General features: G+C 32.9%; 3 protein-coding genes across 10 annotated transcripts; 1 reads left to right on the forward strand and 2 right to left on the reverse strand.

The window, feature by feature from the left end:
* Positions 1-29,605: 29,605 nt before the first annotated feature.
* Positions 29,606-47,840, reverse strand: LOC148602320 (uncharacterized). Of its 2 annotated transcripts, none has more exons than XM_088552202.1 (10): positions 47,413-47,840; positions 46,517-46,720; positions 44,978-45,150; positions 44,081-44,137; positions 40,304-40,425; positions 39,137-39,435; positions 38,401-38,519; positions 37,635-37,729; positions 34,921-35,009; positions 29,606-31,695 (listed from the first exon to the last, which is right to left on the reverse strand). In XM_088552202.1, exons 1-10 carry the CDS (start codon positions 47,743-47,745, stop codon positions 31,603-31,605), a joined length of 1,584 nt encoding a protein of 527 aa, XP_088408328.1. In that variant the 5' UTR covers positions 47,746-47,840; the 3' UTR covers positions 29,606-31,602. The 2 variants fall into 2 exon arrangements, with proteins under 2 accessions (XP_088408328.1, XP_088408327.1); XM_088552201.1 differs by having other exon boundaries at positions 30,532-30,780; positions 47,413-47,829.
* A 199-nt stretch (positions 47,841-48,039) lies between these two features.
* On the forward strand, positions 48,040-88,837 carry LOC148602321 (zinc finger HIT domain-containing protein 2-like). 6 transcript variants are annotated; one of them, XR_015916410.1, is made up of 15 exons: positions 48,040-48,094; positions 54,954-55,103; positions 57,233-57,309; positions 58,023-58,061; positions 59,458-59,582; positions 60,147-60,239; positions 60,548-60,664; positions 61,955-62,047; positions 62,698-62,863; positions 64,370-64,528; positions 67,114-67,219; positions 82,981-83,808; positions 84,491-84,577; positions 87,747-87,797; positions 88,657-88,837. XR_015916410.1 is itself a non-coding variant. In XM_088551941.1 (12 exons), exons 1-12 carry the CDS (start codon positions 48,063-48,065, stop codon positions 78,899-78,901), a joined length of 1,167 nt encoding a protein of 388 aa, XP_088408067.1. In that variant the 5' UTR covers positions 48,040-48,062; the 3' UTR covers positions 78,902-79,589. The 6 variants fall into 6 exon arrangements, 5 of the variants coding, with proteins under 5 accessions (XP_088408067.1, XP_088408068.1, XP_088408069.1 ...); XM_088551941.1 differs by lacking the exons at positions 82,981-83,808; positions 84,491-84,577; positions 87,747-87,797; positions 88,657-88,837 and adding an exon at positions 78,892-79,589; XM_088551942.1 differs by lacking the exons at positions 82,981-83,808; positions 84,491-84,577; positions 87,747-87,797; positions 88,657-88,837 and having other exon boundaries at positions 67,114-67,255.
* Positions 88,838-90,547: 1,710 nt separating this feature from the next.
* LOC148602322 (apolipoprotein(a)-like) lies at positions 90,548-101,867 on the reverse strand. 2 transcript variants are annotated; one of them, XM_088552699.1, is made up of 6 exons: positions 101,681-101,867; positions 100,638-100,781; positions 98,522-98,659; positions 96,970-97,080; positions 94,424-94,615; positions 90,548-91,472 (listed from the first exon to the last, which is right to left on the reverse strand). In XM_088552699.1, the coding sequence occupies exons 2-6, from the start codon at positions 100,771-100,773 to the stop codon at positions 91,198-91,200; spliced, it is 852 nt and encodes a 283-aa protein (XP_088408825.1). In that variant the 5' UTR covers positions 100,774-100,781; positions 101,681-101,867; the 3' UTR covers positions 90,548-91,197. The 2 variants fall into 2 exon arrangements, with proteins under 2 accessions (XP_088408825.1, XP_088408826.1); XM_088552700.1 differs by lacking the exon at positions 90,548-91,472 and adding an exon at positions 92,952-93,187.
* Positions 101,868-120,350: the final 18,483 nt, after the last annotated feature.

A 120,350-nucleotide genomic window follows, 5' to 3' on the forward strand; every position in this document is an offset into this window, starting at 1 on the left:
CACAAAAAGCTACTAATCCAAGGCGTTGCGAACAAACGACTTATTCTGTCTATTTCATTCCTTGCTTTGTGGTAGTGAACACAGAATGAAGGTTCTACAGATAAGACAAGATATCTTCAATTTTATTTCATTAGCCATAAAAGGGTAACAACGACAATCCATTCAGTATTTATGTAATATGAGTTTAAGCTACTAAAATATCTTGACATTTAGCAATTACTGCAAAGTATTAGTATATGACTTTAAACAAAAAAAAAAAGATTCGAACGGGTGCTTTACTTTTAGTTTTTTCAGTTTTGACAGATGGATAATTTTCAATCGGTCAGTACATAGTAACACGTCGAGACGAATGAAATTTTAACTCGATATGGCACCTACATGTATTTTGCTTATACCAAACTCTTTCTAAAGAATCATTTAGGATTTGAAATTATTGTATAAAATGTTTAAAATTTGTATACCATGTTAATGGCTTCGACACATATATTACTTTAAAATATTGTAATAAATATAAAAAAAATCCATATTGGTATAATGTGGGTAACTGTGACATGTGTTTTATTCCAAATTGACAAAAATGATATGTTATCGCAAAATATATGAGTGAGAAAACTTTTTTTTTTATTAGGTTCAGATATTGTTTTATAAAATATTTAAACTGTCGAAGTTTATCGTACCATTAACTGCTGCTGATGAATATCTTTTTTATAAACAAAAATGCCATACATTATATTCTTGCAATGAATGTTTATGAGCAACTCGGTGGGTGTTTCTAGAAAAGCAGAGGACGCTTACCCTACCGATACAGCTGGTCCATGCTTCCAGTTTTTAGTGTAGTCCGAGTTGCTCATTGACTTTAGTTACTTTGTATGTATGATTTTAGTTACTGTATGTTCTTTGTTGTGTACGTCTGTTTTCCATGTCTGGTCTTTGTCCCTGGATTACATTCTTTTGATTGCCGCTATAAACTTGGTTCCATTGATTACTCTTCCAAGTTTGGTCTTTGTCCCTGGATTACATTCTTTTGATTATTGCTATAATCTTGGTTCCCTTGATTATTCTTGTATAGAACAAGATAATTGCATATAGAAATATATATAAAACGACCGACATCGTCCAGTAACTTGATACATTTATTCCTTACACTAAATTGTTAATAAGAATTATTTAAGGAGCAAGACCTAGGGTAAAGGAAATAACTCTTAAAAATCATTGGAACGTTTGTGTAAAGTATTTTACATCAATAAGTAAGTGTCAAAGTAACTGAGACTGATTGCATTCTACTTCAAAGAAAAGCTTGAATAGCATTGGTGAAATTGAATATGATACAAACATGTCGCTGATATCAAGAGTTATGTCATTTATCTTGGGTCTACCTCTTTAATACAAAACTTTAAACCCTACGCGTTACTTATTCTGCATCGTAATGGATAGTAATATGATTATAAATTACTCGATAGTTCTATTGAAAGAATATATATATACTTACCGTGCATGTCATCATGATTCCATGTCTCTGACAACTTGATATTTTGATTTATATGACTTTACTCTTCTCAACGTATAAATTTTCGCGAGATATTTGAACATTCATTTCAATTTTAACAATTTAAATATTCGTCACTTTGGACGCCCAGTTGTACAATGTATAACAAACATATAAATGGTCTGTTAAGTCAAGAATTATACATACGAACAAAATGTTTAAGAATGTGACCTTGAGCTGACAAATTTCATTGTGAATTTGCTGCTGACCCCAAAGCAACATTCTACATAGGTACAGCGAAAAAGTCTCTATTATATGTTCCAGTAACATAAAGATAACTGATAGTGGAATCGAAACAAGCCATACAAAGACCAAAAGTACTGTCTTGGACCCCATCCTTTTTAGAATGGAAACATTGTGCATGAAATCTTGATTTTTCACAAATTTTAACCCCGAAATTGTATTTCTAAGCTATACTTGGCTTTTAATTCTTTAATGCATTTTCCTCTCCAAACCTGAAATCCTGAATCCGCATGTCTAAATTGACATTCGAAAACAAATAGAGCATAAGTTTTTAAATACAGGATGAGCAACATTGAAAAATAATGGCATAGAACTTACATATTTGGTTTCGGGTAAAAAATGCATGACTAAAAGAGTAAAAATTAGAAATTCGGGTCAGAAATCACATTACCAATTCAAGATCAGAAATCACATTACCAATTCAAGGTCAGAAATCACATTACCAATCCAAGGTCACTTACGGTATGATGGTCTAATCAAATCAACTTTTGAGCCCAGATTGTCACGTGTATTGATTGTATATTCTCTATTAGTTTAAACATATTTTATTCAGAAAAAGTTTGATTACAATAAATTACAAAACGTTATAGTAATAAGACAAGGATTCGGAAACAAGCATAGCTTATACTAAGTACGTCTCTATATAAGAATGATAATTTGGTTAGCACATATGTTCTATTGCACACTCACTAGTTGAAGAATATAATATGTGGCGAGGAGAAAATAAAGTCTTTAGGAAAAAAAGGGGTGAATTAAATAATTGAATATAGTTAGGTGTATATTGTTCTAAATTAAGAGCATCTGATCCATGAAGCAAAATTTTTTGAGTTAACGGGATCGGTAAATCTAACGACAATATGTATGTCTAGCGAATGGCTGCATACTTGTTACTGTGAAGAAGATAATGGGAAGAGGCTGACGTTTCTGATTGACCGCATGTACAATATGGGTTATCGAGAAGACTTCGGGCAAATACACGAGTATTCAAAGAGTAATCAAGGGAAACAGGGTTATAGCGGTAAAAAAAAAATGTAATCCAGGGACAAAGACCCGACATGGAAAATAGAAATACACAACAAAGAACATACATTAACTAAAATCATACATATAAAGCAACAAAGAAAATGAGCAACTCGGACTCCACTAAAACCTGGGAGCATGGACCAGGTGCACCGGTATGGTAAGCGTCCTCAGCTTTTCTAGAAACACCCTCCGAGTTGCTCATAAAAAGTCAAGTCCGGGGTAGACAAACGAGGAAAGGAAAACTATGACCCGTTGAATAAATTAGTTTTCATGGTGCAGATGGATACATCATAACGATCGACGAGTTCATGATGACGACCATAGAACTTATGTAGTGATGACTTCAATCTTGTAGCAACATAACCCTGTTCCAGAAGCCTATTAGTTAGAGGTCTATTGCGATACAAAAAGTCTGCGTAGTTTCCGCAAGCTCTGGCATAACGTATGAGTTGTGATATGAAGACTCCATACGCAGTTGCTGACGGGATGTTGTCACACGTGAACCACTATCCATACGTAATTGTGCATGGAGCACCTGACTAATTCTACTGCCGATATAGAAAAATATTGGGCATTTTACGTTCGGAACTTTCAAATAGTTCTTGAACGTTCCTAACGACGACGCCTTACGAATGTCGACAGGCAAGTTGTTCCATAATTTGACACTTGAAGGTAAAAAGTAACCAAAATAGATATTGGTTCTCGTACGTATTTCGGCCACGTTGTTGGAATGTCGAGTAAAATGATGATGCAGGTCCGAAACCGAGCTTGGTATCAAATTACAAAGATAGTCAGGAGCATTCTTATGCACCATTTTATGAATTATAATAAGTTTATGATTCTTTCTACGTTCTGCGAGCTTTTTCCACCCGTCTCAACGTATAATTTTGCTATATAACTTAGTGTAGTCCCACCGTTACTATTCGCATGGCCTCGATTTGCAAACTCTCGACTTTTTCAGACAAATATTCTATATTGTTGTCCCAAATGACGTCGCTATATTCCATTAGTGGTCTAACGTAAGAGAAATACATTTTGCGAATGTAAATCTATCAAGAACTAATCTCAAGCGACGAAGTGCATTTACACGGGTAAACGCTTTTTTTTTTTTTTACTATACTGTCAATGTGATTATGCCATGATCCGTTATCTGAAAATGTAATACCTAAATGCTTATGACTTGTCACTTCCTTATGTCGTGATCTTTCATCTTTAATACCGGATGTACCACTTGTGTAGACTTGCGCGAAATAAGAATCGTCTCGGTTTTCTGTGGATTAAATTTTACAAACCAAGTAGTTCCCCACTGGTGAATTTTTGCGAGGTCATTATTTAAGATATTCGCGGCGATAGCAGGCGAATCGACGGTTACAAAGAGGCTAGTATCATCAGCAAATAACTTAATAGTCGCATCTTTGTCTACAAGGATGTCGTTTATAAATATAATAAATAACAGAGGTCCTAAAATCGAACCTTGCGGTACGCCGGTATTTATGGGTGTCCATTCGGAGAAACGCCCATTTAAACAAACGCGTTGAGTTTTACCGCTCAAATAACTCTTAAACCAATCCAACAGTTTTCCCGAAATACCATGGTTCCTTAGTTTAAATAAAAGACCAGTGTGCCATACGCGATCGAATGCTTTGCTTTTGTCACAAAATACTACTCGGACTTTCTTCCCACTATCCAAAGCCTTACCAAAAGTATTCGATATATCAACTAGCTGGTTTATAGCCAAATCGCCTCGCGTAAATCCAGATTGGTTAGCAGTTATAACATTGTGGCGTAAGAGGAAGTTATGTACATACTTATAGACGCACCTTTCCATATACTTCGAAATAATATTTAACAGCGAGGTCGGTCTGTAGTTTTTAACCTCGTAAGAATTTCCGTTCTTAAAAACCGGAGTACCGTTTGCCTTTTCCCAATCTGTTGGAAAAATTGCATTAGTCAATGACAAACTAAAGAGTCGTCTACATAACTGCGTTTTTAAAACAACTGGGTTACCAGCTTTCAATAAACGTGGATTTATAAGGTCAGACCCGCAAGCCTTACTGGTGTTCAAATTGAGCAAGACATCCTCAACGTCCGTCTCTGAGATATATATATTATCAAGTGTAGTGTCCGCTAAGATAGTGTTAGGAAGGACAAAGGCAGAGTCATCCAGCACGGTTTGCAAAGCAAAAAAAACGATTAAATTCGTTTGCCTTTTCTTTATCATCGGAGATAAGCACATCGTTTTTTCAACAAAGGGGGATGCCGACACTCGATCGCTTAATTCCAGAAATCTGGTTACAGATTTTTCCCCAGCTTTTGGTCGTTGGTTTACAGTGTACAATTTTGCTAACCAAATTTGCAATATAACCATCTTGAGAGCGACGAATAGAAGTAGCTAGCTCATTTCGAATATGTCTAAATTTTGCCCAATCTAATCTCTATTTGACCTCCTTGCTTGTGAATGAATTCGCCGTTTTTTTACGTGTGAGTCTGCGAATATCGTTATTCATCCAGTTTGGATCCGATTTACGGACTGTTACATATCAATTTGGAACACATTGGGCGACCGCCTCCAAAATACGCGTCGACACTTCGCGAGTTATAGATATACATCACCGTTTGCAAAAATATCGTTCCAATTAATATTTGACAATGTACATCTATATGCGTAATGATCACCACGATCGTACAGCCATATCTTACGTTTAAACGATTTGTTAAGTTGTTTGGGACTGCTTATAATTCCAAGTATTGGACAATGATATTTGATTAAATAAAGGGGGTAAAACTCCAGTAAATGGTACTAAATCTGAACTACTGGTTATTATCAAATCAGTGATAGACAACGAGTGCTCGGTGAAGTTCGGCTCGGCTCATCGATCATCTCCTTCAAACTATATGACATACAGAACTGTTTTAACATTTTGTTGGTTATCAATAAAATCACCAGTATTAATAATATGATTGCAGTTTGCATCGTTCACTGCAGACTCGATAGAGCGTTCAACACCAATGTTACTGTTAGGTGGTACGTAAAAAGTACCATAGATGACCTTTTTGCGATAAGTTTTTAACTGAATCCACACTGCTTCAACTTCCGGCACTTCTAGGTCAGTACGTCTAATGGCATAAATATTATCATGAATATAAACAACGACCCCTTCCCTCCTTTTTGTATCACCAGCCCTATCTTTTCGAAATGGTTTTTAGTAGCTAAGGATCTCGATCGAGCCAGGTGTATTGGTGTCGTTTAACCAAGTTTCAGTAAAGGAAAGTACATCAAACTCGCCAAAGTCGGCTGCAACTAAGTCTAATTTCGGTATTAGACTTTGGACGTTCAAATGTAAAAATGAAACCGAGTTGGAAAGTAAATCTGATGAGCAATCGGAATGCTCGCTATGAATACTGTATCAAAATTTGAATCGGTATCTGAAGTACCAGGGTTAGGATGCAAACCGCTGATCATAAACAAAAGCTCAATCATGACAAGAAGTAATACAATAAATAAAACACTATCAAAATTCAATAACATAGCGGCATGTAAATATCTGTACAATGTGGTTTACCATTTTAGGATTAACTATCAATATCAGGCGCAAAAATGTAATTAATGCAAGGGATTCTACTTTGTTCCCTGAATACACAATTAAATATATATAAAAAAACATCAAACACAGACAGTGATCTTTTGTACTTTAGCGCAAAAGCAAAACAGCCAACTCTCACTCTGTATTATTCTACCCCGATACTCAGTGATTCAGTAAACAAAAATTAAATTTTCCGGTATGTAAATTTTAAACTTTTTTGATTTGAAGGATTGCAAAAATTGACTATAAAAGTCGTTAATACATACAATTAATTTTTATAATAATCTGACCAAAATATCATTTGCCTCGCTATGAAAAAGTGGTTTACGGATTTAGGAAGCAGATTTAATACTAACAATTTAAACTACCTTTATTTGAGGCGAGAATTTTAAAGGTGGATTAGACAAGTGACATGAAAGTAACTGGGGCAAAATTAACGCCTGAGTGCATAAAATTACTATAACCTTGTAGGTAGTAAGATTAATTAACTATAATAACAGAAGTCAAGAATAAAAATTAGACAAACTTATAGAATTCATTTATTTTCAAACAGTATTAAATCAGGACATTACTGCTGCAGCATTTGACTGGGCTGTCAACGCAACATCTTCAGGTTTGGCAACTGGTGGATAGGCTATGTCTTTAGAGCAAAGTCAGTCGTGATGGTATTGATGCGGTCACGGTTCCCATCTATGGTCCAAGTTTGGGATATGACACATTTTCTTTTTAGCTGACGTGCTCTGTAGGCCAGGGTATTGCGCATTTTCGTGAGGTCCTCGTTAATTGTGACATATGAGATATCAGAGTCTTTGAGATTTTTACTCAGAGGACGCTTACCCTACCGGTGCACCTGGTCCATGCTCCCAGTTTTTAGAGGAGTCTGAGTTTTTACTTTGTATGTATGATTTCAGTTACTTTATGTTCTTTGTTTTGTATGTCTGTTTTCCATGTCTGGTCTTTGTCCCTGGATTACATTCTTTTGATTACAGCTATAACCTTGGTTCCCTTGATTACTCTTACTACATTTAAGAATACGTCTTTTGGTTTCCTTGTTACGAAGCCGCACTATGATTTGTCTAGGCATTGGCGATTTGACTCGTTGAGGGTTTGTCGTTTCTACCAACTCGATGGAATCGAACAATATCTCCAGCTTTAAAGTTTTCATCTATCGATTTAACCATTCTATTACCGTTGCAATCGTGTTTTCACCGGGCGTTTCTGGTATCCCACTAAATCGTACCAACTCTCTCTCGACGACTATACTGCTCGAGTGCGTCTACTTCGGATTTGAGTTTAGAGTTTTTATACTTCAATTCATCTATTTGTTATTGGAATGACTGAGTTGTTTCTTTTACACAGTTTTCTGTTTCTTGGTTGAAGCATGAGCGTATCGTAGCATTGATATAACCAGCAAGTGCCGTCCTTAATTTCAGGACAATGTTATCTAAATCAGATGTTTGTAAGGCCAAAGTTGCAGGGCGCTGAAGATCTTGGTTTGCAAATGTTGGCGATTCATAACTTTCTGTTTTTTTTTTATAGATCGTTGCGGAGGCGAAGGTTTACTGACTCTACGTAAACGTGAACTCATTTACATTAGATTATAAACATTGACGTCTTGGACTTAAAATGAATTAAATTGCGTATTGTGTTTAAACAGGCAGTGGTGAATAGTACTCACTTCTAAGTAATATGTAATTATTTATTAAATCGACATTAAATTCATGTTCCAAATCTTCCAATAATAGCACAATTGATTATGGAATGTTTATAGCATCACAGGATGTCTCTCCATCACTGGTAAACCAGTCTAAACCATGTTTTTGTGGCCAAAAAAGTCGGAGACAAAGTTTAGGCAGTCATTGCCTGAGCGTGCGCACATCGTCTGCACGCTATATTTTCTATTGTTTACGTATGCCCGACATTACATGATAATTTGAAAAATGAGAAGTGATTTTGCCTGCATGCTAGTTTCAAATGCTGACTGCTCTGTTCACAAAGTTCTTGGGCTATTTTTGAATAATAAGCGACCCAAGCCCTTTTTTCTGTCCGAAATGTATAGTATATGTTTTGCGTTTTGTTTAAAATTGTACGTTCTATAGATACACCTGAAATGTGAAAGTGGTTTGGACATTTTTCCGATTTGAACCTATTTTTTCCTCTTAAAATCATTAACATTATACTCTGAAAACTATATTTAAGATTTTGTGGTTTCAATCATCACATTTTTTGTTCGTGCATTTTTGTTGTTGTAGCGAACAATCACATTTTCACATAATGACTATAATATGTTTTCGGGTCTATTTGAAATAACTTAATGTCCGTGATGTACACTTGAATTAACTTCTCATTAAATTAACTTAAATTACAATGATAAACTACAAAAGAATTTTTAAAAAACAACCTAAACACTAAACACCTCATACATAAAAATAAATATTACAATTTACAACAGTATGGACACATTATCCAGAGTGTCGTGACTTTATTTTCTCTAAAAATATGACTTCATGTAACATAAACTTCTGGAGATCTATGACAAACAGAATACGGCTTATTTGAACACTGAATTCACTAGTACAGATGGGTTTTTTTTGTTTTTGTTTTTTGTTTTTTTTTTTGATTTTTTTGTTTTGTTTTTGATTTGTTTTTGTTTTTGTTTTTGTTTTGTTTTTGTTTTTTGTTTTGTTTTTCTTTCACACACCAACGCTCATCCACTGAAACTACAAACAGATGAATTTTCTTTCAGCAGTTTAACTGCAAGAGTGACTCAAATGACCATAGAGTTTTAGTCCCATTGTTACTAATTCGATAAATTAATTCATTAAGCAATATCATAGGGCTATTCCAGCTCAACAAAAAGCAGACGTAAGAGAGAACCGACAGTAAAACTATTAAAAATGGCTTATATTGTCCGTTCTAAACAAACAGAAAAAAATGTTAAATGTATCATTTGTCGTTGTAAGAAATATTCAATCGCTAATAGCAACAAGAAAACAAAGGGGAAGTGTTTATACTGCACATAAAAAAGATTTTTGTCTCGAGGAACAACTGGATTGCGAATCTTGTTGCTTTGGTGATTATTTCCTTTTCTGAACGAAAACCGTTTGTTTATGTATATTCCGGTACGTTTGTTACATTGAAATCAAGAACTTTATAGAGTTGTGTTTGTAACATAATAATTTAATGTAATATACAAAGACTTTTACACAATAGGACTAAATTCAAAAGCTATATCCATTCATGTTAATGTGAACTTACTTTCTATGATTGAAGATTTTCCTTGAATCCTATAATACCGGGAACAAATTTAATAGAAGGAAGCATCGCTTGAGGTAAAAAAAAACATAATATATATATCATTCCTTTTTTTCTCCGTCATTGTTTTTCAGTAGATAAAAAAAGTCACATGAATTAAAAATAAATTTCCGCCAACCATACATATACTGTTTTAAGTTTAAAATTATTAAGATTAAAAACAGCAATCTTCTGTTATTTCATAGTAAATTAGTTTCATAACTAGGTGCGTAATTTTATAATCTAAAGATGCAATGAGGTTTTTTTATTTCTATTTAACATTGATGAGACAAAACAACTTTGGATATACGAAAAATCATTCCTACTATTATCATAAATCAGGCTTCACTATACCAATATTGCAAATGTCCTTCTACTATACAGCTGTTTCAATAAGGAACCTGTCATCAGCAGCATTAGAAACCAATACTCGAACAGATGGTTTATGTTGCAACAAAATAGAAGTCATCAATACAGAGGTTTTATAGTCATCATCATTATTTGTTTGATCGTTATGGTTTATTCATCCGCACCATGATGTGATAACCGATTTGCTTAACGTGTCTTTTGTTAATCTTGTCCATTCCGGACTTTCCTTTTTTATGAACAACTCGGCAGGTATTTCTAGAAAAGCTCTGGACGGATACCCAACTGCTGCATTTTTAGTGGATTCAAAGTTGCTCATTTACTTTGTTGGTTCATACGCATTATTATAGTCATTTTATGCATTTTGCTGTGTGTGTCTATTTTTCTTGTCTTGGCTTTCTAGATTATATTATTTTGATTTGTGGTAGAATCTTTGTTTCCTTGATTACTCTTCCATATTGGAAAAAGTAAATGTAAAACATATTTAATGAATTCGGGGTAAAATGTCGAACATTTAATACAATTCGAAATGTGATGATGGTTTTTAAAGTTTTCTTGCTTTGTTCACAATCATTATATGGGTATATAAGAATATAATTGTAAAAAATCAGTCAAATAAGACATCCCTAATTGACGTTTGTCTATTCGTCAAGATACGGTTAGGGATTCATTCCGATTTATCTTTCTTGCGACCAACATATTGTTTGTTTCAAGGATCCTCTCCTTTACCATGAAGCTAACACAATGAAACCTGCCTTCACTGAACTCCATTTGGATTGTCAGATAGATTCGTTAATGACAGGTGTTTGGTTTACAAAGGTTCAAAAGACATTTAATTGAAATAAAGAGCCTTTAAAAAATGGTTAAGACAGGTATTTGGATTATTCAGGGTTTGTTTTAGACATGTATCACTTCAGATATTACCATAAATGAAAAGTACAGAAAAAAACAAGAACACATAAATTATTTACTGAAATAATAACAGGTAAAATTATTTCAACTACTAGCCAAACAAAAGGCACAAAAAACATGAATCCGAAATAAAAACAAAATATAAAAAAGTGTTAAGTTATTTTATTTTTTTTTCAATTTTATAAATTCTAAAATGTTTTTCCCGTATCAAACATTGTGACGCACCCCTTTGAATTCGTCATAATCCTCACATGGCTCATCTTTAGGCAAACCCTTTATCACATGGCTGAACCTATACCTCACCCTTCTAATGAAATCCCAATATACTTTGTTGCAGGGTATTTCGGACCGCTCATGTATTCTGTAACACTCTCTTATCTAAAATAGTTATAAAGAATTGAATATATGGCAAAATTTTATCACATGCTCTATCATGTGGATTAATATCTTCTCCTGCTAGAACCACTCGTGCCTTTAAAGATATCTTACAACAGCATCAGACACAGGTTTGAAGTGTATTTTTCAATATTTGCGACGTCAACATGTGCAAATAATTATATAATTGCACAGTTTTCTATTGAATTCTTTTTCATACCAATCAAATACGATGACATTACACTGAGATTCATGCTCGACGGATAAATATTTCAATCTGCAGAAAACCGGAATGATATCTAATGTGCGTAAATGATCAAATTCTATCGTTTGCTGATTGGTTATACTTGGACCAGTATGCTTGAGTAGATATAAATTTGATTGCATATTTTATGCCAGGAAAGGAGTATGTGTGTATAAGGAAATTGTGATAATTTGCAATTACTTTTAGGAAATTCAGCTTTAATTATAAGGAAAAAAATAAAACTTAGCCAGTTACTTTTTCTGTATTATCAAATGTATGTATTGAGGTGTATTATTTTACCGGCGATGATATTGACAGCAGTCGCATTGGAAGGTAAATATCTGAACTGTTTTTGTTAATTGTATGCGGTTTCTTGTTTCTTGGTTTTTTTTTATTACTCCTTATTTATTCTTTTTTTAATTTTTGTTTTGTTTTGTTTTTTTATTTTTGTTTTGTTTTTATTTGTTTGTTTGTTTTTCTTTTTGTTGTACGTCTATTTTTGCATAGACATAAGCTTAAAAAAAACACTTATTACTCAAAATTGCTAATTATCACCTAATTCGGAGAGAACTGATCCGCCCGGGTAATCCAATATTTCTTATCCAGGAGAAACCGGTTAGTGAATGTCTTACTAACACTGTTTGTATATCATACATACGCAAAATTATCAAAACTTTTGTTTCTCTCGGCAACTGACGAGCTATTACGTTACATACAACAGTCGTGTTCTTTGTATACGTTTTTAAAAGCGATTTGAGTCACACATGCACACTTATTTCACATGATTTTCACATGAAATTTACATGATTTCCTATGAGTAATTCGATTTGTGAAGTTCATATAAAGCTCTTTTCACGCAAATACTACGTGAATAGTATGACGTACTAGCGTCTTTTAGTTAATAACAAGTGTAGCGTAGTATGATATTGCGATAAAATAACTGTACACTTTTTATTTTAATTTTCCGATTAAAACGAAAATAACTATAAATTTTAGTTTTGGGAGTTTTAACCTTGTGCTTAAATTATTGTGTATCTGTGACTTCTCATGAATTCTGTAATTTGGGATTAAACAATCTGCTTATTCTTTTCTTTTTCTCAAAAGATTCATTTTTGCATGATATTTCATATACAAATTTGAAATACAAACTGTTTTACACATCTAGTGAGATCAGATACTAGTTTTGACTATTACATAAAACGGAAAACAACTTCTTACGATAAACACATTGATTGTGCTCAGGATATAGAGTTGGTCTTCGATAGCAAAGTTAAACAGGAACTTAATCTTTCTACCGTACCAGTGAAATTTGAACCTTCGTAGATTTTGTTTTATGTGTGCATTTTACATGACATAATCTATTTTCAACAGGGAATCACTAAGATGGTGCAACTTCAAAAATACAATTTCAAACATTTTTTATTGAAGAAGAAGATTAACACGCAATTAAGCAAGATTTTTTCTTTACAGTGTGGCAATGCAAAGATCAACAAAAAATTTAATCTAAATAATTGAAGGAATTTTATATTTCGTTTTTAACATGTAGTCTATTTTGGATTCACTTAGGAATGTTGTTATTTTATTTGACAAGATAATGCTGTAATACTTGTCTCCGTAACGACCAGGCAGCTTGTGAACAATAAATCTCCTCATTATACCCATTGCCGCTTCAGTTTTAGTACGTTTTCGACAAACATAAGGCCCTACTGCACAATTTGTGAAAAAGGCCACAAAACATAACCCTTACTCATAACATATCCACAAAACTGTTGCAATGTAGCACTGTATCTATCTGCATAAAAAAGGGAGAGGTAAGTGCTGAGTGTGGAAATGATGTATAATTAATATAGAGGATGTATCATCAGCGCAGGAGATTTCTTTTTTTCAGGTAGAATTTCTATTGTTATATTTTCTATTAATTTTGAAATCTTGGTTGTCTCGATTTTCATTTCTATGTTTTGATGATCAAACATTGTGTATGCATGAAAATGTATATAAATACTCAAACTAAAGAATGGTAAATACATACTATGAATGATTCAAATTTGTAAAAGGTAATTACTTTCATTGAATAATAAGGGTTAAGAATTATACTTGAACAAAACCTGTATTTCAATGAAGTTTCATATGTTTACATTTTATTCAGTATTTTTCACTATTAGTAAGTTCAACGTAAAGTTCACCTACCAGTACACCTGGTCCATGCTACCAGTTTATAGTGGAGTCCGAGTTGCTCATTTAATTTTGTTACTTAGTATGTTTTATTTTAGTTACTTTATGTTCTTTGTTGTGTGTGTCTGTTTTCCATGTCTGGTCTTTCTCCCTGGATTACATTCTTTGATTACCGCTGTAACCTTGGTTCCCTTGATTACTCTTACCTTTATTCGCATATTTGTTGGCGATGTAAATAGCGATGATATCTAAAAATATTATTTCTTCTATCGGAGTAATTGACTTCTTTTTCTATAATACTCTTGTTATACAAATGCAATTTACGTGTTTTTTGCTTTTATTTCTTAACGTCTAAGTACTGTATATATGTTTGTTTAAATTTTTGAAACCTAAAAATGGTTTTCATGCATAATGGAAGGTCATTCGACTAGACAATATAGTGTTAGTAAAAGATTTAATACATAGAATATTTAAGCATCTTCTGCAAAATATGTACTCTTAAAAATAGATATAAATTTTATTGATAATATTAAGTGACTTCTTCACTTAAAAAAATAAGAAACTTAGATCGTTTTTAATTAGGACGTTGCAAAATGCCGGAAAAACAAAAAGGACAACGGTAGAATCCTTCGGCGACGACAATGCCTGAAGGAATAAAGTCCAGTGATAACAACTAAAATTAAAAAAGACACACACAAGAAAGAACACGAATAACAAAGAAAAAGAAAAAAGAAAAAGAAAAAAAAATACACCACTTAGAAATAAACAAAAGTAAAAGAGCTACCTGGTCTCCACTTAAAGCTGGGAATGGACCAGGTGTATTGGCAGGGTTAGCGTCCTCTGCATTTCTAGACACACCCGGCGAGTTGTTCCTAAAGCGTAACTTCCGAGGAAAGAAAACTATGAAACGGTGAACAGATCGGTTTTCATTGAGCCGACTGATCACACCATAACGATCCACGCGTTCATGATGACGATCATAGAACTTTAATGTTAATGACTTTAATCTCGTCCCAAAAAAACCTGTTCCAGAAGAACACATTGTAGCAAAGAAAAAGTACTACAACTGAAAGTTGCACAGTTATCTTGTTTCATATTGTAGATTGTAAAACTGTAGACGATCCTGTTGGGATGAATTACACTGGAAAGATCAACAAAACACTTCAGGGTTTGACTTGCCAAGCCTGGGCTTTAGATGCCCCTCATGATAACGACAATAACCACCTTCCGGAAAACTTCTGTAGGAATCCTTCTCTGAGCTATCCTGGACCGTGGTGCTATACAATGGACCCGAAAGTTAGATTTGATATTTGTCCCGTCTATACCTGTGGAAAGTGTACGTATAGTTTCGATATAAAATGAAATGTATAACGTGTATATATTCAATTTTCGCTTCTCTATACTCCGAGGCTAACTGTTAAATAAATACACATTTTTAAAGATAATCATGACAGATAATGCTTACAAGATTTGAACATGAGGGCACTATTGGTTTTTAGTGAGATCGCGTTGAATCTTTTTTTTTTAATTTTCGCTGTGTATTTGTTTTCATTTATCTATTGTTTAAAGGTTTTCCTTAACTGAATTCAGTCTGTAAAATTTCTTTCGTTTGACACCATCCATATACACAAGAAAAATGCAGATAGGCTTTAATTTTTTTTAAAATCATTTATGTATATGTCATTGATCATAATAGAAAACCGAAGTTGTAAATTCCTTGACAGAATTATTAAAAAAATATTTATTAAAACGTTTTCAAGAGGACTTAAGAAGGTAGACCTAGGGCAAGGGACATAACTCATGAAATCAGTGATATGTTTGTATCATATTCAATTTTACCAAAGCCTATTAAGCTTTCATGTGAAACAGAATAAAATCAGTCCAAGTAATGTTGATGATTACATGAAATTGATGTAAAATGGTCAAAACAAACATTCCAATAATTTGTAAGAGTTTTGTCCCTTACCCTATAACTGTCCTCTATAACAGTATATTACAAATACAATCATTCCTAATAATTAAGCTTTATTTGAAATTTCAACAGTAAATCAACGAGCATAGTCCCAATCAATCTCCAAAGCAGAGGTTGGTAGCTCCTTTGACGTAGGAGATACAAGGACCTCTGTTTCGGTGATTGAGTTCCAATATCAGAATACTTTTACAACAGTTCTTGTATAATTTAATAGATTGTAACGAGGGATTTTTTCAGTGCAACGACGGAAGTTGTATACTAGATTATTGGCGATGCAATCATATCAATGAATGCCCGGGTGGGGAGGATGAGCAAAACTGCCATTTAGGTTAGTATGAATTTTCATTTTTCAAGAAGTGTTTTTTACACATAAATTTGCGAAAAATGTTACTTTTATTCTTTCCTTCTGAAATCGTAATATCAACCGTATAACTACGCACGTTCCAACAATCAACATCTTTCAATTAGGTTCACTTACGAAACATCTACTACTAACATCGCATTCCTTGATACCTCTAGCACATTATCAGGAATTAACTCTCCATGGACCTATACTCCAATCTAACTGACACACATCAATATCTTATGCCTAAGAGCTGCCACCCATCTCACCTGATCAAAAGTATACTATTTAGTCAAGCTCTTTAATAGGCTCAGGCGCATTTGTTCAAATGATGAATCTATAAAAAAAAACGCCTAGGTCAAATGAAGAAAATTTTAGAGGGAATAGGTACATGACCATCAAGAAGGGATCCAAAAAATTCACAATATCCCAAGAAGTAGTCTATTACAGTACAATGCAAAAAAAAATGTAAAAGAACTGCTTGTGTTCTAATATACCACCTCAGCCTTAAAATCAGCCACAATACCATTCGTGAGTACTGGGCATTTGTCGACAGAAACTGAACATTATCCAAAGTCTTTCCCGAACCACCTATGATTGCTTTCAGACAGCCAGACTGCTTGAGTAGTCTGCTTGAAAGGGCTGAAATATCTAAGCCCAACTTGACTCCAGGCGAGAGTCGCTCCTGTGGTGACAAAAGGTGTAAATGTTGAAATCAAATGAACCACTTGTCATTATTCACCAGCACGGTCACGGGGATACTCTACAAAATAGTTTGCAACGCGCATTGCAAGAGTGCTAATATAATATATTTGCTTCACTGTCCCATCTGTGGCCTTCAATATGTTGATGAATCAATCTAGACAGCCTTTTCACAAGCGCTTGAACGGACACAGGAGCGACCAAACAAAAAAACTTTTACTTCAAGTGAGTCCACACTTCAGATTAACAAACCACTTCTGGATGATTTCAATGAAATGCAAATCTTTATCGTTGAACAAAACACGATCTGGGGCGATCTACAGAGAGTGAAGCGAGGGATTTTGAATTAACGAACTCCGTATTTTTACGGAATTAATAAAAAAGTATTAAGTTATTCCTATTAGTTTCTTATTACTTATTATTAGTTTGTAAATATTTTTAGTTTTGTAGTGTAACACAATGTTCAAGATCACAACGTGTGTCTATAACACAATGTTCAAACTCTTTGTTAACTGTCAATAAAATTTTAATATGTCACAGGTATTCACCTGATTAGGCAGTGAGTTGTGTTCACATACCATTTACTTTCATACACACTCAGTTATTCCACATCTGATATCATCTATATTTTACATACATTATTTGATCTTTTGAAATTAAAGAATTTGTTTTGTGCGTTTATTGATTTTGCTAAGGCTTTTGACACAGTCTGGCGCCCTGGCTTGTGGCGAAAGCTCAATAATGGAAAGATGCTCAATGTTATTGTAAATATGTACAGTAATATTAAGTCACGAATCTGTAATGGCACAGATTTTTCTGATTATTTTCCATGAAATGTTGGTGTTCGACAGGGTGAAAACCTATCACCCTTGCTTTTTCCATTTTATGTAAATGATCTTGATGCTTTTTTCAATATCAAGAATATGGAGGGCTTAACCCATATTACTGATGATTTAGAAATAGAACTGAATCATTTTAAAACTGTTTACTGTATTATATGCTGATGACACTGTCCTTTTGGCGGAGTCAAAGTTAAGATTTACAAAACCAGTTAGTTGCACTATATGATTACAGTGAACTGTGAAAACTTAAAGTGAATATAGATAAAACCAAAATTGTTATTTTTAGCATAGGAAGATTACCGAAATAATTTGAGTTTTACGTACATGTATAATGAATCCGAATTGGAAAAAGTAAATGAATTTAATTATTTAGGAGTAACTTTGACTGACTTCATAGCTGATCTGATCATAAAGAAAGAATATCGTTTGGCTAGATCCTTCAATCTCAGTTTCCGCTATGTAGACGACGTATTATCTTTAAACGATCCTAATTTTGGGGATTTCATACATCGCATCTACACCCAGACACTGTGAAGTCAGCCTCATATCTTGACCTACAATTAGAAATCTATGGTAAAGGAAAACTACTGACCAAACTTTACGACAAATGTGATGACTTTTCATTTAGAATTGTCAACTTTCCCTTCATCTGTGGCAACATCCCTTCGGCACCTGCGTATGGAGTGTTCATATCACAACTCATACGTTATGCCAGAGCTTGCCGAGACTACGCAGACTTTTTGTATCGCGCTAGAACTCTAACAAATAGGCTTCTGGAAAAGGGTTATGTTGCTACAAGATTGAAGTTATCACTACAGAGGTTTTATGGTCGTCATTATGAACTCGTCGATCATTACGGTGTATCCATCTGCACCATGAAAACTGATTTATTCAACGGGTCATGGTTTTTCTTTCCTCGTTTGTCTACCCCGGACTTGACTTTTTATGAGCAACTCGGCGGGTGTTTCTAGAAAAAACAGAGGACGCTTACCCTACCGGTGCACCTGGTCCATGCTCACAGTTTTTGATGGAGTCCGAGTTGCTCATTTGCTTTTGTTGCTTTGTGTGTGTGATTTTGGTTATTTTATGTTCTTTGTTGTGTATGTCTGTTTTCCATGTCTGGTCTTTGTCCCTGGATTACATTGGTTTGATTACCGCTATAACCTTGGTTCCCTTGATTACTCTTTGACAAAATCAGGTAGTTTCCTACGGGCAAAATAAGTGAATGCCAAGAATGCTACAAGTGCAATGTATGATATCCTAAAGAAAGGAAGATTGCACCATTTAACTATTGAATGTCAACTGCAAGTCTTTGATAAGGTGGTTCAGCCAATTCTTTTATTTGGCTGTGAAATTTGGGGACCAGAAGATAACCGCATTATTGAGCAGGTACATTTAAAATTCTGTAAAATGTTATTACATTTGAAGAGTACCACACCAGACTACATGGTCTACGGGGAGCTTGGGAGATATCCTCTTGATATTTCCATCAAATTGAGAACAGTCAATTACTGGTCCAAATTAATATTGCGAAAACAAGAGAAACTACCTGTTATTTTGTACAAACTTTGTTTACGAAAATTTGTTGATGGACAAAATATGATTTGGATTAACTTTATTAAATCCATATTTAATAAATGTGGATTGTCATACGTTTGGGATAAACAAAATTTTGTCAGTAATACCTGGCTTTATAACACTGTCAAACAAAAACTGACAGATCAATTTAACCAGTCATGGAATTCCCAAGTTCAGAATTCACCGAAGGCACTAAATTATCGAATTTGCAAAGAAAAGTTTGAGTTCGAACACTATTTGAAAGTTTTAGATCATAAAAAGGCGATCGGACTTTGTAGATTTAGAACTACAAATCATAACTTGCCGATTGAATCTGGCAGATGGCGAAATATAAATCGAAATGACAGAAAATGCTTTTTGTGTAACTCTGACGAAATTGGGGATGAGTTTCATTACCTTTTTGTTTGCTCCGCATTTGATATTGATAGAAGGAATAATCCGAAATATTTGCTCATTATATGTTTAATCATATTATATAAACATCTTTATCAGTATCGTTGTGCAATCCTTTAGATATATATATATATCTTCGTTACTTACGGCATACGGGATGTAGTCATTATATTAATCTTTTTTCTATCATTCCGCCAAAGTCCGTAATAATAGGCAATATATTTTATGGACTTCGGGATTGCTTATTCTTTCATAGACATCAAGAATGAACACAGTCCCTAACCTGTAATAATTAATTCTGTTTTACCGAAAGTGTAGTACACATTTAAACGGACACTGTTGCTATTAAAAAGATTAATATACAATATTGGAGATAACAAAAGGAACAAATTAAAATTGTTATTGTGTTCAGACAAAACATATATAACCCAAAGAACAAAAGACCTTTCCCAGCATCAGAGTAATTATTTCTTGTGATATATAAATTGTTTTTTTTATCATTATCAATTTATGAAGTACCAGAATGCTTAGAAGACCCAAAAGGATACACTTACAGAGGGAAACAGAATATAACAGAAAAGGGAAAAGTATGTCAAAATTGGTCTGCCGCTTTGACATTGCCAAATTATGGATATAATAGGGTTTTTAATGCTGAAAATTATTGTCGGAACATGGAATCGGAGAAACCTTGGTGTTATACGACCGATCCTAACGATAAATGGAACTTCTGTGACATACCGATCTGTCGTAAGTATACAGGGATATGTTTTATATGAATCATTGTAGTTTTGTATGAATACGGTGTTTTTTTCCGAGTTCCCAATCGCTCTTGTCCCAATTTTGACCTGTTACTATGAAAATAAATTGGTAATAATTCAACAACATATTAAAATATATCTAAAATATCATGTTTTCATCGAACAATACATTGAAAAGGAAAGTGTGTCTAAATGTGCTGTAAATTTCAAAAATAAAGTATTCCAGGATGGGATATGGTAAACTAGTGCGAAAAGGTAGTTGTGGCAACAATCGACTCGATCCAGTTTTATATCTAATTACGATATAAACTATCGATTTCTACTTGTTTCTGTCATCTGGATAATCAATTTGGAAATTGTCATTTTGATAGCTTCGTTTTAAATACAATATAATTATGTATCTTTCACCCAATGACAAATATAGTGAACTTTCCTTTACCGAAACCTTTTTGACTGATGTGTTTGTTCGGTTTAGACAGGTGTTTGGTTTAACAAAGCTCAAAAATACTTTTTGCTTTGATCTGAAAGACGTTAAAATTGACTGGTTTAAAAGATTTTCAGATTATTCGAGTTCCGGTTTAAACAGATTTCATGGTAATCATTTCGTACATTGTAAAAATGGAATGCGTAAAATTTTGTTTTGTATATTTAGTTGCTTCCATTGCTTCTATTGTCATCGTTTGACCTTGATGAAAAGATGCCAAAGAGTGTCAAGGGAACCAAGGTTATAGCGGTAATTAAAAGAATGTTATCCAGGGACAAAGACCAGACATGGAAAACAGACATACACGACAAAGAACACAAAGTAACTAAAATCATACAAAGTAACAAAAGCAAATGAGCAACACGGACTCCACTTAAAATTGGGAGCATGTACCAGGTGCAACGGTAGGGTAAGCGTCCTCTGCTTTTCTAGAAACACCTGCCGAGTTGCTCATAAAAAGTCAAGTCCGGGATAGACAAACAAGGAAAGGAAAACTATGCCCCGTTGAATAAATCAGTTTTCATGGTGCAGATGGATACACCATAACGATCCACGAGTTCATGATGACGACCATAAAACCATAGAAAATGGAAACAGTTTAAGTATTTTTTTTATAGTGTATTTGACAAGAAAAACTATTTTTATTACGTTGACTTAAATATAGTTAACATTTTTCGGGCGCTGAAACCTGGGTTCATACTTACACTAATTTGCTGAACAATCAATGGTCTGTGTTTATACTTATGGATGTTTTACATGTATTATATGATCTAAAATCAACTAACAACAATGCTAGTTTACTCAATTGAAAATAACTGAGATGTATTCCTTAGATTTAATTTGAACTATTTGTTTGTCTAGATGGTAAAAAGTATCCATATTATGATAGATTTGATTATTACAGCGCATTTAACTACTCAAAGCCGGAATACTGGTAACGCATTACCAATAGTGGAAAGTGATATAAAGACACCAGATTCGACTATCGGTGACAAAGAATTTACAAAATCAACAGAAAACAGAACCACACCAAACACCGAACAAACTTCTGATAAAACAACATTTGGTAAAACATCTCCACCATCAACAGTTGAGTTGAATAAAAAAATAAGCCATCCTACACCTTTCACAACAAACGGTGCAACGAAGTCGTCATTAAACACAGTTAGTTTTTTATCAACTCCATATCAAAGTGACGGTAAGTTTATCAAAGTGACGGTAAGTTTATGCGATTTGAAAGGAGTGGAAAAAAATAATGATAATAAAAGTGTTATTATAAGTCATAGAATATCATAATGGATTTTTTTTTAAGAAGAAAATACCACTTCCCTTTCAATATGAAACATTAACCACATTAGAATGTGCGCCAAAGTGTTTCAATGTAACTATAGGGCACGATTCTTTACATGGTTATTTCTTTTATTATTTCAATTTGTGAAACAATACGTAACATGTGGACAAGTTTGTATAGAATCATGATTTCTTTTAGTAGGACTTGGGCAAAGTGATACATTAGAAGTGGTTTTGCTGTTCATATAAGTCCACATGACTCTGTGCTTATCGATGATATACACAGTAATCCAACCAAAAACAATAAAGTAGCAGTTTTTGTAAGAATCATGCAAATTATGTAATATGTGATAAACTTCAAAAAGGCTACATATTCATATTTCAGTTATCGAGTTGTTTTATGAGTCTACATGATGAAATGTATTATCATTTATTCTTATTTGTCTGTTCGGAGATAATTCTCATGGAAAATTCAATAGTTTCTATTGTGTTTCAGTGTCATTTACAGAGTACTATAGTACATTTTTAATAATAAATATCTCTTATAAACAGGGATTATATCAAAACACACGTTTTTTTTCAGTTTACTGTAACATTTTAAACAAATTATCAAAAATAAGAATATGCAGGTGTTGCAACCATGAATCATATTTTGCATGATTCTTTGCTGGAGTACTACTTCAATTGAACAAATAGAAATTAACTGTCTTCCATTACCCATCTACAATAAAGAAAATCATAATTACCTTTTATTTCCAATGTGAAATTGCCAACTCCGCTAACAATGTCCATAGAATTAATTTTTTTGCTGTAATTACCTACGGACTGAAATTATTTAAGATGCCGTTCATGAAATAATTTCTATCTTAAAATCCCCTCCCAAATCAAATTACTTATTTCTTACATTCATTTCCGTTATATCAAATTAAATAGGGAATGTTTACCCTGTTCATCAAGAAATGGTTTTATATATATAGAAATGGTGTATGATCATAATAGTAATATAGAACATTGATGGTCATCGAATCTAGATGCAGCATTTTATAAGTAAAAAGAGAAATAATTTTCACACAGTCTTTTTGTTGTCTTTTTAATTCGTCCCATTATTTTGTTTGGTGTATGATTATCAATGTCTTCTTATATAACTTGATAAAGTAGTTCGGTTATAAAAAAAGACAATTATATACTGTACGGTAGCCACAAATATGTTTTATTTTTATTTAGAGTCCATTTCTACAGAATGTCCATGCACTTGCCAATCGCCCCCTGTATTAAATACAACAATCACAGTTCAGGACCTGCGAAATAAACTGCGAAATAAACTGCAACAACTGGAACGCATTCTACGCGTCAACAAATATGAGACTTCCGCTTTCATCAGATCTAAAATTAGCATGAGTGACGATCGAGTTTCAAGCCAATCCATTGGCGGAATGGGAGTAACCGTACTAATATGTATTGTAGTGATCATTTTTCTGCTTGATTTAACACCGAGAAAATGAACTGATATCCAGGGATATGATGCGACAACAATATTTTAATATCAATTAAATATATTTATAGGTACTATACGTAATATTTGTAATATAAAAAAAGTGTATGTATAAAATGTTTTCATTATGTTCCCCCGAACGAAGTTCCTCTTTCGTCTAACATCCGTCTTGTATCTTGTCCGCGCAACTCTTCTAACACAGTCAAATAAACTTAATCAGAACTTGATCGCACAAACACAAAAGTCATATTAAGAATTCGAGTGGCAACTAAGTGGCAATTACAAAATGTCCAAAGTTCAAACTTTTAAAAATCTGTCAGAAAATAGAAAAAATAAAACCTAGAACATTCATACTTGCTTCGAAAATATGTCATTGTTTTAGACATTCGAATGACAATATTGAGTGGAATTCAAAAATGGCCATCATTCTAAGTTGGCCGACGGTCACAAAATTTAAAAAAAGAAAACAAAAATATTCATAACCGCGTGTTGCTCACGTGATAATGGGGATGTGGTTAAACATCCTGTAACGCTCTGCGAAACGATTCGTTGTTGTTATGTTTATGATCATTATCAATTTTAGCATAAATTTTGGCATTCAGTAGAAAGTATTGCTTTTAAAGTGCTGTTCTACTACTTGGCATGTTGGATTATACACGTCAAATTCAACAATAGACTGTAATGTGTAGTTTGTACTGTTTTTTTTCCTTTTATTTATTGCAACGAACGTTCATATTACATTTATTATATAGATAGCAATGATTTACCAAATGTTCCAAGTGTAATAATTTTAAATGGAGATCTTGAGAAGATTCATAACTGGTCAAATAAGTGATAGTAAAATTTAACCCACAAAAGACGGAAACAAGAACCATATCCCGTAAAACCGTAAGCCAGTACATCCGCCTATTTCTATGAATGGCCATAACATTCAAGAAGTTGCTTCTCATAAACACCTGAGCATTTATTTTTCAAGTAATGGTTCTTGGCATGGTCACATTGAATATATTGATAAGAAAGCTTATATGAGAGTTAATGTTTTGCGTAAGATGCGTTTTGTCTTTGACAGGTATGTCTTGGAGAAAATGTACTTTTCTTATATCAGACCTATCCTTGAATATAATGGTGACGTCATTTGGCAAAACCACGCCCAATATCTAGTTAACAAGTTAGAGAGTGTTCAGTTAGAAGCTATGCGCGTCATCACGGGAGGGACGAAATTAACGTCATTAGAAAAACTTTATCAAGACACGGGTTTGGAGACACTTTCGTCCAGGAGGGACAAACATAGATTTATTTCGTTATATAAGATTATAAACAAGGAATCCCCAAGTTATTTATGTGACCTTGTTTCTAGTTCAGTTGGTGATCGACACGGTTACTTCACTCGTCAAGTTTATACCTTTGTTAATTTTCGTACACACTTGTACTCTGAATACTTTCTGCCCTCTCCAATCAGCTTGTGGAATAGTTTGCCATTGGAAACACGAATGTCTGATTCATTAAGCATATTTAAGTGAAAACTAGAGACACATGAAAATACATGTCCAAAATATTATTATACAGGGACAAGGCAAGGCTTGTATGACGAGTGTTTCTAAAAAAGCAGAGGATGCTTACATGTACCCTACCGGTGCACCTGGTCCATGCTCCCAGTTTTTAGTGGAGTCCGAGTTGCTCATTTGCTTTTGTTACTTTGTATGTATGATTTTAGTTACTTTATGTTCTTTGTTATGTATGTCTGTTTTCCATGTCTGGTCTTTGTCCCTGGATTACATTCTTTTGATTACCGCTATAACCTTGATTACTCTTTCGCATGAAAAGCAGCTCCCTTTACGAGCACCTGTTCATGCGAAATCTTGTAGACTCTCCAAACTGTTCATGTTGTAATGTCGAATCAACCTATCATTTTCTATTTGATTGTCGTAAGTATGACCAGCTTCGTACTTTAACTTTAAATATACTTAATTATCCTATCGATATAAACTTGTTATTGTATGGGTCAGATATTCTTACAATTGATGAAAATATTGATGTATTTAAACGTGTTCAAAAATACATTGTTCAGAGCGAACGCTTCTGTTGAACTGCATTTCAATACTCCTTTCATTCTTCCCATTATAATTACATATATGATCATTATTATTTTTTTTAAATTTAATTTCTTTTCATTGTCAATATCTATATTGCATTACACGGTAGTACATGTACATGATGTTCCGTATTTCCTAAGCAAGCTTGCTGTATGTTTAAAATGTATAAATTGTCAGTATTGATAAGGAGACGGATTAATAAAAGCTTAGTGCTTGTTTCCGAATCCTGTCTGTCAAACTTTGATTGATCTGTTTTGTACATATGTTTGATATTAATAAATAAAATTGTTTAAACAAAATAAACTATTTAATTTTACTCTCGGGCTTTTTCCCGCTAAATGTAACAAGTAAAATATCAATATGCCGTTCACAAAATTTAAAATTTATGTTGAAAATAGCAACGAATAATGGAGGAAATCAATACAACAAATAGGATAATCTCGAAAAAAAAAAAAAAAAAAGATCACTGGTACTGATGTAACTCGTGCGCGGAAGAAGATCCACGTGCTCGTTAAATCTAGAGGTTCTTCGGCGCTTGTAATTATATTTTGGTAATTCATCTTTCCAATTAATTATCCTATTAGTATTTCATATGCCATTTTCCGGATTTTTATTTTGAGCTATACTGTAAATGACCTTTGTAAGACATTGCACTCTGATAATTAGGTGTACTCTGTAACACAATTCTATTTCTTTGTTACAAGTCAGGGCACGTAATGTATACAATGCTTTTTCCCATTATTCCTTATGGATTTATTAAAGGGATCGGGCAGGATTACTTCAACAATATTTTCATATTGAATTGATCTTAATCTCCTATTTATTCATTATATTTATCTAGAGACCTTACAATACCTGTAAGTTTAAGTGTAGATGATCGTGTTAAATCGGTATGTCTTACATTGTATATTTAGATCATTACTTCTTGAATAGTACGTTTATTGATACGAAAAGAAGCCAATGGATGTTTAGTGTCTATAACTTAAAAAAATAAATTTTCATACGTGGAAAGACGCAAGCTTAAGATAAGCGGATTGTTTTCACTGCGTTCTTTTTTAACGATGCTGTGTAAATGTTGATTTTGTGTTGTGTTTTTTTTTGTTCTTTTTTTTTGTTTTGTGTGTGTGTTGTTCATAATTGCTAAACGTAACTGTGCAAGTGCAGCTTTTACTAAGCATAAAATCGGTAATTTTCTATTGTTGTATTCAAGATAACCGCAATAGTTTTCCGAGGAAAATAAATATTAGCAGTTATCGCAATACCAGAAAATTATTTCTTCAATCCATATGCCTTCACCTTTCACTCACGTTTTATTTTTTAATTTTAATTTTTTTTTATTTTTGTTTGTATTTTTTTTTTGGGGGGGGTGTTTGTTTGTTTGTTTGTTTGTTTGTTGTTTTGTTTTCAGGATTTCAAAAGGAACAGATTGACATCTGAATCATAAAAATCAGATCAATAATAGGCTTTTGCTATAAATTCTAATGATGATATCTATTTTTAGCCCCTTATTACCAAAAAACGGTGGGGCAAACACTTTCAAAAACTATAGGAATTCTGAAAATTCCCTTTTCCCAAATTCATGGAAATAGTCACCCCAAAAAGAAACCCTAAGCATCTGAATTGACCAAACATTTTAGGTACATCATTTACTTAATTATGAATGCCTAAAATATGAGTTCTACGGTGTTAGCATGCTGTGAATGAGAATTCTGTTTGATACCGGAAACAGTTTTCTAGGGGTAGGGGTAGTAATTTTACCATTTTTTTACATTTCATTCCTGAAAATTAGTTTTTCGTGATTATTTTATGTAGGAAATTTAATTGTCTATCGAATGATACCAAACTTTTATTTGTTTTATTTGAGTAATAGAGTCGAATTTTTGTGACTTTTGACCGAAAAATCGAAAATCCCATTTCTGATAAATTCTGAGTATGAAAATCGCCAAAATTCATCAAAAGAACCCCAGAAGTATAAATTGTGATAAAACTACACAGAAAATACCAACTACACCATTTTTTACCGAAGCATAAATACTCTAGGGATTTTGATATTGAAAAATATGTAAATTTACGCTATTTTTCGGCGGGACAGAGGTACATTTTTTTCATTTTACCACAAAACACAAAAGTGTTACTGCAACTTTCTTGGTACCATTGTAATGCTGAGACATTGAGCTTTACGATGATACCTAAGTTTGTTTAGTTTTTTGCACACGTTATCCCAGGAGGGCTAAGACGCTCAAACAATTAAGTCATAAAAATCTTGGCTTTTTGGCCCAGTAGGGTACAAATACAGGCTTAAACCGGAAAAAAAAACGAGAGTATTCTTTGGCGACAAATTGATTCGGTAATGGAAGGTATAAGTGTACCTAAAAATTACCATGAAGTTGATGATAGGGGGTGCACGGTGGACCCTCGCAACCCATGGACTTACGAAGGTAGACCTAGGGTAAGGGACATTACTCTTAAAATCAGTGGTATGTTTGTATCATACTCAATTTCACCAAAGCCTTTCAAGCTTCCATTTGAAACATAATGAAATCAGTCCATGTTACTTGGATGCTGATATAAGATTGGTGTAAAATGGTGAATACAAACGTTCTAATGATTTCTTGGAGTTGAGTCCCTTACCCTAGGTCTACCACTTTAAATACGACCAAAACTTTTTTTTTTGGCGGTCGTATGGAATCAATAGTTGCCAATTCTACAGATCAAACACACCAGACAAGAAAATGGATGCCACCAACATTAATGAATTACAACAATATTTTGTAGAGCACTATGTAGTCAGGTTTAGAAAATAAGTCAACAGCCGACACAATAATAGATGGCAAGTTATGACGTAAGTGACACATAAACTTCGCAACTTAATAAGATTAAGTGTTCTTACCAATAAACCAACCAAATTACAAATATAGTGAAACCTGTTTCAACCAAACTTTTTTTGGACTAGAGGTTTGGTTGAGTTAAAGTGGATGTTTGGTATATGATTTTAAAGGCTGTAAGCCTGTCCTGTTTGTTCAGTATTCTGTTAAAATAAATAGATTTCAAAAGGAAATGACTGAAGTTTATGCCTGCTTTAGACAGGTATTCTGAAAATTCAGGGTTTAGTTTAGACAGGTTTCACTGTAAATAAATCAATAATACGAGATTTTATTCATTAACTGCTAAAGTATATTTTCATTCAACAAAAGCACAGAGAAGATCTTAAGGGATGTTTTAAAAGAATAATCAAGGGAACCAAGGTTATAGCTGTAATCAAAAGAATGTAATCCAGGGACAAAGACCAGACATGGAAAACAGACACATACAACAAAGAACATAAAGCAACTAAAATCATATATACAAAGTAACAAAAGCAAATGAGCAACACGGACTCCACTTAAAACTGGAAGCATGGACCAGATGCACCAGTAGGTAAGCATCCTCTGCTTTTCTAGAAATTATACAATTTCAAAATTCAATCTCCAAAATGAGCATACATGGATACCAATCAATGACAATGTATATATCTTCTGACAATCAATACTCTGACAATATATATATCTTCTGACAATCAATATTCTGACAATGTATATATATATCTTCTGACAATCAATATTCTGACAATGTAAATATCATCTGACAATCAATACACTGGCAATGTATATATCTTTAACTAATGTTAAAACACCTGCAAATTAAAATCTTCCAGACCTGAAGTATTATAAGGTTACGCTAGTGCATTTGTTGCATTTCGCCACATCCATCTTTTTTTTTAAATAGAAATAGTTTGAGGAAGTTATTAATGAAAACTACATGGTACAGAGGGACAGACATTTGAGGTAAACTAATGTTCCACAAACATTTAGTTGTGGTTATTAAAAAAAAAAAACATCATCGGGAGAAACAAATCTTTCTAACTTACTTAAAATCTTTTATTCTCATAAGTAAAAATGGCACTAAAATCTAAATATCACAATGTACAATATTAAAAATAGAATTTTTAGAAACAATCATCAACTAAAAATCTTACTGATGACATAATGGTTTAAATATCAAAACAATATAAATATAAGTACAATCTGGTTTTCTATTCAACAACAAATGACTTGTACAATATGTCAGAGAAAGTTCAAAGTGCCATGATAAAATAATACAAGGTCTAAAAAAAGTGGACTACAATTCTAGGAACAGAATAATTATAATTTGATCTGACAACTGATTATATTTTCTTTAAAAGCATGAATATTTCATCATTTTTTTTCAGCCTCATAATTTTTTTTCTTATCGGGGTGAAAATTCAATTTTTATTTTAGTCCAATTGTGCTGGAAATAATGTTTATTTAGGGTGTGAATGACATGCGTACAACATGTTGTGTAAATTGGCGATACCAATGTGTGTTTTGGATTGTGTAACTTACTGTTTTAGGTTCTGAAGAAATTTGTTTTCAAATTTTATTTTTGTAGTAATAATCTATATAGCCTTTTTTTTTTGGAAATATAGAGTTGTGTATTAATTTTATTCTAATTTTTTATTTTCTCTAACATACGACTAGTAATTTGCTTTTTATGAATTGTGTACATTGTGCATTGAACATTAATCGACTCTTACATGCATCTATAATGGAGTGATCTATGATTCTTCAAAATGCTAGGTTTCTACAGGAAAACTCTAAATGAAGATTAATTTTGAAGTTTGCTTTCCAAGTGGAGCATAATAGTCAACTTTCCCACAACAAAACTGCATTTGCCCCAGATGACAGGAAAGTGGAATCCTAGAACGCTGATTATGTAACAAATATGATAAAATATGATATTATGCACATTCTTAAGACAACAATTTATTAAAAAATAGACTTACTAACAAATGTTGACAAAAAAAAAAAAAAAATTTATCACATAATGCAGAGTTATGGTAGTCTCATTAATTATAAATATGATACATGTGAATGGTGAATATTCTTGTTTTTATTTCCAACACTTCCAATGTTCATAAATTTGAGAAGTATATATCCATATTATAATCATCTTGATCAAGTGCCTTCTTTTTGATGATACAGTCATAAACATACATCTCTGCCAGAATGGGTAGCTGTAACAAGATAGATGCATTCTGGGAAGTGCCAATGAAGATGCAATATGGTAGTTGAATGCTGGGAAGTGTCAATAAAGATGCAATAAGAAAAACACATGTTGGGAAGTGTCAATAAAGATGCAATAAGGAAGATGTAGGCTGGGAAGTGTCAATAAAGATGCAATAAGAGAGATGTATGCTGGGAAGTGTCAGTAAAGATGCAAAAAATAAGAAGGGAATAATGAATAAGTGAACAATAGCCACGTTTAAACGGTGAAAAAAGAATTACATACAGATAAAATATAAATAAAGAGTAAAAAAACTAAAGAAAATGAGTGTAAATAAAAAAAAATGCATGCTGGGAAGTGTCTATGCAGCATGCATAATACAAAAGATGTATGCAATGCATGCTGGGAAATGCTAGGTTGTTTATCGATGTTTTTTTCTGATGCAGTCAGTATTGAGTTTGCTTTGACATCATGTGACACCCATGATGCTTAATTATGGCAACATAATCATTTTAACTTACAACCTCGGATTGGACATAGCTACAAGGTGATACACCCATTCCCTTGCTAGAAACTTTATATAAAGGAGACCAAAAACATTCAGTTGGAAAACCCAAATATGAAGTGTACAATTGCATTATGCGATAAAAAAATTAGAATTTGTGAAAGTTTCATCTAATTCCAATATGCAGTGTCCAGGAATCGTGAATTAGAATTGGGAATGGATGGATGAACAAAGAGACAAAGGGACAGTATGATCGCTATTGTACCTCCCAATATGCAGGAGATATTAACAAACTATTTTACACTTGGCTCTAAGTTTTCTAGTTATCTAGAATAACATATCCATATTATAATCATCTTGATCAAGTGCCTTCTTTTTGATGATACAGTCATATATGTACATCTCTCCGAGAATAGGTAGCTGTAAATAAAAATACATTATGCATCACCTAAAACATAGGGCATTAATGGAATGTTAAGTGGTACTCCACTATTTATTGGAGAAAAAAGGGGCATGGAGAATATTCAAACTGGTCTACCCCTAACTAAAAAACAGAATTTTGGATTATTCGTTGAAAAATTAAAACTTACTGGTAACCTATATATCATGGTATGCTAAGTTTAAAAAAAATTCATTGATCTGTTCTCATCACACAGATGGACAGACACACAACTTTTTGTAATACATTGTATAAAAAAATTATGGTGAACAGGAAGTAGATAATACTTGGAAAGGATGAGACATTGAACAAGTCATCAGGCAAAAATATAAACAAATATATGATAATACTGTTACAGGGAAGCGTAATTGCAATTTAGCCTAAAATCATTTCAGTGGTGGTATAATGTAACCATTATGAATGGATTGTTGTAAATCATACAAAGATTGATTGATTGATTTATTCAAATGAATAGACCCTGTTTTGTACATGTCTGACATGATGGGCCAGATTTTTAATGTGCTAGGTGACAGAAGCATTAGCTCATAGATAGAAATTTCACTTCACTTTACTCAGACACACCATTCAGACTCCAACCCAACCAATCATCATTCTACATTCTTGGTAGTCTTGGCAAGTGTAGGCAGGGGATCGAAACCACAAGGCCTACACTAAAAGTGAGAACACTATCACTATACCATAGAGTCAGTTATTTAAATAGCTTATGCAATCTACAACAATGCAAACTTTAGTGGTCAAGAGAAAACAAAGGCTAAGAGTATCTTTGTTGTTCACAAGCTAAACTTATCAATGTCTGGACCTCCACTGCAGCTGGGATTTATTTGCTGAGAAAACTGCAGCAAAAGAAGTGTTATGGATGGATATACGGAACTATGAAACATTATTCCCATAAAAAATAGAGAATCTTTCCTCAAAATATGCACAACTACATACAGTGTTCTTTCTACATTTCAAGTTTCATGAAAGAGTAATCAAGGGAACCAAGGTTATAGCAGAAAATCAAAAGAATGTAATCCAGTGACAAATTCAGTTTAGTAATTTGCAAGAAGTTGCTATGACTAGCTGATACATGATGATTTTTAGTAAATTTCTGAGTTCAAATGGCAAAACACCTGCAAAAATTTCCTGATCACAACAACATAGGAAGATCTGCTACATATGAACTTTACGAAATTCTGTTAAGTAGTTTTAGAGAAGTTGTGATGACAAACTGATAGTAACATCATGATTTAGGGTAGTTTTCAAAGTTTACAGAGGCCTAACTCCCATAAAATTAGAGAATCAAACTTTCCTGGTAATATGCACAACTTCATATGGTGTTCTTGCTACATTTTAAGTTTCAGCTGAGTAGTTTCAGAAGAGTTGGGATGACAAGCTGAAGTGTTATATATGGAGAGAAGGACCCAACTCCTATTCCTTCTTTCACTTTCAATGATGCAGGTAAAATGATAATTCATTGCTGAAATGCAGACAGGAAAGTAGAAGAAATGCTCACTAGTACAAAGACTGGTAAAATATGTGCATCAAAATGGTATTATATTTATCCTCTACATCGTAACTAAACTACAACAAAAAGCAAATTTATGAAAACATTAAAGATAGATTAAAAGAAAAGTGAACATATGACATCAATGCCCATTCCACCACTGAAATGATCCATAAAGACAAAAACAGTAAATAGCACAATCATCATTTAAGTGTCAAGTAAGATTTCCTCACTCCAGGATTATCCATCTCTCCTCACGGGAAATCATATAAAAAAAGTAGTCAAACAGGGAATTCTTAGTCTTAAATCCCTTTATATGGCATAAATTTAAAATATCAAGTGACTAAGATAAAAAAAAAAAACAAGAATATCTAATGCTCCTGATGTTTAGTGACAGGGGAATAAAATTCAGTGAAAAACGAGAAGCTCTGAGGAGCCTGAATTGCTCACGTGGCAAAACTTTTGCCTTTCAAGGGCAATAACACTAACAAGGAGTTGTCCGACAATTTTGACTCAAAAAGACTTCAGTATGACTTATCATAATGACCATTTCATCAAGCAAAGGTTTCTTATTGTGTATTATAAATTTTAAGATAATGGCTAAAAACTTCTAAGAACAACATGTTTCCCTTTCAAGGACAATAACTCTTACAAGAAGTCATCTGACAACTTTCATCCCCCAGATTTCCGTAGGCCTTATAATAAGGAACATATCAGAAGAAAAGAAATGTTCTAAACCTAAAGGTTTTTGAGATATATAAGAAAAACTTCTGACCCCTTTGTTCTATTTCTAATAACAGTGGCCATGTTTTATCAACGGATCAAATCTTTGAAGAATAACCTAAGGAATATTCATACCAAATTTTGTAGTTCCAGAAAAGAAGATTTCTAAAAGAAATAACATTGAAAATAGGGATAAAATGTCAAAAAGAATAAGAACTCTAATATGGCTTAACAGATTAAAATGAGAATTTGACCACAGATTGATCTCATCAAGCTAAACACTTTAACCTAGTCAGAACTTGGCTTCACTAAACGGTTAAGGAGATATATGTGAAAAACTTAAGTCTGACTCATTGTTCTGTTTTTTAGTAACTGCTGCCAGATTTTCGACAATTTAAAAATCCCCACATCAATTCTATGCAGGATACCCCTGGAAACATTATATCTAGTTTTGTTCTTATTGGTCCAGTGCCTTCCGAGGAGAAGAATTTTTAAATAGTGTTAACAATGACAATGACATCAATTGATAGCAATAGCTCACATGGCCTATTGCCAGGTGAGCTCTAAAGTCAGGTTTTAAGTATTGCTCTGCCTTAAAATCAGGCAGAAGCTTGTGAAAAGTGATAAGTAAGCATTTCATAATCTTGTTATTGGAAATCCTTTAGTAGGCCTCATAGAAACTGTATACAACAATAAGACTGCAAATGAGAGTTAGCCACTGAAAATATTTATACTTGAAATTTAGTTGCATTTTAATACTGAAAAGTACAGGAAAATTTCCAGCCAGAATTTTAATTCTAAACTAGTAAAAAAATATTTCACAATATGCATAGCAGAGGAAATGAAAATAGTAACAGTAGTTTTAGAGTTAACAAATGTTTTTGATCAGTTTCATTGATTATAGAAAGATATTATTATTCCCACCTGCCTGGTTTTTAAACAGACCAACACTTACTATGGTAGGTTGTATACTCACACTCTTTTTACCAGCATTGTCACATTTGGTGGAGCAGTTACTGTACTCATCAAGACTAGCTATCAAGAAATCAAATGACGCTGGTGTTCCTACAACAAAAATGACATCCACAATAATGAAATGCAGGGCACAGCTTGATACCACTGCAGATCTCAAAAACTGGTCTAGAATCCTTAAATTTGGAGAGTATGTTTTAGTTCTAAAGTTTTACGAATAGGTGATGTTTACAAGTTTGAACCCATGTCACTGGTTTATGGTCTAAGATCTTCAAAATAAAAAGACATGAGGGGTCAAATGAACCAATGGTAGGACCGCCTGAATATAGCTGAAATATTGCTGCTCAGGCGTTAAACCCCAACAAACAAACAAACAAAGCAATGGTGGGGCATTAATTAAGAAGCACTCCACATAACAAACTATGATTTATTGTTGGAAAGCCTATATATTTTGTTCAAAGGATATATAGAATGTACAGTAGAATTCAAAATTAAGGGAGACTACTCTGTAAATGACACAACATTATGATAGAAACTGTTCAATTTTCCATGTGGATTATCTACTAAGAGCAGACAGATTGGTGTGGATATTTAAGGCAACTTAGTCACAGAAACAAGAGGGTTCTGGGAGCCTGAATCACTCACTTGGTTAAAGTTTGTCTTTCAAGGGCAATAAATTTAACAAGGAGTTGTCCAACATTTTTGACTCAAGAAGACTTTGGTAGGACTCATCATAAGGATCATTTCAGCAATTAAAAGTTTCTATCTATTATAGTTTTCAAGATATTGGCTAAAAAGTGTTAAAAAAACATTATTTTTTTCATTTTTCAAAAGCAATTACTCTTACAAGGAGTCATCTGAACTCTTTGATCTCTGAAGACTTTTGAAGGACTTATAAGGATCATTTGAGCAACTGATAGAGTTTGGCTAAATCAAACGGTTTTGGAGATATATGCAAAAAACTGCTGTCTGACCCGTGTGTTCTATTTTTGGTAACAACTGCCATGTTTGTCAACAGATCAAAAATCCCAATGTCATTTCTATGCAGGATACCCTACGGAACATTCATACCAAGTTTGGTTCCAACTGGTCAAGTAGTGTCAGAGGAGAAGATTTTTGAAAGAAATAACATTAAACATTGTAAAAAAACACAGACAAAGGGCAATAACTCTAACATGGCTTAACAAATTTAAATGACAATTTGACCACGGATAAATCTCATCATGCTAATCACTTTTATAGTTAGATTTTGGCTAAACCTAACAACGGCGGAGATATATGTGAAAAACTACTGTCTGTATAGGAATGGTGGCCATGTTTTTCGACGAATCAAAAACCAGTGCTAGGCAGGATACTCCAATGAACATTCATACCTAGTTTGGTTCCAACTGGTCAAGTGGTGTCAGAGGAGAAGATTTTGGAAAAGTAAAATTCAGAAAAAAATCCATTTCAGGACCCATAATAATTCATTCGTCAATGGATCGTTCTGAAAATTTCGGCATGGGTCCATCCCATCATGTTAAATAATTTTATCCTATACCAGATTTCAGCTAAACCCAACTGTTTTTGAGTTATTTGCATAATTCTACAATTTGACCCCTATGACCAATTTTTAGTAATGGTGGCCGTGTTTTTCTGTAAGAACAGAAATCCCCACACACTGATTGTTAAACATGTTCTAAATAACATTCATGCAAAGTTTTGTTTGAATCCATCCAGTAGTTTTAGAGGAGAAGACTTTCAAAGATGGAAATGTAAAATTTGGGAAAAAAATCCATTTTGGGACCTATAACTCATTTCTTCGACAAAGGATTTTTCTGAAAATCTCGGCATAACTGCTTTTGAGTTATTTGCATAATTCTACAATTCAACCCCTATGGTCTATTTTTAGTAACAGCAGCCATGTTTTTTGAAAGATAAAAAATCCCCAAACAAGGATTGTTACAAATACATTCATTCAAAGTTTGGTGACAATCTATAGAGTAATTCCAGTGAAGAAGATGCTTGAAAAGTTTATAGATGTCCTCAACGGATGACGATAATGATAGCCAACGATGACAACGACAGATGACAGACATATAGTGATGGCAATAGTTTACATGGCCTTTCGGCCAGGTGAGCTAATAAAAATTTGTAGCCTTTTTTGGGGTTGTATCAAGTCTTACAGAATTTGCATAATTCTAACAAAGACTACAACTTAAGATAACTATTCCAGGGATAAAGTCTACTGGTAAACTGGGAAGACAGACACACACAACATAGAACATGAAATGACTGAATAATATATACAAAGAAACAAAAATAAATGAGCAACTCAAGATCACATCCATGGTATTTCTGGCCTCTGTATGTCTTCTTCTGTTCACTTGTTTATGTTACTTGAGTATATAGAGGCAACTCTTTTGCTGTACCTATGTATAATGATGGTTTGGAGCCAGCTGCAGCCTGCCCTGTGGTGTGACTTTTTCCTTGTCATTCATTGAAGACCAATGGGTGGCCATGGGCAGAAATTTTCATCCTAGAGTGGTGGGGTTGTTGTTGCTTTGACACATTTACCATACCTACTCTAGTTGTATATACATACAAGCAATGATGTGTACCAAGATAATTCCTAATCCAGAGTGTTGACAATTGCATGTTACATGGTGTGTCTTTTGTCATGCATCTGCATACCTAAAGCATATGAAAGGAGAATTGAAAGATGTTCCATACACTGACCTTTGATTGCACCATGTTTCTCCACCAGTTTAATCATATCTGCTTGCTTTAGAGCAAATTTTCCAGTAAATGTAATTTTCTGTCCTTTGAACACTCTGGAAAACAGAATTTCATTTTTTTCTGAATTATGTAATTCATGGTTGCTTGTTATCAAATGCTACAAATATTATAATTTTTGTTGCTTACTTACACTTCTGCCTAGTTTATCTTCTGGTACGAGGCAGTAACAAAGTTCCCCCCATTGCTGCCTGTCATTGGAAAGTTTATGTGGTGTATAACACCCAAACTCTAAAACAATGATTTCATGAGCATGGATCAGGTGCACCGGTAGGGTAAGCATCCTCTGCTTTTCTAGAAACACCCACAGAGTTGCTCATAAAAAGTCAAGTCCGGGCTAGTTGAAAGAGGAATTCCAGGTGTTCAAGCAATCTGAGTTCAAGAGAGTGAATTTCGACTGTAATATCTAATCACTAACAAAACATTGCTAAAATAATTATACAAATTCTGTAGCATAAGCTTAAGATGCTTTAGTGAAAGTATTTGTACCAACTATGTATCTTTAGTTTTAGATGTCTCAGTAGAAATTATTTAAACAAATTCAGTTTTAGATGTTTCAACAGAAACAATTATACAAACTTTGTAGCTTTTAAACTTCAGAAGAAATAATCATTCAAACTTAAGTTGTAGCTTTAGCTCTAGATGACTCAGTAAGAATTATTTAAATATATTTAGCTTTAGATGCTTCAGAAGAAATAATTATACAAACTTTGTAGCTTTAGCCTTCGATGCTTCAGAAGATTTTTTAGCCAATTCAGCTTCATCACAAATATCATCTGGGGAAACATCAGGAACACTTAATGTAGATGACACCTTGCTTGCTACCTCCTTAAACAAAACACATTCTTTGTGTTTTTTTTAGTTATTTAGTACAGAGTCTATATATTCATAAATTGCCACAAATGGAATGAGAGGATTTAGTATGGAGACTTTAAAAGATGGTCAGTTCAAGACATACAAAGTTGCCATTGTTAATTGAAGAAAAAAAAGATAAACCTGACCCCTTCCTACAGTTCTTCTCTGAAAAATATAACACTTGCTGGGCTAGAACATATAGTAGTGTCAGACTTCATGATTTTAGGTCTAGATGTCTAACAACTCAGCTACCCAACTTCTATAAAATCTTGAACATTATTTAAGAAGAAAAACTGTGACCAATGCTCACTAAATTATTACCCATAAATACCCCATTTTATAACATGCTCCTCAAAACCCAGATTGATTCAAAACCTAATAAGAGCTATGTCACCCCGGTGTACAATGTATGATAATATGTAATGAAGATCAAAATTTAAAATAGGAGGTACACAATTAGGGGGGGAGTAATGAATAACAGATGAGTCAACCAGTATGTGATGGGAGGAAGGAAGTATGAATATGCACCCTATCAATCTCTTCCCCATACTTTGCAAATGGGGTGTATAATACAAACTGACTAAATATACCTTGTACTTGAATTCTCCTGTTCCAGACTTATAATGTACAATATAGGATGGTATGATGTGATGAGAGTTGAATACAACCAGTTCCTTTTTATCAGGAGATGTATGCGAGTCATATCCTTTCTGTAGAGCTGCTCCATGGATCAGCTTCGTACAGTTGAAGACTTTTCCTGGCAGGACTTGACACAACAAGAGCTGATTTGCGCCTGAAATATAACCCATGGAGTAGGAGGGATATTCACTAAAGTAAACACCCTTCCCATACCATCCAGTGTCAGTGCGATGGTTAAAACCCTTTTCTCCTGAAATAGAAAAAAAGTAATTGGTTAAACAAATGCTTTTTTTTTTTTTTTCTGACTGTACTGTGTATACATTACACATATTTAAACCAGACCTTAGCAATGTATTGTATTGAGCCATACTTTGTCCTTTGAAAAAAAAAGGCAATAGGTCTTTTTTTCAAATCTATGGATTCCAAACCACTTCATCAAGTTTTTTAACAGGACATAACTCATCAATCGCCTGCTTGGCACTCTCAAAAAAGAAAAGTAACATTTTTCTTGGAAACTTAAAATAATTTCACTTCAGTTAGTACCTTATTGTTTGAATTTTCTAAAGATTGATCATTCAATGGGTGGCACATGACCATTTTTTTCAAAATAATTTCCTCCTTTTCATATCATGATCATAAATGCATCCTTTCTCAAAGAAGAATATATGTATTATTTTTCTTTATTATCTGAAAGAATTAAAAAGAAATGATTGACATAGAAAATATCAAAATTCTTTGAAAAAAAGGGACATAGCTTTAATTTGAGCAAATTTTAGTTGCTTTGTTAGCAAACTTTAAAATCCTCCTCTCAGCCATCCATTGTCGATTTAAAACATAATGTAAACTATTTGACATGCATATTATGCATATGATATATACATTACAAGGAAACAAAATATTTAGAGGGATAAACTTTACCCTCTGCCACCTATATCATAAGGTCTGCCTGATTTTTACATGGACAGTCCCTTAAAAGTATTTAAGTACTTACAATCCTTTCCTTCAAAATTCTCAACAACTAGCCCTAATAATAGAGGACTATATAGGATTCAACAAGCCACAAACTAGAAAAAACGATTTAAGGAGGTAGACCATACATGTAATATTCTAGGACTTACCAGGAACTTTGAAGTTATTTTCTACAATGGGTTTAATATTTTTCTGTTCTGTTCCATGGAAGGCCAAAACTGGGTATGACATATCTTCTCCTCTCTGCTTTTTCAAATCTACCATTGCTTCACTATTTTGGAGAATAAAATAATTATTTTTGACAAATATGTAATGAAGTAAATAAAATTTTTTTAAAAATTGACAATTAAACCACAGAAGTTGATTCCCAATAAAAAATATAGACCTGCGCTTCAAGCATATGACACACCCATTGCCCTTTTAACTTGCCCTTATGCTTTTAATGAATTTATATGATCAACTAGAAATACTGTAAGCCCTGTCAAATACCTTACCTCCCCCCAAAAAAGTAAAAAATGCACAAAAAATTTGGCACTATCAAGAATATCTCAAGTTTAACTAAGTTTGTTGTCTTGATTTTTCACCCATACATTTCTATCTCGTTGTTTTTCTGACAAGGTTACCAAGTACCTTTTATATTTATTAGTCGATCATTATAACAAATGGTCTGTTTGAATTGATTTTTCAACAAATAAAATTTCCTTGGCCGTTCCTGGCCTTTTTTTAAGGATTAAAACTTCATAACACGGAAACGTAAAATTTGACATTTATACAAATCGGAAGGGAGCTTATGTCAATAGATATGAACAATTCACCAAAGTTTCATTCAAGTTTCATCCGTGAAAGCGTTTTTGAGTTTTAAGTGTGGACGACGGACAAGCTATACCATAATACGTCCTGTCTTTGACGGGCGTATAAGTATACCCCACAGGTTGCAGTAAGGATTCAGAGGGAGGGTTTTGGGCGATTGGACCCCCAACGCCCATCCTTTGTTGAATATTTTTTAATCTTGTTCAAAATTTGGGAAAAAAAAATAAGTAAATCATTTTACAACTGTCTTAAACTCCTCCTTTTTTTATTTTCAAATTTCTAGATCCACTTCTGAATAGTCAACTGGACCTACACTACTGTCAACCTAAATTTTAATTTCTTATGTCCTCCACTGTGACCCCACTGAGACTCTCCTGATGTAAAACTGAGATAAAACTGCTCCATAATCAATACCTTAAAATATTTTTGTTCAGCCCAGTCCTGAAATGTGATTAAACTGCTAGAACCAATAAATATAAATATACCATGGCATAAAGACAAGAGAAGTAATAACAGACAATTTTTGAAAGGTGACTCATTCGTGGAGAGTGGAGAGATTGTGACTCCACTCAAAATATCTCCACTGTTGAGACTGTATAATGATGTTAGTTGAATAAACAATTTTTTGCAATGACCTGATCTGATGGACAACATCCAGTTGGTTTCTACGTTATTTATCAAAATTTATGAACTGAAATCAACACCAAAAATAGAAACAAGCAACAACAGCTAGAAACAATGTGAAAGATTACCCTTACTCCAATTGGAATAAAACCCTGAAAAATTTGACTGTTTATCTCCCTTTGTAATCATCAGTAACTGTTACTCAAAAATTTTCTTTTAGGTATGTAGATCATACCTAATATTATTGGTAGAAACTTTTTTTGCTTTTTCTCAAAGATGACTCTGGATGAACATACTTTAGAATTTAAGTGTCAGTCCCTGTAAGAATCAGGCAGTAGGTGTATCATGGTATGAAAAACCCATCTGTATGTTGGTGTAATTTGACTATATGCACCATCAGAATCAAGGAAAACAGTCAAGATTTTCCATATCATGCTGGACCTTTGAGTTATAATTTCATTGAAATGCACTGAAAATGAACCTTTTAAAGGGCAGACAACTCTGTCAAAAACATCATTTCTTCTAAGATTCTATTGAAAAATCTCTGAGCAAAGCCAGTGATACAGTTCAAATAGAGAAAGTATCCTTGAGTGATATGACATTCTAAGATCTTTGGGTTTTTGAAATGCATGTTTCAGATTTTTCCCATTTTGCCTGATTCTTACAAACACTCAACTTAAATGTAAAAAAACATTGGTCATCAACTTGACTTTGAGTTATTGAGCCTAATTAAAGCCAATTTTTACTACATTTTATCTGGATTTTGTGGGGAATTTTCAATATTTCGAAAACTTCTAAAAAATTGGTAGATAAAATTTCTTAAAACTTTCTACAAAGAATACTTAACTGACATTCTTTCATATTTCAAAACAAAATTGGGGGGTTTCAAACTCTTGTTCTTGCAATTCGAAAAAACAATGAAATTCCCTATACCTTTCAATAGTCCATTTTTCATATGGTTCTAAAAATTCAAATGTTTGATGAAAATACATGTATAATAAGAAGATAGAATGAAATGACTTGAATTGTACATGCCTTAAATATTTAATGGTCATTGCCATTCACACGATTCAGTGTAAACCAAATATTTTTGTGAGTACTTATTTTCGCATTTCATACTCTGAATCAGTATCAGTCATTGTAAAAATTAGGCAGTGAATAAAAAAGAGTAATCAAGGGAACCAAGGTTATAGCAAGCCAAATATTTTTGTGAGTGCTTATTTTCGCATTTCATACTCTTATTGATTAAGTGTCAGTTATTGTAAAAATTAGGCAGTGAATAAAAAAGAGTAATCAATGGAACCAAGGTTATAGCGGTAATCAAAAGAATGCAATCCAGGCACAATGACCAGACATGGAAAACAGACACACACAACAAAGAACATGGAACAGGTGCACCTGTAGGGTAAGCATCCTCTGCTTTTCTAGAAACACCCGCCAAGTTGCTCATAAAAAGTCAAGTCCGGGGAAGACAAAAGAGGAAAGGAAAACTATGACACATTGAACAAATCAATTTTGAAACATGGTATGAAAAAAAACCACCATTTTCAAAGTTTTATTTGACAAATTCACCATATGAATCAAGAATAAAAGACAAAATTTGGTAAATTTAGTTATAATTTCATTAAAATTCATTGAAAATGAACATTTCAAGGGCAGATAACTCCGTCATAAACTTTATTTTTCTAAAAAGTTTTTTTTGCAAATCCAGTGATGCAGAGATCAAATAATAAATTTGGTCTTTTCAAATATAGAAAGCACCCATGAGTGAAATTATATACTGTGAAAGTACTATTGCTCATGGGGTATCAACTTTCATGGTATTTGTGGGTAGACCAAACCTCGAAACTTAGTTCTCAACGAAAAGGAGATTTCCATTGATTTGTATACTGATAACCTCAAAACCACGAATTCAAGAACCTACTAACCTGAATTTCTTCACTAATCAATGAAAATTGATATCCATGAATTAAAGTACTTTCACAGTAGTCAAATCATTGGATTTTTGACATGCATGTTTCTGATTTTTCCCATTTTGCCTAATTCTTACAAATACTTACACTTACGTATTTGTAAATTCTATTTTAGTGACTCTTGTAATTTAAACTGTATTTATTATGTATACCATAATTAGGGACTTTTTCGTGACTTTTTCTCACTTGTAAAATTAGTGAAACTTACTTTGATTACAAAATACGCAAAATCAATGGTTAGGCCAAAAAAAAAATACAATGTATGTATGTTTGAATTACATTTTTTAACTGTAAATTGGGTAAATACATTTGTAGGTTAGGATTTTTTGTTGTTGTTTTACTTTTTCTTTTACACTGCGTCTATAGAAGAAACTTCTGAATTTAACAATGCTTTTTTGAAAATAATTAAACTTCAGGGTACCCATTTTACCTGAAAAAAAAAAATAGGTTGGGTAGAGTAATAGGAGACATAGTATTTTTTTAATTTGGCCTTAAAATGACTAAACTTTATTGACTTACTGAAACTGTTTCACCAGAGGTGGGTTGACAACATACTGTACTTTAGTCACTGTATAGCTAAAAAAAAAGAGAAAATTTATAACAGCATAGCGTAACACTAAAACTGTACATGTATAAAGACCTATTCAAAAACTCATAGAAGTACAAACCTGATAACCTAAAGTGGTCTCTAATAAATTTGCTACATAAAAATTTCAGAGTTAATCATTTTAATATGAGAAAAGTGCTGCCTTAAATACCACAGAATGTTTTTCATAACAAGATGAATTTAAATATTGATCATTTTACATGCTCCTCCTATGGTGGAAAGCATAGTACTTTTCCATAGTGGCCAGGTTTTAAAGGGGGAGGGCTGAGATCATGCCAAAGTACTTTAACCCCGCCACATTTTTTGCGCCTGCCCCATTCTGACACATCATTCTGACACTTCACTCTGACACAGCATTCTGACACAGCATTCTGACACATCATTTTGACTCTAAGCCCACCAATTGTCACTTTATCTCCTTCAAATTGGTGGAGAAGCATTGACTACCAATTTTAAAATATTTGGTGTGACTCGGTTGGGAATCTAACCCATGACCTCATGCACTAAAGACGATCTGACATGTTCCCTTGAGACCAGCAATTTGAAGGATGGATCATGGATTGAATTTCAGCATTTTTTCCACTTGCTTAATTTAGAAAGTACTGAAAATTTACCCTCACTAAATTTAAGTTTTTTTTTATTATTTCTGGACTTTACCTATATTACATACAGAATTCCACTAGCAAATTTTTGCATTTAGCATGTATTTCCCCTTAAATTTGATCACTGATGGATAGAGAAGGAACATACAGATAGGCAGATGAGGAGAACAAAACCATTACCTGAATGAGAATAGAAACTTAATATACCTGCTCCCAGATCCACTAATAAGTCTATAGAATTGTGACTCTGCAAGTCTAAAGTGGGTCTGATCTGCGGACCCCTCTTTATATGACCTTTCAGGGAAAAGGTCAAAGTACACGACCTTATTTCCTTCCATTGCCTCCTTCTCCCCTTCCATAAGTAAAACACCAGCAGCTACCTAAAATGAACAGTGACAACTACTCAAGTCAAGAGAGTACGCACAGACTAACATTGTACAACATGTAGAAAATAAACAGAGGTACACATGGTATTCCTGGCCCTCTTTTTTAGGCACTTCTAATACCATAACCCTGAAAAAATCATACAATCTGAAAAAAATTCACAAAATTTTGAGCTTCCTTTCATATTACAAACATAACACCAAATCTGTCATAGTGTACTAGAGTGTTTGAGAGTTATTACCTAACATTGGCAAAAACAGATCCATCAAAAGACAGGCATATAAACTTTGAAACATTTCAACTCATAAACCAGAATGAAGTATAAAAACTGAAGACAGGTCACAAGTGAAACAAGATAACAAAAGAAATAACTAGATCACTTTCATTTTATTATTATTTTTATTATGGACAAATAATCCATTTTCATTTCATGAGCATCATAATTCACGTGTATTATTTAGCAAATAGTTCATGGCTACATTTGGACCGGTTGGTCCAAAAAAAGTTAAATGGACTAAAGCATAGCAGAGGTCCATTGTTTTTTGTTTTGTTTTGTTTTGTTAATTTTTTGTTTTTTTGTTTTTTTGTTTTTTTTTTTGGGGGGGGGGGGGTGGCGACCAACTGGTCCATATATTCCAACTTGACCCAAGGTATCAAGAACTATTTGCTATATTATACCTTCCAAATGCAGTTTAATACTCTATGAAAATAAGAAAGAAAAACATACACAACTTCTTACATTGTTAAGTCTTAATTGATCCATATAATTTCATACTGGTCCATATTACATTATATTCCTAGGAAAATAAACATTATTAACCAACAACCCAAAATACCTTAAAATATGTCAAAAACTGACCAATTCATATGAATTCAAACCGGGCATCTATACTGGGCCAATATGGATCAAACCAGACTCATAATTTCCAGTCGTTTGACACCGCCATTTTGAGTTAGAATTGGATTTCATGAACTTTGATCATCAGATCTAAAAGCTGCGGAAACACTAAAAAATCTTCCATTTTATACAAAAAGGATATTTAAGATTATTAATGCAAATAAACCTACATGTTCTTGGTAAGACATGAAAAACACTGTTCTACAAATCATCTAGTTGAGTTGGTTAATAAAATTGTCAATAAATATGTAATTTCATATTCGCCCTGTTATAGGTTTCGATCAATCATATTGGCCTCGACAGCTGTATTGGCCCTTGGCAATGCCTCTACCAATATGACAGTCCTCAAACCTACATGTATAACAGGGCCAATATGAAATTACATATTTATTAACATCTATGAAAGTATAATACAATTTATATAATTATTGCTTTAACTTAAGCATGTCTATTTTCATCATTACCTCTTTTTGCATTTTTTTCAACTCATCATCTTTTTTCTTCACTTCATCTTTGGTTTCCTTTAGTTCATCCTCTAGCTGTTTCTTTGCTTCCATTGCTTTCTTTATCAACTCTTTTCTTTCATCTTCAGTCATCTGGGAATAATTCTTCACTAGAGACATACCTCTCTTTAATATGTCAACATCTTTCACTTTCTTTGGACTTTTCTGTAGCATTAAAACTTGACATATTTACATGTACATACATTGTATGCATTTTATAGTAATTGTCTTTAAGATTTCCAGGACAAAGAACAATTTTTTCACTATCACATGCAATATTCTAGTTTATATCAAATAGTCACCGGCCGTCAAGCCTGACCAAGACTTGCTGTCTGGAATGGCAGGATTTAAAATGTGCTAGACTGAAATATTTCTCAAAACAATCAGTTTTTTCAAACTTTGTTTAAAACAGTCTTTCAAGTTAGGTAATGGTGTATCATTTTGCATGTATTTATATATTTTCACAATAAAGAAACAAATTTCTCAAAATTTCCACATTACGACTACTTTTGTAAAAGAAGCGTTTCCATCATGATTCTGTGTTATTGACTAATGCCAGATGTGTAGATGGTTAGCCTGTAGAGGTTCCCTGTCCACAAATGCTTGGACAAGCTGCCACTGTCTACATTACACTCCTGGAAACATTCATGTTTCCCATTTCAGCATTTGCGCATCGTTTATTGTGTGTTTACACATCGTTTTGCGTTCATTTAAACGCATGATGAACGCACAATACAAGCATTCATTTAAACACATGATACAAGCGTTCATTTATCGTGCGTTTGGTAAGCGTTTAGCATGTGTTTAGGTATTGTGCATGCAGGAAACCTAAACGTCTCAAGGAGTGTAAGATTTACCTTAGAAGCATCATTATCATCCGTATCAGACATAGGATCTGTATCACTGCCACTGTCAGCTACTTTAGATGTTACTGTGGTCGGATGTGAATATTCTGCAAAATGTAGAAGATTTTTCCTGTAGCAAGAGGCACCATATTTACAGGGTGGAAGTGAAGAAGAATTCGCTGATGACAACATATCTTTTGGTCTGGAAGTCGATGCTTTAGCATCGTCGTCAGCATGAGAAAATTCTTTGAAATGCTGTGGATTTTTTCGATAACATTTCGATCCGTATGGGCAGACAAGTAGATCAGATGCTTTCGCTTTCTTTTTCGGACTGGGACCATCCATTTCCGTGTGTTTTCCTATTCAATACATCAAAAAGTTTCGAGTAAAAACATGCTGACTCGATTTGTTTTGTACTAATGGAAAAAGTAAAAAAATACAAAGACGGACGAGACGTGTTTAATTCCGGAATAGCATTCGCAAAAAAAATTATCAGTATGACCAATTTCACAAAAAAAATATTCTTCACTATATTTCTAGTTGATTTGCAGTACTATTTCAATTGTTTAGTGTTCTTAAGACATGTGCGACATGCTAATGAAACAAATTTATATTTGATTGTACTTCTTTCGTTTCCTTCCCCTGTATTTTGATACCCCAGGATGGAAAAACGTGAAGCTGGCGTTTGTACTTTGTAATTTAAATACTTTATTTGTTTTATTAGTGAGACTATTATTGCCATACATTTCTTTATTATTTCATACATTTCAGTGCACGGAAGTGTTTAATTTTTATAAAAATCTTAAACAAGTGTCTGTGCCCACACCGGCACACGGCCACAGCACCAAATGTCTTAAAAATGAGAAAAAAAACTACTGATGGTGATTATCTATATTGTGCATGTACATTTGTATACTATCAGTATCTGTATATGTATGTATATGTCCAAGAATCCAGTGAGAGCGGATTTGAAACTTGATCAGCATAAGCATAAAAGATTTATTTGAAGTCGGTTTTACATACACTGTATAACAATATAACATAAGCTCTGCAGAGCTTTTATCCAACATTCATATATGACAAGCACAATACATAAAACATGTAATACAGTAAGCACATCACGCAAAGAATAATGTTTTTAAGCACAGCAATTTGTAAGCAAAAATAAAGCATATAAAGCAAACATAAATTGCAAGTAAACAAACATCATGCAATACATGTAACTATTATATAAAGCACTCAAAGTAATTCAAGCATTTAAAACACAAATAAAAAGTTATGCATCAAAATATAAAAGCCAGAGTATACAAGACAAATAAATAAATGATCTACAACTCACTGAGATCTGCAAGAGGAACACTGACACGAACTGCCCTGCCAATTACCAAGCAAGGTTTTAAACTGACTTAAAGGCATTTCTTCCTTCATCATATTCAGCAGTTCAATACAGAGTTTGGCTCCTGCATATCTGAAAGGGTGTAGTCCATGGGTAGTTGTCCTTACCCTGGGAACATCTGTTATGTTGTTATTTCTAAAAGAGTAATTACATTTTTTAATTTCAATAAGTTCATGTAGATATAATGGACGCCGTTTATTAATAATTTTATACACCTATATTGCTATCATTCTAATTCTTCTGATTTATGAACTTGGTAATTTTGATTTAATTAACAGTTGTTGATAAGTACTACAATAGTCTTCATATATAAATCTTAGGGCACGCTCCTGTATTTTCTCTTTTTTCTGGTATTACAATCACCACAGAAGTGCCATATTAGAGGACAATAATTAAAACTTGACATGATAAATGAATAATATATAGTAAGTTTACCTAATTTTATTAAATGTTTACCAATACGTTTAAGTACATGTAACTGTCTAGATGCCTTTTTACAAATGTTGGAAATACACATGTATTGGCATCAAACTTAAGCTGATAGTCAATTGTTACACCAAGTAATTTCACTTTTTTTCACAGTGTATGATATTACCATCTAGATTAAAAGAAATATTTTTATTTTCAGTTTCCTTGCCAATGACTATTGCCTGAAACTTGCCAGGACTGGTCTTCATATGATTTAAACTAAACCTATTAGCTCTAAGCTTTCTTTTTCTAAAATATTTACAACAGTGTCTATATCAGAATGTGAATATGACAAAGTATTGTCATCTGCATAATTATACAATGAACTGCTTGTTAAAAAATGAAAAATATTCAAGAAAATATTAAAAAGTACAGGTTCTAATAAAGAGCCTTGCGGCACACCTTTATATATATATTTCCAGGTACTTATATCTCGACCAACTTTTACACATTGTTTTCTTTTGCTTAAATAGTTGTCTATTAAGCTTAAAGCAGATTCAGATACTCCATATGACTTTAGTTTTAAAATTAATAAACTATGAGGAAGGCTGACTCAAAGGCTTTCGAGAGGTCCATCAACACAGCAGCAATATATTGATTATCATCAATAGCCTTCTTCCAATCGTCAATGATTTTCAAAAGTGCTGTCTGGCAGCCATATGCTGCTCTAAAGGCAGACAAATATGGGTGAAAAATATTTTGGAAAAAATCAACTAGCTGTCGGAAGATGGCTTTTTAAAAAAAGCTTTGATACAACAGGTAAAATACCGACTTCGAGTTGACTATTCTTCTTGTTAAGTGGCACCACTTGAGCCTCTTTTAGTTTGTCCGAAAATACAAAGTGCTTGATAGATTTGTTTATTAATTTTGTTTTTGGTGTCACGTCTGCTGGTTTTGCCAATTCCAGTACTTAATGGATAACTCGTCTTTACTTGTAGCCTTATTTACACCAAGTTTGTTTATTTGTTTATCAACAAATTTGTCTTCTATACATTTAAAAATTAAATTACCTTCAGTTCTACAATTATTGTATATAGCTTTTACACTATCTACAGTACAGTCTGATCCAATACCTTATGCTACATTAACAAAAAATCATTAAACATATTACCAACCTTTGACTGATCATTTATAATGTTATCATTGTCACATAAAATAATGTTGTTCTCAAAATAACTACCTTTGTTTGTTAAGAAAGGTTTGATGGTAGGCCAAAAGTCTTTGCTTTTTGGTCTCCCTACACAATGCTTTATAAAATAATTTTTGACTAATTTACGCTTGATTTTGTGTACAAAATTTCTCTGGACTGTATTTTCCTCCGTTTTTCTTAGATTTTGCCTTATTATACATGTATTTATTGTACAACATCTTTTTCTTTAATATAGATTGTCTAAGCTCACATAAGGTCACATATATCACAGACTGACTGTAATGTCTGTTTCTTCTTCTTAAATAGTAGGTCATAATTAAGGTCACCAAGAAATACAATGTTGTCATATCTTACTGATATCTTGTGATATAACTGTATAAAATCATTTTTAAACTCATTATCTGTAATTAACTGTGGTCTATATAGACTGGCAATCAGCCACATTTCAGCATTTATAACCACTTCCACACATAAGGATTCTATTCTGTTTTAAACTCAAGGTGTTTCTGTCTATCGCTTGCAAGATCCAATCTCATGTATGCCGCTAGACCTTCACCATGGTTTATGCTACTGCCAGTTGTGGAGTTTACTGTGGTTTTAAAATAATCCAGTTGATTCCACTCTATTTATTAATGGTTTTTACAAAATAGGATTTCAAATATGATTGTGTTTTGCTAGGTGGCACTATAAAACACTTTGAATTGTTGAAAGTTCTGCACTTGTTTGTCAATGATAATGTGGGTTTGAAATTTACAAGTCGCTATACCTATTAGATCTTATGAAGCATTTTTGCAAGACTCAGGTTTCAGGTAATCTTCCGCTTTAATAGCAGGTACCAGTCCCTCAGTCACCTTGTACAAGAAAATAAATCTCTTGCTTTTGCGTTGTTATTTAAGTTCATCTAGTCGGATTCTGGCTAGCATGCTAGTGGCGCTTCCTTCGTCTCTTGACTTGTAGTCACGTATGATGAACTTCAGGCTGCTTATCTCTGCACTCTTGTTTGTTTATATCCCTAATTTTAATTATATTTGAAATATTTTTATTGATCATGACCAAGCCTGAGGTATTCAGAAATATTATTGAACATCTCTTTAATGAATCCTAGGTCTTGTCTTTCTTTTTCAGTGGTTCTTCTCCAGGTTTCCTTCGGTCTGCCTCTCTTTCTTTTACAATCTCGTGTCCATGAGATGGCTGTCTTTGCGTGCCTGGTGTTATCCATCTATAGTACATGTCCCAACTATTTCCATCTTCTTCGCTTGATGGTAACACTTATCTTTTCCATGTCAGCTTTTATTCTCACCTCATCGTTTGTTACCTTCTTTGGCCAGTAGATCTTTAAGATTTTCCTTAGGCTTTTATTGAGAAAGGTGTCCACCAAGTTTTCATTGTTTTTGGTCATTTTCCACATTTTGCTTCCATAGAAAAGGACAGATAAAATGTTTGAATTGAAAAGACGGAATTTTGTTCTTTTTTAGATTTGACTGTTGTTCCAAATGGGAGATAATCTGTTGTAGGTTGACCTTCCTAGGCCAATTCTTTGTCTGATATCTTTGTTTGCGACTCCTGAGTTGGTTAAAATGGCTCCTAGGTATGTGAAAGTATTGACATCTTCTATCACTATTTCGTTGGTGCTAGTGATAGGCTGGTTTGTACTGGCATTAAACCTCATTACTTTTGTTTTTCCTGCATTGATCTTTAGGCCGGTGGAGTGGGTAGATTTGCTTACATTATCAAATTGTCTCTGTAGTACTTGTACTTGATAGTAGAACGATGTCATCTGCATAATCTAAGTCTTCTAATTTGGTGGTAAAATTCCATAGGATTCCGGTGTTATTTTCTTATGTTGATTTCCTCTTTACCCAATCTATAACTAAGAGGAACAGGAATCCGGACATGTTACAGCCTTGTTTGTCTCCAGATTTGATTTTAAACCATCAGGGGTGCCGCTGGATGTTACTACAGCACATTCATTGTTATTGTACATGCATTTCACTAGTTATATCAGTTTGTCCAGAATGCCATAGTGTCTCATAATTTTCCAGAGTGTATCTTGATGTACAGTGTCAAACGCTTTCTCAAAATCAATAAAGCAAATGTATAGGTTGGAATTCCATTCAATAGTTTGTTCGACTATGTTCCTCTGGATAAAGATTTGTTCTGCTGTCCCCCGTCCTTCTCTAAATCCAGCTTGTTCTTCCCTTACATGTTTGTTTACTTCTTTAGCAATTCTTTTGATGATAATTTTTCCGAGAATTTTAGATGTTGTTGGTATTAGTGATATACCTTTCCAGTTTCCACAGCAAGTGAGGTCCCCTTTCTTGGGCAATTTGACTATTAAACCTTTCTTCCAGTCATTAGGTATTACTTCATTGTCCCATTTTTTTGTCAGAAGCTTGTGGATTTGTTTTACAGATGTTTCGGTGTCTGCTCTTATCAATTCACTTTTGATGTTGTCATATCCAGGTGCCTTCCCATTTTTTAGCTCTTTAATGACAGATCTAATTTCATTCAAAGTTGGGTGTTCTGTATTGATAGGAAGTGTTTCAATATCATCTGCTACTATATCAGCTGTATTTGGTGGTTCTGGTCTATTGAGAACTTTACTGAAATGCTCCCTCCGTCTTGACTTCACTTCACTTTCTTTAGTTAGAAGTGTCCCATTTTTGTCTTTTATGTGTTTAATTTGTGTTATCTTACTTTTGGCAAGTTTTTTAGTGATATCATAAACTGTCTTCATGTTTCCTTTACTGCCTGCTGTATCTGCTTCAGTTGCAAGGTTTTCGAACCATTGTCTCTTGTCTTTCCTCATATTCTTTTTCACTTCTTTGTCTTTATTGCTATATCGTGTTGTAGCTTCTCTTTGACCCTCTCCGATCTTGTTCCATCTATCTTGTTATTAAATGCCTTTCTTTCCACCACAAGTTTCCAACTTTCTGCTATTATCCACTCCTGATTTCATTTCTTTCTTGGAACGATGATCTTTTGTGCTGTTTCATTGTAGATGCTCTTAAATTCTGTCCAGTGAATCTCTACGTCATGTTATTCAGTTAGGGCACTGAATCTGTTTCTCAATTCTATGGTAAATCTTTCTTTAATTTCAGGTATTTTTAGCTTGCATGATTTGCATCATGTAGATGCTATTGGTTTTCCTTGAATTTTGTGCAGTTTCAGTTTTAGCTTGATGACTAGTAGGTTATGGTCACTTCCTAAATTTGCATCTCTCTGTACTCTGACATCGTTTATTGATCTCTTGGACTTTCCATTGATGGCAACATGATTGACTTGGTTCTTGTACATGCTGTTTGGTGATGTCCAAGTGTGAAGATGAATATCCTTGTGAGGAAACGTTGTTATGGCAAAGTTGTTTAGGCCACAGAATGAAACAAACTTTTCCCCTTTGTCGTTCCTTTCACATTGTATTCAGTGTCTGCCTACAATGCCATTTTCTCCTTCCAGCTTGTTTCCAACTATTGCATTAAGGTCCCCTATCAAGAGTATAGTATCGTGACGTGGTGTTTTGTCAATGACCTTTTGCAGTTGTTTGTAAAATGCCTCTTTATCATCTTCGTCTGCTTCGTTGGTGGGTTCATATACTTGTACAACAGTTGTTTTTTGGCCAGAATTGAGCTGTTATTATTCTGTCACTGATTGGCGTTCATTCCTAAAGCGATTTGAATGTATCGTTTGTCATAGCGATGGCAACTCCATTACTGTGATGGTCATTGGATCTACCGGTTTGGGTGTTGATCTTTCCTGATCCTGTCCATCTGCATTCACTTATCCCCAAAATGTTGAAGCGATACCTTCTCATTTCCTTCATGACCTGTGCAGTTTTCCCAGTGGCATACGTGGTTCTGATGTTCCATGTACCAAGTCTCCTGGTGATCTTGGGATTAGCCAGTGTATCTTTCTGTGTGTGAACTTCCGTTGGGCTTTCATTCCCACGTGTCATTTTTACTTTGCTGAACTGAAGTGTGTTTGATATCTGATCCATCCCTTCTTGTATATTTCGACTTTTTGGTTTCCGTAATCATCTTCTTTTTTCCAAGGTGAAGTGATTAGACTTACTCTCAACCTAGGTACCTCCAGGCTCGTGTTTTCTTTCAGGATTTTCCTTCCTTAGACGATTGCAATACCATTGCTGATGAACTTCATCTGTCCGGATTTTCTGTCTGGGTTTGCTCCCATAGCCTTTGACTCTCCCAAGTCATCTACAAGACAGTAGAACTGTTTAACCCATAGCTGGGATCTAGGTTTGCAGGTATCAGGGCATTTCCACACACCAAAGGGCCTGGCATACCTTGCATCTATAGCTAGGGGCCTAGACTCCTCCCAGACCTTGTGATTTAGCCTGTGGCCGCAAGGTACCCAGTTACCATCTGCCACCTCGTGGAGGTTCCCATATCTGGGTCACATAGGTCTTACTGTATGAGAGGCTATAATTGGAATTGATATTACATGAACTTATTAATGTTTCTTGACTCTTTTATTAGTCATCATTATTTGTATAACTTACACAAATGGTTGTCCTAATTTCAGGTGTCTCAAAGAGAAGTCAAAGTACACGTGTCCGCGATGTAATGTACAGTACTGTTCACTGGAATGCTACAAATCTGAGAAGCATCTGCAATGTTCGGAAAACTTCTACAAAGACAGTTTTATGGAAGGTCTCAAAGACTTCTCCACTAGGTATTTAAGTAGTAGTCTTTGAAGAATCAGGCAGTGAAGCATGGTATGGAAAACCAACCATTTTGATAGTGTTATTAAACCATCATTTGGAATCAAAGAAAAAAGACTATATTTTCCATATCATGTCGGTGCATTGAGTTATAATTTCATTGAAATGCACTGAAAATGAACATTTCACGGGCAGATAACTCTATCAAAAACCTTATTAAAACATTCTATTGAAACATTCTGAGTAAAGCAACTGATGCAGAGATTAAATAATGGTCTTTTCAAATAAAGTATCTTTGAGTGATAATATATACATTGTCAGATCGATGGTTTTTTTTTTTACATGCATGTTTATGATTTTTCCCATTTTGCCTGACTCTTACAAACACTTACACTTTAAAATGTTTCTCATCACAGTAACCAAAAGGTAGTAAAATACTTCGGTCAACATGAATTTAATTTTCAAGTTGTAAATTTTTTACTTTATCAATATTGTATTAAAAAAGTTTTATGTTTCAAAAATTGATAGAATGATTAATCCTTACGGTAATCAAGCTTTAAACTGACACTATATATATATATATATATATATGTATATAATTAATGTGACGACTCTATTCACTACACTGCTCCATCGGATCAAATTGATACAGGGAACATATGTAAACGTATAGAACTGTCAAATTATAACTTTATGAGCATAAAACTCACAAAGTTCAAGATCAAAACAGATTCAGAAGCTTATCAAAATTGAAAGTAAAAATTAACTGTGGAAAACAATGAAAAAAATTCAAAATATAGTAGTTCAGGGTATTGATGTATATCATATAGTGCTGTACTAGCCTTAGACTAAGACCTAAAAATGAATTATTTTTTCTCGTTTATTCCATCTGGAGAAGTTTGTTATTTCTTCATCCAAAAGCTTTCCAGAGATACTCTTTTACATTTTGACCAGTTTTTATTATGTTCTATGATGGTAACAAAAATGTTGTGGAGATCCTCCTGGGTGTGTCCGGCAGATCTAAGATGGCAACTTAGAGGGAGGTCTGGTTTGCATTTATAGTTACTGTGATGACCATTCATACACCTGTTGAAAGGTTGTTCTGTTTCGTCAACGTACTGCATACCACATCGGCACTGGAGAAGGTATATGGTATTTTCGGTTTTGCAAATAATTTCGGTTATGGAAATACCATATACCTTCTCCAGTTCCGATGTGGTATTTGTGAGTTTTATGCTCATAAAGTTATATGAGCTTTATGCTGAAGAAGGATATCAGTTATCCAAAATATTCAATTTAAATTTTACCATCTTCTGGTGATGTTAAACTTATTTAGACATTTATTTAATTTATTGTTATGTTTCGCATCCTTTTACAACGATCCATCACCCCATAAGAGTGATTGTTGACTTTTTTTTAGACGATTAATTATATATATATCCCAGTACATGTATATATATATATACCAGTACATGTACCTTGAATGTATGAAACTTACATGACTAAGTGATGTTTATCTTAAAATACTTAAGATTTAAACAATTTAACATGTATCACACAATGCCTGTTAAGAGCATACACATATACCACTTTCTATTTGGTACCAGTCAATGCATACAAATATAAGACACAATGTACATGTGTCAGTGAAGGAAAAATGAGTAAAATACAAGACTAGGAAATCACACTTTAGCTTTAAGCATACATGTACAGGTTCCATTCAAAAGATGTAACATAGTTTACAAACACAATTGAGTTTTTTCTAGAAGGACATCTGTTTACGCATAGAAACACAAATTATCAAGCTGCATGGTGGTTTCGAATAAAGTTTTGTGATACTGATTGTAATTAAAAAATTCAAAACAAGTGCCTTAGATACATTTGATGTCACAAAATTTCAAAATTAACCATCTGTCAGCCATTTTGTTATACTGATCCAAGAATACTTTTGAATTTTTGAACGATTAAAGGTATCAACATGATTTAAGCACCAAATTATTTCTTTTTTATTTCTTTTTTTCAACCTTTATCAGATTTGTAGAAGATTATATGGCTTTGAAAAATTCATTTGACACATGATGAATATACATACATGTACATGTAATGTTGTTCATTGATAAACTGAGTTAAATTTTTACAGTAAGAATGAAAGACAGAAGATATTAGAGATGCTGAAAAGAGTAGAGGATGAAGATCCTGGTGTAGATTCAGATGATGGTAAATTGATTTTTTTATGAAGTTATTACCAGTAAACATTAAACTGAATTGAATATGAATATAAGGTCAACCCGAAAGATAATTGGCCCATGTTAGGAGTTATGGTAATTTAAACTCTATAAAAAAGGAAAGGGCTTAACACAGATGTTTATTAAAAGACTTACCAGGTAAAATTTGTGTGACTGTACATTCTATTTGTTCAAGTTGTATGGTATAAATGAATTAGAAACTGTAACTAGTTGAACATGAATTCAGTAGACTTGCATGCCAACATAGAAAATTGAAAATAAAATGTTTTTTTAAGAATTTGAAATTTAAAACAAACAGTTTAAACCTTTTTAATCGAGACACTCATGGGTGCCCTTTCATATTAGTTTGAATGTTTTTTGAACCTGGGTAAACCAAAACCTGTCTTAATGAGGTAAGGGACATAACTCCTGTTTGAATCATATTATATTTCACCAAAGCCTTTCAAGCTTTCCTTTGAAACAGATTGAAATCAGTCCAAGTTGCATTGATGCTTACATGAGATTGTTGTAAAATGGTGAATACAAACATTCCAATGATTTGTAACAGTTGTATCCCTTACCCCAGGTCTACCTCCTTAATCAAACACAGAGTTGTGTCCCTTACCCTAGGTCTACCTACTTAATCAAACACATTCTATGATTTGTATACAAAGTTTTTATTACCTCATTTGCTATTTGTTACAGATGAAGATTTAGAGGAGAGATTACAAGGAATTGATCTTGGTAATGTTTAGATTAAATTTTTTTTAATTTTTGTTTGCTATTTTGAGAGATGTCTTTCTTTAAATTTCTATTTAATGGATCTCCAGATGTCATTACTTTACATTTTTTTCCATTGTTTATTAAGTCGCCAAAACGAAGATGTCCAACTGATTACACACGGGATGTGCATGCAACTTTCAATATTTTATAATGGCTTCTGATTTCAAAATGGCTACCAAAACAAATTAGAAAAAGTAAAAAAAAAAAAAATTACTAAATTTGTGGATCTATTCAGTTGTATGAAAATAGCTCAAACAGCAGTTCTTGACTTGCCATCATTACAGCCGAAATTTTTTTAAGAAAGCCACCATTTTTTTTCAAAATCTGCCTAAATCAGCAAAATTTCAGCATTGTTTGATTTGGATGAAAATTAATATCAAGGGTAAACATGGCCTTCTAAATTCAATTGTAGTCTCAGATTTTGTAAGAAAGCCACAATTTTTTAAAATGGCAAAAATGGCAAAATTTAAACAGTTTGATTTCGATGAAAATTGATATCTAGATAACTAATTCTACCACTATTTGCAAATTTTGGTGACTTTTTGGTTTTGCTTGCAAACACAGTATCAATCACTTATTTCTGCTACTTTGTTGTTCCTTATCAGACTCAAATTATGAGTTTCAATGTTCTAAAATAGCATTTTTTTAAATAAAAATCAGACTGGATTCATGTGTGTCCGTACTGGAGCACCAGATCCATGCTCCCAATTTTTAGTGGCGTCTGAGTTGCTTAATTACTTTTGTTACTTTGTATGTATTATTTTAGTTATTTTATGTTCTTTGTCATGTTTTGTCTGTTTTCAATGTCTTGTCTTTGTCCCTTTTGATTTTGGCTGGAATCTTGGTTCCCTTGATTACTCTGTCATTAACCCACCAAATTCAGTTTTATTTCTATTCTAATAATAGGCCAGTCTTAGTTCATCTTTTGGTTCTTGCATTTTAGAGATAAAACTAATACAGGTAATGTACAAAATTATCACTTTGCAGGAGTTCAAGTTCTTCATTTGGATTCATATGGTTGATTTTAGTGGATTTCAAAACACTAATTTAATGCAGGAAGGACTATATAGTTATGTGAAAGTATACATGTATAGCATTTTGGGACCAAAAAAAACATTGTTCGTGTAGTGGGGTTTTCTTGACCATGAATCACCTTTAGCATGGGCAGTGTCTGAATTTTACAATGACTGGTTGTTAAATGATTCATTAGGAAGATTTTATTTTTTATTGAGCATTTGAGGAATAAACGAACTGTTGTCATTTTATTATAAGGAACCATTTACCATATATACATGTACATTAAAGTAAGTATACATGTAGTTCTATAATTTCTTTCTTTTTTTGTGAATTATGATAGATAATGACACTCAGGCTGTGTGGAGCAGATTGTCAGAAAAAGAGAAAAAAGAATTTGAAAGACTAGCAGCTGGTGGAAAGTTGTCTACCCTTGTAGAAGTCTGGACACCATGGTGGAAAGAGAAGGTATTGTCAATTTTGCCTATACATCTAATATTCATTTGCTGATGTACAACCTGTAATATGTCTGTATGACAGTTACATTGTTGTATGGAGTGAGTTGCAAAGACTTAAAACAGGCATTCTTTTTCCATAGTGGTCAGATTTTAAAGGGGGAGGGTTGTGGTCACGCCAAACCCTGCCACATTTTTTAGCGCCTGTCCCAAGTCAGGAATTTCTGACCTCTGTGTGTATTGTTTGGTTTTCACCTCTAGTTTATTTTTTATGTTACTTGAGTATAAAGGGGCAACTCTTTCACTGTACTTGTGTATAATGATGATTTGGGGCCAGCTGCAGCCTGCCCTGTGGTATGAGGATTTCCTTGTTGTTCATTAAAAACCAATGGGTGGCCTTGGGCCGGCATTTTCATCCCGGTGGGTTTGTTTTCTTTTTGACATATACACCATACACATTTTCGTTATACTGCTTGCTTTGATGTTTTTTTACTGATATCTATGGGTCATAAATATGCAGAGGCCATTTTATCTAAAAGTAAGTCAATATGTCCATATGTTGGTTCTATATTTACAGACCTTGATAACAGAAACAGATGATGAGGGAAAGACTGTGAAGGGAAAACAACCTGAAATCAAGGAAGATATTCCTGACATAAACCTGCTACTGGTATGTATCAAATTATCTTTCCTATAATCCAAATAATTTGATTTGTAACTAGCTTCCTGATTGGTTGATTTTCTTTGAGCAAACAGGTTATTTTGTATAATATGATTTAATTTTTACTGTTTACACTCAAGCATATCCATACATTTGAAGAACAAATTTCCTGTTTTAAATTTGTTTGGAGTTTATTCACCAGTTTTTTTTCCTGACCCCAGAATTGTGAAAATCAAATTACCTTGAAAAACACATTTATATTGTGTAGAAACGTATATGTGGACCCTTTTGATTTTTTTGTTGTTTCTTTTGTTTAGAAAGGAAAGCCATCAGCTGACATCAGAAACAATGTGATCAATGTATTATACTCCTACTGTTTTGTGTGTAGATTGTACAATGGTGATCATGTGACATTTCCTGTAGATGCTGCAAAGGTAGGCTGCTATGGTTACAGTGTTTTGATCTGTATGAGCCTGGTATCTCAGCTACAGAAAATGATATTCCTTATTTCAGACCTTTCAGATTTAAATATTTGCTGTTTTTAACAAAACAGTCTCTAACTCTCCCAGTATGTTGATGTTTAATTTTTATGTCATCTTTTTTTAAAGCATTCAGTGTGTTCTAGTTCACAAATGAATTTAAGTGACCATAAAGGTTTTTGTTAACTAAACAAAATGCAATATTGATGCAATGACTGGTTCTTATAAATCACCATAAACAGAATTGTAGAGGAAAGTACTAAAACAGATACGAAATACTTACTGTGAAAGTACTTTAATTTGTGGATACCAATTTTCGTGGATTATTGAAGAAACACAAGTTAATGGATTCTTGAAATCATGGTTTCGAGGTTTTAAGTACCAGTCTACATAAAATACAGACACTGGCATTGGTGAAGTGATACATGGTGACGAAAAACCCACCAAACAAACGATGCTTTTTTGGTCGACATTTGCTGTACATTCACATAACGATAATCATTTCTGCATTCAGACCTGTACTTTTTAGAAAATCTTACAATCTAAAATCAACCAAATGAAACCTTCTCAAGAACGATAACTCTTGCAAAGTACCTATTTCATGTACAATCTATGTAATTTTTATCTCAAAAGCGCAACAACCAAATGAAAAATTAAGACTTGTTTTGTGATCAGTAAATGTTTCTGAACAAGAAATAAAACTGAATTTGGTGGGTTTTTGAAATGCATGAATCACCTTCTGTCTGATTTCTGACTTCTGATGACTGATACTAAAGTAATTCAAGTTACCTATCAGTCATCAATCTGTCAAACTGATTTGTTAAACCAGCTATTGCTGCCATTTTCCTTTACTTGGCCGCTGATCAGTAAATATAGTTTACAGATTCATATAATTTGTTTAGGTTTTCCATATTAACTATAGGAAATAAATCAAGACTTGAAATTTCTTTTACGTTTGTTTCTTTTTTTTTTTTCAGAAAAAAATGCAAAATGTGGTTTTCATACTTTAAATTCCAAATAAATTTAATATGGCATTATATTGGATTTGTTCCGAAGAATGTTATAAAATTTATATGGTTCAAGCATCCATAAATTTACATAAAACCACAATCAGATCAATTATTGATACATCAGCCATCATTCAATCAGTGGTCATTGATGAAACAGTTCAGGAATGGTACATGTACATGTTCTGAAACAAATTTATCACAGGAAAGAACTTTTAGGATTTTCTTTTGTTTGTAGGAGGTTCTAAGTACCAGTACTGTACTGAGTGATAATGTTGTGTGCTGGAGCCCTGCTGAAGCTGTCCAGCTCTGTTTACAGTGTTTACTGAGTGTAAGTTATAAACATTCCATGTCATACTAAATGTGAGTTAAAAACATTCCATGTCATACAGAATGTAAGTTGACATTATTCCATAAAATACACAATCTGCGTTCAAAATATCCTATGACATACACAATATAAGTTAAAAACATTCCATGACATACTAAATGTAATTTGACCATATTCCATGAAATTCACAATGTAAGTTGAAAACATCCTATGAAATACAAATGGTATGTTAAAAATGTTCCATGACATACCAAATGTTAAGTAAAAGCATTCCATGACATACATAATGCAAGTTAAAAACATTCCATGATATCAAAATTTCTGTTTAGATTCATTCAATTCTCACAGTTCATTTGTTATTATGGAAAATGTAATGAAATAATATAATTTTTGAAATAAAGATAAGAGGAAGCAACTGAAAAAACAAAGCAAATTTTAATAAGAATAAAACAACAATTTACAACTTACCCACTTTCTCTGAAAGAATTTCACACATAATAGGCTGTTGGCAACACTTATTCTTTATTAAAAGAAAACAAATCTTCAAGATTTTAAAACTTTAATTGATCTAAAATTGAGTTTGAGAAGGCAATGGCATGCAAAAACTTTTATCCAAAGGAATTACAGAAAGTCCATGAATTTTTTTTCAGATAAACAAAGCAAATCACACATCTAGACAGTACCACATATCTGTAATAGAAGATGTTACCAGTATGATACAGGGACCCAGTCAACACAATCCACTTCAATATGTAATGGCGGCACTGACAGATTTGTTAGACATATTCCTGGCTGCTATAAAGAACTTAACACATGGTACGCACATCAGTTATTTTATTCCATGATATTTCAGAAAAATCATTTTGAGTGAAGGGATATATTGTGATCTTTATAAAATGAAATGAAATATCATAACTTTTAACCCTCCCACATTATTGGGTTGATGCCATGCCCACTGTTTTTTGCAAATTGGGGTACATGTACCCCCTGACCTTTAAATTTGGGGGTACGAAGGTTTTATTGATGGTACAAATGATCATGAAATCAATGTCATGCGAAAAGGACAATCTAGAATGGAAGACTATAATAATTGTGTATGTTTTGTCATTTTGTATTTCTTTTTAACATATGTTCACAGTTGAATAGAATAACAAATACATTTTAATACTTTATTTTGTTCAACAGGATCATAATAATACATGAATATTATTGTTTATTAGCATTAAATCTGACTGCAGCTTGTCTTACAACCTATAAAAAAAAAGTCATTTAAAGATCCCTGCATACTTTGTTTACTTTATTCAAGTACATCGTTAACTTTTCATTTAAAGAATGCTGGATATTATATTAAAAGACTTCTGTGATTGGTCGAAGATACTTTAAGCAGCCAATGAAACTACCCGACATTCTGAGACTTTATTATTTAAAATGACTTCCATGATTGGACTTGGATATCGAAAGTAGCCAATCAAATCGTCCGATAAATTCAGACATATTTTACTTTCACTTTAGATGTAAATAAAAATATTTTCTGATAGCGATATATTTTGACTATGAAAGATGGCGTGGAAGACCTGAAATTCAAACACTGGAAACCCATTAAAATAAAAATAGGGCATTATTATTGTACGTGCATGAATGTTTTGACTTCTTAAATTGTACATGAAATATGTACTGCAGCACGTGAATGGGCATGCTGCTGATGCTTACAAAATCACTGAAAAATTTTAATTTCCTACATAAAAATTTAAAATTTGAATATATTAACATTAAAATGTGTTTAGAAAAATGTGTATTGTAGCCTTGATAATTAATCAGGGCACTATGTGTGTTTTGACTTGTTTTCAATAAACCTCAATTTGGACTCGGTTCAGGCCATTGTTTTGGATTTTGATGTATTAGAATTATCCCACTACTGATGCTGCAATAACATAAATAATCCGTAATATGTTTGTATTATATTCAGTTTCACTAAAGCCCTTCAAGCGTTCATTTGAAACAGAATGAAATCAGTCCAAGTTACTTTGATGCTTACATAAGATTGATGTGAAATGCTGAATACAAACATCCCAATGAATTGTAAGAATTGTGTCCCTTACCCTAGGTCGACCTCCTTAATCTCTCCTAATAAGAGAATTTTTAACTTAACCATTATGTTGTGCTTGAATCTTTGTTGCCTAGATTACTCTCTTGTAAACATAAGAAGAATTTCTCAAGACATTACAAAATTCTAAATTTGATTTAGTTAAAAAATTACAAAAATTGAAACTTAAAATAAATGCATCAATAATTTATGTTGTTGAGATGCTTTACTCTGTTCAGAAACCAAGAGATGTAAAGAAGAAAAGTCCAAGTCTGGGTTAAGACTGTTGAGAAAGAGACTGTTTACTGCGTCAAAGAAGATTGAGTTTATGTTGAGCTGGTCCAATCGTTATGGCATGGCATTGCAAACAGCTGTTACTGAGCTACAGTTAGAGTTCTGTGAGTGAAAGTTATCCTTGTAGAAATCAAAAAATTATTTATAAGTACTTAACCCCATGCCTCAAAGTTGAGGAGGGTGTACTGTTTTTTACTTGTCCATTCATTCATCATCATTTTCTTGTGAGAACAACTCCTCTGAAACCACTTTACAGATTCCTACCATATTTAGATGGATGTATTTTTATAAGGTAAAGAAATGCATACCAGAATACCAGATCGCCATTTTAATTCAACAAATTTTGTAAGAGTTATGGGACAGACTTTTTTCAGCTGTTCTTAATAGCCAAAGACTTTTTGAGCACAACTACTCTTAAATTGCTTGACAGATTTCTCCCATATTTGGTAGGATGTATTGTTACCAGGTGAAGATCTGCATACTACACCGGCGATTTTTATTTTGACAAATTTTGTGAGTTAAAATTTGAGGCAGTTGTAAGTGTTAGAGGACATGGTACACTTGATCAATAGATATGACATTTATCATAAGTTGGATGAATTTCTTGTAGTCTTAGGACAACCTTTCATAAGGCCGATTTGTCCCATACATGAACTTTTTGTATTTACACCACATGATTTGCAGCAAGTCTTTTCCAGTCAGACTAAAATCAGACCCTAGGTAGGCAGTCCTTTGTAGCACATGTAACATTCATATAGATTACCATTATTAGGACTTCCTCCTTTGATATGAGGCAGGTGTAACTTGTATAGGATCATAGTTAAATATGTTGATAGTTTTACAGTTTTGCATCAAATAGAAATCATTTGTCCTCATAACATAACAGAACTTTAGGATATGACCAGTTTTTTTTTTTTTTTTTTTTTTGTTAATGATACAAAACTAGTAAAGATTCGTACTGAGTATTTCTGGTTAACTTCTTGTCAGACTGAAATCAGGCTCTCAATGGGTCAAAGGTTAAATTCCTATTGAGTATTTCTGGTTAACTTCTTGTCAGACTGAAATCAGGCTCTCAATGGGTCAGAGGTTAAATTCATTTTGATTACCATTATGAGGACTTCCTCCATAAGGCTTGCAAAGGCAATTTTTTTGTTCTCAGGCCTTTTGTTCTTTGTTCTCTTGAGGATGTTTCATTGCCCCTTTTTATTGCCATATTAGAAAAGCTAAACAGTAGCTTCCTGTTTTTACCAGCTTTTGATAATGTAAAATGGAGAGGGGATACAGTTTCTGATCTGATGTGTGCAACAATTTCGGCAGATTGATGACAGATTTGCCATTTTTCAACCAATGGTCGGCATTCCAATGGGACTTTATAGCTGATCTTATCCTAAAGAAAAAACATTGTTTAACTTGAGATAGTTTTATCTCGGTTTCTGCTTTATAAATGACATATTATCGTTAAACAATCCTAGTTTCAGGGATTTGATACATGGCATCTTGTAACCCCAAAGAACTTGAGATAAAGGATAGTGCAGACACTGTGAGGTCAGACTCTTACCTTGACCTACACTTAGAAATCAATGGTAAAGGAAAACTCTTGACCAAACTTATATTATAATACAACAAATGTGATGACTTTCCCTACATCTGTGGCAATATCCTTTTAGCACCTGTGCATATGGAGTTTTCATATCACAACTTATACATACAGAGACTCTTTCAAAATTTTTAACTTCCATACTCACAACTGTCTTGTCGTAACTACACAGACTTTTGCATCACGCTAGACTTCTTACAATTAGGCTTCTGGAACAGGATTATGTTGCTACAAAATTGAAGTCATCACTACAGAAGTTTTATGGTCATCATCATGAACTCATGGATCGTTACAGTGTATCCATCTGCACCCGAAAACTGATTTGTTCAACGTGTCATAGTTTTCCTTTCCTCTTTCTTCTACCCCAGACTTGACTTCTTATGAGCAACTCAGCAGGTATTTCTAGAAAAACAGAGGAGGGTTACCCTACTGGTGCACCTGGTCCATGCTCCAAGTTTTTAGTGGAGTCCGAGTTGCTCATTTGCTTTTGTTACTTTGTATGTTTGATTTTAGTTACTTTTTTGTTCTTTGTTGTGTTTGTCTGCTTTCCGTTTCTGGTCTTTGTCCAAGGATTACATTCTTTTGATTTCTGCTAAAGTCTTGGTTCCCTTGATTACTCTTTGACAACACATGCAACTTCATAATCACATTGACTTAACACGATAAAATCATTAATTCTTGAGGGTTGCTTTTATGAAGACTTCTCTTGTTGCCCTTTGCCAGTTATTGCATAAATAGTATATTATATTTTCCATAGCTTATTTTTGTATAAGCTTATAAGAGAGGCTTGGGACAATATTTTACCCATAATTCATGCAATAAACCTTTACCAGTTCATATTTTTATACTGCACACCTATTGACAAGATATAATGATACCTTCCGAGAAGTTGCATGTATGTCCAGCCCAGATGACAATTTGAGAACAAATCAATGAATTTTTTTATACTTTGCTCAGTTGTTAACTACAAGTACCATAAACTTTAACATTTTGCCTATTTCTGCCATAATGAGGGGTGGTTGATAATCCATTTTGCCAATTTCTGCCATAATGAGGGGTGGTTGATAATCCATTAATGCACTTTTTTTGTAGGTGCATTAACCAGTGATCTAGCTGATGTCATGGAAACAAAGAAGGAAATAGAAAAGATACAAAGTGAGAAGAAATTGAAGGACAGCAGAAAATTAATACAGGAAATGTAGGAGCAATTTCTAATAAATATTTTTTTTTACAATTTTTCCTTCATAATTTTTACTGCATTATGCAGGTTTCCTATCTTGGGCTGTTGCCATGACACTGTGAGTTTCCTTTTTGCCAAAGTTATTGGTCCTGAAGCAGGTCATATCTGACTGGAGCCTTGTACCTCTATTAGCTCACATAGCCAAAGACCACATCAGCATCGCATGGCATCTTGTGTTGTGTTGTCTGTAGTCTGTCATCTGTTTAAGTAGCAGAAAGAATCAAGCTAATTCTGAAGTATGTGATACATGTAGACCCCCAAAAGGCTTTATATTTTTTTTCCTAATTTTAAAGTTGTTTTATGGGTCTGTATGATAAAATGTATAATTATTTATTCCAATCCGTGTGCTCTTAGAGTTAATTCACATTGAAAATCCAATAGTTTCTATTGTACTCTAGTGTCATTTACAGAGTTATCTCCCTTAATTTCAAATCTGACAGTGCATTCTATATATTTGTTATCTCTTATGAACAAGGGTTCTATGAAAAGCCAACTGTAATTTTCTGCTTGCTAATTCATTTTTAACAAAATATCCAAAATAAAAATATGTTGGCTTTCCAATCGGATATCATATGATTGCATGATTCTTAGCTGGAGTGCTACTTAACAGTTTTCAAAAAAAAACCTCAGCATGATAAGATCTATCTGTTGTCAAATTTTTACAGTAATCTGTTTAGCCATATTGCCCTTTTTCAACATTTGTGCTATTTTTTATGTTATTTCTTTCAAAAATCTTCTCCTCTGACAACTTGACCAATTAGAACCAAACTTTGTATGAATGTTCCTTGGGGTATCCGGCATAGACCTGATGTGGGGATTTTTTTATCTTTCAAAAACATGGGTGCCATACTAAAAATAGGAAATAGGGGTCAGACAGTCATTTTTCACATATATCTCCAAAACCATTAGGTTTAGCAAAAATTCTTATGGAGGTAAAAATGTTCAGCATGATGAGATCTATCTGTGGTCAAATTTTCATTTTAATCTGTTAAACCATGTTTGAGATATTGCCCTTTTCAATGTTTTTTTGCTATTTTTAATGTTATTTCTTTCAAAAATCTTCTCCTCTGACACTACTCGACCAATTGGATCCAAACTTGGTATGAATTTCTTGGGGTATCCTGCATAGAACAGATGTGGGCATTTTTGATCCATCAAATATGGCTTCCATTACTAAATTAGAACATAGGGTCAGACAGTAGTTTCTTGTTTGTTATATCTCCAAAACTATTAGGTTTAGCCAAAAACTTTCAAATTGCTGAAATGATCCTTATTATAAGGCCTGCAAAAGTCTCTAGGCGATTGAAGTTGTGAGACGACTCATTATAAAAGTTATTGCCCTTGAAAAATAAAAAATGATGTTTTTTTTTTTTTACAGTTTTTAGCCAGTATCTTGAGAACCGTAATATAGAAACTTCAGTTGCTGAAATGATTCCTTATGATACATCCTACCAAAAGTATTCTTGAGTCAAAATTTTTGTACTCCTTCTAAAATTTAATGTCCTTGAAAGACGAAATTAACCAGGTGAGCAATTCAGGCTCTGGGAGCCTCTTGTTTAGTCTCCTTATGCTATTTTTTAAAATAATTTTACAATAGTGCTTTTTGTATACAGACCTGTATTGTTTATATATACATCTTCCACATAAATAAACCAAATCAAGAATTATAACTCTTGCTAAATGCCAGTTTCACACACTGATTACAATTTTTATAACCAAGACTGTTATTGAAATAGTTTATGTTACCTTAGTCTAATTTTGTCAAATTTGGATATTTACGTAGTGAATGATTGGCACTTGTTGTGGAACTGCATTATTGTAGGTTGATTATTACTGTTATTACACTTGCAATAAGGAATGTATCGGTGGCAGGGCAGGACACGCTTACCATTCCAGAGCATCTGATGTCATGCTTTCTTTTGCTAGTGCTTTAGTGTTTTGTTGAGATTGTTTCATGTGTTTGGCCATGATTTGGATGTTGATGTATTTGAATCATCCCATTTCTCATGCCTCGGTATTTTGTTGATATTTGGTGTTTAGGTACCTCAAGGATTTATATATAGCATTATATTTAACTCCTTGGGTACCTTAGTATTTTGACATTATTCATTATATTTAGAGCCGTATATTTTGATTTAAGTCAATAAAAACAAATCTAGTGGTAAAATGTTTGCAGTTTTCAATAGAAGAAAGATATTTGCAGTTTCTAGTGGCAACCTTATGTCAAATTAATGTCAGAAAACAGAAGGGCAGCCTTTATATTTTGGATATAGCATCACATTTTACTTTCAACCTAAAACCGCCTAAATCTACCCCTGAAAACCCATTGTTTGCAAATTTCAGGGGGGGGGGCGCATGCTCGCCACGCCCTCCTGGAATCCGCCCTTTTAGGAATTTCTATGGAGATACACGAGTATAAGTACGTGATGCTTTGTTTGTCAAATTATCGGTGTGGTTTGACAAAGATAATGTCTCAGTTTACAAAAATTAACACCACTGATTGTACAAGCCTAGCATGCGTCAAGGGACCTGCTATTAGCACTAGGGAGTTTAACCGACGTATGATGTTGTCGTCATAGTCGTTCGTTGATATTAGCAGCTTATCCCTGGTGACAATAACTTAAATAAAACATTTGTAAAAATAGTATCTATCTCTTCGTTAACTTTAACATACGCGCCCCATAAAGAATAAAATTAGTAGTTTGATGTCGGCTATTGTTAAATAATATTATAACAATTGAGTTGAAATATACGTACGTGTATATCATGTGTATGAACTTTTAGACGTTTTGTTGCAAAACACATGGCATTAAGGAATCTGTTAAGTTGGGGTAGTCCTACGGAGCGCCGAATGGGACTTTCAAGATCTTTTTGTAACCAAAATCAAGTTTGTGTACACAAAATTGAATTCCGTCACGATTAACAAAACTTTTTTCTTGTACAAAACTATGTTACACAGACTTGTTCTATGATCACTTCAATTTTGTAATGACGAAATTCATTTTTTTTAGACATAATCAATTTTGTGAGACCAAATACAATTCTGTGTCACAAAATTCAGTTTTGTGAGATAAATTTCAATTTTGTGAGATAAATGTCAATTTTGTGAGACGAAATTCAATTCTGTGAGACAAACTTCAATTTTGTGTCACAAAAGTCAATTTTGTATGCAAATTAGTTTACAGAATTCTTTGAATATGTAAATGAATTCATAATATGCAGCATCAAATACACGTGTATTACAAGCTTAAAGCATTCACTGCAATACAGGGGATAAGGAACGAATGTGTACGGTTATAATAAAGCATATAAGTGAAAGAAATATCGGATATCGTAATCGTATAACCAACTGTGTCACTTAATCTTGAGCGTTTGTAAACAAAAGGAAAAACGAAAGTCTGACACGTACTATGTCGGTTTTGCATCTCGCCCGACCTGTTCCACTCAGCTGAATTTCTTGTATCATACATCAATAGAATCGGAATGAAATAAAAAAAAATCTATCTGTATCTGGCAAAAAATCGTGAGGGATAGTGGAACCAAATAATCTTTCGCCGACTTTGACAGACTAGTTAACAAGTTTCATCGCACACCATATTTCTAATATGATTTTCTTGGCTAATCTGACGATTCATTATTTTCCAGCAAAAATTTGAGACATTCAAATACATTAATACAAATTATCTTGTCAAATTTTAACACATTTAGTTTCGATTAACAGGTCGGGCAAAAGCATTTTATAGTTGAGTTGAAAGATTTCAAGAAATGATCGTGATTCACCAGGGAAAATCCAAATAAATCGAAAATAGAAAAATCGCGTATTTTAAAACCTGTTTTATCAAACAAATCTCTTAGAAAACGTATAATAGCAGTTTTAGTCATTTCACAACAGTTTTACTGTAGAATGCAACTAAAAGATTTAATTTAGTTTCACTTAAAACGGCATTAACCGTCCTCCGTTGATCGAAGTACAATGTAATTAGAAACCTGCTTCTGCGAGACCCGCGGTTACTATATCCTATGAGAAGCCTTCTTAAAAATCATGATGAGAGAATTCATTTGCATATCCAAAGGATTCTGGAAACTAATTTGCATACAAATTGGCTTTTGTGACAAAATTGAATTATGTGACACAAAACAAAATTGACTTTATTGACACACACAAAAAAAGAACTTTGAGTACGAAACTACAAGAGTCCCATTCGGCGCCCCGTAAGTCCAGTTAGCTGCCCATTACTGTAACATGAAGTTTCGGGCTCTACACAGGTTAGATGGCACAAACAGTGGTAGTGAACATTCGTATCGGGTTGGGTAAAATTCATTACTGACTTCATGACTCAGTATATCGTGTCTTAGAATAGCCGCTGATTCATGCAAAACCTGATCTTGACTGAAAGTTTGTATTGGCTGGCTTATAGTTAATAATTGATAGAGAAAGCTTCATGTCAGATTTTAAACTGTTGCATGAAAAGAGCTTTAATTGCATCACCAACAGAGACAGAACTGCTAAACACATAGTTTGATTAGTCTTGAACAACATGTTGGTGAACTTAGTAATGTTTGGTAACAAAATTACAAATTTTCCAAATAAATAGACAAAAAGAAGTCTTCATGGTGAACGTGTGGATCAGTGTCAATTTTAGAAATTAGCTTTTCGAAAGATAGATCATGCTTAGATTGTTTGGCAAGTACCGTTGACAAAAACGTTGACGAATTACATGCTTGTGCAAATCAATTTGAAGACCGGGGCTGACCTATAAAATTTACCCAGTGGTAACTCGTTAAGCCTGTAAGGATAATGGGTAGGTTCAAGTAACTGCAGAAGATAAATATAACACAAAACAGCTGTGTTTACTGTGGAGCACGTGGCAGTAAACATAAATACATAAAGATAGAGATCAATTATTACTTGCACTATTGATAATTAGTTTACAACTACCATCATTGTCCATGGCCATAATTTTCTCACATATCTAGCCCATATATTGTCCCGGAATTTATATGTAACTTTCTTACAGTTTTTCTTTCCCTTTTGACTGCGAGGCATTCTTGGGTTTTTGGGTTTAGATATTGATGTAAAGTCCACATTCTCGTTCCAGTGGCAAACTGCTAGGTTTGATAGGGCATTATTTTGTTCATCCCCAAAGGCAAAACGTTTGTTTTGATAAATGTTTACAACATTATTGAAGCTTTCAACATAGAATGTATCTCGTCCAAAACAGAAATCCACTGCACTTTTGTAAACATTCGTGGCCATTAACACATTAAGAAGTAACTTTTCAGCCACTGGATCTGTAATAATAATTCGAGAAGGCTCATAATTTTTGTCTTTTTTACGTCTAGATGTTTTATGGCACTCTGTGTGATCATTTTTGTAGTGGTCAAGAATGTTTAGTAAAGCCTTTCTTAGTTTGTCTGTATTTCTATCACAATTTCGAATGACCCAGTGAATATGTGTATATATTGGCACTCAACTGCATGGACCATTTTTGTCCCTTCATGACAGGCTGCTCCAGCAGAAACAGCTTTGAGAGCAGTTTTTATGGCTTTAACTCCATGCCAAGTATCATTTTGGTTAGTAGCTGTTGTGTTTTCACGCGCGAACTTGTTTATTGAAAGATTCCTACCGTGACAATGGATTCCAACACTAACAACATTCTCAGCCAGATGTTTATAAATCCTTTCTGTGCCAATGCGCTCATGACGTTGAGCAACAGGATCGTCGTTTTTTTTTTCACTTTCTCACAAATTAAAACTTCATGAGACATTTGTCCAATGGCAACAACACTTGTGTCTTTGGCATTTTTTCACCAGCCTATCCTGGCATCAGTCATTATATCAACAGATTCTAAATTGTCACCCTCATAATGAGCAATTTCTTCAAGAAGTGCTGTTGAAGTGGAATTCTCATACTCTGCTTGAATGTGATTTTTATTATCTGTGAAAAATGTGTATTTCCTGTCTTTGCTAATGCAACCGATTCAAGCTCCTTCAGAAAATCTGACATAGTCTGCAGATAGAATATCGCTACAAGCAAGTCCATGATTTACACGACTGTTGACGAGAAACTCATCTGACGGAAAATAGGGCGAAGAAGACCATGAGAAAACATTTGGTCTTTTCTCATTATGGCATTTAAATTTTGTCTTTATAATATGTTCTCTTTGTATGAATTTGCCCATACAAAGGTTGTCTGGACATTGTCGTGCATGCCACTCCGCCACTTTTATACTCCTTTTAAATGACTCCTCTGCAACTTGAAATATCTGTTGTTTTTTCCTTTCTTGGTCCGTATAAAGGTTCCTGGACATTTTGGTGTCTCGCTGTCATTCCTTTCATTTCCTCCTTGCGTTTTGAACCAGCACTCAAACAATTCCTCAATAACCTGTAAATTTTCCATTGGTTTATTTCTCTGTAGAGTTAGATCATTTCTTATTTTATTTTATTTAATTTATGAAATATTTCTTGCTTTTGTTCTTGATTTCCTGATAGTTCAATTCTGAAAAAATGGTGCTCTTTTTCGGGGCTTTTTCTCAGATGTGGACATTTTGCAATTTTGCTATGTGTATGTATACCTAGTGGAACTTAGAACAAATTCCAAGCAAATGATGATATTATATAGCAAATGACAGGAGGGATGATTATTTCTGGAATATTCCATTGTAAAATTTGGCCATTTCTTTTATCCTGGGAATCCTCGTATATATGACCACAATGTTGGTACATTTGTGTTACTAATACGGTATTACAAAAAAAAACAAATATTTATGAAGACAATCAATTTGTTTACAGAGCATGCAATGAAATATACAAATGCAAACCATCATGCTGTTCACCCCATATACATGATATATCAGCATTTCTTATCTCTCCCGCCAAATTTTGTTTCCACTATTTAGTGTGTCATGTTTATGGGGCTAATCTTGTCCATTCAAGTGACACAAGAACGAAAAGATGCAATTTATTTCTTCTTTATGCACAATGACTGGGAATGCAAGGAAGTTGCTATCGATAACCAAAATGAAGAGCAGAATAATGACAGTATGACTGCTGTGGATTTTTTTTATTCCTCAAGATGAAGAATTTGAAGAATGCCAATTTTGTTTGTGCCGCCCCTGTATAACAAATGAAGAAAATAGACAACTATGGTGGGAAACTGAAAATCAAGAACCCTATGAAAGTAATAACCATCTAAGAAAAGAAAAATATATTAAAAGATTTTGGACTAACCTATTTCATCGTGGAGTTTGGAAGGATGAGAGATATTTAGCCAGAAAAAAAAAACAGAAGTGTTGCGACGGGGCCTTCGGAGGAGAAACAAAGTCTATCTCAAAAGAGATTTATTAACCAAGCGCATTGTAGATCTCGTTAGAGGATAGTTCCCAAATAATCCTGGTGAAATATACGTGGGACATAGATGGAAGTAGATTAAATAAATAAAAGTTTGTTTTTTGGGTAGTTGACTATGTTTGATACTATTATTGTATTTTATCTTGACAATCTTTGATCTGTGATTGATAACAATTAGGGAATTAAGTGATTGTCTTTATCTGCTTCATCTGGAAATATTTTCTGTCATTGAAACAATATTACTGATCAGGTAGGTGAAACGCATGTTTGTATTCTGCATGCCAAGTTATTGCACGTGGTAGCCCTACTTCATGTGTAAACAATAACAAAGGGTTAACTCCTCCCACGGATGTCAGCCTGGAAAATTCAAATTTGAAAAAAGTCACCTCTTCATGACTTTTAACAGATGATTTCTCTTTTAATAGCAAATGCTATTGGCTCATATTTGATGTATGCTGTTCTGATATACATCTTAAGATGGACAATAATTTTTGAATTTATCTAAACAGTTTGAACAGAGATATAAGTGAAAATGTTGCTCTAATTTGAATGATGCAAAGAAAGTTGAATTCTCCATACAACTTTCAATTGGCTGCAATTTATACTCCACACCCGGTCTTTAAAGAAGCTCTTTACAGTACTTTTTCACTCAAGGGGAAATTTACAACAGTTTTGCAAATATCGGCAAAAAAGCAATGAAGCGTCACCAGCAGCATAATTCAAAATACGTCAAAACGCAATACTCGACCGTATGTTTGCTTCTCGCATGGTCGCCAAGCTTGTGGTTCATATTGAAACATCATATCAGTCAACGAGTTCATGGTAGCTGTCGTAGAACTTTCAAATTTTGCTTTAATCTTAAAATGTCAACTTAGGTATTGCTCATCAATAAGAAGTGCACATAGTCAATACCAGTATGATTACTTGAAATAAAACGATATACGGATGAGGTTAAGAATCGGAGTAAAACGTAAGGCTACGCTAGCGTATATTTTCCTGATTCGTGCCGAATTCAAATTTCGTTCTTTTTTCACTGCGATACATATCCAAGTAGTTCGTGCACGGATAGGAAAGTATAGGCAAAGTTTTATATACTGCCAGAAACTGTAATCTTTAAAAGATGTAGTACAGGTGCAACCTTTTTCCAGTTCAATCATAAGGTTTTATTTTAGGGTCCTTTGTGTGTGTGAATCATACTTCATTACGGTTAGGTTAAGCGGAATTTATTAATTTACAAATTGTTCTCCTCTACTTGCTGACATATTCCTTCACTCTTATGAGGATGGCTTCAAAGCTGATCTGATCCGAAAGAAAGAACATTGTTAAGCTAAATCATTCAATCTCAGTTTCCGCTATATAAATGACGTATTATCGTTAAACAATCTTAGTTTCGGGGATGTGATACACCGCACCTAACCCACGGAACTTAAGTTAAAGGATACTACAGACACTGTGAGGTCAGCCTCATATCTTGGTCTACACATAGAGATCGGATGGTAAAGGAAAATTATTGACCAATCTTTTCATTCAGAATTGTCAACTTGCCTTTCATCTGTGGCAACATCCCTTCAGTACCTGCATATAGAAATTTCATATCACAACTCATACCTTAAGCCAGAGCTTGCCGTAACCACGAAGACTTTGTATCGCGCTAAACTTCTTACAGTTAGGCTTCTGGAACAGGGTTATGTTGCTACAAGATTGAAGTCATCATTACAGAAGTAGTCACGAACACGTCATCACGAACTTGTGGATCGTAACGGTGCATCCATCTACACCATGAAAACTGATTTGTTCATCGCGTCATAGTTTTCCTTTCCTCTTTCGTCTACCCCGGACTTGACATTTGAAGAACATAAAAGCTTAGGACGCTTACCCGACCGGGGCACCCGGTCCATGCTCCCGGTTTTTAGTGGAGTCCGAGTTGTTCATTTGCTTTTGTTATTTGGTATGTATGACATTAGTTACTCTATGTTCTTTGTTGTGTATGTCTTTTTTCCATGTCTGGTCTTTGTCCCTGGATTACATTCTTTTGATTACCGCTATAACCTTGGTTCCCTTGATTACTCTTTCAGAGTATGTGTGTCTTAGATTTTAAGTAAGAATAACCTTAGTGTATTGTCCATGCAATGAAACGTATTAGAAATTACTTCTGTGTATGATCATCGTCTTTCCCACTATTTGAAATATTTTGCTCATAGAAATATTGAAGACAGCAATCGTGTAGTTAATTCACAAATCGGTACGGAATCTCTGGATTGAGAAGTATACATTTTTACCGGCTAATCAGTGAATGTATACAGATTAAAGTTAATTAGGCCTTTTAAAGTATAAACACAAACAAAATACTGTGTAAATGCTGTCTTCGAATCTGAATTTTAAATGTTGATGCGAATCATATATAATACCTATATTACTTACAGTTTATATGTATATATACTTCTACTAAGATAAAAAGAGTAAAGATCAATTCGTCGTGTAATTACAGTTAATATGTATAAACTTCTACTAAGATAAAAAAAAAAAAGAGTAAAGACCAATTGTCTTGTAATTAAGTACCACCCCATGTAACATTCAGACACTGCCAATGGAAAGTGATTCATGGTGTAGAAAAACCCACCATACAAGCGATGCTTTTTCAGTCTATTAATATATACTATTCTTTCACATAACGATAATCATTTCTGCATTCAGATCTGCACTTTTTAGAAAATCGTACATTTATCTAGTACTAAAATCAACCAAAGAAAATCAAATCAAGAATGATAACTCTTGCAAAGAATCAATTTCATATACAATTTATATAATTTTTATCTCGAAAGCGAAACAACCAAATGAAAAAAATATGATATGAATTATGGTTATGTGATTAGTAACTGTTTGTGAACAAGAAATAAAACTGAATTCGTTGGGTTTTTGATATGCATGAATCACCTACTGTCTGATTTTTATGAAGACTGCTATTTAAAATACATTAGTGTAATGCAAGTACCACTTTATTCATTTTCTTGAAAAAGTATTCGAAGGTATGAAATAAACAGCTTGGCTATTATTAATTCAAGGTTAGAATTGGAATCATGTTAATCAAGCTTCTTGATACGATTGATGCAAATAATTTTTACTATTCGAGAATTTTAAAAGTTACGTCGGCGTAAAATTTTTTGAACACCCAAGACTGTCCATCACGACGGAAGTCATTTTTCAAATCTTCTACTGAACAACGGGACGAAAAACATGTTAATTACCCCTTTAAAATGTAAATTTTCACCGAATAATTATAGTGGGTCAGAAGGTTGATCATTCACTGTGGTGGTTCACACTTATCACAACTGTGTGACTAACTCATAGTGATTCAGATACAGACGATTGCATTAACATATTAAAGCATCAACGTCATTGAGAGGAATTAGCAGTTTATCGAATCCTTTCATTGTTGTATTTCTAAAGAAATAATCAGCATTTTTTATTCTTTAGAAATATAACAACGAAAGAATGGGACAAACATATATTTAATTTCTTATTCTAGGTTGTAGGTCGGAACTAAGATGGTTACGTATTTCGGGACCCCCTCATTTGTTGGAAAAGATTATTAATCACGTACAGATTATTGTCGAATGTAGTAATCATTTTTTTGTCAAGCCAATTGACATCTATTTCAAAACCTTTCCTAAATTGTTTTCTGGATCCGTCACTGTGAAGACAAATAATCTAGAGACAAAATCGCTGGGGATGTGTAAAACAATTAAATCTTTGCTGAAGTGATTCAATTGGCACAAAAAAGAAAAAGACAAAAAAGCAAAACTAAAACAATGAGCGATCGCATAAACAATCCCTTGCTTGGTAGCTATTAACAACTATTGACCATAACCTTTCATTAAATTATTAAGTAGCGCTATACATAAGAATTATTCAAAAAATTAATTAATGGTTGGAAAACCTACATATGTTTTTGTTTTTATATTCTATTAAAAATGTCATAATAAATAGTAAGTAATATATGACTTTTAGTATAAACTTTGTTCCAAGGCGAACAAATATATAGAATGTACTGTATAATTCAAAATTAAGGGGGATAACTCTATGACACTAAAATACAATAGAAACTATTGGATTTTCCATGTGGATTACCTTCTAAGAGCAGACAGAGTGGAATGAATAATTATACATTTCATCATAAAGACTTATAGAGCAACTTAATAACAAAAATGTAGGCTTTTGAGGTGTATCACACTTTACATTTATGTTTCATCTTCATAAACTATCTCGGGTTTTTTTTCCAGGGTAGCGTGATTGCCACGAGTGCGGAAGGAAAATGATTCGATCCATGGCCAGGTCATCCTCAAGATCGCAGATACTGCTTTCCAAATAAGGCTTTTCATGATATCGAATGTAGTATTGATTTTTTTTCAAGCCCTTGGGCATCTATTCCAAAATACAGAAAATACCAGTTTTATATATTGTAAATTTCGATATGCTGTACACGTGTTTCAAGGAGTAACCTCTCATCAACAGCATTAAAATCAAATATGTAGGAAGATCATAATCAAAATATTAAATAATAATATCAAAATCTTCCATAACTGTTTTCTGGATCCGTCACTGTGAAAACAAATAATCTAGAGACAAAATCGCTGGAGATGTGCAATAAAAAAATAAATCTTTATTGTAGTGTTCAAATTGGCACAAAACAAAACGGAAAGTGAAAGAAAGACAAAAAAGGCAAAACTAAAAACACATTAGAACATATGATGATACATTATAATCCTAAGAAAAGTTTAACTTCACACTATGATGTTTCCTTTACAAACAATGTAATAATCTTTAAAGATGAGCGATCGCATAAACAATCCCTTGCTTGGTAGCTATTAACAACTATTGACCATAACCTTTCATTAAATTATTAAGTAGCGCTTTACATAAGAATTATTCAACAATTTAATTATTGGTTGGAAAACCTACATATTTTTTTTGTTTTTATATTCTATTAAAAATTTCATAATAAATAGAAAGTAATATATGACTTTTAGTATAAACTTTGTTCCAAGGCGAACAAAATATATAGAATGTACTGTATAATTCAAAATTAAGGGGGATAACTCTATGACACTAAAATACAATAGAAACTATTGGATTTTCCATGTGGATTACCTTCTAAGAGCAGACAGAGTGGAATGAATAATTATACATTTCATCATAAAGACTTGTAGAGCAACTTAATAACAAAAATGTAGGCTTTTGAGGTGTATCACACTTTACATTTATGTTTCATCTTCATAAACTATCTCGGTTTTTTTTCCAGGGTAGCGTGATTGCCACGAGTGCGGAAGGAAAATGATTCGATCCATGGCCAGGTCATCCTCAAGATCGCAGATACTGCTTTCCAAATAAAGAGCTTTTCATGATATCGAATGTAGTATTGATTTTTTTTCAAGCCCTTTGGCATCTATTCCAAAATACAAAAAAAATACCAGTTTTATATATTGTAAATTTCGATATGCTGTACACGTGTTTCAAGGAGTAACCTCTCATCAACAGCATTAAAATCAAATATGTAGGAAGATCATAATCAAAATATTAAATAATAATATCAAAATCTTCCATAACTGTTTTCTGGATCCGTCACTGTGAAGAAAAATAATCTAGAGACAAAATCGCTGGAGATGTGCAATAAAAAAATAAATCTTTATTGTAGTGTTCAAATTGGCACAAAACAAAACGGAAAGTGAAAGAAAGACAAAAAAGGCAAAACTAAAAACACATTAGAACATATGATGATACATTATAATCCTAAGAAAAGTTTAACTTCACACTATGATGTTTCCTTTACAAACAATGTAATAATCTTTAAAGATGAGCGATCGCATAAACAATCCCTTGCTTGGTAGCTATTAACAACTATTGACCATAACCTTTCATTAAATTATTAAGTAGCGCTTTACATAAGAATTATTCAACAATTTAATTATTGTTTGGAAAACCTACATATTTTTTTGTTTTTATATTCTATTAAAAATTTCATAATAAATAGAAAGTAATATATGACTTTTAGTATAAACTTTGTTCCAAGGCGAACAAAATATATAGAATGTACTGTATAATTCAAAATTAAGGGGGATAACTCTATGACACTAAAATACAATAGAAACTATTGGATTTTCCATGTGGATTACCTTCTAAGAGCAGACAGAGTGGAATGAATAATTATACATTTCATCATAAAGACTTATAGAGCAACTTAATAACAAAAATGTAGGCTTTTGAGGTGTATCACACTTTACATTTATGTTTCATCTTCATAAACTATCTCGGGTTTTTTTTTCCAGGGTAGCGTGATTGCCACGAGTGCGGAAGGAAAATGATTCGATCTATGGCCAGGTCATCCTCAAGATCGCAGATACTGCTTTCCAAATAAGGCTTTTCATGATATCGAATGTAGTATTGATTTTTTTTCAAGCCCTTTGGCATCTATTCCAAAATACAGAAAATACCAGTTTTATGTATTGTAAATTTCGATATGCTGTACACGTGTTTCAAGGAGTAACCTCTCATCAACAGCATTAAAATCAAATATGTAGGAAGATCATAATCAAAATATTAAATAATAATATCAAAATCTTCCATAACTGTTTTCTGGATCCGTCACTGTGAAGAAAAATAATCTAGAGACAAAATCGCTGGAGATGTGCAATAAAAAAATAAATCTTTATTGTAGTGTTCAAATTGGCACAAAACAAAACGGAAAGTGAAAGAAAGACAAAAAAGGCAAAACTAAAAACACATTAGAACATATGATGATACATTATAATCCTCAGAAAGGTTTAACTACACACTATGATGTTTCCTTTACAAACAATGGAATAACCTTTAAAGATGAGCGATCGCATAAACAATCCCTTGCTTGGTAGCTATTAACAACTATTGACCATAACCTTTCATTAAATTATTAAGTAGCGCTTTACATAAGAATTATTCAAAACATTAATTAATGGTTGGAAAACCTACATATTTTTTTGTTTTTATATTCTATTAAAAATTTCATAATAAATAGAAAGTAATATATGACTTTTAGTATAAACTTTGTTCCAAGGCGAACAAAATATATAGAATGTACTGTATAATTCAAAATTAAGGGGGATAACTCTATGACACTAAAATACAATAGAAAATATTGGATTTTCCATGTGGATTACCTTCTAAGTGCAGACAGAGTGGAATGAATAATTATACATTTCATCATAAAGACTTATAGAGCAACTTAATAACAAAAATGTAGGCTTTTGAGGTGTATCACACTTTACATTTATGTTTCATCTTCATAAACTATCTCGGTTTTTTTCAGGGTAGCATGATTGCCACGAGTGCGGAAGGAAAATGATTCGATCCATGGCCAGGTCATCCTCAAGATCGCAGATACTGCTTTCCAAATAAAGAGCTTTTCATGATATCGAATGTAGTATTGATTTTTTTTCAAGCCCTTTGGCATCTATTCCAAAATACAAAAAAAATACCAGTTTTATATATTGTAAATTTCGATATGCTGTACACGTGTTTCAAGGAGTAACCTCTCATCAACAGCATTAAAATCAAATATGTAGGAAGATCATAATCAAAATATTAAATAATAATATCAAAATCTTCCATAACTGTTTTCTGGATCCGTCACTGTGAAAACAAATAATCTAGAGACAAAATCGCTGGAGATGTGCAATAAAAAAAATAAATCTTTACTGAAATATTCAAATTGGCGCATACAAATCGGAAAGTGAAAGAAAGACAAAAAAGGCAAAACTAAAAACACATTAGAACATATGATGATACATTATAATCCTCAGAAAGGTTTAACTACACACTATGATGTTTCCTTTACAAACAATGGAATAACCTTTAAAGATGAGCGATCGCATAAACAATCCCTTGCTTGGTAGCTATTAACAACTATTGACCATAACCTTTCATTAAATTATTAAGTAGCGCTTTACATAAGAATTATTCAAAACATTAATTAATGTTTGGAAAACCTACATATTTTTTTTGTTTTTATATTCTTTTGAAAATGTCATAATAAATAGAAAGTAATATATGACTTTTAGTATAAACTTTGTTCAAAGGCGAACAAAATATATAGAATGTACTGTATAATTCAAACTTAAGGGGGATAACTCTATGACACTAAAATACAAAAGAAACTATTGGATTTTCCATGTGGATTACCTTCTAAGAGCATACAGAGTGGAATGAATAATTATACATTTCATCATAAAGAACTATAAAGTTATATAATAATAATAACAAAAAATAACCTTTTTGGGGTGCATCATATTTTACATTTATGTTTCATCTACATAAACCACCTCGGCTTTTTTTTTCAGGGTAGCGTGATTGCCACGAGTGCGGAAAGAAAATGATTCGATCCATGGCCAGGCCATCCCCGAGATCGTAGATACTGCTTTTCTAACATGGGTTTAATAAAGTACATGGTATTTAATGGTATCGATTGACGACTGGTTTACAAGCAGTCAGAGTAATGTGCAAGAGTGAGGTGGTACCATTAAAAAACAAAGGATGTTCGATTAGTCAATCATTCTTGTCATGAAAGTCATGAAAAGTATGCCATAAGATGTCAAACCATCATTAATCAATTAACTGCTGATATCTGAACATCGATTTCTGACAGTTTCTACAATAAAGAACAGAATATATGTACCTTTGCATCTAGATGAAGCTGGTGTTAGAAATCTGATTTGATAATCTAACCAACGTCCTGCAAGATTAACTTTTTTCAACTACATAAAAATTCACATTTAAAGATTCAAACGATTTCGCATTTCTGACATTTAAATGCTACCATTGTGACAAAAGCGATAATTGATATCATGACATTTACACCTACAATAAAAGTGTGGTATAATACGGGCCGATGGATCTGACAATTCATGCTTGCATGAGACATCCGGCTTGCAAAATGTCGTACTGGATTCTTGCAATCATACTTTGTTTTCTACACATATATAATATCGTAATTAATGCTATTCATGTTATTGTTATTTCAAAGACAAAGAGGAAATTGCGGACAATAGACAGAGCCAGAATATTGCCTAGTTTCGTCTTAGTTGTTATGTCTTTTATCACCTTGCCAGTTGATGTATACCAGACAATCGGAAACGATTTAGGCTGCACAATATTTCTCAAAGTTAAAGGTTTGTATTGCTTAACTATTTGACGGACTAATTCGTACTAAAACAATTTGAGTTGCATAGAGTTTAAATGACGTTATGTCATTAATCGGACTATTATCGATAATAACTCCATTACAACCGATCATTTCTGCTTCGTCTTTTGTAACGAATGAATTATCAGATTTTGCGGATCAAAATAATTAACATTATCTTCAGCAAAGTATATATATCGAAATCCTCAAAATATATTCATTTATCGAATAAGAGAAATCTTAATAGGAGAATGTAAGACATTATTTTTCTCATTTCTTGAAACAACGGAATGTAAAATTTAAACTGTCCCAACCTTACAGCGTAACATCTTTATGAAAAACAACATGTTTTGCTGGTATAATAACGAAAATTCATACCAATCATCAGCCGCTAACAAAAACACATATGTGAATTCAACAGTATTTAAGTAACGGGCAGAAAGTTGAATACATTCACTGAAAATTAAAAGAATATATCAAGATGAAATCTGAAAAAAATGATTATTTAGTTAATGTTTCTGTTTCGTTTATTGTATATTTATAACATAAGAATCTGCGGTCTAATTCGCCATCGGATTATCCAAATAAAACCCGATCACACAATATTTGATCGTTCTATCGTAATACCTCTCTCAAGTAACACTATACATTGTTTGCTTTATTTTTTTTAGAGTGGATAGAAGTCTTTCAGCTAGGAATCTTCCTCGGCTTCAACTTGATATCAGCTCTTACTAAGCTCCGGTGCTATAGATGTAAAGGTGATGCTATGATTAAAATCAATGACAAGTTTTTAATTGTTACTGCAGTGGTGGTAATCATACTGTCAAGTTCAGTAACAGTGTCTTTCATTGCGTGCGATACGTTACCGTACCTGCATGTTGACTTTGTAAAATGTAATTTTGAATTTCATGTACCAGCTGCTATGTTTTACTACAACGCATGCGGAGTTCTGCCAACTTTGGGAATGTTTGCTACATTGCTGTTCATCGCATACAATTACTTTGCCAATTCTCAACTATCAGATGTTGATGCATTACAAAAAAGGGTCTCTTCGCCTAAAAGACAGCTTAAAGCTATTCAAAATTCTTCTTTGATTTATTTAATATCTTTTTTCTGTTTATGGACTCCTTTTGCAGTTTTCAAAATATTGTCCGCCTTAAAATCTGGACAATCATTCTTTGCATACAAATATTTTGCTCTCTGTTTCAAACTTGGCTATTTCTCTTTCCATCCAGCAACTGATGGAATTGTCGGTAAACGACAAAGAAAAAACCTTAAAGCAATGATGATGCGTAGAAGTCTACAGCTTAGCAGCAGAACGCAAAGATACAATTTCAAAGCAAAATGTATTTCAATGGATTCTCTTACACCTCGTAGAATACCTTTAACATCGAGCCCAGGTTCTTTTTCCTTGAGCCGATCAGTAAGAAGCATAAATGCGAAAGACAATATGGAAGAAAGCTATAGAACAGAATCTAAACTTTTTAGCCGACGTGGTAAAAAGGATTTACCTTCAATCGACATGTCTAATTTATTGTCTTCAAAAGAAAATATGCCGCCATTCACTAAAAGTCCAAAACGAAAAGATTACAACTCAAATGAAGACTTATATCTACAATTTACAGGAGGTCCTTTCATTGACGACTTGTCTGCATCTACCCTTGAGTCAGACAATTTATCTACATCACAGTATTTTACACCTAATTCATGTACAATGGAGACTTCTGAGTATCGACCAAGAAGTGCAACGTGCTCCTGTCACCAAATCTTAAAACAAGATGTAACTATGAAACACAAACACGGTTCTGTGTATTTCTCTTCCGATTCTTTATTTCAAACAGATTTATCGAGGCATGGAAGTTCATGCCGCTGTTGCTTTTTAACGCCAATAAGTTCTCCGGGTAGTAAAACCAAATTTTCTTTCGATCACTTTTAGTTGATGCTGATGTATAATCTAATTTCAGAAGTTACACGATTTCTGATTGGATAATAATTTAATTTCATAAGTAACACTGTTTCTAATTGGATAAAATAAATCGTTTATTATTTCAAAGACCTAATTTTGTAATGACTGTCACGCCATGTGCACCATGAAAACTGATTTGACGTGTCTTAGTATTTCTTTCCTCTTTTGTCTACCCTGGACTTGACTTTTTATAAGCAACTCGGCGGGTGTTTCTCGAAAAGCACAGGACGCTTACCCTAACGGTGCACCTGGTCATGCTCCCAGTTTTTAGTGGAGTCGGAGTTGCTCATTTGCTTTTGTTACTTTGTATGTATTATTTTAGTTACTTTATGTTCTTTGTTGTGAATTTCTGTTTTCCATATCTAGTCTTTGTCCCTGGATTGCATTCTTTTGATTACCGCTATAACCTTGGTTCCCTTGGTTGCTCTTTAACATGAAATCATAGCCTCAAGAAACGATGATCAAATAAATCAAGATTGAAAATATAAATTTACAAAGGCGTAGTGAAAAAATGGTACATCATAGAACCACAAAAAGTAAATACAACCACAGCAACACTGTGAATACATACATTTAATGACATTTGGGAAAAAAATACAAGATGCCTCTGCAGAATTAACTGACATGCCCTCAACCAGTTATCATACCTCTTTATGTCTTCTTTTCTTCATCGCATTTCTTCTGTAATTTAAGTTCATTTTGATAAGATTCAAAATGTTGTTGAATCGTATCCATTTTAGAGTAATAATGTTGTTTGCTTTCTCTGCAACATTAACATCTATTCATCTTAGCTCCTCAGGGAGTCATAATGAAGTTGAAATGAAGATAATTATTTTATACAAAAATCACCTATAGCCAGACCTAGAATAAAACAGGGTCATTTTATTTTCATTCATGGTAAACTTGTTTATATTAGAAACATTTAAACTTGTTTATATTAGAAACATTTAATTTAACTGCTTACTGGTAAATGCCGTTGCTATTTTACAAAATTAAAACAACACATATGCATATACAAATCAAGATATTTAAATGAATGAGGTTGCACTGTAAACAGATTGATATAAAGTTCAATCGAAAACATTATAAGCCAAAGGTTTTTTTTTTATTTTTCACAACAATCTGCATCTCCATAAAGTGACTAATAAAACTTATATTGGCCGAAATAATTGTTATACTTAAGGAAGTAGACCTAAGGTAAGGGACATAACCCTTTTAATCAGTTATATGTTTGTATCATATTCAATTTCACCAAAGCCTATCAAGGTTTCAGTTGAAACCGAATAAAATCCGTCCAATTTACTTTAAATCGTTTATGATGTTTATCATATATTTGCTCACTCATTCACAAATTTAACAAAGTGGGGGGACTATTTTAATGATAAATATAGTATATTGTGAGGCATAATCTTTCGACTACTTCAATTAATGACTAGACTAACTTGTCAGTAGCAAACCTTTGCTTAACGTTAACTAATATCATTATTTTAAACAAGACACATTCCACTTTAAAAGGAATTGAATTGTATGACATTGTGAATTTCCTTGCCTGCATTTGCCAGATATAGGAAATAGTTGGGGCCAATCAATATAGTTGTCGCATCTTTTAAGTCATCTTGGAAGTCATCACTACAGAAGTTTTATGGTCGTCATCATGAACTCCTGGATCGTTATGATGTATCCAACAGCACCATCAAAACTGATTTATTCGGGAGACAATGAGCACGGTACCATGACTTTAAATAAAAGGCTAAATAATCTCAGAAGATAATTCTAAGCAAGTAAAAAACTTTGTTTCCCCTTTTCTGAACCGTGAGGTGGCAGTAAAATTCTAAAATTGAAAGAGACGTTTTGTCTGGGGTGACATTTTCGTGTCGTTATTTGACTTCTAGTTTATTTTTAAGAAGTGTTATCTTATTGTTATTGTGTATTAAATTGCTTCTGTTTTCGAAACCTTTCAGAGCTTACTTAAAGATGTGTTTACACTTGTTGAAGACCTTTTGGTGATAGCTGTGAGTATTTACTAATTTTATAAAGGATATATCATGGTGCTTTTGTTGCGTTTCGTCGCATCTGTTCCTTGTACTATATATCAAACTGAGTGTCATTATTTTTCGCATTCAATTTTTTTTTCTGTTTTAAACTTGCCTATTTCTGTTTCAATCAAGCCATCGATGGAATTGCTGGTAAACAACAAAGAAGAAACCTTTAAAGCAATCATGAACGATAATGCACAACTTAAAAAAGGGTATTCATTCAAAATTCAGGCAGTGGGCGACACATGACAATTTTTTTTTAAAGTATCCAATTTATATCCCAAATCCATCACTTTTCCAGATTGAAGGTTGGTTTTTGATAACCTATCAAAATTCGATCGCATAGTTGTACTTTAAAAATATTATCGGAGACATTCAATGTCAATTTAAAAAATATATATTGTATGATAAAAAAAATGTTTAAAAATTATATTAAAACAAAAATTAAGTGGGGAGATATCATGCTGAAACGTCCATACCACAAGGATTGTTGATTTTTACACACCCTCACCAACGCAAAATGTCCTTGAATGGATTAACTTACACCTTGCGTGATAGTATAAGCATCTAGCCCGGTCTCTTTTTTAACAGTCAGTGAAAAACATTAGTATGAAGGGTAATACGGACGAAAACTTTAGAAGATCGGAAGCAAATCTTTAAAGCCGACGTGGTCAAAAGGTCTAACCTACAATCGACATATCTATATACATCTACTTTACAATGTAATGCAGAAAATTTCTCAAAATTCTCCGAAAGCCCAAAAGAAAAGATTCCAACTTAAATGAAAACTTACATATACAATTTACAGAAGTTCCTATCATCGACTGTATTTTAGGTTTACTCATGTACAACGCAGACTTTTCAGTATCACCCAAGAAGTGCAACGTACTCCTGTAATTAACTCTTGTAATTAGATGCTACTATGACGCAGAAAAACGGGTCTGAGTATTTCCCTCCGATTTTCTTTTATTTCCGATGGATTTTTGAAGTATTTAACTCATGACGCTGTTGTTTATAACACAAATAAGTTCTCCGTGTAATAAAACAAAATTTTCTTTCTGTCGTCTTTAGTTATTGATACTAGAGTGTAGAATTTGTTTTAAAAAATAAGAAACGAGACATCCATTTACTTCCGACAGAAAAAAAATAAAAACAGCATTGCTATAACATTTAAACATTTTATTTAAGTAGCACTCCAGGTAAGAATCAAACAAAATGTGATTCATGATTAAAAAGCCAACATATATATTTTTTTTTCATTTTGTTCAAAATTCAATAGTTAAGAAAAATTAACATGTGATTTTTCACTGCGAAGTCAGCCTCATACCTTGACCTGCACTTCAATGTTACAGGAAAACTATTGACCAAATTTAACGACAAACGTATGTGGCGGCATTCCTTCAGCACCAACGTATGGAGTTTTCATATCACAACTCATACGTTATGCCAGACTTTGCCGTAACCATGCAGAATTTTTGCATCGCGCTAGATTTCTTACAGTAAGATTTCTAGAACATGGTTATGTTGCTAAAAGGTTGAAGTCATCACTACAGAAGTTTTATGGTCGTCATCATGAATTCGTAGATTGTTACGGTGTATCCATCTGCGCCATGAAAACTGATTTGTTCAACGTGTCATAGTCCGCGTCTATCCCGGAATTGACTTTTTATGAGCAACTCGGCGGGTGTTTCTAGAAAAGCAGGGGACGCTTACGATACCTGTGCACCTGATCCGTGGTAACAGTTTTTAGTGGAGTCCGAGTTGATCATGTACTTTGTTTTACTTTGTATGTGTTGTTTTAGTAACTTTATGTTCTTTGTTGAATTTTTCTGTTTTCATATCTGGTCGTTGTCCCGGGACAACATTCTTTTGATTTCCGCAAGTATCTTGGTTCCCTTGATTACTCTTTCATATTACCCATGCTTTTAGGAGATAAACGTTATATAGAATGTATTATAGAATTCAAAGTTAAGGGGGAATATTTCTGTAAATGACAGTAAAATACAAAATAAACTGTTGGAATCTCAATGTGGATCATCTACTAAGAGCAGACAGACTGGAACGAATAATTATACATTTCATCATAAAGATCTAAAAAGTTTCCTAATAACACAGATAAAAAATATAGCCTTTTTGGAATTATATCATATATTACAGAATTTGGATGTTTCTTATAATTCTGATACTCAAAACCATAAAACCACACATTTTCTTTTTGTATTTGCTATGAATCGCTCTCCCATTGAAATATCACAAATATTAAAAAGGTAGACATAGAGTAAAGAACACAACTCTTGAATCAACTGTATAGTTGTACCATATTCGATTTCATCAAAGCCATTCAAGCTTTCATTTAAAACAGAATGACATCAATCCATGTTACTTTGATGCTTACATGAAATAAATGTAAAATGCTGAGTATAAACGTTCAATGATTTGTCAGAGTTGTATCTCTTACTCTAGGTCTACCTCCTTCAGCTGACTCTGATTAGATTTGAGAAATAAAGGAGACACCACTTTGAAAGAGTAATTAAGGGAACCAAGGTTATAGCGGTAATCAAAAGAATGTAATCCAGGGACAAAAACCAGACATGGAAAACAGACATACACACCAAAGAACATAAAGTAACTTAAATCATACATACAAAGTAACAAAAGCAAATTAGCAACTCGGACTTCACTAAAAACTAGGAGCATGGACCAGGTACACCGATAGGATAAACGTCCTCTGCTATTCAAGTTATTACAATAAATGTGAAGTGCATTTAATCATGGAAACACGACTGATTTGTAATGGCAACAAAATATTAAATACTTAAATAAAACAATTCAGGATACGATTTTCCTGTTGACATAACAAAAAAAGCAAATTCATATTGTAAACTGCAATCAGAAGGAAGTACAGTAAGTCTTTGTGGGGTTTATTTCATTTTTAGGTATCTTTAAACAAATAAAGCGCTTGAACTTACAGCTTACACCAAATAACATATCCCAATGCCCATTGTTCCCATCCCATTTGCCTTCATCATTGCCCGTAGAAAAATCTCCACCACGCAAAAGTGCCCATGCTATGTTTTATAAATATCAAACATTAACATTACTAAACCATTCAATTTTTTTTATAGTTTTCTTCTATTCTTATTTCTAATATATAAACAATTATTTTAACTGAATAAAATACATTTTACATATTAATAGATCCTCTAAAACTAATTTTCCAATCCCATGTATTTAAAATCCCAAACCCCTATACACTTTGCTCATCAATCCATCCCCATTCTTTTACCTCCATTCCCCATCCCCCATATACCATAAAATGGAAAGTTTTCCCCATACAAGTACTGTACATTAGATCAAATTCGATGGTAAACATTAATTATTTACTATTCGCACACATTGGTACATGACAATATTCCCATCTAATCATTGAGTCTTCCGTATAACACCAGGGCAGATATTCGTATGGAGGTCCAGGATCACGACAATAATTGCTGTGAAGGTCCTCAAGATTCTTTGGAATGTGATCAGGGTTCCGCGTATGAGGATGATCTGTATCCCATCTTTGACATTTTCGTCCAGTATTGGTGCAGCAAATTTTGCCATGATAAATGGTGACCATTTCAGTGTAATTGATACGGTAACAGTCTGCCGCTATGTATAAAAATGCAGAAATTACAACTATTAAGAAAGCAAATTGAACAAATCTTAAAGAAAAGTCTTCATTATTGTAATGATAGCGGCACAGAAATTTTTGTTGCAAAAACAAACAAACAAACAAACAGCTACACACTGGTTGCAAAACTGCAGAAAAATTGTCAAAATACAAGCACTTATAAAACTTTTAAGTTTTAATTCATAAAAGTAGCAATCGTTGTATAGGTGATGCAAGATGCAGAAAACTATGTGTTTTGTTTGAGATGTCTGGGATCAGTTTTATTATTTGTTTAAGTGCACACCGTTCGAAAGTGACAGAAAAATCCTCCTTGCAGAACAAATTGCTAAAAGACCAAATATCATAAAATATGAAGCTTTGATGACTAACTCATCACATTCTGTTCTTAATAATTTATCTTAAATTATACAACAAACTACAATGATATTTTTCCAGGGTAGTTATCTTTATGTGTATAGAAACTCCTCATGAGTGTATCGCAACACTATTCCGTCCAATACATGTACACTTATCAACTTCTTATGCATGTATCAATGTAAACTGTATATAAAAGATATACAATGTAAACATAAACCATATTGCCACGTAAATATCGTTCTTTCTGTTAAGAGATCTGTATGTTGTAAAGAACAACATATATTCATCTCCCAGTTAAATCAAATCTAGGACGATAGCTCCTTAAAAGTGTAAATTTTATAAATCCGTACAATATTTATCTTAAAAGTGCAAAACCCAAATAACAAACTTCGACTGGTTATGGTGTATGCAACTGATTCTGAATAACAAATAAAATCATTTTGTGGCGTTTTGACATATAAAAATACATTGTAAAAAGGGAGATACTTAAATTATATTTATATAACGCCATTATATTACTCAACGAAACAGTCCTTGTTGGTTGGTTGGTTGCATTTAGTGCATTTGCAATGAATAAGAGATTATAAGACATCCTACAATATTATAATGTATATCTTAACATTCTATACAGAATGACAAATAAAAAAAAACACAACATCCTCCATTTGATCTACCATCAAAGCTTTGCAAAAAGAGCTTGAAATCGCACAAGCCTAAAAATTCATGTTTTATGTATTTTAAAATTAATCACAGGCTTTTTCTTTACGAAACTCTTATTCTATTTTTTCTGATAGCGGAAGAAAAAAAATATATTTTTGTTTGTATAAAAAAATATAAAATTCTTACTATTTCCGTCAAAAAGTAATGTACTTTTTTGATAGTTTAAATGTGTCTCTTACAACAGCCCAGAAATTAGACAAGTTGTCCGGAAAACGATTCTGTATTGTGCACTTTTAGTACAATAGTAGTTTCAATAAATTATGTAAAAAACTTGCGACTTCATTTTACAAAGCTCTTATTAAAGATCGAATCGATAAAGTTGTGTTTATTCTATTTTCCATTCCCTTCAGAATTGTTAGAAATAAATTGTAATATTTTTTTATTGTCTTATTATCTCTTAATCATTTAAAATGCAATAAAATGCAACCAATTTTAGGGTCTCTTTTGTAGAGTGATCAAGTAGTCAAGTTATGTCGGAAAAAGTTTTAATCCACGTATCTGAAATTCTATGCACGTGATCTTTACATGATAGCTATCTCTCGATACCCACAATGCACGATTTCATTTACAATACCTATAAATATGTATTGGCATCGACTAATCTTTGATCTCTCCCCTAGAAAATGCAAAACAGCAGATAATTTAACCTTTTTTACTTCGATAAGAAAGGTTTTCAAAAACTACATTGATTTATCTTTTCAATGACATACAATATGGTTGTATACTCTATAGGTCCATTAAAGTATGAAAAATCCTTAGCCATCCGCTACACTATCAAAGAGATCGACTTTGTTTGATAAGGGTTTCGTGTAAACAAAATTATCCTATAGATTCATAGGTATAATTTGGCATTTGAACACAGTAGAACATGTCTTACTAGCATCTTGATTCATAGGTATAATTTTGGCATTTGAACACAGTAGAACATGCCTTACCCACATCTAGATTCAAAAGTATTATTTGAAATTTGAACACAGTGGCACGTGCCTTACCCACATCTTGAATAATCCACAAAATCTGCAAAAATCAGACATTTATAGGCTCTTCACATTTGTATGTACAATTTCAACACTATAATGATCTCATTTTAAAGTGTATAGGAAGAGTAATCAAGGAAACAAAGGTTATAGCGGTAATCAATGTAATCCAGGGACAAAGACCAGACATTGTAAATAGACATACATAACAAAGAACATAAAGTAACTAAAATCATACATACAAAGTAACAAAAGCAAATGAACAACTCGACTCTACTAAAAACTGGGAGCATGGTGCACCGGTAGGGTAAGCGTCTTCTACTTTTCTAGAAACGCCCGCCGAGTTGCTCCTAAAAAGTCAAGTCTGGGGTAGACAAATGAGGAAAGGAAAACCATGACCCGTTGAATAAGTAAATTTTCATGGCGCAGATGGATGTTTGATTTATTTGGGTTTCACTGTATACAAAGTGATGCTTAACATCGCTTTGTTTGTACATGTACAACTGATTGCAAAGCTGTGGAAAACCTTTTATAATGGAGCATACATTATCTCTTGTCACGTTTCTTATACTCAGGCAAATATTGTTTACATGAAATTCATACGTATCAAGCTTCACGTGAAACTAATGTGAACTCCACATCAAATTAATGTGATGTTCATTTGAAATTCATTTAACATAAATTTCATGTGAAAATATTATATGAAATTCACGCGAAGTCTATATTCACATGAACTTTACGTTAAGTCTGTCACAATGCTTATTTATCTCAATTCAGGTGAAAATCATAAGGGATTCAAGAGAAAATCATATGAAAAATGTATGCCTGTGTACAAGTATATTTATAAACATAAACTTATTTACATCAACACTTACAGGATATGGTTATGTTGAAAGCACTCCATACATTGTTTTTGTCCGCCGTACATACAGAAACAGGACAGTGATCAAAGGGGTCGACATCATCCCTTGTTTTATTGGCTGTACATCTAGCATACATATTATGATAATGTTGCCCATATACACAGACAGCATTTTTTGGAGGATCTGGTGGATTACTACAAAACCCTGATATAAAACGGGAAGAAACTGTTATGTTTAGTTTTAGAATTAAGCGTTGTTAGAAAAAAATGTAGTATATTAAACAATACAGAATTTCTGTTCTGTTTCTGTAGCATTTTTACACATTTATACGACTTTGATTGTGATACCATCTAGCAAAATATGCTAGACTTTTTGTTGTTTTATTCCTACGCATTATCGACAACATTGTACCAGAAAATTATATTTCAATGGTGAACCCAGCAGTGAAATATGAATATTTGACTTACAATATCAAACTACTATAAGACAGATAATAACAGTTCTTGTACGAGGTGAACATCCCATTCCATGGTATATGTGGGAAAGGTAATGGGGATAGTGTATGGGTTTAGGGATTTGAATTGGGAGGATAAAGGAATTAGTTTCTTAAGTATTTAAAGTTGAAAAAAATAAATTCGGCTAAAAACAGATAAAATGTTAAAGAAATAAAAAATATTAAATTCAATTTGATACTGTAAATCTTTGATAAAGACAAATACATTGGAAATCTTCTACGGGGAAGGGTGTTTTTCTTAGCGGAATGGGCAATTCGCAAGTGGGGAATTGGGATAGGGACTATAGTATATGGTGTAAATGGAATTCTATGCTGTAATAATCACATATATGAAATAAGATTGAATTTTGCACCTTATATTTATATAAATAGTTGTTTCCTGTATTTTGTTATTACTCTCGATTTTAATGTTTTGGTTTTGGCTTTGTTGTTGCATGTTTTTGTCAGTTTATACGTTTTTGAAGGACTTTGTTTTTGTATTTTTCCCCAGGAATTGTCCTTCTCTGATATCCCTTTTTGTTATGGGAAATTCGGAATTTTCTCTTCTCCGCCCTAGACAAACTAAGTGACTTCTAATATTTATTCTGGTCTCTTCTGCAGACCTGCTTCCTGATTTACTACGTATCACATCACTAGCATAAAGGTTCTATTATACAGGATGAGAAAAAAAAATCATAGGTCATCACACCATTTTTTAACGAGTAATCAAGGGAACCAATGTTATAGCGTTAATCAAAAGAATGTAATCCAGGGACAAAGACCAGACATGGAAAACAGACATACGCAACAAAGAACAAAAAGTAACTAAAATCATACATACAACGTAACAAAAAAAATGAGCAACTCGGACTCCACTAAAAACTGGGAGCATGGACCAGGTGCACAGGTAGGGTAAGCGTCCTCTGCTTTTCTAGAAATACCCGCCGAGTTGCTCATAGAAAGTCAAGTCCGGGGTAGACAAACGAGAAAAGGAAAACTATGAGCCGTTGAATAAATCAGTTTTCATGGTGCTGAAGGATACACCATAACGATCCACGAGTTCATGATGACGACCATAAAACTTCTGTAGTGATGACTTCAATCTAGTAGCAACATAACCCTATTCCAGAAGCCTATTTGTTAGAGTTCTAGCGGTTCTAGATAGTTTCGGCCAGCTCTGGCATAACGTATGAGTTGTGATATGAACACTCCATACGCTCCAAAAGTCAGAGTATCTGCTTGTGTTGAACTTTTTCAAACTGTTTTAAGGAGTGGGCAGATAGTAAAGCTTTGAAATAGCGAATTTACCATCTGTATAGGTTATAGTCACTTTTTACTTTGATGAGAGGTAAATACATAAAGAACCTGACAGGTACAAACAATTAATTTATAAAAAAAAAAAAAAAATAGGTAGCACGCAGCTAAGAATCATGCAAAATGAGATTTATGTTTGGAAAGCTTCCATGTTTTTATTTCTGATAGTTTGTTTAAAATATCACAGTTAACGGTAAGTAACATGCGGCTTCCTTGAAGATAAAGATTGGGGAAAAAAACAGGCAGATCCTATGATTTGGGTGGCACATGATATATTTTATCCCACTGAATATTTGTCCCACAGTAATGTATATATCATATGCAAGTCAAAAAGAAGTTTTTAAATTGACAATTGAAGGCTAGGAAAATAGTTTGTAATTTATTTCTCTTCAACCGTAGCAGTTAATCAAAAACTAAAGTTCAACCTTGAGAAACGCCTCATTTGTGAAATGAATTAGGTGAACAAAATATAACACAAATTTTTTCATGTACCATCCACTGCGGTTTTTGCTTGGACAGCCTCTTAAAACGTCAAGTCCATGGTAAACGAAAGAGGAAAGGAAAATAATGTGACAGTGATGAAGAAGGTTCTCATGATGCAGTTGCATACATAATAACGATCCATAATTTCAAAAACCTTTGAGTTGAAGACTTCAATCTCGTGGCAAGATAACCCATTTCCAGAAAGCTTTAACTCAGACAAGGAGTTATTTAAAACTGAGAGTTTCACATCAAACATGATCGTATGTACCTTGAAGATTGCAAGGGCGACTAGAACTAGGAGGTTCGGTTACATCATGAGTCCAATCCACTGTGTTATCATGATCTGTTAAAATGTTTGAAGTAAGAGTTCCCGACATTGCTGAAATTTAGAACATGAATTAAAATGCATAATAAAAGTTATATACAAAACTGCAAGAACATTATCTTCTATCGCAATGAAATGAGTTCTTTACAATAAACTACTGATTTCTTTTTATCAAAAAACTGTATTTTACAACTTATTTCTCTAGAATTTGATACCGCTGAATTCTTAAACCTATTCGACAATTTATCACCCTTTGGTGTTTTGAACGTGCCTTTCAGTGAAGTCAGCCTCATATCTTGACCTACACTTAAAAATCGATGGAAAAGGAAAACTATTGACCAAACTTTACGACAAACGTGATGACTTTTCATTCAGAATTGTCAACTTTCCTTTCATCTGTGGCAACATCCTTTTGGCTCCTGCATATAGAGTGTTCATATCACAATTTATACGTTATGCCAGAGCTTACCGAAACTACGCAGACTTTTTGTATCGCGCTAGAACTCTAACAAATAGGCTTCTGGAACAGGATTATGTTGCTACAAGATTGAAGTCATCACTACAGAAGTTTTATGGTCGTCATCATGAACTCGTGGATCGTTATGGTGTATCCTTCAGCACCATGAAAACTGATTTATTCAACGGCTCATAGTTTTCCTTTTCTCGTTTGTCTACCCCGGACTTGACTTTCTATGAGCAACTCGGCGGGTATTTCTAGAAAAGCAGAGGACGCTTACCCTACCTGTGCACCTGGTCCATGCTCCCAGTTTCAGTGGAGTCCGAGTTGCTCATTTACTTTTGTTACGTTGTATGTATGATTTTAGTTCTTTGTTGCGTATGTCTGTTTTCCATGTCTGGTCTTTGTCCCTGGATTACATTCTTTTGATTACCGCTATAACCTTCGTTCCCCTGATTACTCTTTCAGAAATACAGGGTACATTGTACTTAGATGTACATTTAATAATTTATGGAGGTTGACTTAGGGTAAGTCTGAATCAAATAAAAACTTGAAAATATTAGGTGAAATTAAACATGATACAAACATATCACTGATTTCCAGAGTTATTTCCCATACCCCAGGTCTATCTCCTTAAAATATTGTTAAATACAAATTATATATATTTGCAAATTTCGACTAGCTGTAAATGTGATTCTAAAAGTAACGTCTCAGCAGCAGCATCATATCAAAACAAAAACTATCGATATGGGAAGCCAAATCTATCATTGAGAGGTTCTACCATGTGCAATACAAGAAATAATGTCTCATTGTAAGTACTGTGGCCTTTGATTGCTCAAAAACGTGCGGTTTACAGAAGGATCAAGGTAAGAAATGCCGCGTTTGATTGGTCGGAAAGGAACTATGAAGAAAGGCATCAAGGGTTTTCATTCAACTTTGAATGATTTAAGGCTATCGTAACTTTAGACTGATGTTTCTGTCTATCAGATCAGCGAATAGTTCCTTTAGAAATTTAGGTATAAGCGAGGAAATACGTACAATTGATTCCTTCTACATCACCGTCACATCCAACTTTCAATAACAGGAAAATGATCACAGTAACTGCTGCCCCTATAGACACACCAATGAAGTAGCCTATACAGACCAAAGGCTTGTAAATACCATAGCAGACTTTTTCTACAATTGACAAAGCAGAAACATGACTTTGAATTCCATAAAAATAAAAATAAAAAACTGGCAGAATGAACTTTTGCGGTTTCATGTAAAAAATTGTTTTGTGGTCTATATTAGTAAATCGGCCCAATGAAAAGAAAGAAGAGCTTTTGCCGGTGTCTTATTTACATTGAAATATTACACAATATAGCAATACTGCATTTATAGAATTAAACAGGATCCGAACTTTATTTTGTAGCAATAGTAATCAAGGAAACAAGATTCTAGCGGAAATCAAAGGAATGTAATCCAGGGACAAAAACCAGACATGAAAAACAGACAAACACAGCAAAGAACATAAAACACCAAAAGAACACAAGTAAATGAGTAAATCGGACTCCACTAAAAACTGGGAGCATGGACCAGGTACACCAGTAGGGTAAGCGTCCTCTGCTTTTCAAGAAACAATATCGTGCAAATGGTAGTATTTGCGGAACAATTTATTTTTGCGGTTCGATGTAAGAACATTTATAGTTGCTGCAGTGTTGTCTGGTCTATATCAGTACATTAATAATTACATAGAGCTTGCCGAGACTACGCAGGCTTTTTGTATCGCGCTAGAATTCTAAAAAAATAGGCTTTTGGAGCAGGGTTGTGTTGCTGCAAGATCGAAGTCATCACTGCAGGAGTTTTGTGGTCGTCATCATAAACTCGTGGATCGTTGCGGTGTATCCATCTGCACCATTAAAACTTATTTGTTCAACAGTTCATAGTGTTCCTTTCCTCTTTCGTCTACCCCGGACTTGACTTTTCATGAGCAACTCGGAGGTTGTTTCTAGAAAAGCAGAGGACGCTTACCCTACCGGTGCACCATGCTCCCAGTTTTTAGTTACTTTATGTTCTTTGTTGTGTATGTCCGTTTTGCATGTCTGGTTTTTGTCCCTGGATTACATTATTTTGATTGCCTCTATAACCCTGGTTCCCTTGATTACTCTTTCCCCCTAAACCTCCAAATACTCAAGTACACAAGAAAATGAATTTGTAATTAACGATTTGAGGTATTATGGAAACTTCGAAATATCGCAAAATATTGGCGCGTTGTGTTGTTATTGTTTATGTTGCTATTTATTTTTGTTTGTTATTTTTACGATTTAACCGAACACACTGTATACAACTTTCATGCAAAAAAAAAACAATTGATGTATTGATGAGGATAATTCATATGTAAGTATAGAAAATGAAAACCTCAGTATTATCAAAACTATGTTAAAAATAAAGTGTTCTTGTTATTTTAAATAGCTATCTAATGCAAAGTAAATTCATAATATATGACCAGGAACCTTTTTACGTACCAATTACGTATAAATGGTATTTTTTGTGGAACAAAATTGCTGCTGTATGATATTAAGTAATATTTTTTGCTGAATCTGAATTTGTGTGGTCTTTATCAGTATATGGGTAATTTGTCATGAACCCCAAGCTACTCAAGATATAAGGAAAAGAAAATCTTAATTTACGATTCCTATTTTGCAGTCTGTCGGAAGTTTCGAAATATCGACAAATGTAACATTGGCGCCATTTTGTTGTTGTTGTTGTAATTTTATCTTCTTTTTTTTGTCATTTTTTATAACACAGTAGAATTTGTATATTGCTAAATCAACCTATGCATTGATGACGCTAGTAGACAATGCAAATAGCAGCATTATTAAATCAATATATTACAATAGTATATCACAAATATATTATTTGCCAATATTAAAGAATAATGAAGTAAAATAGACACTAACTTGTTGATACTTTGTGGGAGGATAATATTTTTTGCATTAAATTTTAGCCTCTGGAAACCTAAAAATTCAGGCAAAGTGAAAAAACGAAGCAAACTTAAATTGCGAAAAAAATCTCTGTAGTTGTGAATACATACATTTAATGACATTTGAAAATATGAAAAAGATGAAAAATTCCTCTTCATAATAAAATTCATGATTTTAAAGAGCTATCATACCTTTTTCAGGCTTCCTTCCTTCTTCGCATTTCGTCTGTAAATTAAGTTTATTTTTGCTACATTCAAAACTTGGTGATGTCGTATCCATGTTAGCTGTGATGAGGCAGTCAGTTATGTCTGCAACATATACATCCATCCATTGACCTGAATTCCATAAGGAAACATTATAAAGTTGAAATATAAATGATTAGTTTACATAGAAATCTGTTGTGACAAAACCTAGCAAAAAACAGGATGACCTTTTATGTAAAACAATATTTTTATATAAGCCACATTCACATTAATTCCATAATGATAAATACCTAATTGTTTTACCCAAATTAGAACAATACTGTGAATATATAAATTTTTGGAGTGACTTATCCTTAAGGATTTTGTCAAGGGAATATACTCCCGGGTATCATATTTCGCAGTTTAAAAAATGATTAGTGTTGCATTTTATTAAAAATCAATTTCAAGAGTATTCTTTTTTACAATTTTCTGTTCTCTGCGAAAATTAGTACACTCCAAATAGTAATACGTTTACAATATTTTAATATATCATACGTTTACAATAAGTAATACAGATAAATAAGGTTTTACTGTAAAGAGATGGATAAAACGTTCAAAGGAAATATTACCAGTCAAAGACAATTTCTTTTTTTTATTTCATCACGACAATCAGCATCTCTCATAAAGTGATGAAGCAATAAAACTTCTATTGGCCAAAAAGATATATTTTAATTGATTATGTTGATTATTATCATTCGGGGAAAAATAAATGCAAAATAAACCTTGACATCAGTAATATGTTTGAACTATATTCAGTTTCACCAAAGCCTAACAAGCTTTCATTTGAAACAGAATGAAATCAATCCCAGTTATTAAGACGCTTATATAAGATTGGTGTAATATGCTAAATACTAACATCCCAAAACCGCCAATAATACAAATTTGACAACCGTACGCGCCATATTTAAAAAAAACTGACAAACCGAAAACCAACGCAAAATTCTCAAATATAAAAATGGGAGGGGTTTGGTCACCTTGAAGTAATATTTTACCTGGGAGTTCATATCACCCTAATGGGCATGACACCCACTAAATGTATCCTATGTCAATACCATTCCTGATGTGAAAATGTGCATCTCTGGCAATAATTCCTCCAAACTTCCGAACTAAATACTCATAAACATCTGCCTTCAGCAACTGTCCAGGTGCAAACTGATCAGGTTCAACACCTGTCTACCCGGCATATCTAAAAATATCTAGTGGAACAGGTAGAAAGAGTGAAAAGGTTAATAATAATAATAATAATAATAACAACAACAACAATAATAATAATAATAATAATAATAATAATAATATAAATATGTGCAATACAATAATTTACCTAAGGACTTCTAATGTTTACTCATTGGTGATTAATATGGATTTGGAGATGGCAAATGGTGAATGTAGGATTAAGGAATATAGAAAGGGCCGTTTTATGATTGAATATGAAGAGAGCAAGCTTTTGTAAGGGTACACGTATTTCTAGACTTACTTCAAGTTCCTATTTTTAAAAGGAAAATAAAAAACAATACAAACTTTTATTGTATGTATCTTATAATTGCGGGCATCCGAGAGGTTAATATGGTATGTAAGTCTCGTTCTATTTTCATTTTCTTTACCGGAATTCACAACGTAGAAAGTATTGAAAACTGAAGACCGATCTGCATTTTATTGTTTACTTCCGGGTACTCGAAACGCTGTATAACAATCCAAAATCTTCTATTTTATGCTTTTTCTTCATACCTTTATCATGTAGAAATATATATTTTTTTTTATTTTTTATCGGTATTTTATAAACAAAAAGATGTTTTGCCCTCAACACTGAACTCAACGTTCTGTAAATGACAAGTCTCCATGCTTTTGAATGGTAGACTAGGACCCAATCTCGTGAAATCACGGGGTCACATGACGAGACTTACATACCCTATTACATAGATCTTTTCGTGCCATATATATATGACAGGTGGCTGCTATAAAATTGCTTCACAAAACAAAGGTACAGTTCGATATCATGAACCACAAAGGAATACTTTATACTAGTCTTTTAGGGCAAGCGGTAAATCATAACAAACAGTTTATATATATACAAATATATGTTTGTATAAACATATATAGGTATATTCTGTTTGATAAAAAAACATACCTCGAAGAAACGTATTGTATTTAAAATATGCACGTTTCAATCAATTGCAATCATATACACATATGAGTAATAATAATTTTAATAGACAAATTCAAAGGTTGCATGAATTATATTTCAGCATTAAAGAAAACTTAGAGTTATGTTTCTTTCAACAATGCGTGTATTTCATATATCATACAGAGTTAACATTTAAAAATTCTTGTTTGACTGTCGACTGGCATTACAAATTTCACATTTACTCGTCAGAGGATAACACTTTGGATCAGATCTTTCAGCCTTGTCAAAACTTGGAAACTTTAAGCCTGTTTAAATCTTGTGCTACGATTTATTATACAACCTTTGAACTCGTCAGTTAAAAATATTAGTACACATTTGTGTATTATATCATACCATTTATAATTTTGGTATGATATTTCGATATGTCAATGCTTAAATAAAATATATCTTCACAAAGATTTGGTTTAAAGAGTAATCAAGGGAACCAAGATTCTAGCGAAAATCAAAAGAATGTAATCCAGGGACAAAGACCAAACATGGAAAACAGACACAAACAAAAAGAACAAAAAAATAACTATAAACTAGAAATCTTTATGTTTGCATTTATTTCTATATTAATGTTTGATTGTTTATACGAACTGACAACTTGGGGTTTTATCTTTTCTACTTAATCGCATTTTACTCTTTTCTCTAAATACATCTCTCTGAATAGGAGCATGGACTTTTGTTTCGTTACAGTAATAATGACCATGTGAATATCCTTTTTTTTTTATAAAAATAACGCAAAAAAATAATACTCTCTTTAGAGTATAATACATTATAAGTTTTCTAGTTCATTTCTGCAGTAAAAATCCAGCCTTTTTTTATCTGTACCGGATAATTGATCTTCCATGGAGCATTCCCGATCTACATACATTATTCTCAAATCATATTCATTCTAAAATTAAATTTCTTCATTTATTCATGACCTACATTTTTACAGACACCATTTATATACTTTTTTCGTTTTGTTTTATAATGCTAATTTCTAAATACCTTTCCAATTTGTTATGCTCCTGGAAATTTCAAATAGTTTTAGAAAACCTTTATCATATCATGATTCTATCTCTATATTTTATTTATCTCTGATATTATACATCTCATGAGCACTGTACATGACTATATTTTGTAAACACAATCGATAGAGAGGGGTACAAACCAGCCAAATTATTTTTCAACTTCAAGTTGTTGAACTCTTATTCTTAACAAAGAAGTTTTCGTACTGTACCATAAAAGAGCACGTACATTCGCCTGGCTGTATCTTGAATTTTCAAATAGCAGAATAAATCATCCTGATCCTGTGCTGAATGGTAGAAAGTTGTTTGCCTTCAAATATGTGTACCCGCTGCAAAAATCACTTAAACTTCCCTACTTAAATTTGCTAGTGGTATATTGATTGATGACGAGTTATAATAACAAAATCATTGTGGTACCAATTTAACATCATTTTTATTTAAATGAGGCAGGAGTAAGCAGTAAGAGAGTGACGTTTCAAGGAGTAATCAAGGGAACCAAGATTCTAGCGGAAATCAAAATTAAGAATGTAATCCTAGGACAAAGACCATGCATGAAAAACAGACAAACACGACAAAGAATATGAAGTAACTAAAATAATACATAAAAAGTAACAAAAGTAAATAACCTACTCGGATTCCATTAAAATTGGGAGCATGGACCAGGTGCACCAGTAAGGTAGGCGTCCTCTGCTTTTCCTTAAGCTATAGAGGCGTATCACAAGTCGTACAAAGTCCAGGTTCTAGTAGAACCTAGAATTTTTACACAATTGGATCTTCTCACTACACATGTATTTTATCACAAAAGCTGAATTTGTCTAATTTGTATTAACGGATAAATCAAGCAGGTCCTTAGAATATAGATAACGTTATGAAGATTCTTTAAAATATTAAATTGACGAAATGCTCCAAATAATATTCATCCTGTTTCCATGTGGTGTATTTCTATTTTAATAAGACTAGCTTATTCATATTTTTAATAGCCTGAAAATCCTGAATTTCAGTTATTGATTTATTTCATGATAAATGCACGAGTAAAAAGTCGGAACATGTTAGGATAGACACTTTTTGCTGTTATTACAAAGTTATCTAATAAATTGTTGTTCCCATTGTCTGTCTTCAAACAGAAAATAAATACAAATTGTGTACCCTTCAGTTTGTCTTTTAAAACAATTGATAACGGATCTTCTCTTGGCTATTTATTTAATTTTCATATGATCCATTGTCCGATAGAAATTTCAAGTCCAGTTGTCCAATAAAATCTCATCCGGAATGCTACTGTAGAAAAAAACGGAAGATCGATATTTTTAAGTTTGCTATTTAAGGTTACATCATTATAATGCCTAATTATGAATTTTCTCTTTTGTATTAATACCGAACTCATTTTAGTGTAGAAATGGTTATTCGTAATATTTTATTTACGTATAGGAGGGTTCCGGTGATGATATTGTAGTAAACACTCCATGCTTCTAAATAGGACCAAGGAACCAATTCTCTTCACATTAACAAGCCATACTATAAAGATATTTAAGGAGGTAGACCTGGGTTAAGGGACATAACTCTTCAAATTAGTGATATGTTTGTATCATATACAATTTCACGAAAGCCTTTCAAGCTTCCCTTTGAAACAGAATGAATTCAGACCAAATTACTTTGATACTTACATGAGATGGGTATAAAATGATGAATACAAACGTTCCAATGATTTTCAAGTGTTGTGCCCTTACCCCAGGTCTACTACCTTAAGGTAAATTGGTCTCACTATAGTATGAATCTTATGCATTACTGAAAATATAGAAATTTTACGATTTTATAACTTAAGCTTAAAATTAGCTTTTAGTATTTGTGATTTTGATGAATATACAGGATCAATTATGTACAAAATTCCAGAGTGCGAGTTGAAATTATTGCAAATATAAATTAGTCGCATATTTTGTAATAATAAAAACATTGCAATAAATTTCTAAATTCACAGTACTTTATTGTGTTGTTTTAATTAAATTAATGTTGAAAGAGAACTATCGTTCATTGAAGAACTTGTTCTGACATTTTTATCCCGGTGGAGAAGTTGACTCTTTGACCTATTCTCGTTACATTGCTTACGTTTGTGCATGTATTAGAATACTGATAACACCAGAACGGTGTCTTATTCATAGCCAAGTACATAAATCGACATCAATTTGTACTTGTTTTGTGTCTGACTTCAAGTAAAAGAAATCAAGTATTTCATAAGGCACTTTACTTTGAGGTTTCACCACAACATATTCCTGTTCTTCTTTAAAATATTTGTTACATAATAATAGCACATTACATGTAGCAGAAGAAATTCCATACTATTAAAAGCCTCCACTTTATGTCAAACTTGTCTTGTGCAAAAACTGTTCCAACTTCCTCTCCGTTTGTCAGTAACAAATAAAGGTTTTACTGTTTTACGGTGATGCACATTGTAGAAAACTATTAGTTAACAAGAGAAATCATAAAGATTTTTTATGCATTTTTATGAAAGAAGCAATTTCAATATTTCTTCTTAAAGCGATTTAAGCGGTTTTGTTATTGCTCATTATTCTATTATTGATAAATTGTTAAAGAATGTGGACAAAAATGTTATTTCAGCCACTTGACTTTAACTAAGGACCCTTTTCAAAGACAGAAGAGGCTATCACACCTTAGTTCAAGAATCTTAAAGGAAAGCACACATTTCTTTATTAGTCAGTCATTCTAAGAGTATGGCAGTGGATAAGACATACTAAGAAAAATAAGGAATAATCTTATACATGCAGCTTAAACATCCATTTTTTTATAAATACATTTCGATGTTTCTCTTATTTTTTCTACTCTACTTTAGATATACTTAGAACATAGGTAATACTTAATGATCAATAGAAATAGTTTACCTAATTGTTGGCATGGCCTATTTGAATATCTCGAAGATGTGTTTTCGTCGACTCATTTAACTTGCGTATTGTAATGAAACGCACAGTAAATGTAACCATAAGAAGATAGAAGTCGTAGTTCATATTGGATACGGACCCTACATATCGATCAATCGATTAATGAGCATCTTGATCGATGATCTTTCTATATGGGTAACCTTCCAATGTTCCAGTATCAATAAGCATCTTGTTCGACGATCTTTCTATATGGGTGACCTTCCAATGTTCCAGTATCGTTCAGATTGAGTAATTGCGTCTCACAAAAACAAACCTAGAAAATCGTTGTTTTTGTCGCAATTTTAATCGTAACGAATGGGATGAGCGACGAAAATCGATGAGCTCTATCACCATTATAACAAGGATGTATAGCAATGTCGAAATGAAATGACATGAACGTTTTTCATTTTTGCGATTTCGCGATTAATTCAAAATTACAAACATAATAATACATTTATATTAAATACGAAAGAAGTTAGAGGGAACTATATTATTATTATATAGATAGCCATGCAATATTGATGTTATTATACATTAAACATATTTTGTCGAATCGGTATGTATTTAACAAGCTTGTTTCATTTGTTATGAATTTTGCCCAATTCTTACAATAACTTTAACCTAATAGACACATTCCTGAATATGAGCCACAATATTCCAGATATTTGTTATGTTTACAAGCTGTATGTATGTCACAATGGTTATATCGTTAATTTAGAATACATTACAAGGGTTCTTCTGTCATTAAACGGATATTTACCATTAAATCATATGATTAGTTTGGTGATGAAGTGATTTGAAGCCAAAGGGTCGACAAAATAATGTATTACCCACTTATCCAATGAGTGTTATTCTGCCAAAACCAAAAATTATAGCACCAAAAATACACATTTATTTGATTCTTTTTCCTGACACATTACCAACAATGTAACATGAATTGCCTAAACTCGCATTTCAATCATTTTGAACATAACTTGAGCAACACAAAAACATTTGTCATGCCAGTTGAAGGTGATATTCGGCATGTCCGCTTTATCATTGGTCAAAGTTGGACATTCACTAATAAACAGAAAGTAAATTGAGATTTTGTAATCAAAGTCAGCAACCCTTTTCTTAAAGAGTAATGGAGGGAACAAAGATTCTAACGGAAATCAAAAGAATACAATCTAGGGACAGACCAGACATGGAAAAGATAAATTAACAACAATGAACATGAATTAACCAAAATTATATGCACAGAGCATAAAGTAAATGAGCAAATCGGACTTCACTCAAAACTGGTAGCAAAGACCAGATGCACCGGCAGGGTAAGCATTCTCTGCTTTTTATAAACAGCAACCGAAAGGCTCATAAAATTTCAAGTCCGGGGTTGACAAAAGAGGAAATGAAAACCATGAAACGTAAAACAAATCAGTTCTCATTGTGCAGATGGATATATCGTAGCGATCCACGAGTTCATGATGACGACCATAATACTTCTGTAGTGATGACTTCAATCTTGTAGGAACATAACCCTATTCCAGAAGCCTATTAAGATTTTTGTGGGTAAGGCAAATTCGTTTGCTTAAAGATATACGCAAAACAAGTAGTTTTTGGTAGTTTAGTTTGCTTATGTAAGTTAAACATGGTTATGATTTTTTTTTTGATTTTTTTATTGTTTGTTTTTAGTTCTGTTTTGCATTGTTCTTGTTTTGCTTGTTTTGTATTTGTTTTTTGTTTTTGTTTTTGTTTTTGTTTTTGTTTTGTTTTTATGTTATTATTATTTACGCTTTTCAACTTATCTGGATATAATCATTAGCTCTTTTGACCTAAAGTCAATTTGTTGAAGGAAAGTAATAAAAACAACAACGGACAAAATATTCACTGTTATTCAGCCTTTATCTTTTTTCCAAGATATTTTATCGTATTTTTAGTAGAGCGGGTACAATTTAAGTAGCACTCCGGCTAAGAATCATGCAAAATGTGATTCATGGGTAAAAAGCCTACATATTTTTATTTTTGATATTTTGTTTGAATTGCCATAGTAAACAGATATTAACATTCAGTTTTTCATTTAGCCCGTTTTGTTAGGAGATAAAAATTATATAGAATGCACTGTAGAGATTTCACAATTAAGGGTAAATGTCACTCAAATACAATAGAATCTATTTGATTTTCAATGTTGATTATCTCCTAAGAGCAGGCAGATTAAATCACACATTTCATAGTATAGACCCATAAAACAACTTAATTACAAAAATAAAAACATGTGGCCATTTTTGGGGTATATCACATTTTCAGATTTTACATGATTCTTACAAAGACAGCTACTCAAGTACTAGGATATTTGTTTCTGTCCTTAAAAACAAGATTGCAATGCCTGGGCTATCAATTCTTGTTATAATGCCAGTTTAAGGATCTCTTTTTACAGAATAACAGATTTTCAAAATACTGTTTTTTTTTCTAATACGAGCAGATACTTTAAATTAAAAAAAAACTTTGACATCTTTCGAGGAATTTGATAGTCCAAAAATAAATTGACGTTTAAAGCCATTCGGAAATAGAATCTTAAAATAATATCAGCTGGTTGCTAACGTAATTATTCTCCCACCACTATCTTTATAACAAACCACAAAAGTTCAATCTATTTCAGGCACAAAAGATTCATTTTGAATAGGATGCTGCACTCTTTAAATATTCTATAACGTTCAGTTTTGTATATCTTCAATTTTGCTATCAAAATCTTACTTTAACATGATGTAATAGATAAAACATATACGAGCAATAAGCGCCAGGTTGGATTTAGATCAATAGTGCCATGGTTAAAACCAAATCAACCCCTCAAACGCTTAAGGGCAATTAATTGATTGATTGAAATGTAACGTCATTGGGTAGATATATTAATCAATGTTTGTTTAATAAAATGTTAAAAATGTAAAAGTTATTAGTATGACTGAAAAGATTCGTAAAAATATTTTTGCAAAAAATTGTCAAATTTAAGTGTAGTATATTAGGAGCGACTGGAACTACTGCTGTGATAGTTATTGCAGCCGCCGTATCAGAAGTGTCCTAGTAACGACATGTTCTACCTAGAATTAAACATTTAAAAGATTTTCCCCAAGTATGCATAACATCCCCAACTCGACCTTAGCTTTTATATTGATTCATTGGACTCGCTGTACATTCAGGTGCATCTCCTAATCATTTTGAAAAAAAATATCGGTTATTAAAAATCACGTTTTATTTCAGGTAACTGATAATATTTTGAACTATTTTAGAATTAACAGCTAGCCGTATGCACATGACAAAGCATATCATTTGCACGCGATTTGGTCCAAGTCCTGCCAAAACTATTATAGCGAATCCAAGAGAAACCCTTTAATTATATATCGTGTCATAAATCATGTATATCTATTTTATATCACGCTAATATCTGTCAAAAATGTTGTAACAAAATGGCTCTTGTGTATACATGTCACGTGTAATAATTGAAGGTGACGAAAAATCATTTTTCTTTTCCATCAAACGTTGGCGAACCGTATGACAACTGACACAGAGATAAATACTGCTAGTATCATCACAATATTTCACCTAAAATTTATCATCTTTAACTACGTCTGTCCTTTATCATGCAAAAAGACTGTAAATATGACTATATGTTAGCAATGAGGTTTTAATGGTTTCCCTACCTGATATTATACACTCAAGGTTACATGTTAAATAACATCAATCAACTTTATAGTGGAATGATTTTTACCTTAAGAGATAATAATTAGGAATAAAATATGTCAGGGAACAGTATAAAAATCTGAAATCGTTTATGTCCATGATTAGAAGAAATAAGGATCTTGATGAATATACTACAACTGCTTTATTTATACTCCTACATTGCATTTTTTTTAAACTAATGGGAATCACTTAGGACGTGTGGGTTACATTATCTTCTTAATTCCCATTTACATGGATTTTACCTCCAGATTGTCTTGGATGCTTTAACATGTAACAAGAACTAACCGGACATTAAATAGTTATTAAATTGCGGTAAGCGCGATTTATTCTCCTTTTATCTAATACAAAAACTGCCAGCAATCGTTGTGGTACTAGACAACAGCGGAATATATAACCCCGGTTGAAATGATCTAGAATGAACACTTAAAATCCGCGATTTGTCCTTAACGACATTGATTTACAATCATTACAGCACTATCCAACAGAAGTACATTGAACTGTGATTCATATAGTCCATACTGTATGATAGCAGAGCATATTTATCTTTAAATTGTCAACTACCAAAATCACCAATGTTAATTATGATAATAGTTAACAGAGGGATATGACAATGAGGTTAAAATAAACCATCATGTATAAGTAAAACAGCCCTATCTTATTCGATTTGTCATTATATTCTAGCCTCCCGATATAAAACCAGTAAAATGACCGGTCCGGCATGATGGTAAGTTCCATATCTGTTATCGGTTTATTTTCAACGACATTGGAAAAGAACCATTTTGAACAAACTAATACAAGGGCATGTGACTCAACTGAAACGCATAGTAAAATCGTCTGTAGAAACACGTGTTTATTTACAATTATGTTATCATGTTTGTGTTTTTTGCATGTAGCTTATCGGACACATTCATACCCAGTATGCCGGTCCACAAGAACAAGTACACAAATGTTATAATCATCAAACATTCCATGACAAACAAATTAATTAGTCCTCATATGGATTTCATTGTCGATGTATTTTAGGACTCCGGACTTAAAGACATTTCGATTTTAAGTACCAGTCCAAATAAAATTCACAAACTACCAATGGTAAAGTGATTCATGTAGACAAAAACACCAAACAAACGATACTTTTTAGTCTACATATGCTATATTTTCACATGACGACAATTATTTCTGTATTCAGACCGGCACTTTTCAGAAAAATCATACGTTTATCTCCCATTTAAATCAACTATATCAAGAAAGATAACTCTTGTAAAAAAAGCCAATTTTATGTACAATCTATACAGTTTTTATTTAAAAAATACAAACAACCAAATGAAAAACTAAGACGCAGTATGTGATCTGAACAAGAAATTAAACTGAATTCGAAGGATTTTTTACATGCATGAATCACCTGCTGCCTGATTTTATAACGACTACTACTTAAGACTTGTAGAATTCTGCTCGTATACACCAACAACAATGTATCATATCCCAGTACTACACGTTGTTCACCATTTTTTTCCATTATGATTTTGTTTTGGTTTGTTGTTTTATGTTTTTATTTTACATCTATGGAAGCAGCAGAGGGACATACAAGCAACTTTTCGGATGGAATCACATAATACCTGGCCACTTCATGTGGCGGGATATTAAAAACTATCAGACCAAATAAAAACCCCGTCCCGGTTACCAGGACCTCCCTCGTCTCTTTTCCATTGGATGGTGTATGATTGTCAATAAAAAGCCAAGCAATGAACAATTTAATTTCTACAGGTGACCATAATGGTCTTTAATGATGGTGTATTTTACAGGATATAAATAGCAGTGCTCTTCTAAAATACGCCATTACAATATCGGGAATGGTTAAATTCATTCCTTAGGCGGACACATGCAATTCTTACATGCCACTATGTTAAATAAAACATTAGCTGTCAAAAATACTTGTTTTGCAAAATAACAGTATATACATTACTCACATCTGGCATGGTATAAATATACACTAGCACATACTAAAATCTTGTCTATGAAATTCCAAAGCCAGGCCACAACAATTTGAGCCAGATTATGGGGAAAAATGGCTGAGCAAGACCGTTCATCAATTTAATCTCATGTTTAAGGATATCAATTCGGTTTAGCTTCTTTCTTTCTTTCTTTCTTTTTTTCTGGTTACCAAACACTGTTAGACATATATCCAAATAAAAAGAAACTTTTCACGGCGATTATGTTCGTGAGTTTTTATTTTGCATGCAAATTAAGCGGAAAAACACTTACGTTTGTTTTTGTTAAGTAGTATTAGGCAGATATCAAAAGTCTGTCCAATTTTGTCCATTTTTTACACCAGGCCTATTTTTACAGTGTGTCATGAACTTTGAGATAACTTGAGTTGCATATTTAAGTTAAACAAAATAGTCACGCACGTGTTGATATGCAAAAATGCATAAATGTAAGAAAAAATATAATGATAATAGTGCTTCTAATAAACTAAAAGTACACACCATTTGAAAAGCAAGGGGAGGGATCTGTTATATTTTTAAAAAATGAAATAAATGTTTCATATTTTGGAAATAAAATGTGTTTGACTCATCCATTGAGAAAAATGAAAATAATGATTCCAGATTTTATGATATATATATTAATTTTGGTTGTTGATTTCTTTTTGATAAACCCGCATATTAAGGTTGACTAATGTTCGATTGATTGATTGTTGGGGTTTAACGCCCGATAAACGAAATAGAAAGAAAATAATATATCTGAAAATGATTGCCATTTATAAGAATTATATTTAAAGGAAATGCTTAAAGTCATCTGATTTCTTTTTGGTAAAGCCTCATTTTAAAGCTGCATTAGCTGCCAATTTGTTCAGTTTTGATTCTACTGAATTTTGCTGATAAAATGAAATAAGTTTGTAGTAATGCAGTTGAAGCAATAAATGTCGATAATACCTACAGATTATTGTAAAAACAACGTTTTGTCAATCAAAGAAGAACGATAGCTCAGATCTAATTATTTTTTCGCCTTTACTTCCGAAGATTGCCGACAGGACAATAGCCCGGGTTAAAAATACTTTAACCTTGGTAAAAAAATAACAATAACGGATACACAGGTAAGCACGTGTCTTGTTTACATTTCATTTCATCTATTTCTTGATTAGTTTTCAAATAAATAATGACAGTTACTGACCATATTTGTGCCACATTATATCAAAATATAGATAATAATATAATTTCAAAAGGATCCTTGCATTATACTCGAACTTTTTTCTTTTACGGTCTTCCTTGCCATTGATTAACCACTTTCGCTTTGCAATCAGATTTGGTTTTTTTTTAAGTGATCCTTAGAGCACATGTGTGGATTAAGGTCACAAGAATTACATGCAAACGAGTTTATCTGGGTCGATTTTTTGTCTTGCAAGACAATAAATATATAGAGACCTATTTTAACACGTTTTATTTTTGAATATCGGATGGATTTGTATAGAAAAAGTGTTATTTAGTAGAATTAAGGCATATTTCAACAGAAATCTTTTCTTTTTACGAAAATGACGAAAATTGATTGATTGATTGATTGATTGATTGTTGGGGTTTAACGCCAAAGCAGCATTTCGAAATTTAGCTTTCAAACATTCACCATCAATGGGAGCGATCTACGAAAATTTTACAAGGATAAAATAAATGCACACAAAAATTCCATGCAGTACAAAAAAAAAACAAAAACCAATTTTTGTTATAAATATATATTTTGCTCTTGCTCACTTAGAATTGTTTCAGAACAAAACAATTACTCAACAAATATTTTTATTTAATCATTTATTCTTTATATTCAAGAATTGGAATAATATCACCATAGTATTTCAAATTGTTTTCTGAAAAAAAAAACAAAAAAAAAAAACAAAAAAAAAAAAAACGATTTCGATCATCAGCCTGGATCGAGTATTGAACGGAACACGAAGTCCAACTTTCAAGATATTCTGATGAAACCCAACCCGAAAGAAAATGTTCTTTCAATATCATAGCAAAAGTTTGTCTGTTCTATATAGTTTCCGTTAACTTACAAATCTTGAACTCCCTAGTTTATCATACAAAAAAAAATCATTCATTCTATAGCATTAGTCAATTCCCCAGGGACATCCTTTGCCACATACATATATTTAACAAACAAACAATGATCGGGCCTGTAGGAGACGTCCGTTAATACAGCAGCTAAACCCATAAAAGGAAACTTATCCTGTAAATATTAAGAGATCAAAGTATATATAGTTCACTAGATCCTTCAGGGGTTTCTTGACACATTACCATAAGAATTATGATGTATAAACATACAAAACATGGCCTTCAAGCAAATTGATGTTGTATTTAATAAAGCGATTATCACCTATGAATAAACACTTTTACATTTCGTCAAAGTTGTCATGCTTAGAGATATTTATGTAATAACTTATAAAATTCGGGACGAAAATAGGGTACTGTGTCAAGGATTAAAATTTGTAAATGTTTAAAGTTTGTATTTCTTTTTAATATGCATGGTAAGCAAATTTTGCGGTTACAACAGGTGGCAACACTCAGTCTTGATTGTTTATAAATGCGATAAATACTGGTATTCGTTGAATTCAGGCACAAAACAATTACTTCGGGAAAGAAAACATGTTTTAAAACAAAATTTACTAATCATTAAAATTCCAATAACAAAGAAATCGGCAATCCAATGAATGTATCACATAATTATACATTTCCAGTTGTTATATGAAATAAAACATTTTTTAAACAAGTTACCGTAGCAAAGACAATTGGGCAAACCAGATACATAAACAATCTCTGAATATAACGTGAACGTAAAATCAGGAAACAAATGATAATTTATATACACCACGTACAGAATGTAGCTTTTTGGATAAAATATATATAAAAACTGAAGATTAGGAAAACAAGACACAACACAAAAAACTAAAACACTAGCACTATGAACTCGCACACACAAAAATTGGGATGACATCAGGTGCTTCGGTAGAGTAAGCATGTCTTGCTCCACCAGCACCTCCCGTCACATGACAAGGGAATATAATCAAACTATTTTAATAAAAATCATATAAACCTAAACATCAATGCTGAGACATAAAGGATAATAAAAACACATTGTTTTCTCAAATATAACAGCAATAAAATACTACTGGAACCATACATATTTTACATTGGGCATTTTAATAGGGAATGTGTTGTCTCTTGCCTTATTATCATCTCGAATGGTACTTAAAAAATAGATGATCAGGTTGCATTAAAAAGATAAACATCTATTTTGGATTTCCTTTTAACAGAATTAAACTGCTTTTTTTTTTGGTTTTTTTTAAGTGCATAAAATTGCAATAAATGCATAAATAGAGGAATCAGAAAGCAGCACTATAAAAGAACTATGACTAACACAACAACAAAAATGCAAATAGAAAAGAGGAAAATAGGAATTATATAAGAGCGAATACTCATCCAGAATACAAACATTGTACACAAAATCATACTCATCCAGAATACAACCATTGTACACAAAATCATACTCATCCAGAATACAACCATTGTACACAAAATCATACTCATCCAGAATACAACCATTGTACACAAAATCATACTCATCCAGAATACAACCATTGTACACAAAATCAGTAAGAAATGAATTTTGAACTAATATTTCCATCCTTTCTGCAAAGTGTAATTTCTCCTAAAATTTCATTTGTCTGTAACTGCAGATAGTTGTGCAATTATCTCAAAATGTGTAAAACATCAAGCGTTTATCAGTGAATAAAAGGGATTCAAGGTTCTAACGGAAATCAAAAGAATGTAATCCAAGGACAAAGACCAGACAGAGTAAATAGACATTCACAACAAAGAAAATTCAATAAAAAATTCATATGCACATAGAAACAAAAGTAAATAAGTGACTCGGACTTAACTAAAAACTGGGAGCATGGCCCAGTTGCACCGGTAGTGTTAGCGTCTTCTGCTTTTCTAGAAACATCTACAGAGTTGATCATAAAAAGTCAAGTTCGGGGTAGAAAAAAAGAAGAAAGGAAAACTATGACACAGTGAGAAAATCGGTTCTCATGATGCAGATGGATACACCGTAACAATCCACGAGTTCATAACGACCATAAAGATTCTGTAATGATTACTTCAATCTTGTAGCAACAAAACTCTGTTCCAGAAGTTTAATTGCAAGAAGTATAGCGCTGTACAAAAAGTCAGTCTTATCAATCAAACAAACCATGAAAGGTTGAACCACTTCGTATCATTTTGAATTTAAACTGATCATTTCAACGTAACGATAAAAAATTCAAACAGTTTGAAAACTAGAACGTTATTTCTCCACTGTGCAGACCTTACAACTGTATCTTATTTTCTAAGTAGTAGCCTATTATAGTTTATGAACTTGGGAATTAATTATTTAACAAGTCGTGATCCCAATTCTTAGTCTACATCGTGTATGTAGATAGTCTCTGTTTCCTGTTTTCACCTTCTGGTCATGAAGTAGGATTTTAATGTCTCTGATTTGTCTCCTTCCATTCTGATGTTCATTTTGGAGAAATCCAATACAATGAAGGGTAATAAAAAATATCAGATACAATCTAGGCAAAAGTCAAAAATAGTAAAAAAATAAATTCTATATACATGTAACAAATTGTAATATTTCCTCTTGAAATTGGGTTTTGTAGCACGCCACATGTAAACTCATGTTTCAATTACTGCTAATCACTCCCATTATACAACACTTTCAACGGGCAGCATGACATTTGTTTTTAAAATTTGTAGTAAAGTCGCGTCAAGTTAAAGATGAAAATGATAAGATACAAGTAAAAAGGACAGAAAATAAATGTGCTGATATTTTTATACCAATCATACATAATATGTTTGTCCAAGTTATTCTCAATCAGATTTGGATATCGGAAATAAAGCAGGCAGCGTATGAGAGGTAATTTTGTAATCTGCAAGGCTTCTCTCATTTAAATGAAAACCCAGGTTCAGTACTGAGTGTTACAGAGCCTTGATTTTAATAATAATAATAATAATAATAATAATAATAATAATAATAATAATAATGACCAAAAAAAAAATCCTTTCTTGTGTTATTTGATCATACACCTCATGGGCTCTTAATTGGGTCAAAAGAGATCTATCATTAATATACACGTGTCTTAGATGTAATTGTAATATAACGATCATTTAAAAAAACAAATAGTAATTATTGTAACAGAAATTTTATTTTATAAATTATGTTTATTAACAGAATAGTCATATAACATTATATAAAGACTAATATTTTACAAAATCAATAAAGACATTAACAAGAACATTAAAGAAGTGAACTAGCATGTTATGATAATATGAATATAAATATCATATTAAAAAAGTCATAAGTTTCTTGGAACATTAATCATCTGTTAACGATATGTTTAACATGAACTGGCCTTCACATCTGAGTTAAATTTATGACTATGCAAAATTAAGTTCTTAATAAATGTTTTTTGGAAATGAAGCTATGTTAAACGATATATAGAGGTCATTTTTTGTCATAAAAAAAACAAAATAGACATAGAAAATTGAAGACCTTTTAAAAGCCGATGAAATGGCCTACTTTGAATTATTGTCCACTTGTATTAATACGATAATTTCAGTATTTTTACATAAAATATTCCGTTCTTAAGTCACTGTATTGCGTGTTAGTTTTCAACATTTGAAATTTAGTTCACAATAAATTTTTAAAAATATTTGAAATACTGTTTTCTGATAAGATAATAAAGTGTGGCTGTATTGCAATATGGTCCTGTCGAATGGAAATTTAGTTTTGACCAAAAAAAAAAAAAACAGAATGCGATATGTAGATAGTAAGACGACATACAAAAAAGTAATGAATACATTAACGTATTAAATTTAATATAGTAAAACCATTGAAGACCATTTGGCTTGTACAACGACGTTAAAAAACCGAGTGAGGGTTTAGTTTTGTTAAATATCAACTTAGAGAACAACATTTTGATTTTTGAGGAGAGGTAGTATAATTTTGTTTTGTTCTGTTCTTTTATTGCAAGATAATATAAGTCCTGTCTTTTTCTTTTGGCCTTTTCTGCGTTTTTATTTCCTAAAAATCAAAATACAATGTGCTGCCGTTTTATTTCAAATTTCATCTTATTCTCCACCACCTAAAAGTCAATCAGTAGATCCCTTAATTTTTTCTCATCATTCTATGGTTTTTTGTGTTTGATGTTGCGAATTAAATATTTTTCGACATTCAAATTTTATTAGTTCAAAAAACCTTTGTCTCAATGATTCCATCAGTATACTTTATCCCGTGACATGCGGACTCCTCCACCGCATAAATTTCAACAGCCGTCCAGCTATAAGGTCGCCAGTAGTTCAATGAAAATAAAGTTGATTTTTCAACAATCAAATATCTGAAGAAAAAACATGGCGATAAAATCGCACAATAACATATTATAACGACGAATTACTTTTATTTACTTAGCTGGTTCGTATAACACCGTCCATATATGGTGCTGTCACTTTTACCGAGACGTTCGATGGCAAGACAGTAAAACGACCAGATAAAAGAAAATGAATAATAAAATACCACCATATTTTCTTACTTACAAAGGTTAAATTTTAAAATAAGTTGAATAAGATTAGACTTGCTACAATCCTCCCTGTAAAATACGTTTCTTTTAAATTAATATTAGTGCTATTTATTATTCAGTAATTTTGCAGAATTTCTATTAGAGTAAGGAATATCAGTATTAATTTACCGCCATGAAAAAGATAATACTGTCAATATAGTCAACAGTGTACTCGAAAATAAAATATTAATACAGAGAGACTTTTAAGAAAAAATTACCCGGTCCTTGTCTCGTGCATATTGTTTTCCGTATTGTTCATCATCTTATATGAAGGGTAAGTAAAACAGCTATACTAAAGGCATTTTGTGGGGATTTGTATGGGGATAATTCCCATTCTATGGTAAATGGGGACGGGTTTGGAATGGAGATGGTAAATAAGAAGTTAATACCGTTCTAGAGGTGTATCATTCATACAAATTTACTAATCATAAAAATATTGAATATTTAAGTTATGCGCTTATTCCATGTGAATTTACAAAATAAATATCGGCTAAATTCGAAAAGACAAGTATATTTTGTCAGTCTAATACACACGGCTTGCTACAAGGTACAAAATTAATTTTTAACTTTGTCCCATGAATTTGTTGTATGTGTGTTGAGGTTCGATAGTGAAATAATAATCGATAGTTAAATACGTTTGTATAAATGTTTACAAAAAATGTTTGATGGTTACATTTATATTTGTAATTTGATAGCATAAACAGAAAACAAAATATATATACTGTCAGTGAGCGCATACCAACCTGATATTAAAAAGGATCAATATCACGCTAAATAACTCAAGTTTATAATGTCCATTATCATGCCTTTAACTAGAGATTTATTGAATATCCGTAAATGTTAATATAATTTTTAAGTATTAATGTTTTAAACTGTCCTATAAGGAGAGCACATCACGCTCCAGGGGAAACCTGATTACTAAAAGTAGTACGGATATCATCTTCATATTACATATTTTGGTTTATATGACGTGAGCTCACGAAAGTATTCAAATGATATTCAAATGATATCTGAATTGGATGTTATAAAAATATTTTCAGAGGGATAAAATCACAATGTGTCTTAATATAAGTGAACAGATACTATAATAAAAAGGTCAGGTGTTTAAAATTTTAGCTTCCAGCTGGCTCGCTCTTATACAAGTAGTTTATGCCTTAACGTTTTGATACGAAGTAAAGTTATTTGTGCATCAAATGGAACATTATTCTAATT

Source organism: Perna viridis, chromosome 11 (assembly GCF_037379345.1).
Source record: "Perna viridis isolate PV_CMFRI_1.1 ecotype Kerala chromosome 11, ASM3737934v1, whole genome shotgun sequence".
Lineage (NCBI taxonomy): Eukaryota > Metazoa > Mollusca > Bivalvia > Mytilida > Mytilidae > Perna > Perna viridis.

Coding starts and splice junctions, on each gene's coding strand:
- LOC148602320 (XM_088552201.1), bottom strand. CDS start 47,745: ATGGATGGTCCCAGTCCGAAAAAGAAAGCGAAAGCATCTGATCTACTT. Junction 46,721..47,412: donor ATGATAATGATGCTTCTAAG/GTAAATCTTACA, acceptor TTAATGCTACAG/AAAAGTCCAAAGAAAGTGAA. Junction 44,138..44,977: donor ATTAGTGGATCTGGGAGCAG/GTATATTAAGTT, acceptor CTTTTTTTTTAG/CTATACAGTGACTAAAGTAC.
- LOC148602321 (XM_088551939.1), top strand. CDS start 83,529: ATGGATCTGACAATTCATGCTTGCATGAGACATCCGGCTTGCAAAATG. Junction 83,809..84,490: donor AATATTTCTCAAAGTTAAAG/GTTTGTATTGCT, acceptor TATTTTTTTTAG/AGTGGATAGAAGTCTTTCAG.
- LOC148602322 (XM_088552699.1), bottom strand. CDS start 100,773: ATGGATGTATATGTTGCAGACATAACTGACTGCCTCATCACAGCTAAC. Junction 97,081..98,521: donor TGATGTAGAAGGAATCAATT/GTACGTATTTCC, acceptor TCTAAATTTCAG/CAATGTCGGGAACTCTTACT. Junction 94,616..96,969: donor TCGCCCTTGCAATCTTCAAG/GTACATACGATC, acceptor GTTTTATATCAG/GGTTTTGTAGTAATCCACCA.